This window comes from Procambarus clarkii, chromosome 5 (assembly GCF_040958095.1).
Source record: "Procambarus clarkii isolate CNS0578487 chromosome 5, FALCON_Pclarkii_2.0, whole genome shotgun sequence".
NCBI classification, from domain to species: domain Eukaryota; kingdom Metazoa; phylum Arthropoda; class Malacostraca; order Decapoda; family Cambaridae; genus Procambarus; species Procambarus clarkii.
In genome coordinates, this window is record NC_091154.1 from 27,833,572 (window position 1) to 27,956,071 (window position 122,500).

Here is a 122,500-nt window from a genome sequence, read left to right on the forward strand (position 1 = left end):
ATTGTTGCATAGCCACATTAGGAGAAAAACAACAGTAAAGGAACAGGTTATGAGATTAAGGATAGGGGCGGAAGGATTCACTACAAATGACAAGGAAGTGTGTGAGGAATTGAATAAGAAATTCCAGGAGGTCTTCACCTTAGAACAAGGAGAAATTCCAGAGGTAAGTGAGGGAATAGCTAACCAGGAACCACTGGAAGAGTTTGAGATTACCAGTGGGGAAGTAAGGAAGTGTTTACTAGAGTTGGACGTGACGAAGGCTATAGGCCCAGATGGAATCTCCCCTTGGGTTCTAAAGGAAGGAGCAAGAGAACTGAGCCTACCACTCTCCATAGTGTATAACAAATCACTGGCAACAGGGGAACTGCCAGATATTTGGAAAGCAGCTAACGTAGTCCCGATATACAAGAAAGGGGATAGACAGGAGGCACTGAACTACAGGCCAGTGTCCCTAACCTGCATACCATGCAAGCTGATGGAGAAGATTGTGCGAAAAAAAACTAGTGGAGCATCTGGAGCGAAGGAACTTTGTAACACAGCATCAACATGGGTTCAGGGATGGCAGGTCCTGCCTCACAGGGTTACTTGAATTCTACGACCAGGCAACAAAAATAAGGCAAGAAAGAGAAGGGTGGGCAGACTGCATATTTTTGGATTGTCAGAAAGCCTTTGATACAGTACCACACAAGAGGCTAGTGCGAAAGTTGGAGATGCAGGCTGGAGTGAGAGGGAAGGTACTCCGGTGGATAGAGGAATACCTAAGCAACAGGAGACAACGAGTCTGTGTGAGGGGTGAGGTCTCAGATTGGCGAGACGTCACAAGTGGAGTCCCGCAGGGGTCAGTCCTTGGACCTATACTGTTTCTGGTATATGTAAATGATCTCCCAGAGGGTATAGATTCGTTCCTCTCAATGTTTGCCGACGATGCAAAAATTATGAGGAGGATTGAAACAGAGGATGATAGTAGGAGGCTACAAGATGACCTGGATAGACTGAGTGAATGGTCCAACAAATGGCTGTTGAAGTTCAACCCGAGTAAATGCAAAGTAATGAAACTAGGCAGTGGAAACAGGAGGCCAGGCACAGGATACAGAATAGGAGATGAAGTACTTAATGAAACAGACAGAGAGAAAGATCTAGGAGTTGATATCATACCAAACCTGTCTCCTGAAGCCCACATAAAGAGAATAACGTCTGCGGCATATGCGAGGCTGGCTAACATCAGAACGGCGTTCAGGAACCTGTGTAAGGAATCATTCAGAATCTTGTACACCACATATGTAAGACCAATCCTGGAGTATGCGGCCCCAGCATGGAGCCCGTACCTTGTCAAGCACAAGACGAAGCTGGAAAAAGTCCAAAGGTATGCTACTAGACTAGTCCCAGAACTAAGAGGCATGAGTTATGAGGAAAGGCTGCGGGAAATGCACCTCACGACACTGGAAGACAGAAGAGTAAGGGGGGACATGATCACAACCTACAAAATCCTCAGGGGAATCGACCGGGTAAACAAGGATGAACTATTCAACACTGGTGGGACGCGAACAAGGGGACACAGGTGGAAGCTGAGTACCCAAATGAGCCACAGAGACGTTAGAAAGAACTTTTTCAGTGTCAGAGTAGTTAGTAAATGGAATGCATTAGGAAGTGATGTGGTGGAGGCTGACTCCATACACAGTTTCAAATGTAGATATGATAGAGCCCAATAGGCTCAGGAATCTGTACACCAGTTGATTGACGGTTGAGAGGCGGGACCAAAGAGCCAGAGCTCAACCCCCGCAAGCACAATTAGGTGAGTACAATTAGGTGAGTACACACACACACACACGCACACACACACACACGCACACACACACACACACACACACACACACACACACACACACACACACACACACACACACACACACACACACACACACACACACACACACACACAAGGTCATCAGGACAAACTACTCAACGTCAGGGCCACACAGGGCGTTATCAGGTCCCTCCCACTATCAACCTTGCCTACAACCTCAGCCTTCCTCCAAGCGTCTCTGCGCATCGTCTTCTGCGCATCCTCCAGGGTTATGACTTAACCACCAAGGGGTATAAAAGACCAGACGCGTTCGTGCAACTATCATACTTAACCCGATACCCTGAGCAGCAGACTCTCACGCGCCAAGTAACGTCAAGTACTTGACTTACAAGAATTGAAAATCTCCATCAAGACTTCAAGAACAGCATCTGTCACCAAGACCAGCCAACTTACCAAGCCATCACCACACAAACCGCCGCTAACACCAGTAAACACTTTCTTCTGAAAGTTTCCTGTGAGCAGATCCCGGTCAGGATGGTGAAGCAACGAGACGTGCTGGAGGCGCCTCACCGTTACCCAGGTGAGTCAGGATGTCCTCATCTTTGCTAGACAAAGACTTGCGATCAGCTCTCTTCCTCTTCGAAGGGGACCAGATCGTAAGTCCTGCCTTAGAGATACATATCAGTCAACAATGAAACGCTTACACGTATACAAGACTGAAAATTACATGTGTCAATTTCCATACAACTGTAGATGATTGATACAGGTTAATTTTATCCACGTCGATCACAGATGATCACATAATCCATATCTATGCAACATTTCCGCCGAAGATGTTTGCAACAGCAGTGTTTTGTTTGTGTTTGTTGATGTTGACAGTCTAACTTATATCCACATGGCTCCATTCACACACGACTGATGATAACAAATGCATAACTTATCCTTCCTGGGCACAGATTATAATATGTAATATATATGTTATTCTACCAATTCCTGAAATGACCATTTAAAATTTAGTAAACAATAAGCTCACTCTTAACTGTTAATTTGCTTCCCTTGTTGATCAATTCTTGTACAGAGTATGTATGCTTGTACTTGTATACTGTATGTATACTTGTACTTGTATACTGTATGTATATTTGTACTTTTATACAGTATGTATAACCTGTTTCTGTCTAGATCAATTTTCATCTGCAGCAGTTTGAAAATAAAAGTTCAAGGGCCTTTTTTTTGTTAAATTTTGTAAATTAATACTTTTTCTGTAGATCAGAGTACATGAAGTGTTTTTATTTCTACAGAATCGATGGAGGACAGACTCCGGTCACACACAGCCAACAGTACTGCCAGTAGCAACAGTAACAGCAGCAGCAGCAACAGCAGCAGCAACAGTTGCAGTAACAGTTGCAGTAACAGCAGCAGTTACAGCCACAGCTCAGACGAGGGAGAAGGCTCGTCTCACAAGAGGAAGCATCAACAACACAAGAAGAAGACCAACAACAAACAGATCTTGACCCCACTGAACTACCTACATATATATCGTTAACTACAACTTGTACTAATTAAGCGGAGCTGCTGAGTATCACTGTATAATGGATATGCTCTCTGGAATTTCAACTTGTATTCTTAAAATGTATTCTTATGGTATAGTTCTCAAGTGTCTCATAATTACTGTCTTGCTGGTGATTGTACTGTCTAGTGTAAACTACCCAGACTACTTGTGTAACTCTCGAGAATTTGTTTAAGCTTCTCAAAGATCTCAAAAAACTATTCAACACAGTTGTCAACATATGTGAATATGTTATTTTTTCTAATTTTTTCTCACTCCTGTGTTTTTTCTCATTTTTGTATATATGTGTATATATCGTATTTTTATTATATTGTATTATATATATTGTATTGTATAAGTGTATAAATGTATTGTGTCTATATTACACAATATATATTATTGTGTACTGTTGTATTAATACACGTGAATGTTAACTGAAGTAAATGTTTATAATTTATATACCTCCACTATCAGTAATATGGTTGGTCTCACGTACGTTATCTGGACCTTACTCTTAAATTAATGAACTGAAGTCCTTTTTACGTTCGCAAACTACACTTTTGGGTGCTTTTGGTGGGTTCCGAGGATCAGTATCCCCGCGACCCGGTCTCTAACTACGCCTCCTGGTTGATAGTCTGGCCAACTAGAATATTTTTGGCACCAGTCGTTTTTGGACAGGTGTTTTGTGGACAGGTGTTTAGTGGACAGGTGTTTTGTGGACAGATGTGTTGTGGGCAGGTGTTTTGTGGACAGGTGTTTTGTGGACAGGTGTTTTGTGGACAGATGTGTTGTGGGCAGGTGTTTTGTGGACAGGTGTTTTGTGGACAAATGTGTTGTGGACAGATGTGTTGTGGACAGGTGTTTTGTGGACAGGTGTTTTGTGGACAGATGTTTTGCATATACAAATGGGGTGGGGAGGGGGGGGGGATGGTTCGACCCCGATCCGCCTATGACCATCCCAGGACTAAGACCAGTCAAGATGCAAAGTTTGGTGAGGCTATATAACACTCAGGCATCTGAGGATAGCCTCATCATCTGATAAGTCTGATCTCGAATAGGCAGACAGACATACAGGCAGAGACAAACACTCTCTCTCTCTCTCTCTCTCTCTCTCTCTCTCTCTCTCTCTCTCTCTCTCTCTCTCTCTCTCTCTCTCTCTCTCTCTCTCTCTCTCTCTCTCTCTCTATATATATATATATATATATATATATATATATATATATATATATATATATGACTGAAAACTCACACCCCAGAAGTGACTCGAACCCATACTCCCAGGAGCAACGCAACTGGTAACTACAGGGCGCCTTAATCCACTTAATCCGCTTCAGTCGCATATAGTCCTGGGGACCATTCAGGCTTGTTCGCATATATATATATATATATATATATATATATATATATATATATATATATATATATATATATATATATAAATGGTTAAGTTCCAGGAAGAGCTCGAAGAAAACTGCAGATTCGGCATCGCATTTCTAACAATGTGCTCAAGTTAGATTTGCGTTTATTAGAATTGGAGATAATACAGATGTCTGGCTTTAGTAATTAAGAAGTCACACCTACAGAAGTTAATGACCACAAGTGGACTACGGGTCAGGTCGTGTGACTTGACCTTGCTTCTGCTAAGCTGATAATTGTCCAGCATACTGCATACATAAAAGCTAATGTGAGTGATGCTATTTTACGTAAGTATCAACGTAATATTGAGAGCGTAAGACGGTGTGTGAAGGAGCATGAATAGTTCGCAGCGTGAAGGGAAGAGAACTATCAGGGAGAAAGAGTCAGGCCATTATCACTATATTGCACTGGGAAGGGGTCAGGATATGGATTTGTGATGGGACGGGGGGAAGGAATGGTGCCCAACCTCTGGGACGCTCGGGGATGGAACACCGACCAGCATGGAGCAAGACCGTCGCTCTACCGTCCAGCCCCAAGCGTGAGACACTTATGAAGGCAATGATGCATCTTGAGTGGTGTCTCCACACCACAGTAACTGCAGGAGAAACATGGCATCTCCTTCCTCACTGGCAAGTCAATAACGAGTCTACCATGCACGCACCCTTGACGAGTCCTGTCAGCCCGTTCTCGCCAGTGTCCCCAACGTCAAGAAACTGTCGTAGAAAAGTGCCCCCTATCCTAACCTTCCAGAATACCCACCAACAAAAAACGGAACATTATGTCAATATCGCTAGCCGCTATCATTTTCCAGTACGACAGTTCTTGGCCTTAGGTAAAGTATACATCAAAATGCGACGTGTTACTAAGAGGACGGCTTGGTCCAGCCGCTCTCGGTCTCGGAGAAGATACATATATTCATAGTCGTTTGTTCCACTGTGATAACTAAATGTTTACTCTCACTAAACAATGCCGCGACGAATCCTCGTTTTCTCTTCTTCTTAGACGATGTCATGAACCTCCGTCCCGCACCCTCAGAGGCCCGTGACTGACCTTCCACACAGTCTCTGTGATGGGCCGTGACCGGACGACATTGGTCCTCACACCAGAATTATAAGCAACGCGAACCAAACCTTGTGAATACTAGTAGTCGCTACTCACGTACACTATCAATCAACACACTCATCATGGCCGTCAGTGATAAGGCAGGAATGATGTAATGGGCGGAGCTGCGACGGGGGGCCACCAGCGCGTAGCTGGAGGTGGAGCAAGTTGACCGAGGTCCCTGGTGGAGGCCGGCCACACAAGAATGGCGCGAGTCGTCCAACTATCCTAAGATGAAAAACACTGGTATAAAGAGATATTTGATATATCTGATGCTCGTATATATGTACAGTGTGTGTGTGCAGGACGGAATTCTCACTAGTCTTCTGGCCTCGATGATTTCTTTTGATGATTGCTTACTTTTGATGATATGCTTACTCTTACTTCTTTTTCTTACAGTATCAACTTCGTGAAACATGAAGGATAAATCTATCAAATCTTGAGCAGGTGTAGCTCACGTCTCCGTAAAACCCATGACCATCTGCAGGCGATGAGTCACAATAACGTGGCTGAAGTATGTTGACCAGACCACACACTAGAAGTTGAAGGGACGACGACGTTTCGGTCCGTCCTGGACCATTCTCAAGTCGATTGAGAATGATTCTCACAATCGACTTGAGAATGGTCCAGGACGGACCGAAACGTCGTCGTCCCTTCAACTTCTAGTGTGTGGTCTGGTCACCATGACCATCTTTTTTTTTCAGGGATATTCCTGCGCGGGCCCTAAGCCTCTGGCTGGCCCACTAAGTGTTGCTTGTTTCTGTTTTACTTGGGCGGAGTATGAGTATTTATGACTCGTATGGTCGCTTCAGTAAGATTTTGTCCCACGTGTTTAACAACTTCTTCTGCTCTGCTGAATCTAAATTGAAATCTTAGTCGTTTTGTAACTGTGCACTGTGTTAGATAATGTTCCAGTGGTCTGTTGTAGCTGTAACTGTGCACTGTGTTAAATAATGTTCCAGTGGTCTGTCGGGCATTTCTGCACAGTGCTGACATTTCCTCTCATCTTCCGGAACCTGTAAGCCTATTTCCCATGCACATGGGTATCCAAGCCTGATGCGATGTAAGTGTACTTCTGTTGCTCTACTGCTCCCTTTCATCAAACTAAGTGGTTCATAGTTGGTTGAATTCTTGTACCAACCCGCAGATCCTGATGTTGCAACTGCTGTGTTGTGGTCACTGTACATCTTTTGCATTGCTCTGTTTTTAATTACTTTCTTAATCTGTGATAGACTCTGTGGTATGTAAATGTCTACATTTCTTCTCTTAGTTGCAAGTATTGCAGCTTCGTCTGCAATGCCACTTCCTATTAATCCCACATGACTTAGCACCCAGTTCATAAGTTGATAAGATTGTCAAGGTACCGACAGTACCCGTCGGCCTTGACGTTTGAGTGTTTGCATTAATGATATGACATTTGTGATCAGATGGATGTTATCACATATATCTTCATGTTGCAAGGTCTCAATAGCAGTTCAAGAATCTGTATGTATGATAACATGTTGGTGTTCAGCAAGAGCATGTTCCAAAGCCTTTTGAATGACTAGCATTTCTGTTTGTAAAGTTGAACATCCATTTGAGAGTCTTAAACTATTTACAGAGTTTCCTGCTTTAACTGCAGCTCCGGTTTCTTATCCCTATTGGTCTACTGATCCATCTGTGAAGTATGAGAAGCTGTCAGATGCCAAGTTTGCTTCTATAAGCATCTGTGCAATATTACGTAGCAAGTGAGGATTGTTCCGTAGTAGGGATGTAGGGATGACGTCATATGGATGATTGAGAATTTTTGGGTCCAGTCAATCATATGGCGTTGGGGGTTCCAGGTAAATTTCCCAGTCATCCATACGCTGTCGGGTTTCCTGATAAATTTTTAATTTGGAGTTAAAGAATTCTTATGAGGAGAAATAATTTCATAGAAGTCCTAGAAATTTGTTAAGAAAAATTCATGGGCAAAGTTCGCTCCCTTTTGCAGGCGATGAGTCACAATAACGTGGCTGAAGTATGTTGACCAGACCACACACTAGAAGTTGAAAGGACGACGACGTTTCGGTCCGTCCTGGACCATTCTCAAGTCGACGACGAAACGTCGTCGTCCCTTCAACTTCTAGTGTGTGGTCTGTTCGCTCCCTTCTTTACTGACAATAAACTCTACGGTCATAAACTGATATTTTAGACTGTACACTTTTAAGTAAATTCTTACTTACATACGAGCCCATCCTCAAGCCCATTCATTGTTTTGCTTGAAAGTGTTGATTCGACGTAGTGTGGCTAGGCAAAGTCTTGAATAACACGGCCGCGTTAGTCCAGGTCTGCCGCTGAGCACGCTAGGACAGAACGGGGTTCCTCAGCGCGTGTTGAGGCCCAGCATAGCTGAGCCATAGTTCCTAAGCGACCCGGAACATTTCGCGCCAAGCTTAAGTGTTCAAACGCTCTGGATGCATCAGGCGCCCGAGCAGATGATCCCTTTCATGGGATCAACTGGGACAAGGGAAGGGAGGGGATGGTTCCCCATTGTGCTCTTCTTCCCTTGTAAGTTTATAGTGGAGCCTGAGATCCCCCTTGGGTAAATATCTTACGTTTAATATTACGCTTATGTTCGATCCTGTCAAGAGGATTTGGACATGTTTATTCCAGTTAATACCCTTCCCCCCACCCCACCCCACCCCACCCCACACCTCCCCCTCCCTTACCCCACCCCCCCACTGAAAGGAATATCTTAGTCTCACAAGAGGCAAACATGTGACTGTGAATACTCAATACTAAGCCAGTTATTGCATCTAATTTGCATATGATGGGTTCTCTTTTCTGGATTAACTTGTGATGGAGCAAATCCTCTTAATTAATCATTTATTCATTTAGGGAATTTAGTTTAATCACCTCACGTAGCAGTTTCATGAGCGTAGACAAAGATATAGAAAACGCTGTATACAAAGACAACTTAGATGATGAGTTTGGCTTTCTTGACAACTTTGATGATGAGTTTGGCGTCCTTGACAACTTTGATGATGAGTTTGACGTCCATGACAAATTTGATGATAAATTTGGCTTCCTTGACAAGTTTGATGATGAGTTTGACGTCCTTGACAACTTTGATGATGAGTTTGACGTCCATGACAAAATTTGATAATAAATTTGGCTTCCTTGACAACCTTGATGATGAATTTGACGTCCTTGACAATATTGATGATGAGTTTGACTTCCTTGATAAATTTGATGATGATGACACACACACAAACCAAGAACGAAACATCTCATGAACTTTGAACTCAAAAGAAGAAGAAAATAAAGTACAGGAGAATACAAAACTCATAGCGGTACAGCACCAGTGAACACAAGGACGAATAAGTATTACAGCCTCTGTCGCTCAATATATGCTACCAAAAAATATCAGTTCTTGTAATCTTAATCTCTGACCTACTTACAAAATCCGTCCTTCATCTCACTTAATTTTTCCCCCTTTTTAAGTAATTAATCTCGAGTATCTATCTGTTAAGTGTTGATAATGCTTTTGTGGGCAAACACTCACCTTCAGGGTAATCTACTCTTCACTTGATTCTACTCTGTGAAACCTACTTTATACTTAGTTCTACTACTTAAAGTCTACTTTCTGCTTGATTTTACTACTTAAAGTTCACTCTCTACCTTGTTCTACTACTTAAAGTTGACTCTCTACCTGGTTCTATTACTTAAAGTTGACTCTCTAGCTGGTTCTACTACTTAAAGTTGACTCTCTACCTGGTTCTATTACTTAAAGTTGATTCTCTACCTGGTTCTACTACTTAAAGTTGACTCTCTACCTGGTTCTATTACTTACAGTTGACTCTCTACCTGGTTCTATTACTTAAAGTTGACTCTCTACTTTGGTTCTATTGTAAAGAAATCCTCAAAAACAGAGACACCAAACTTGGAGAGACTATGTCCCGTTTGTATGGCTGTAAAGTTTGCTTCCTGGAAACACTATACCATTCTTATACCCAAGAACACCCTGGATAAAGTCACACTTGCAAGAGAAGACTGTGCACGAGAGTACAGTGCAACAAGAGTGGAGAACATTTCTACGTCCAATAATAGAAACTTAATGTAGAGACATTTACATGGGCTTCTATTACTCTATATTTATATAGGCGGTGATGACTCGTTCACAAATTTGTTAAAAGAGTTGTGTACACACACACACACACACACACACACACACACACACACACACACACACACACACACACACACACACACACACACACACACACACACACACATATATATATATATATATATATATATATATATATATATATATATATATATATATATATATATATATATATATATATATATATATATATATATATATATATATGTGTGTGTGTATGTGTGTGTGTGTACTCACCTAATTGTACTCACCTAATTGTGCTTGCGGGGGTTGAGCTCTGGCTCTTTGGTCCCGCCTCTCAACCGTCAATCAACTGGTGTACAGATTCCTGAGCCTATTGGGCTCTATCATATCTACATTTGAAACTGCGTATGGAGTCAGCCTCCACCACATCACTTCCTAATGCATTCCATTTACTAACTACTCTGACACTGAAAAAGTTCTTTCTAACGTCTCTGTGGCTCATTTGGGTACTCAGCTTCCACCTGTGTCCCCTTGTTCGCGTCCCACCAGTGTTGAATAGTTCATCCTTGTTTACCCGGTCGATTCCCCTGAGGATTTTGTAGATTGTGATCATGTCCCCCCTTACTCTTCTGTCTTCCAGTGTCGTAAGGTGCATTTCCCGCAGCCTTTCCTCATAACTCATGCCTCTTAGTTCTGGGACTAGTCTAGTAGCATACCTTTGGACGACGTGTGTGTGTGTGTACACGACTCTTAACAAATTTTATATATATATATATATATATATATATATATATATATATATATATATATATATATATATGTATTCATATAAACACACGAACTTTAATGGTCACATACGTATATACACGGAAACAAATACACATACAAATAATGTTTTCCGAGTGTCTGTATATATTTAAATACTTAAGTATAGTTGTGTACCTGTGTCCACTGTACTCATCTAGTTGGAGGGTGAGTACAGTGGACACAGATACACATAAATATACTTAGGTATTTAAGTATATACAGACATTCGGACAACATATGCTGACACACACACACATATGCTGACAACTGTGCTGAATAGCACAAGGTCACAGAACTGAGCTGCATTCAACATCAATGTCAGACAAAGGACCCATTGACTCCCTTATCAACATCCCCCCTCCCCCCCCCCTCCCTACCCTCCCTAGTCCGCGCAAACTAAACAGCGTCCTTCTATAAATTGTCGCTGCGCATCGTCCACGACGCATCATTCAGGGCTGTAAGTTATGCTAACCCCCAAAGGGGGTTGTATAAAAGATGAACCGAGTTCGTGTATTGTCACACACACACACACACACCAACCCGATACACGGAGGTAGAACCTGGCATCTGGTATAGCAGTTGCACCCAGAAATTGATCGTTCCACGACGGATAACTTCAGCAACTTGAAAGAGAGCATTGAAAATCTTCATTAAGATTTCAGGACCGCCACAGAGACTTCCCAGGAAGGCAAACCATCCGCATGTTATATATATAAAAAAATAAGAGTCGCGAACAGCTGTAACAGGATGGTGAAGCAGCGAGATATGTTGGAGCCGCTGCTCAGTTGTCCAGGTTGGTCTCCCTCCATCTTTGTTTATCAAAGACTTACGATCTCTTCGCGGATCGTAAGTCTCTGCCCTCCGAGAACGGTTATAATAGCCGTGTTCTGTGCAGTTTTGTGAGTGTTCAAATTGCTGTAATCATATTCACGACAGTTTAGAAATACATCTTATTTATACACCAGGCTCATCTGGGGTGGGGGAGGGAGCTGATAGCTGAATGAACAGCGCTCTGTACTCGTAATCCTAGGGCTCAGGTTCGATCCCGGTGATAGCAGAAACAAAATGGGCAGTGTTTCTTTCACCCCGATGCCCCTGTTACCTAGTAGTAAATATGTACCTGGGAGTTAGACAGCTGTTACGGGCTGCTTCCTGGGGGTGTGTGTGTGTGTGGAAAAAAATAGTTAGTAGTTAGTAACAGTTGATTGATTGACAATTAACAGGCGGGCCGAAAGAGTAGAGCTCAACCTCCGCAAGCACAACTAGGTGAATATAACTAGGTGGATACATTTAAGAAAACACAACGACGCTCACACACACACATACCAGATGTGAAGATACCTGGTTGATACCTGCTTGATGGGGTTCTGGGAGTTCTTCTACTCCCCAAGCCCGGCCCGAGGTCAGGCTTGACTTGTGAGAGTTTGGTCCACTAGGCTGTTGCTTGGAGCGGCAGATGGTTATATATATCCACTTGTAAATGCTTGAAGGAGAATCACGTGCGTCTTACGCGCTCAGGTTACACTTGAACAAATGTGTATAATATTCAAGCAATATTCTTCATTCCTGACTTGGCGATGTGTGCTGACCAGACCACACACTAGAAGGTGAAGGGACGACGACGGTTCAGTCCGTCCTGGACCATTCTCAAGTTGATTGAGAATTCACCTTCAAGTGTGTGGTCTGGTCGACATACTTTAGCCACGTTATTGTGACTCATCGCCTGCATTGGCTAACAATCTTGATGATCTAGTTACAAAAGTCAATATAAGTCGTCACATTGTTGATGTGACGAAATGAATGAATTGTGGGGTTCAGTCCCTGAGCCCATTATGTGCCTCTGTAACCCTTTCCACTACCGCCCACAAGACCGGTATGGGGTGCATAATAAATGAACTAAACTAAATTGGCGTTGTTTCCTTAGTGACTTTACTGAAGAGTTCCCTCGCTGCCTGGTTTTATTCAGTTCTCTTAACTCTTCATTTTTGCACAACACGACAATCTCTTTAACAGGATTGTAGCAAAAGCTCTTTACTTGCTCTTATATACATTTTTGGATTGTAGAATGACAACTGATGAAGATTATACTTATATATATATATGTGTGTGTGTGTACACAGGTGTGTTGGAGGAGTGGCTCTGGCCACACCCGATCACCAACACTGCACCTTACTACGACAACAGTAGCAGCAAGAGCTGTAAGAGCAGTAACAGCGGTAGTCACAGCAGGAGCTCAGACGAAGGCAAGAGCTCATCTCCCAAGACAAAGCAGCAGCATCTTAAGCAGGAGACTGTAAGCAAAGCACCAGCAAAGGAAGACTGGATCAGCAAAATCTCCAGTTCTCTGTACTGCTTGACTGTTTATCGTTAACTACAGCTCTTTGCTTATTAAACGGAGCTTAATTGCCTCTGAGAGGTATACTCTCAAAGGTTTGCCTCTCAGAGGTATACTCTCAAAGGTATACCTCTCACAGCTCTTATGTAGATTTGCTGGTGATTGTCTAGATGTTGTGTTGGGCGTTAAATATAGCATGTAACTAGGAGTTATTGTAGCTCTTCAAACGCCTCAAGTAATGATTTAACATTTTGTATTTATATATTTATATTGTATACTTCTTTATTAATAAATGATAATGCTGAATGTATAACAAGTTTGCATATTTACCATAAAGTTAAGTTTTAATTACATATGTTAAACTGGAAAACATTGAAGCCTCAGCCAAAGTGTATTTATATCTTTTTATTTAGTTTATTGTTTCAACCAGAGAGGCCGAGCAGGCTGGAGGAAGGGGGGGAGGAGGTAGATTACTTAGATTTGGTTAAAAGAAAACGAGGTAACGAAAATGGGAAATTTAGTAACAATGCTCGACTTTGCTGCCACCTGTTGGTGGTGAACGTGGTTATCGGGCTGGTGTGAGCTCGTTTGTATCTACCATTATGTAGTACCCAATTAGTGATACAGTTAATCTAATGTTTATCTTCATAAAGGATTTCCATTTACGTGCGCACAGATAAACAGGCAGATATCGACAGCTATTTCCTTTCACCTGATCTCTGTGTTCCGCAAATTAGTAAATAAGTAACCAGGAGTTAGACAACTGTTGTGGGTTGCAGCCTGGGTAAAATCAATAGCACATATTTTTGGAGGCAATATCATTTGGAGGTCTGGTCGACGACCGGGCCGCGAGGACGCTAAGCCCCGAAAACACATCAAGATAGAAGAACCGCAATAAGCCTATCAGGACGCCTGACCCCGACAATGGGTAGCCATGACCATAGCAGTTCACAAGATCAACAATAAAGTGGGCCAAGTTATCAGACAAAAGAAAAATCGACAATCCCAACAGAAAACGACAGAGAAGTCTGCAAAGAAGACGAGAGCCCGGACGGTCTTCAAGACCACGCCAGAGGAGCTGGTACAAGTTTCTGAGAAACTACAGAAACCATTGTGAAATATATAGTAGCAACTGACGGATAGATAGATATTGATTTCAATTTACTTAGGGTCCCCCCACCCCTCCCCCTATCACTAGTGGCCTTGAAAGAGACCGGAAGCCAGCGGCTTGTTAAAGGTACACCCCGACCACCACCACCAGTTTTCCTGAAGAGTTTTCCCGTTGAATTTGTAGATAAATGACTGTCTTTCTCACTCACTGTTTTGCCGGGTAAGCGATTCTATAGGCTAAATATCCTATATTGTCTCATTGAGGCTTAAACTGCAGACGAGTGTTACTAGCAAAGTTAGAAGACTAACTTTTTAAGTGGGAGACAGCATGGGTTTAGAGGGACAGCATGGGTTTAGAGGGACAGCAAGGGTTTAGAGGGACAGCAAGGGTTTAGAGAGACAGCAAGGGTTTACAGAGAGAAAGGCATACCAGCCTGGTTGCGTTCTACGACAAAGCCGCCAAGATACGACAGGGAGAAAAATTATGGATAGATTACATCATCCTAGATTGAGAAAAGTCTTTTGACACTGTCCCCTACAACATGATGATTCACAAGTTGGAACAACAGGCTAGAGTAATGGGCAGTAGTAGACTGAACTAAAGAGAACCTGGCAGACAGAAAACAGAGGAGGCACACTTAGAGAGAGAGTAACAAGCTGGCGGGAAGCGTGGGTTGGGTCCAGTTAACCCCCCCCCCCCAGCACTTACAAGAAGACAATTTTGAGTATAAGGATATCCACGAGACAAGCACCAGAGGCAAGAGAGCTGAGCTACAAGGACAGGACACTAGGACTATATCAAACAACAGAAGAAAGAAAGACACATGCACAACGTAAAAGATAATGAAGGGAATAGACATGTGGGACAGCTTTGTCCAGGTGTGGGGCAACACAACGAGACGGAACAGGTGCAAGGTAAAAACACAAATAAGCTAACGAAGTGTAAGGGAATATTCGTATTCAATGAGAGAGGTAAACAGATGGAATCAGCTTGAGCCAGTGGTGGCGGAAGCAGCCATAAGGTTTGGCTTCAAAAGCAAAGATGACAAGAGTATTGGAACGTTGTGAGAAATGAAGACAGGGCATGACAGCGAAGGCGGGGCTCTAGAGCTAGATATCACTTCCTGTAGACACAACAAAGTACACACTGATAAAGCTCAATGACATGAGGGGGCCACGGGAAGCGCTCTGAGACGAGTACTCCGGCCTTGTCGTTATCATCACACTGCGTCTTCCATCACCACCCGACCACCCTCAACCCCTGGTTACGTCACTTCCGCTCCCGGTTACCGCGCACTCTCCTGCGCATCATCCGAGACTGCGAGTTGGCTCCACGGAGGATAAAAATGCCCGCGAACACACCGTCAGGCAAGTCGGCATCTGTCAGTTCGTGGAGCGCGCGCCACCAGAGCAACCTTCTACCGCAAGGTCATCACACTACTTCGCTGCTGAGTCTGCCTGCCACGGTACCTGGGTGTCTGAAGATCTCTTTGAGAGTGAAATAGTCAGAATGGTCAGGCCAAGAGACCAGCTAGTCCAGATAGACCATCACACAGGTGAGCACTGAGAGACAGCACCTTCTCACAGAGGTCTGCACAGCCACATGATACCTGGATATGTGGTTCAAGCAACGTGCTTAAACTGTGTAGCAACATATGATTCCATGTTCCAGAATCGTGAACACATTCTTTTTAAAAACGCAATTGCTATTAGATATTTTCCATCTTAAAAGTGGATACCTGAGTTTGACAACTGTTATATCAATCTTTAACGACGACACGGAAAAATAACTTTCAGTTCTTTCACTTATTTCTAACATATTGGGCGTTCAGTTTTTGAATTGTCCTGCACAAAGGCTCATTTACCAGCTTTGAATTAATATACGCATTAACGCAAAACACAGATGGAGAATACAGTAGTTTATGTTGCATCCACAGACTCATTAGAGGCTAAGACACGGACTCAGACAGTCAACAGCAGCAGCAGCTGTAGCAGTTACTGCAGCAGCAGCACCTGTCCCTACAGCAGCAGCAGCTGTCCCTACAACAGCAGCAACAGTATCGCCAGTCCTGCTTATGGGAGCAGCAGCAGTGTTGCCAGTACCGGCCACAGTACAGACGAGGGCGACTGTTCGTCTCTCAAGAAGATGAAGAAGAAAGTTGTTAAGAAGAATTCTGGACACAAGCACCGAGACGTGCTGTTAACCACCAGTCTCCTGTCTTACCTGTCTGTCGGTCGTTGACGGGAACTGTATACATTCCCTTATGATCTACTGTACTAAAAAACAAAAACATATCCCACTATACAGGTGACGTGGAGTGGTTCAAACTCCTAAAAACATAAATATGTGTTCATATGTTAATTATTTGGTGTGTTAATTTATATTTTATATTTAATTTGAATAAATATTCGTAAAGCTCGATCCCATTTGTCGTACTCTTTTGGCCTTCAGTTGGGATAATACCGCCCCGGTCCTACTGTACCCGGCGGTGTCCGGGGCGACCCTGTCCCCCCCTCCTCGGGTCAGATCCCCACAAGGTTGGGTGCCAATTGAGGCAGTCTGAGAGGAAATCACAGGGAGCTTAAGACCACAGATAGTCTGAGAGGGAACCACAGACACCCCTAAAAAGATAACTACATAACGTAGGCTAATTTATGTAAATAGAATGTAAAATATGGTTGTCAGACTCGAGGGACATCGATGAGATTCTTATTCTGCGTGTCATATCTTTGGAAAGAAATTCAAACAGCAACAGGCAGTTAGATCTTTGTTAAACTGTTTGTGTATGGAAAGTTTGCGAGGGGTATAAAGCATCTAAAGCTTGGGTTTTGAAAGAGAAATGTGTATTATTTGTGTATGTATACACAGTACTGCACTGCATCGTACTTTTTCGTACGCTGCTCCGTGTGTTTATTGCTCGGGAAAAGAAAAAACTATTTTGCTTCGTTGGACTAAGAACGTTGCTTTGTTCCCGGTGACGTTGAACACTACACAATTACTGTGTATGTTTTGGGTCAAAATAATCGGTTCATTTAATCATAAATACCTGTATTAAATCGCTTTTTATTCTTCAGACTACAATGGACATAAATTGAAGCAGTTTAGATTTAGGAAGGACCCGGGTAAATACTGGTTCGGAGAGCGTGTGGTTAATATATGGAACAATTACCAGGTCACGTATATATAGACGTGTCATCAATGGATTGTTTCAAGTGTAGGTTATACATATATATGAATGAATTTGGGAGGTTATAAACAGGAGCTGCCGCTTTGTATGGAACAATAGGATTCCCGTAGTTTCCTTAATTGTTATATACTTATGATATATAAGTATATTATAGGATGTTTGTTTGAGGATGTTATATACTTATGCAATATTTTAGTATACCACATAACAGGGAACTGTCTAAATCCAACTTTCTGTTTGTAACTCCTTTTGTATGTATGTAATTTTACCTGAATAAACATTATTATTATAATTATTATTATTATTATAATTATTATTATAATTATTATTATTATTAGTATTATTATAATTATTATTATTATAATTATTATTATAGTATGATTTTCTTTATCTGAAGAGTTATCATGCCGAGTTTGTGTTGTGGTAAGTCGGGTTCAGTAGACCTTAGAGAGTGTACAGGGACATGGTCTTATATAGAGCGTGGATATTTAGTATGTTTAAAGAGAGTGAACCAATACGAGAGCTTCAGGAGTACAGGTTGCTTCGTACCTAACCTAACGTAACCGAACTTAGACTAACCTAATCTAAACGATACATACGCTTTTATCAAATAATAATAATAATGTTTGTATGAACTTATCCCTAAATACACAAAATGAGTTACAAGTAGAATGTTGGATTTCTAGATAGAGCTGGTATATACTATGCCTAAAAACCATTAATTCGCACAGCGTTTCGGGCATACAAAAAATAGAAGGCGAACTTTGTTGAAACGACTGTGTACGATATGACCATACCTCTGGGCCCGAATGTTGTCTCAGGAAGGAATTTATGATTGTTTTTGGCGGATGCCTAATTTTTGTTATGCAATGGTGGGTTTGAGGCAGTAAGGGGTAACAAAATCCCATTCACAGAGTTTTATTGTAGTTAGTCTATTTATCATTGCATGGATTTCCATTTTCTTCCATCAAGACTGAAAGGGTAACTGACATAATTATAGCTGACATTTGATTTTTTTTTATTGTTGCCGCCGGAAGCAGCTAGTTTATTGTGCACCCCATACCCATCCTGTGAGCGGTGGCGCAAAAAGCATTACAGAGGGCACAAAAGGTCTTTATCTGTCGGAAAATCCGACACCATTTAATATAACATACAGACAGATAATAATTGCTGTATTGTATAAACAAGTTAACCATAGAAAACGTAACTTGTAGTGGAATTACCGTCTATAGAAAACGGGATATCATCACCACATACTATTATAAATTCTCCACCTATTATGGTGGGAATTATTCTTAAATACATTAGTCTTTGGACTTTACCATCATAAAAACATCTCATATAAATTAACTTAATTATCAATATTAAAGTAGAGTAAATGTGACCCTTCTATCACTTTCTGTCATCTGGACAATGTAAGCCAGGCATCAGGGGTGAGGGAGTGGCAGCCATTGTTGATACTAAGACCACAGAGGCTCACGGGAGCAAATACGGCTCCTGTTAATTTTACTTGGACGAAGTGTTATGGAAACCAAAGGTGTACCATTATCAACACGCTGTCAACAAATCAAGTTAAGTGTTCTTCCGAAACCCATTTATCTTTCATTTATGGCCATTAATGTCAGTATATAGGGTGGTCCAGTTAGAGCACGAGATAGCCTCATACTAAAGGTAATTAAGCCAGGTCTTTAAGGTTCCATGTACAGTGTTTTCTCTGATATAGCTTGTCATATACTAGGTTTCTAGCTTCACAGCTAGCGCCCTTTTGACAGGTCAAGACGAGGAAGCATGCTTTGTGCATCAGTTACCAGGGTGTTGGAAGCTACCTCAAAGAGGGAAAATGTGGTGTCTACATCCTGGTTATACCTGGTGGACTAAGGCCTGCTGTACAAATAAGATAAGGAACCTCTTCAATGTTTAATAATGTATGTAGTCTATTACTGTAGTTTGATTGGCTGCATATATATAAATTTAATAAACCCCCCTAATGTGTAGAGGATCGATTTGTGAGATTATGAGATTATTGCAGAAATACAGTCCACTTATCATTATACAAATTGCTATCGAAGTATATAAATTAACGTAAATATAAATTCATATAAATTAAATAAATATAAATCTAACAGGTCGGTTCCCACATTATCAGACCTCATCTTAGATTATTACATAAACAATTTCATCTATCCTTCACACCTTATAGTTACAATGTCAGCTAGTTACAGAGAAAGTGCTATTTCAAGAGCTATATATTTACAGTAAGTCATTATACATTAATGGTAGGTCTTATCGCAAATACATAATAGTTTGATCAATGGAGATAGTCATAGGGTAGCTTCTGTTTATTATTAGTCTTCACAATACACTACTTGTTTCTTCATCTCATATGTCGTTTATCTACTGGAAGTGAAATATGGATACAGTGCAAGGATTTCAGGTAATTTATCCATGTTGACAGTACCTCGATTTCCGTTGTTTTTCATTTCGTCCGATTTCCCATAGTCGGGAACAGGAAGCCTCATAGAGGTCACCCTTGCCAACGACATGACCCTCCCAGGATGCTACCCACAACAATCGCTAACTCTCAGATGTCTATTTACTGTTAAGCGAACAGAGGGTGTAAGAAAATATGCTCAATAGGCTAGCCCTTCCCTGGAATCAAACCCAGGACCAATCAGTTCCTACCCGAGGGTGATTTACCTGTTGACCATTATTATCTTCACCATTAATTGCCAAAATTCCAACGCTTCTAAACATCGCACAATTCTTGAAGATGAGTTTTCGGCTCTTGCTTTTTTCTTTTTACCTTAGATCTGACTTCGTTCCTTCGGCTTCGGCGGGAGTCGGATGCCTTTTGGGTTCATTACCTTAGACCTATGGTGAAAAAACACCTTCTATTGGGGCTTCGTGGTCTTGAAGTCGCTGCTTCTTTTGTCTCACATTTAACTTTGTAAAGACGTATTTAATCTGGGTTACCATCTTCTAATTTTGGTAAGTTTCGTGCTCAGTGAGATCAGTGGTTAAAGTGTTTTTCGCAGAGCACTTAGTCCTCTGATCCTCACTCTTTCCTGGAATGAGGAAAGTTGGTCGAGGGCCCTCTAGCCTAGCGTGTTTGCTCGCCCATTCGGTTACAGGACAGAACCATCAGTATTTAATCTCATTATTCAAGTGGCATTCACATCTTCCAGTGCGACTCCTCCATGAGCGGGTTCATGCTACATTAATGAAGTAAAAATGTTGCATAACAGACCGCTGTTCTGCTAGATATGCAGCTTTTAATATAGCATATACACTATTATAGTTATACTCGATGTTGACGACGAGTCACAATAACGTGGCTGAAGATATAATGACCAAACCACACATCAGAGGATGGAGAAACGACGTCGTTTCTCCATCCTCTGATGTGTGGTTTGGTCATTATATACTCGATGTTATCCCTTGTTTATTTAATGTGTGTTTAACGCCACACTCACTCACTCTATGTACAATATTATTTCATAACGGGTTCAGGAACTGGGCTCAATGTTCTTTCAGGATAAGTAAATTAGTCAAGTCTTGACCTTGTTATGGCTGTCCTGCCTTACACCCGTCACCTCTCCCGAGGCTGATGACCTCAGCTACAGACACAAAAAAGGCTCACGAACTGAGCTCTGGGGTTCGTTTAGCTTAGGCAGTTAGTGATGCTGCAAAGCGTTATATACAACCCAACAGTAGTGCAGGTTTTCGGTGTGCACAACTTACGTAATACATAGTTAAAACCTTATTTATTAGCCAGCAAGTGGACGACTACCAATAGGTGAAGTGTGAGTGGCACTGAAGGCCAACAGGTAAGGTGTGAGGTTCCAGTCACAATAGGTGCTGCTTACACTAGCAAAAATTGACGTACTTCTCTAAGATTTTTTGTAATAAGTTATTTTAGAACATATATTTGGACGTGATCTTAACAGCATCGATAGACTGCAGTCAGTAGTAACATGTAAGTCTGAATGATCTTGTAATATGCAACTTTTCCAGTATGATGACTGAGGGGATATTTAGTGTATATATATCACTTTGTTTAGGTTTATTAACTTTGTTAATGATCTTTGAGTATGATTGCCCTTGTGCTGTTGAAAGGCATGCCAAGGTTAAATTCTTCTTAAGAGCATATATATATATATATATATGATAGTGAACTTATCAGTTGTCTCGTTGATTTGCGGAACATGTTCGTATTTACATTTTTAATATTGTAATCTGTGCCTGGCTTCAACCAACTTACAGTTATGTCTTAGAGAGTTACAGGAAAACTGATATGATTTTTTACAGATATGCACACATTTAAGTGCATGTAATATGGAAAAAATCTTCACCTGAATGTCTTACATTCATATATAATGATCACCAGTTCAAGAATATAGGTGAATAATGTTTGAGATACGTAGTGTTCCGAGAGTAGAGTAAGGTCCCATACCCTAGACCATTCACGCTGCAAAGTTGGATGAGGCTTGCCCTAGGCATCTGGCCCTCAACCTTATATAGACAAACAGACAGACAGACAGAGACATTCTCTGTTTGGGTTCTCTCTTTGGTTCTCTTCGTGTTTTGGACAATGACCCTATGGCTGGCTCCCTGGACCAATTCTTGGAAGACGTCAGAAAAATAAAGGAGCAAGAAGTAAGCTTAGGTCTCTCCCTTAACCTTTCCAGGCGTGAAGTACTCTTCTCCAACTCAGACATCATAGCTAGAGTGAACTCCGTCTTGCCCGGAGTCCATGGCATTAGGCCTGCAAACAGCACTCTCCTTGGTGCCCTCCCTCGGGGGGCTCGAAGGAGAGTGGAGCCCTCCTCTTCTCCCCTCTTCACCCCATCCTCTCCCTTGACCCTTTCGTCCACATCCCCTTTCTTCCTTACCATCTTCCTCTCCTACTTTCTCGTCTCTTGTTCTCGCCTTATCTTCCCCTTCTATCAGAAAATTTATTAATACGAAACACTGAAACAACTGTATTGTACTCTCATAAAAAATATTATGATAACTAAAACTCTAGGGGAATCACCCCAAATATTTCACACTTGACTCCATGGAAATTGCATGAGGTTATTCTGTAAATGCTAATATTCCTTAAGGCATTTAACTGAGGCCTACTGCGACCGGCCAATGTCTGTCCTGTACCACAATCCATATTCCCCCTGCAAAGTTGGGTGTGGCTAGCCCAAAGCGTTTGGCCTCCAATTTTGGATAGATAGACAGAGCGTAGACCAGGAGAGGTACCTAGTGGTGCCTGGGATAGTCTGTCTCTCCCCCAATCCACCCCTCTTATCTTCCCTTTTTTACCCTATTCCACCCTGTCCTGCCCCCTTCTCCCTTTTCCCCTTCCCTTCCGTCCCTCCCATTTGACCCTTCTCACCAACGGTTGCCTACTCAATGATATCTCTGGACCTATGATATGTTATCTCTTGACTCATTTCGGGAAAGTTCATGTTTTTTTGTTTAACATTTTCTCGATAATTTTTATTTTCAAGGAAAGGTTACTTACTCTTGGCATCAGTTCAACGTTAAATTTCTCGATGTGTTCCACTGACGACGGCGTCACTGTCCTGTTGTGTGGTCTCAAGATGAAGTTAATAGTTTACACGGCGTCACTGTCCTGTTGTGTGGTCTCAAGATGAAGTTAATAGTTTACACGGCGTCACTGTCCTGTTGTGTGGTCTCAATATGAAGTTAATAGTTTACACGAAGGACAACATTATCTAGAGTATTCTCCTCATGCGTCTTAAGTGATCTCCTCAACAGCCTCAAGTACTCTCCTTATCAAGCTAAAGTGGTCTCCTCAACAGTATGAGGAGAATACTTCATGTTCTTTTTTGTACTATTTGTGGGTCTTTTCTGTACGAGTCTCAGCAGTTCGAACACATTTTGTGGCACTGAGATGTTCAATTGGCTTTCTTAATGATTATTATCTAGGGAGTCATAGAGGTTAACAGGTGTTATGAATGGTGCCTATATAGGACCTACGAGATAGTGTGGTCCTGCGAAAAGTAAAACGGGAATCTTTCTTCCCCTTTTTCTACAGGATTTCCCCTTTTTCTACAGGACTTCCCCTTTTTCTACAGGACTTCCCCTTTTTCTACAGGACTTCCCCTTTTTATACAGGACTTCCCCTTTTTCTACAGGACTTCCCCTTTTTCTACAGGACACTGTTACAATGATCCCGAAGTTCTTTTTAATTTATTTATTATTTAATCCTATTTGTATGTATTGATGTTACTCTATTATGTTATATAATGTTCTATATAGACATATTCTGGCCATAGATGGAAGCTAAGTAGAAGGTGCTAGCTTGAGTTATTAGTGTCAGATCTGACCTAGATGTGACGCTAATAATCTTTGCGCCCTGGAGAGGTCACTAAAGACTGATAACAAGAGCGCAACTCCATAGTCTCCTGAGACTGATGGATGCCTACTACTACTACTACTACTACTACTACTACTACTACCACTACTACTACTACTACTACTACTACTACTACTACTACTACTACTACTACCGCTACTACTACTACTACTACTACTACTACTACTACTACTACTACTACTACTACCACTACTACTACTACTACTACTACTACTACTACTACTACTACTACTACTACTACTACTACCACTACTACTACTACTACTACTACTACTACTACTACTACTACTACTACTACTACTACTACTACTACTACTACTACTACCGCTACTACTACTACTACTACTACTACTACTACTACTACTACTACTACTACTACTACTACTATTACTACTACTACTACTACTACTACTACCACCGCTACTACTACTACTACTACTACTACTACCACTACTACTACTACTACTACTACTACTACTACTACTACTACTACTACTACTACTACTACTACTGATCCGAGATCTTGTGGGGGCTGAGGCCTACGACCGTCTAATCGTGACTAGATAATTTACATACCATTGCATGTCTTGTGATTCTTGTTGCTTATTCTTGCAATAGAATTAGAAATGTAATCTTGTCTTGAGCGTAGTTTTAGTTCGTAGTTCCTTAAGCACAGATGGAGGTATGAAATTATCCTAGAAATGATAATGTTAAGAATTAAATTAGAAGATTGTGATTGATTGTCTCAGGTTATTTTGCATGTTGAAATTTCATTATTTAATTAAAATAACATTTGGAAATGAGATTAAAATGCATATGTACCGATGTATCACGAAGTTTGGCTATGTTTTTAATTTATATAAACTGTTTTACAAGTTGCCGTTGTTCTTTGGATTGACATATAACTGTTTGCGATAGTATTATGCAACCAGTAACCACAATTAACATAGGAATAGTAACTACTTGTATGGAGTATAATCTGGTATTGAAAATGTAGCCTTTTGTCCAAGTCGACTAGACAACAGCTGATGTAAAGCTGCCAAGCTTATAACTGCAATTGCAGGGGCGATGTCACAATAACGTGGCTGAAGTATGTTGACCACTGCAACATACTTCTATATAACTGCAATTGTTGTGACGTCTGTACAACAACCACATATTACACAGTATGTAAAGTGTGTCACGATTAGAAGTATGTGCAATACTTGTATGATGTTAGATGATTGATAAGCCATTATTGATGACAGGTTTTAAATCTGGTAGTTAGCCTACCAGACTACCAACCCCTACAGACTACCAGTTCGTTAAAAGTAAGAATGTCAACGCGAGCAGCGAGAGGTGGAAGAGCTCAGTCGTCCAGGAGTTACGAGCCAGTTAGTGTCCGGGTCTTGGGGCGTGGAGATGGACCAGCTGTCTTGACTGACAGTTGAACCCTTCTGAAGAAGTATTATTAAATACGAAAGTACTGAAGGAAATTCCTGTTTCGATTTTTCCTTCGTGGTCTGACACTGTCACATTTTTCATCACGTGTTAATTTTCGTGAATTACACACACACACACACACACACACACACACACACACACACACACACACACACACACACACACACACACACACACACACACACATATATATATATATATATATATATATATATATATATATATATATATATATATATATATATATATATATATATATAAGAAGGGACCAGCAACTTCAGAGGAATTCGAAGAAGTGTTTGACTTGCAACAATGATCGAACCCGTCTGTGACATTCATCAATGTTTCCTATTGTTGTGTTTTTCAAGAGATCCATAACCTTTAAGCACCTTTTTGCATTATTATTTTTGTATCAACCCATGTATATATCGTATATATATATATATATATATATATATATATATATATATATATATATATATATATATATATGTATATATATATATATATATATATATATATATATATATATATATATATATATATATATATATATATATATATATATATATATTTATATATATGTCGTACCTAGTAGCCAGAACGCACTTCTCAGCCTACTATGCAAGGCCCGATTTGCCTAATAAGCCAAGTTTTCGTGAATTAATTGTTTTTCGACTACCTAACCTACCTAACCTGACCTAACCTAACTTTTTCTGCTACCTAACCTAACCTAACCTATAAAGATAGGTTAGGTTAGGTTAGGGAGGGCTGGTTAGGTTCGGTCATATATCTACGTTAATTTTAACTCCAATAAAAAAATTTTATCTCATCTATTATGAAATGGGTAGCTTTATCATTTCATAAGAAAAAAATTAGAGAAAATATATTAATTCAGGAAAACTTGGCTTATTAGGCAAATCGGGCCTTGCATAGTAGGCTGAGAAGTGCGTTCTGGCTACTAGGTACGACATATATATATATATATATATATATATATATATATATATATATATATATATATATATATATATATATATATATATATATATATATATATATATATATATATATATATATGAAATATGCAACTCCCTGGGGGAGCCTTGTCGGGCTCCCACGTGTGCTCACACACACATGGTTTTCTCCAACCAACCGCCTCCCTACAAATACACCTGTATTTAGCGTGCACTGAGGCAGCACGATGGAGGGCATGTGGTGTGAGACGTGTGCCAGTTGCCCACATGCTAACAAGGGTTGCTAACAGCAAGTCCCCTGCATGTGGAGCTGCTACTGCTGAGGGACCAGCAATGTAGCAGTGTTGTTGAAGCAGCCAGGCACTCTGCAGCCGCACGATCTACAATGGGGCTATCCCAACTGGATTGCTTGTGGGCTTTTGATGGTGGCGGTTGGAGTGATGGGCCCGCACGAGAGGCCCACTCGGTTAGCACAGTATATAAAGTTAGGATCGTGTACCCCCTGCCAGCTGACCTAAGTACTCGGGTAGAATTTCCTACACTAGGTTGTCAGACGCCGGGGCTGAGGAGGACAGGAAGAATGATACAGCGATTGCTGTCACTGATCTCACCCATCACTGCCATGTATGTAAGAAAAACAACAACATAAGATCAATATTATTTATTTATAAATAATGCTTTATGTGCTAATGAATGAATTGTTAAGTTGAATAATATTTAGGGACTTCAAGTTCCTTGTTTAATGTAAGAAGGCAATTGTGTATACTTAAGGCATTCCTTGGAATAACACTGTTAAGTATATTTTGGTGAAGGGTTTATGTGTTGTAGTGATGGGTTTATGTGTTGTAGTGATGGGTTTATGTGTTGTAGTGATGGGCTCATGTGTTTGGTGAAGGGCTTATATGTTATGGATAGCCACGGGTTGCTTGAGGATGGGCTAGGAACATCCACAGCTCCTCATACGAACTAAACCTCAGGATGAGCTTGACGGCCGAATATTAGAAAGGCATAGCCTGAGCATGTGTCGCAGTAGGCCGCAGCTTGGACAAGCATACCCTGAGCATGGGCTGGGGATAATACCCTGGACGAGCATATCCCTGTGTTTGTGAAGGCCTCAGCTGGGACGCTAAGCGTTAACATAGAGGTACGAGAGCAAGGTGTTTGTCAAGAGCAGATCATTGTGGACGGGGGCGTGCTTCTGGCTCAGGTAACCTCCACCCTCGTCCTGGCTGTGGACATGATCTCCCTCATCACTCTGCGTGCTGTGGCTCGCGGCTCTCTTTACAATGTCCAAGTTGTCTGTCGTGTCTGCTTGTGGCAGGAGCCTCACCCTCAGAGGGTCTGTGGACGAAATAAACACGTAAAAAAATCTTTCGTTTACTGAAATAAGAAACAAATGAGATGTAAACATTTTGCACTACTAACAAGCCTTCTGAGTTAGATAACTGAACGGATTAGATTCAGCAATGTAAAAATAAAATTACCAGCACATCCAGTTACCAATTACGGAGGAATTAGAGTTTTTCTCACTTTCCGTTTTCCGCGCGCTTAATATTGAATTTGTGAGATAAAAGTTAAATTCATTTACATCTGTGTAGGGAATTCTGTATACCGGAAAATATATGCTCTCCATAGGTGTCTCTAGTAGTCATAGAGACGTAGAGACGTTTGGGCATGATGCCTCCTGGTGGTATTACAGAACTACTTATATCAATTAGGTCTACTTATATCTATTAGGTCTACTTATATCTATTAGGTCTACTTATATCTATTAGGTCTACTTATATCTATTAGGTCTACTTATATGTATTAGGTCTACTTATATCTATTAGGTCCACTTATATCTATTAGGTCTACTTATATCTATTAGGTCTACTTATATCTATTAGGTTGCAGTTGTGGATAGCTGAACAAATTGGTTACGTGAATTAGTTGAGTTGAATCATCTTTTAACCAAGTTTTTCTTAGTGTTACAAAATAAATTTAGTTGTTAAACATTTGTAGTAAGACACTAACAACATCATCATCACAAAGTTTGCTTGGAGACCTTACATGTTAATTTGGAGACCTTACATGTTAATTTGGAGACCTTACATGTTAATTTGGAGACCTTACATGTTAATTTGGAGACCTTACATGTTAATTTGGAGACCTTACATGTTAATTTGGAGACCTTACATGTTAATTTGGAGACCTTACATGTTAATTTGGAGACCTTACATGTTAATTTGGAGACCTTACATGTTAATTTGGAGACCGATGTTAATTACTGATATATTACGGCGATTTGCTAAAATATAGTTGGTAATCTATACTGTATAATACTTCCAGTTTTTGGATCATTAAATTGGTAATTCATGTGAATATTTGGTAAGAGGTTTAATTCAGGGGTCAATGCTTGACTGCATTCAGTATGCAGGATTGGATCGTGATAAATATCTCACTACTTTAGAGGTCATACTGTCATAATTATACTTAACAGACAAGATGACAAGTTAAATTAAAATGAATATCGGCTAGAAAAGGGAACTATGAGGAGAAAGCGCCATTTGCGACTATATAGCACTTGGAAGGGGTCAAGATAAGGATTTGGGATGGGACGGGGGGGGGGGGGGGGGGGAAGGAATGGTGCCTAACCACTTGTGGACGGTCGGGGATTGAACGTTGACCTGCATGAAGCGAGACCGTCACTCTACCCTCCAGACCAAGTGGTTGGGCCGGCTAGAAAAGACTAAAGTCTCCATAAGAATAGTGGTAACACTGAAACTAGAGCAATAACAGTGGAAAAAAGTTAATAGGACACAATAACTTGGTAATATACCATAGAGGAGAATGAACTTGGATGAGGTTAATGTTTCTGATAACAATTCTGAAAATAATTAAAATATTAGTCTGCTGAAATAATAATTTTGACTAATGAATGGAACCTTAAGAGTATAAAATGGCAGGATTGATGGACAGTGGTGACATAAAACATGGAAAGACTAAGAACAAGGTAAGAACATTATTTATAATAATAGTTAAAAGTACTGAACAATAAAATAGTAATTATTCTGAATTTAGTACCATCAAGTGGCAGCTGCTGCTCAAACAGATCATCACTGAGTCATATTCTCACAATGGGAGTCACAATCTTTACAATCACAATCCTGGGAGTCATAATCTCCCAGGGATTGTGACTGGGGCCACAGCTAAAGTACACTGAAGAGTCTAGGGGAGATTTTGGGATTGTCATGGCATGGTAAGCTTCTCTTCAGATGAGATAGAGGCTGATACGTGATACGTGATTGTGTGATACGACAGGGGACGAGGAAAGTTTTGTGGGTTCTTCCAGCAGTTGTATCATAGACTTATCACGTGTCAATCTTCCTCGCTATTAGTCTGTCGTCCTGTAACAACGTTTGATAATTCCTTGGTTTTAATTACCAGCTTGTAGCTATTTGAAGAAAAAGATCTGCCTGTTTCTGGTCAAACATTCAATCCCAGAAATACTAGTTTTACAAGACGTGGAGGCTTTGCCAGAGAGAGAGAGAGAGAGAGAGAGAGAGAGAGAGAGAGAGAGAGAGAGAGAGAGAGAGAGAGAGAGAGAGAGAGAGAGAGAGAGAGAGAGAGAGAGAGAGAGAGAGAGAGAGAGAGAGACAGAGAGAGAGAGAGAGACAGAGAGACAGAGAGAGAGAGAGAGACAGAGAGACAGAGAGAGAGAGAGAGAGACAGACAGACAGACAGACAGACAGACAGACAGACAGACAGACAGACAGACAGAGACAGAGAGCAAGAGAGAGAGAGAACACTCACCCTGGGCATGGTGTGCAGGGTTCAGCAGGCCTTGTAAAGTCATCCTGGATGGGAACGGATAGACGAAAGGTTCATCCAACACTCTTCTCTGTAACTCTCAGAAGGCTCGTCGCTCGCAGGAGGAACCCTGTACATATGACTAGTTTCCGGTGACAGAGGCTGATCCCAAACTTGCAATACTGCACAAGAAGTTTCCAAAAGTTGGTTACTGAGCTGTCAGCGAGTGACTGTGGCTCCCCTGACGCATCGAAGAGTAATGCCGGGCCTACCTTAACAGCACCGCCTTTTATACTGCCTGCGCAGTGAAGCCTGCGTAGAAGGAGATTGACTGAGCGGCAAGCGAGCATGAGCGCGCGTAGCGGGGTTCAGTAGCGGCAACGTCGCCCTTCTCATCGTATTTTCATCATGATTTTGCTTTTTTTTTCCCCAAAGATTTTAGCCGAGCGTTGAAAGTCTGCCTTGTGGAGGAAGTGCGGTCTCTGACCAGGACTCGGGGGGTCAGGAGGGCACTGTAGCCTCTCCTCTACCGTCTATAGGATGGGTGCAGGATGATGTCTATCCACACGGGAGACATCTCCCGTCACGCAGGGTGCAGTTGCACCTCCACAGATCTCCAGATGCTTTTGATACTGGTAATGGCTTAAAAGGGCCACCACTTACGGGCTATTCATGCCCGTGCCACCTTTTGGATGGCTTAATCATCATCATCATGTCTATCCAACACCCGGCACCCATCCTGTGGGCGGTGATGGAGAGGCTACAGTGACATCCTGACCCCGAGTCTACACAAGGAAATTATTGTGAGGCAATCGAGGGGGAAAAATCCATGATTGGAAAAACCCTTCAAACCGGAACACTACTGAATTACCTGGAAGGTGCTGAAGGCCCCCAACGCGTGCCCCACCAGCATTTTTACGATAGGCTCGCCTACCCTCTGACCTCCGGGGTAATGGTGTTCTCACTCTTACGCCCCGTCGTCTGATGACAAAGAAATCTCTTTCCATCTCTCCGTCTCCTCTCTCTCTCTCTCTCTTCCACTCTTCTTTCTGTCCTATCTTCTTCACCGTTCTTTTCTCTCTCCCCTCTCACACTTCTTGTCCCAATGTCTCCTGTCCTATTCTCTTCTCGTCTCTCCACCTGTCTCCTACCTGTCTCTTTCTCTTTAAATATTCCCCCCCCCCTTTCTACTTTTTTCTCTCCCTATCTCTAGTCATTTTGTGTGTCTCTGCCTCTATCTGTGTGTCTCCGTGTCTTGCTGTCTGTCTGTCTGTCTCTGAGTTTATGTTTCTCTTCATTTCATTCATTTATTTCTGGAAAAAAAGTAAAAACAAAATTCTGCTATTCATACTTTGGCTGTAGTAGCATAAAACACTCGACCTAACAGTTGCAAGCTCTTTCTCAAACTGTTAAGTATTATATATATATATATATATATATATATATATATATATATATATATATATATATATATATATATATATATATATATATATATATATATATATATGTCGTACCTAATAGCCAGAACGCACTTCTCAGCTTACTATGCAAGGCCCGATTTGCCTAATAAGCCAAGTTTTCCTGAATTATTATTTTTTCTCTAATTTTTTTCTTATGAAATGATAAAGCTACCCATTTCATAAAGTATGAGGACAATTTTTTTTTATTGAAGTTAAAATTAACGTAGATATATGACCGAACCTAACCAACCCTACCTAACCTAACCTAACCTATCTTTATAGGTTAGGTTAGGTTAGGTAGCCGAAAAAGTTAGGTTTGGTTAGGTTAGGTAGGTTAGGTAGTCGAAAAACAATTAATTCATGAAAACTTGGCTTATTAGGCAAATCGGGCCTTGCATAGTAGGCTGACAAGTGCGTTCTGGCTACTAGGTACGACATATATATATATATATATATATATATATATATATATATATATATTGTGACGGTAACGCGTTGGTGTTCGGCTGTTTAAGGCTAGGGGTATGGCCTCGTCACATAGTTATAAAAAAAATAGAAAAAACTGGAACTTCGTCTGTGGTAAGGTAAGGAGAAGACACACAAAACACAAGTAAACTTTAACAATGAAATTTTAATTACGTTAAATAAATCAAAACATGAATAAAATGCACAAACAAATTCTTATAATAAAATCAATCATTCAAAATAATAAGAATAATTAAATGACACAATGAAAAGTTACGTTAAGGCAAAATAACAAGAAGTGCAATACAAAGGTAAATGGGAGGTGTTGGAATATTGGCTTTAAGCCACCACTTCTCTCAGTACACGCTAGCGTCTAGCCGGGAGGAGTGGTGACAACGAGAGCACTGAACATTCTGAGTCTGGGGTTGGTGCGACCCCAGACATCAAGTAGTATGGGGGGGCGAGTGCAGGTGCAGCCAGACCGGCGACCAATCAGCGGAGCCGGTAGCGATCAACATGTAGTTTGGTGGTTTGAGTACGAACAGGTGGCTGGCTGCATACGTTTTGCTCACCCTGGCAAGCCTTGCTGGTGTTGTTGTCATTGTTGGACATGTCTTCCATAGTCGTTTTATATAATTTCAACGACGTGTTTGTGGAGGGAAGAGCAGGCTCAATCTCTTGAAGGAGATTATCGTCACAACTCTCCCCCGAAGCCTGCGGTTCTGGAAGAAGTACGTCGTTATGTGGTGGAGTAATGGATGGAGTCGCTTCTACTTCATAAACTCTGGAGAGGTTATGGGCTAAGATGTTGTCAGACTCTTGGTATAGCGTGTCTCCAGGTTGAATTTCTGCAGGTAGCAAGCCCATAGTAGAAGACGTTGAGATGGGAAGTGGGCGTGCTGCAGGTGGTGTAGGGTGGTGTGGTCCGTGTTGATGGTGGACCGAGCACTTTTCAGGTGTGGAGTGAAGTGCTGAAGCTTCAGGATGAGGAAGAGTAGCTCCTTGCCAATTGTTCCGTAGATCCTTGTAGCAGTAGTCGCTGACAGGTGTATTCTTCTCGCCTCGTTGCTGCATCACGACACCACCAACGTCGGTACCCCTAGCGTCGACATGGAGGATGAAGGGTTTATCTGACGAGGTGAGAGTGGAATTAGAAGAGGGCAAAGGAGCACGATTATTATCCTGAAAGCATTTGGGAAGATCATTAAGGATTTCGAAATTAGAAAGCGCTGACTCCTTGTCAGTGCTTTCGGGAGGAGAAGCTGGGAAGGTCTCACTGTGGATGTAGGGTTCTGTGAATGTGGAATAGTTAGTCAAGACAGTGGGAGGAGTACCATTATATTGCTTCAGGAGGTTGACGTGGCACAGCTGGGTCTTCCGCCGCCTATCTGGAGTCTCTATGACGTAAGTGTTGTTGTTTCTGCACTCTTTGACGCAGTAGGGTCCTGAAAATTTGTTTTGTAAAGGTGAACCTGGGATAGGGAAATAGGCAAGGACGAAGTCTCCCGGCTTGAATTTTCTTACTTTGCTGGTCTGGTCGTAATGAGTCTTCATTCTCACCTGGGCTTTCAATAGATTATCATGGGCAAAGCGGCGGACTCTCTCTAGAATGTGTTGAAGGTTTTGAAGAAACTGGGGCACATTCTGATGCTCACTGAAGGTGGCATCTCTGAGAGAGTCTTTGAAAGCCTTAAGGGGAGTACGGCACTTACGGCCGTAGAGCATCTCATAAGGAGATACTCCTAGGGACTCATTGGGGAGACTTCTGAAAATACACATTATTAGGTCAATCTGCTTATCCCAATCCTTTGAGGTTTCACTACAAAACTTTTTCAAGAGTGCTTTGATGGTCTGATGACTACGTTCAAGAGAACCCTGTGAAGCAGGATGATAGGGGCTGGACAATACCTGTTTGATGTTGAACTCCTCCAGTGTCCTTTTGAAGAGATCACTGGTGAAGTTGGTGCCACAGTCACTTTGAATCTCCCTGGGAAATCCGTATTGAGTGAAGATCTTCAATAGATGTTTGATAACCGTAGCAGCCGTGATGTTCTTCACTGGAACTGCTATGGGAAATCTGGTGGTAGGACACAGGATGGTTAGGATGTAGGCGTTACCTGAACTGGTCCGAGGTAAAGGACCAACACAGTCTATTATGAGTCTGTGGAAAGGTTCCGCAGGCACCTGTATGGGAATCAGTGGTGCTCTGGGAATGGAGACGTTCGGTTTGCCTGCCATCTGACATGTATGACACTGTTTTACGTACTGTTTGACGTTATTTACCATACCTGGCCAGTAGTAGTCTTGACGAATCCCATGGTAAGTCTTGTTGAAGCCGTAGTGGGAGAATGCTCCGTGGGCCAGGTGTAGAATAGTGGGCCGCAGGCTGGTGGGAATCACAAGTTGTTCGATGTTGGCCCAATCGTCCTCCTCCTTCAGTTTACTGGGTCTATATCTGCGGTAGAGCAAGTCGTTCTCTAGGAAGAACCCAGGAATACTGTCGGGTTGAGTCTCAGCCTGGAAAAACAATGGTGTTAAAGTAAGATCTTCCCTCTGCAACTTACGGAACTCCAACTTGGTCAGATGCAGGGGTAGTTTCTGAGGGTCTTGAGGGACAGCGGTAGCAGTAGAGTCAGCTGGCTGTGGACGTGCGGCTTGTGCACGGGTGGTCACGAGAACCGGAGGAGAAACTTCATCACTCTCTTGAACCTCTGCTGGAACATACTCAAGAATAGGGTTTATTGGCACAGAGTTACACACCTGGGGTTTGTCCATGACGATCAGGTTGGTCGGTTGCAGGTCTTCTGCCAAGTCGTTGCCTAGGAGAAGTTGCACTCCAGGCATGGGAAAAGGCTTTTCCCTGACGGCGACTTGGACTTCCCCGTTCACGTAGGGACAATCCAGGTGGACTCTGGCGAGAGGGTATGGAGTGGTAGCAGTGAGGTCAGTGATGAAGACTGTTTCCCCGGTGTAGACTATGTTGGGCACAGCCGACTTCAAGATGATCGATTGTAGAGCCGCTGTGTCCCTCAAGATCTTCAATTTGAAACGTCCCTCCGGATTTGAACCGTTGGCAGAGACAGTTCCAGTATACAGGTGGTTACTGAAAAGAGAAAGATCATTAACATCAACACCAACATTCATCACAGGCTTACCGGACTTAGGAGGAGTTGGTTTGGGTCTTTGTTGGTCAGTGGTTCCCTTGTATTGAGACTTACCACACTTGTCTATGGTATGTCCATAGAGTCTACAATACTTGCAGTACAGTTGTGAACCAGCTTGATCGGGGCTCACCTTCTCGTAACTGTACCACGACTTCTTACTGGAGGATGGTTCGGGTGTCAGCCGGTGGATGAGGCTGTAAGTGTCAGCCGACTTAGCACACTTCAGGTAGTCGGTTTCTTCTTTATCTGCTAAGTAGAGGCGGACAGGAGGTGGCACACGTCTCAAGAATTCTTCAACAAGCATCAGGTTGACGAGTTCTGTAAAAGTAGAGACATGTGCTGCTTCCAGCCATTTCATGAAATACCTCCGTTTCGTGTTAGCAAACTCGAGGAAGGTAGTGGTACTTGCCTTCAGGTGGTCACGGAATTTCCTTCTATAACTTTCTGTGGAAAGTAGGTAGGCGTCCAACACTGCTTGTTTCAGAGTGTAGTAGTCATTCTCAGACGCCAAAGTACTGAGTGTGACTGCAGCTCTACCTGTAAGATGGACTCTGAGAAGTGTGGCCCATTGGTCGACAGGCCAACTGAGTTGATTAGCAAGGGTTTCAAAGGTGGTGAAAAACACATCAACTTCTGCTTCTACAAAGGATGGCATTAACTTACTTGCATGTGATATATTAAAACTGACGGGAAGATTGGCAGTAGCTTGTTGGCGTTGAGTGAAGTGGGAAGTTTCCAAGGCGATTTCACGTTGACGACACTCTAGAGCCAGAGTTGCTTGTTGCTTGTCATGTTCACGTTGCATTTCCAACTCGCGTTGTTTGGTTTCAAGCCGTATGCGTTCCCGCTCCTGGAGTAAGGCAATCTCACGTTCTTGTTCTTCCCTTCGTATGGCATCTGCTCGTTCTTGTTGTTCGAGGGCTTCCCTTTGCTGCTCACGTTCAATCTTGGCCAGTTCCAATTGGAGTTTCATCGTTGCCAAATCAGTTTTTCCTGCAATATAGTAAGTTTCATGAGTTTCAGAGTCTATCTTACCTTGCTCTAAATAGTAATCCAGCAACAGGTTGTGTAGGTCATTTTTGTTGGCTTGATAGGGAACTTCTAGTTGATACTCATGTGCAAGAGTTTGTAATTCAGTCCTCTTGGCACGACTTAAAGTCCCTATTTCACCTGCTGGATTTGCACGGAAAGTTTGGAGACGAAACATGGTGAAATTAGCAAATAAAGGTACACGAATATTCAATAGTGAAATGTCAGAAACAGGACAACGTGGCAACTGGTACCTATCCTGTGTGATCTTTAACAATTAACGTTAAGTGAAAGATATTAAATGATTAAATTAAATCAAGGGCGCAGGAAATCTTGTACCCGGTACTCATGTAAGAGAATAAGGGCAAGAAAATCCTACTAACAAATGAAACAAAGTTTCGAAAACAAATGAAACAGTTAAATGCTTCAAAAGTAAAATTGGTAGTCCAAGGATGTAGGCATACCTTGCCAAGTCTCTATAGGACATAAAGCAAGTTTTTCCTACTGAATTTAATATGATACTTACAGAATTAGCGAACTTTTGTGCTCTGAAAAAAATAAGCTAATTCCCTACCGTTGTATGTATCATCATCTCTGACTGACGTGTAGGGGTGCGAGGTGTCAACTTGTGACGAGAACTGCTGCTGAGGTCCCAATTCAGCAACTAAAGTTCGAGCTAGAGGAACTATGGCCCTCTTTGTCCTCCTACAGTCAGATTGCAGAAGATTGGGTACTCTTGACCCGGGGCAGACCACAGTACCAGGGTACCAATATGATGATCTGTCAGAATGAGAAATATTCAAGGGACATAGATGGTAAATACGAGTAATAACATGGAGGGAGAGATGACCAATTAAGAGTATGACTGCGGCCTACAGTCACCACGTAATCCAAAGTTGTCTCACCTTCACTATATGTTACTCTCGTAATGCACAATACACCGCACCTTATAAAAAATGAAATTGAATATGAAAAATAGTAAAGCTACGTTAACAAAGTTAAATACGCTTACCATAAATTACCACTTGGCACCAGTACCTGAGTGAAGCTCCCGGACAGGCCCCCATATAACTTGTGACGGTAACGCGTTGGTGTTCGGCTGTTTAAGGCTAGGGGTATGGCCTCGTCACATAGTTATAAAAAAAATAGAAAAAACTGGAACTTCGTCTGTGGTAAGGTAAGGAGAAGACACACAAAACACAAGTAAACTTTAACAATGAAATTTTAATTACGTTAATTAAATCAAAACATGAATAAAATGCACAAACAAATTCTTATAATAAAATCAATCATTCAAAATAATAAGAATAATTAAATGACACAATGAAAAGTTACGTTAAGGCAAAATAACAAGAAGTGCAATACAAAGGTAAATGGGAGGTGTTGGAATATTGGCTTTAAGCCACCACTTCTCTCAGTACACGCTAGCGTCTAGCCGGGAGGAGTGGTGACAACGAGAGCACTGAACATTCTGAGTCTGGGGTTGGTGCGACCCCAGACATCAAGTAGTATGGGGGGGCGAGTGCAGGTGCAGCCAGACCGGCGACCAATCAGCGGAGCCGGTAGCGATCAACATGTAGTTTGGTGGTTTGAGTACGAACAGGTGGCTGGCTGCATACGTTTTGCTCACCCTGGCAAGCCTTGCTGGTGTTGTTGTCATTGTTGGACATGTCTTCCATAGTCGTTTTATATAATTTCAACGACGTGTTTGTGGAGGGAAGAGCAGGCTCAATCTCTTGAAGGAGATTATCGTCACAATATATATATATATATATATATATATATATATATATATATATATATATATATATATATATATATATATGTATATATATATATATATGTCGTACCAAGTAGCCAGAACGCACTTCTCAGCCTACTATGCAAGGCCCGATTTGCCTAATAAGCCAAGTTTTCATGAATTAATATATTTTCTCAATTTTTTTTCTTATGAAATGATAAAGCTACCCGTTTCATTATGTATGAGGTCAATTTTTTATTATTGGAGTTAAAATTAACGTAGATATATGACCGAACCTAACCAACCCAACCTAACCTAACCTAACCTATCTTTATAGGTTAGGTTAGGTTAGGTAGGTTAGGTAGTCGAAAAAACATTAATTCATGAAAACTAGACTTATTAGGCAAATCGGGCCTTGCATAGTAGGCTGAGAAGTGCGTTCTGGCTACTTGGTACGACATATATATATATATCTATATATATATATATATATATATATATATATATATATATATATATATATATATTTATATATATATTTATATATATATATATATATATATATATATATATATATATATATATATATATATAATACTTAACAGTTTGAGAAAGAGCTTGCAACTGTTAGATCGAGTGTTTTATGCTACTACAGCCAAAGTATGAATAGCAGAATTTTGTTTTTACTTTTTTTCCAGAAATAAATGAATAATGGTGTATATTACTATATGAAAACAAAAATATTGTTGACGATTTTTATTTTAAAATTATTTAGCAAGTGGGCAGCGCCAAAAGCGTTGTGGTCAGAATGTGACCGTGGCATGCTGTTTCCCCTCTTGAATTCTGGCAAACCCGACTAGCCGATGTTCGTCCTGTACCCCAGATAATTCCCCCTGCAAAGCTGGGTGAGGCCAGCCCCAAGCTTCTGGCCTCTAAAAGACAAACACACACATTCTTTCTTACAGTTATAGATTAGTGCAGTATATGGAGACCCGGAAGACAGAGTGTACTGGACTATCACATCTGGGATCTAAGAGAAAATGATCCGAATGAAAATGACCCAAGTGAATATAATTTAAGTGAATATGACCCCAAGTGAATGTTATGATAAACACAATTTTTTAGTCGCAAACGCAACAAAATAAAACTATGGCAGGTGTTCCAATCTGAGGAGATTCTTGAAGTCGTCTGGCACCAAAGATAAGGATCTCTGGTCAGGTGCCACCCACAACAGGCAAAGAGGGCGTCAGTTGCTGAGAACCTGATAACACACACCTCTCACACACCTCTCTCTCACGCACACACACACACACCTCCCTCCCACACACACACACCCCTGGGAGCCGATGGCCGAGCGGACAGCACGCTGTTCACGTGATCCTGTGGTCCCGGGTTCGATCCCGGGCGCCGGCGAGAAACGATGGGCAGAGTTTCTTTCACCCTATGCCCCTGTTACCTAGCAGTAAATAGGTACCTGGGAGTTAGTCAGCTGTCATGAGCTGCTTCCTGGGGTGTGTGTGTGTGTGGTGTGGAGAGAGAAAAAAGTAGTAGTAGAAACAGTTGATTGACAGTTGAGAGGCAGGCCGAAAGAGCAGAGCTCAACCCCCGCAAGCACAACTAGGTGAATACACACCTCTCTCTCTCTCACACGCACACACACACCTCTCTCACACGCACACACACACCTCTCTCGCACACAAACACACACCTCTCTCACACGCACACACACACCTCTCTCGCACACAAACACACACCTCTCTCACACGCACATACACACCTCTTTCACACGCACACACACCTCTCACACACACACACACACACACCTCTCTCACACGCACACATACCCCTCTCTCACACTCACACCTCTCTCACACAAACCGAAACTATTCACGGTTTTTGTTTAAGCCAAATGAATGACAAATGAAACTCCTTGTTCCATGAATGCTGTCGACTTAGTGTCAGGATTAAGTATGATAACACGACACTATGTCACGGTAGAGTCTGTCTACCGTGACATAGTTCCCGGAAGCAACTATAGCCTATGTCAATACTCATAAGCCTAACTCTCCCATAAGGCCTATCATTAGTACTGTGGGATCCATCTCTCACGAGCTTTTTACTCTCATAATATACGCTCGTATATTACGAGCATAGGCCGACTGGCCTATGACACTCCCCTACCCAACATGATTCATCTCATAAAGTTGAGTGAGACTAGCCAAAAGCGTCTGTCCTCCAACCTCAAATCAACAAAAACACTATCTATTTTTACTGACATAAGATATAAATGTATTGATAACCCTCAAGACAGGTGCAGTGCCAGACGATAGCGAGGGTGGCGATATCGTATCAGAAGTGCGGTCCGTCTACCAATAGTTTCCATATGGACCCGGCTCACGATGACCGAACGATCGCGCCAAACGATACATAAACAACGAACCCAAACTCATGATTTCGTTTCCCCCCTTTAAAACTCATTTGTAAACACCTGGTCGATGTCAAGGACTGTTTCCCTTGGCCTCAGTACGGCAGTGGTTGGCGTGTTGAGTGTGGTGCTCTCACGTGCGTCTGAGGCCCAGGCACTGGACACGTGACTCCCTCATGCTGGCACTCAGATCCAAGGCCGTTCAAGGTTCTTTACCGTCGCCCAGGAAAACCCACGTACACAAACTGACGTATGAGGAACGCGCTTAACAAGCTTATCACCTCCGACATTATACTGACGCATGGATAGTTTGTTAGAAGATTATACACATGCAAGATGCAGATGAAGAGTCACACTAACGTGGCTGAAATTTTTTTTAACCAAACCACATATTAGAATTTGAAGAGACGACGATACACAGTCGACTTGATAATGATCCAGGACGGACCGAAACGTCGTCGACGTCGTCTCTTTAAATTCTAGTGTGTGGTTTGATCAACACTTGCAAGATGCTTGAAGGGATCATTCTAAACCGACTGTTGCACAAAATAGGCAGGCTAGAGGGAGGGGGTCAATGGATTCGTTAAAGAACGGAGCACAGCAAATTGTATAGTAATTACTTGGCTTATGACACAGCTAAGTATTCTGTATTTGTTGACATTAAAGGAGCTTTCGACAGAGCACAGGGGATTGCGATCCTGGACGAGTTTGCATGCATGGGCGTCAAGGGGAAACTCATGAAACGGATTGAAGACTACCTAACAGGAAGGAAAGTCAAGGTCTGCCTCAACGGAGGAGTCTCCAGAACAATGGATATGGAATTCGGGACCCCCCAAGGAGGAGTCTTAATAAGCCACACACCATTTAACATACTTATGAACGCAAGTGCAAATATTGAATTTCCCAGAAGGAACACAACAAGTGGGATATGCAGATGATGTCTTGATACAAGCTCCCACCTTGGGAAAAATTAAACAGTCCATTGAACTCCTTGGAAGGAAATGTGTTGAACTCAGTTTCATTCTCTCTACAAACAAGACAAAATCATACTCCCGTCACAAGCGGGGAGAAAATGAAGAACTACAAATTAATGGTGTAACACTTGAATGGGTTGACCACTATCGGAACCTTGGCGTCACTGTCGGCTCTAACAAAGGGAAGAAAGAGGAGCTCAACCAGCTCATAGGAACATGAAAAAGTCGACTCAGGGCACTGAAAGCTATGACCTCGAATGGACATGGAGCCTCTATTACTGTGCTTAAAATGATGTACACAGTCTATGTGCGCTCCGTCATAGACTATGCCGCACCAGTTTTGTGCACTTATTCCCAAAGCGACATGAAAAACTTGAAAGCATACAAAATGAAGCCCTGACAATCATTCTTGGAGTCCCAAGATCTTCCAAAACATTTAATCTACAAGAGGAGTTGTCCCTCGCCAGAGTTAAAAACAGAATTCAGGAACTGAATGCTAAGCTTGCAATTAAGATAGCCAGAGATTACAATACATTGTCAAGAAAAACTGTGAGTTTTGTGCTACTTGCAGGGGGAAACAGTAGAAGCAAAAAATGGCTTCACAGATCAGTCTGCTTCCTGGAAGAACTTCACCTGCTTGAGCAAGCCCGTGAGCTCCTGCCTGTAGAGAGGTTACCTCTCTGGGAGGATGGCCCATGCAGGATTATCATCAATGAAATGGCAACGAAAAAGTCTAACATGATAGCTCATGAAATGAGGCACAATTATCTGGAGGAAATCTATAAAGAAGCCGGAAATGAGTTAGATCAAATCTACACTGACGGGTCATCTAACCCTGTCAATGGCAGGGCTGGTGCAGCATACACTGTAATTAGGAATAATGCCTTAAAACGCGGAAATGAAGGAAAAGCCCGTATTGAGAACTATGCCTCTTCAACTCAAGCGGAACTAACTGCCATTGTTATGGCGTTAAGATTCCTTGAACGAAACACTAACGGTGCAGTGATCTGCACTGATTCTAAAGCAGCGCTACAAAGCCTTAGTAAAAATCGGGCAGAAAATCCTGCGATAGTCGCTGAGATCAAGAGAGCTGTGAGAGTACTAACCAATCATGGAAGAATCGTCAAATTTCTGTGGATCTCCTCCCATGTTGGAATCTGTGGAAATGAACGAGCAGATGTGCTGGCTGCTGAAGGCGCTGAAGGAGACCATATTAAATACTTCATACTCAAGACTCTGCTACAAATTAGAGGTATTGTCAGGCAACATCACCGTGACAAGGTTACTGAGGAAAGGAGGATAGAAGCACAAACCAGTGAATCTGTACGCTGGTACAATATGGTTGCAGCTGGCAATCCCAATCATTATGGACGAAGAGGAGGTGGCCGCGGGAGAGAATCAGTGACAGCAAGAATTCGTCTTGGATACAAATATCCATGGAGATTCAGATTGGAAACCACAGTTGAGCAGCGGAGTTGCAGAATCTGTGGTGAGTGACGGACACCGCCTTGACCACTACCTGAGAGAATGTGAACATCTAAGACTCATTAAAAATATGTAAAGCATAGTAAATCCCACATTGTTTGAGTTAGGAAAATACTATTCGTCAAATATAGATACTGTTCTTAAAAGATTACCCCATTTTGCACACGCAAGATAACGTAAGATTTTAAGGGTTGACGAATGTTAATCTTCTTGTTTGAGAAGATGTTCACTTGAGACAGTTAAGCAAGTCCCAGCTGTGTCTGGGTACAAGTGACAGGATGAACAACCCAGTGGGTTTTTTTTTCCTATTGGGGAGTGTTGTACATGCTGCTATGGTGGTGTGTCCACTCACAGGATGAGTGACGCTGCCCAATACTGTCACTATGGCGGTGTGTCCACTCACAGGATGAGTGACGCTGCCCATTACTGTCACTATGGCGGCGTGTCCACTCACAGGATGAGAGACGCTGCCCAATACTGTCACTATGGCGGTGTGTCCACTCACAGGATGAGAGATGCTGCCCAATACTGTCACTATGGCGGTGTGTCCACTCACAGGATGAGTGACGCTGCCCAATACTGTCACTATGGCGGTGTGTCCACTCACAGGATGAGAGACGCTGCCCAATACTGTCACTATGGCGGTGTGTCCACTCACAGGATGAGTGACGCTGCCCAATACTGTCACTATGGCGGTGTGTTCACTCACAGGATGAGTGGCGCTGCCCAATATTGCCACTATGGTGGTGTGTCCACTCACAGGATGAGTGGCGCTGCCCAATACTGTCACTATGGTGGTGTGTTCACTCACAGGATGAGTGACGCTGCCCAATACTGTCACTATGGCGGTGTGTCCACTCACAGGATGAATGGTGCTGCCCAATAATGTCACTATGGCGGTTTGTCCACTCACAGGATGAGTGGCGCTGTTTAATACTGTCACTATGGCGGTGTGTCCACTCACAGATTGAGTAACGCTCCCCAATAAACTCTCCCCTCGGGGCAAAATTTAAATTATACAAATGATGCTTAAAATGGGAAGTGTTACAGTATTATAGATCTATAGACTACATCTCTATGTAGTATACATAATAGAGACTGTAAAGACTGTTTACTGAAGACTTTAAACTACATCTCACAGCACAACCCGTTCTCGCAAATTTAATAAGTCAATATTGACTTATTAAATATGTGCATAGGTGACATACTTAACATAATAGTTTCCCTTGAAAAGCTTCATAGAAAACACCGACCTTACCTAACCTACTTAGTATGTTAAGATAAGCATCTTATTGCTTCGTAATTACAATTATTACCTAACCTATACCTATAATAGGTTAAGTAACAATTGTAATTACGAAGCTATAAGATGCTTATTTTAACATACTAAGTAGGTTAGGTAAGGTCGGTGTTTTCTATGAAGCTTTTCAAGGGAAACTATTATGTTTAGTACGTCACCTATGCACGCAACTAATAAGTCAATATTGACTTATTAAATTTGCAAGAACGGGTTGCTCACAGACTGAAATTGTATAAATCATAATATTTATAAGTATTTACATAAACTATTGTGTATCGTAATGATGCTCAGGTGTACCAAGTGTCTGGGTGTATATACACTTAAGAGGCCACCTGCTGGGAAGTCCACTACGGGCTCACCATAGACCGTGCTACTTGGAACTTTTGTTCCGAGTAGCTGAATCTAAATTAACAATAAGAACAACCTGGTGGTTAGTAAGTAAGTGTGGTGGCTCTTCATGACCCCGAGGGGTTGATAGGCCTTAACACCAACACTAAAACCAAACAATAACAAATAATTTGACTTTCAGCAAACATTGAAAATACAGCAAAATAGAAGTGGCTGTAACTCTCAAAAACAGAAGTGAGTAGAGGTTAACCTCTCAGAGGTTAACCTCTCAGAGGTTAACCACAGTTAACCACAGTTCCACAGAGGAACTGTGGAAGGAAGGAATTATCAAGGGAAAGCGCCAAGCAATTACGACTATATAGCACTGGGAAGGGGTCAGGATAAGGATTTGGGATGGGACGGGGGAAGGAATGGTACCCCAACCACTTGGACGGTCGGGGATTGAACGCCGACCTGTGAAGCGAGACCGTCGCTCTACCGTCCAGCCCAAGTGGTTGGGTTAACTTACTTGAACTGTGAAGTGTTGACATTGTGGTGTGTTCTTAACCACAGTATGGTCGAGACTGGTCAAGAAGACGAGCCACAGACAAAGAATGACGGAAACACGACGAAGAAGGATGAGGACTGGAAAGTTATTGCTGTTGTTGTTGTTTAAGATTCAGCTACTCGGAACAACAAGTTGCAAGTAGCACGGGCTAAGGTGATCCCGTAGTGGACTTACCTGGCACAGTTAGTGGCGCTGTGGATTGAGGCTGGACAGAGAAGTGAGGAAGGATACAGGAAGGAGAGAATGAGGGAAGCAGGGGGGAGGGAGGGGGAAAAATCAAGAAGGGAGAAGTGTAGAAAAATCAAATGAGAGAAAGACAAACGGAAGAACGAGAGACTGAAAGAAATATTTAATTCAAATCCCACATGTATCACAATGAGCTCAGTTGACCGTGTAGTGAGAGTGATACACAACAGAACAGGGACACATGGCTACATGGACTGAGTGTCGTTAAAGGAGATCGGACGTCTGTGAAAACTTCTTCATGTCAACACTTCCAATATGTTTCTTAAGAGGCCGTCAGAAGGACAATGCCCGCCCCTCCCCCTCCCCCTCCCCCCCCAATACATAAGAAGGATCAGAGGTGTAAATCCCAGTTGGGTCGTTAGCAGGAGTCGTGTACCCGACCGCTGGAGAGACAGATTACTTACCGGGAAGTAAGATTAATCTTCAAGGGACAACTGATGCTACTGAGATTTTTTCCCATTTTTGGGGGTTTATCTACTAAAGCGAATGTGTGTCTGTTTGTCTGTCTAAGGTTAGAGGCTGATGGATTACAATAGGTGATCACAATCCGTGTGATCACAATCATGCGAACATAATCTGTAACAAACAATTTATATATATAAAAAAAAAATTAATCTCTGCTCCACGTAAATTAATGCATTGTTTTCCGTACTTATTTTTGCTATGACTACACACCGTAATAATAATAATAATAATAATAATAATAATAATAATAATAATAATAATAATAATAATTTGTATTATTATTATCGTGTTTGTCATTTATTTACTATATATATATATATATATATATATATATATATATATATATATATATATATATATATATATATATATATATATATATATATATATATATATATATATATATATATATATATATATATATATATATATATATATTAAGAACCATATTACAGTGATTAAACAGTAGGCACAGTGTGGACATATTTTCATAAAGGCTGTAACACAGAGTCACAGGCAACTTGCCTGTATTACGTCTGTTAATGTCCCCAACGTCCAGAAAGCTGCGTATTTTGTACAGAGATAACCAAGCCAGACTCGCACACACGGCTCACGTTATCAGCGTTGCGCATCACTATAAATAATGTGTCGTTATCTTGGCCGATGCTGCCAGCGTTTAGACACATGTGTTAGTCACCGCATGTGTCCTACGTGTGCAGTGTCCGATACTTGTTTGTCTAGGAGAGAGAATGTCTCTTTGTTCGTTGTATTTTTGTTTGTCTGTCTGTACGGGGTTGGGGCCCAGGAGCATGGTCTGGATCAACTATGCCTGGTGACTAATGTAGGGGGTTTGATTAATATGGGAGAGGGGGAGGGGGGGGGGTTCGGGTCGATCCTATTGTGCCATTAACAGAGCTCGGCTCCCATGTCGACCGCACAAAATCGGTGGAAAGTAGCTGGTGAGTCCCTAGAATATTTTGTTTTTAGGGTCGCGCATCACAAAGACTGTCAGTGTCAGGTTAAACAACTGGCTGACATTCGACTTGAGAATGGTCCAGGACGGACCGAAACGTCGTCGTCCCTTCACCTTCAAGTGTGTGGTCTGGTCAAACTGGCTGACTTCCACACAAGCAGAACTAGCAGCATTACAACTAGCTACCAGTACATTAAAAAACATTAGAGGAGGAATAATATTTTGTGATTCAAAGTCTGCTCTTCAAGCAATCGAAAACTTCTCCTGTAAGATCGACAGCAAGAACCTCATACTACCAATTATAAATGCCCTAATCGTTGCACAGAGCAAAGGGTATCGAATCTCCTTTGTATAGATACCTTCACACATAAATATAACCCATCATAATGAGACAGACATTGCAGCCAAATTAGCGTGTAACAAAGATGAAGTTGATTTAGATCTAGGTATCCCCATCTATGCTGTTAAAACTGTATTGGTCCAAACACTCAGGTCTGATAGGAAAGAAATTACTGACTCTCAATGACCTGCCAGCACCAGTATAAAAAGCTATGATTTCTTCAGATCTGAAACCTATATTTATGGGCAGTACAAAACGTCCACTAGACTGTGCGACACAGTGGTTGCCAGGATCAGATTGGGTTACCGTTACCTGTGGCAGGTGGCTGCAGGTGACGGATCTCCCAATCCTGAACACTCCAGGTGCAAACTCTATGAGCAGGAACTACGGCATGATCTCCCGCACTACATCACCGAATGCCCAGTTATTAGACCTTTCAGACCCATTGGTATGAGGTACCTGGAGCTTTGTAATTACTTTATTCACTCTCGTGTTCTTGAAGATATCCTTATATTGCACCCAAAATTTGCCAGTGCCGGCTACTGAACATATGGCCCTGTAGGACTAACCATCCTGTGAGATGGGGACTTGTATTACCACTGCTGCCTTATTCACTCTTGTGTTGATGATATCTTCATAATGCACCCAGAGTCTGCCAATCCAGACTACTTAGCATATGCCTCTGTATGACTAACCATCCTGTGTGATGGGGATTTTTTAGCATCACGTAGCTAGCTTTTTGACACACTGTACTCCCCTTCATATCGTCTAGGGCAGCTGCACTAATGCACATGTACCTACTGTATTAATATAAAAAAAAGCAGCCTTCAGGTGTCTGGTGGGTTGATCCGGGCACCGCAAGCACCGGGTCAAGCTGGGCGACCCGAGCACCGCCGGGCACACAAGCATCGGGTCAAGCTGGGCGACACGAGCACCGCCGGATACCCCGCCTAGTGTCTTATAAACATTTAGTAACTTATAACTTTTAGTAACTTATAGTAACTATTTGGTCGAAAATGCCAATATGTAGTGATGGATCACCAATAATTAACCTTTGTTACTATAAATTTTTGAGTCCGAAAAAGTAAAGCGAAAACCAAAGATAAATATTCCTAGGCCTAGTATAAGGCCTAAAATTTCCTGAATTAGGTACTTGGACCAGTTACCGTAAACACAATAACACCAGGAGGATGTACTGTGTCATCTCAGATGCGCCACAAGGCTCCAAGAACACTTAACAACTAACTGATTTTCTGTATAGAAATGCAAAAGGGCAAATGTGCCATTATCAAGCTGATTACCGCAGAGGCTGAGTGCTTACCAGCGATGGTAATTGATAACTCGGGTGATGCCAACTGGCGATGACCACGTGGCAGCATCAATGATGTTTGATGGTCAGGTGTCAGAGTAGCATCAATGATGCTTGATGGTCAGGTGTCAGAGCAGCATCAATGATGTTGATGGTCAGGTGTCAGAGTAGCATCAATGATGTTGATGGTCAGGTGTCAGAGCAGCATCAATGATGTTGATGGTCAGGTGTCAGAGTAGCATCAATGATGTTGATGGTCAGGTGTCAGAGCAGCATCAATGATGTTGATGGTCAGGTGTCAGAGCAGCATCAATGATGTTGATGGTCAGGTGTCAGAGCAGCGTCAATGATGCTTGATGGTCAGGTGTCAGAGCAGCATCAATGATGTTGATGGTCAGGTGTCAGAGCAGCATCAATGATGCTTGATGGTCAGGTGTCAGAGCAGCATCAATGATGCTTGATGGTCAGGTGTCAGAGCAGCATCAATGATGTTGATGGTCAGGTGTCAGAGTAGCATCAATGATGTTGTATATGTTAGTGAAGAGAGGTTAGTAGTCTGGTGAATAGTGAGGACTCTGGTGATGGGTCTGGTGAGTAGTGAGGACTCTGGTGATGGGTCTGGTGAGTAGTGAGGACTCTGGTGATGGGTCTGGTGAGTAGTGAGGACTCTGGTGATGGGTCTGGTGAGTAGTGAGGACTCTGGTGAGGGCTCTGGTGAGCAGTGAGAACTCTGGAAATGGGTCGTGTGTATGTGACAACTATCGGATATTTCGACACTAGATTACTAAAACCCAATATAACTAACAAACACAGTTATACCAGCAACATACTGACATTACCAACCATTAACTTCATCAGAAGAAAATTGGTTTCAGTGATCTCTCAGAGAGAGAACGGGAGGTTCTCCACATCATCAACATTATTCATCTCAGTTCAACACGTATCCTTAAAACATCAGCCTAGGGACTAAATGTGATAAAGAGCACCCACAAGGACTGGGGTTTAATTAAATAGCAAACAATTGCATAGTCTACTTCCTGACATAGTCTACTTAAAGTCAGAATTTAGAACTGAACTCCTGGGGCCAGATTCACGAAAGCACTTACGCAAGCACTTACAAACCTGTACATCTTTTCTCAATCTTTGGCGGCTTTGTTTACAATTATTAAACAGTTAATGAGCTCCGAAGCACCAGGAGGCTGTTTATAACAATAACAACAACTGAATGAGAAATTTTCATGCTTGTAAACTGTTTAATAAACGTAAGCAAAGCCGTCAAAGATTGAGGAAAGATGTACACGTTCGTAAGTGCTTGCGTAAGTACTTTCGTGAATCTGGCCCCTGGACGCGTCCAGAGTGGGAGGGAAGGAGGCAGACGGCATTACGTGCGTGCGGTCAAACGCACGACCAGAAAGAGAGCAGCAGCAGCTCGCCTCTCAAGTCCACACGTACATATCTCATACACTCCCCGACGAGCCTCGACAAAGGAACCACTGAGTCTCCGATAAACCGAAGATCTCGCTAACTTTGGGAGGTATTGTACCCCGTTAAAAATTAATTGTGTATATGTGTAAATTTGTGGCCATTATTTCTATGTATAAATTTTGACCGGTAATGATGCCGGAACATCACCCTGAACGGGTAGGCTGTTGTTCTAATTTAATATAATCTTTCCCTGTTATATGCTGAGAATTGTAGTAGCAGTTCATTACTTTGAAGTTGTTGTTGTTAGAGATTCGCTACCTGGAACAACAGTTCCAAGTAGCACGGGCTATGGCGAGCCCGTAGCTTTGAAGTTACTTGACAGGTGCAGCCCGAGGGAAGAAGGAAAACCACAACGAGTCGTTCTAGTGCAGCAGGAAACATTCACGGTCACCATGAGGGCTCTAACTCACACACGTGACTGAGGTAATAGTCCAGTGCCTATTACCAGGCTATACACAACCTATACTATACACAGCCTAACAGGTAAGCAGTGTATAGTATTATACACTGTAGTTGTAGAACTAACATTAACATTGTAACCAATTATGTTTATCAATTATTTGATTAATAGGCTACGTACGTAAACTCCTCAAACTTGGACAAAGTTTCTTTCACCCTGAATGCCCCTGTTACCTAGCAGTAACTAGGTACCTGGGAGTTACCAGGTAAAGGTAAACACCTGGCAGGTTAAATTAATACAAATAAATATAAAATACAGTCCAATAAATCGGCTACCTACCTAAATCGGGGAGCCGGTCGGCCGAGCGGACAGCACGCTGGACTTGTGATCCTGTGGTCCCGGGTTCGATCCCGGGCGCCGGCGAGAAACAATGGGCAGAGTTTCTTTCACCTTATGCCCCTGTTACCTAGCAGTAAAATAGGTACCTGGGTGTTAGTCAGCTGTCACGGGCTGCTTCCTGTGGGTGGAGGCCTGGTCGAGGACCGGGCCGCGGGGACACTAAAAAGCCCCGAAATCATCTCAGGATAACCTCAAGATACCTTACTTAGTCTATTTCCTGCTCGGTGAACAGTATCATCAGGTGTAAGGAAAATTTAGCAAAGATCTCGCCCAGCCAGGTAACGGAACACAGGACTGTTGGCAGCAAACTACATTAACTACTGAACTAACTAGTTAAGATTGCTGCAACACGCTGCACAATTTAGTTTTACATGTTTCCATGGAAACTCTCGCCCTATTGATGGTAGTTACGACCTCTTCATGATCAATGCTGATTTCATCTTAATACGGTAATAAGCATAATTTTGAATGCCATCGGAAAGTCAGGAAAATAAGCTACATTTTAAACCCGTTACCATAAAAAATAACTGAAATGAAAGGTTAGATATGTATATTTGTGTAAAGTTATATGTAAGCTGGGCCCCAGACAGCTGGGTGGACAGCGCTTCGGATTCGTTGTCCTGAGGTTCCGGGTTCGATCCCCGGTGGAGGCGGAGACAAATTGGCAAAATGTTTCTTTCATCCTGATGCCCCTGTTACCTAGCAGTAAATATGTACCTGGGAGTTAGACAGCTGCTACGGGCTGCTTCCTGGGGAGTGTGTAACAAAAAGGAGGCCTGGTCGAGGACCGGGCCGCAGGGATGCTAAAGCCCCGAAATCATCTCAAGATAACCCCAAGAAGCTTACCTCGGGAGCCCCCTCACACCAGCCAGTTAATTGTGTATTTAACATGTATATATATATATGGCAATTAACCTTAAAGTTCTATATGTCAGAAGAAAGACATAAAGGTATACGTCATTGTGACCTCATTTCAAGGAACATATCTTAAGTGACAGCTAAGATATGGTTAAATAAATAATACCTAATAATCGCCAGTATTCTACCGCCAATGGTAAATGGCCAAGGCTGCAGAGTACTGATAAACTGTGTAATTCACAAAGACGCGTCTATAAACTTTAATGTTTATATCTGTTTATATATGTTTATGTCTATAAATATTAATGTTTATATTTCATTAGAAACAGATATCAACTTTATGCAGACGAGGAGTCACAATAACGTGGCTGAAATATGTTGACCTATCCACACACTAGAAGGTGAAGGGACAACGACGTTTCGGTCCGTCCTGGACCATTCTCAAGTCGATTGAGAATGGTCCAGGATGGTTTTGTTTTATGTTACAATCGACTTGAGAATGGTCCAGGACGGACCGAAACGTCGTCGTCCCTTCACTTTCTAGTGTGTGGTCTGCTCAACAGATATCAACTATGTTTAAAGCATTTAACATAATAATATTTCACTTAAAAGCAGAGATCAGTTGAACGAGTTCTCCTGTACGCCAGTCCAATTCTCATCTCTTTGCCTCTACGTGTATATATATAGTTTAGAGTAATTATAATAAGCATTAGCAGATTATGGTTAGTGAAACTTGTGTTACGTGGACTGGGCAATGGGTCAAGTGATTCTATGAACTGTTCGACATTACATGTAAATTCATTGTTAAATATTACGGCTGAGGCGAGTTCAGAGGGACTGTACCTCTGTACCATTTTGATACATGAACGGCAAAATGATCACGCTGGGTGGAGGGTACAGTCTGCTGGTTTTATTGGAACATTCCACTGGGAAGAACACAGCTTACAGTGGCTAATATGGAGCGATAAGCTGAAGTCATACCTGATTATTAGTGAAGTCTTGAGTGGTATAATAGTTTATTAATCTGTGTAGTTGAGGGGGAATTGTAAGTTCAAGATAAACAATGTGTAAGGTAAAGTAAATTATAGGTATATATAAATTCAAGGTAAACAATTTTCAAGTTAAACTTTTCCTAGGTAAATTATTTCAAAGGAACATAATCAAGTCAAACATAAAGTCAAGGTATTTTTTTTATATTACTTAAGTTCAAGTACGAAGAGGATTACTTTTGAGGCATTAAACCAATTTCCTCTCTGGCTCTTATTCGTCAAGAGAGTCAGAAATGTCCTATTTATTCCCAGTTATGATGGCTACAATGGGAACAGTTTTAAGAAAACCAAACGCTGTATGGTTCTCAGAAAAGATATGTACAGACGAGGAGTCACAATAACGTGGATGAAATACGTTGACCAAACCAAACACTAGAAAGTTAAGGGAGGACGACGTTTCGGTCCGTCCTGGACCATTCTCAAGTCAATTGTGAGAATGACAATTGACTTGAGAATGGTCCAGGACGGACCGAAACGTCGTCGTCCCTTCACTTTCTAGTGTGTGGTTTGGTCAACAGAATATATGTATTATGTCGAGACGATTTATGCTAGATTTCTCATGCTTACTGAATAGATATGTTACTGTTTTGTTTTAAATTCTGTAGAAGTAGCCCGTGGCTGCTCTTACAGTAGGTTGGGTAATCTATTTCACCTTTAACATTTTATACAAAATGTTTTGCAGTGCCTTTATTAACGTTGGTATGAGAACCAATTTTAGCAATTTTGTTTTTAAGTCTTAAAAGTTCATTTCTGATAGAGAAGACTAGTACGTGGTTAAAGTTGTTGTTGTTAAAGATTCAGCTACTCGGAACAAGTTCCAAGTAGCACGGGCTATGGTGAGCCCGTAACTTACCTGGCACAGGAGCGGGGCAAGTAGCACGGGCTATAGTGAGCCCCCGAAGACTAGTACATAATTCGGCTAATTTATTTATCTTAATTGTTGTATGAGATCAGCTACATTCTATACATCCCACTAGTGCAGTAACTTCACCTGGAGAGCTCATCCAGGTGTACACTATCACATGTGCCACTCATCATAATTTCGTGCATTAAGTCATCATCAGTAACCATGTATTCATCATGAACAAATCCACAAGGGCCGTGACGAGGATCCTCGTCACGGCCCTTGTGGATTTGTTCATTTGATGCATCACGTTAGTGTGAGCTCAGTGTGTAATGTATTCATCATCTCATCTCAGGGCTTGTTTTAGCTCAATGATGCTCTGAGGGCCAGAAGCTCACATATTTTGACAAGTGCTTTTGAGAGTGTGTTGGAGCGAAGGAGAATTTTGTGACGGAGACGAGGAAAGGAATTACCCAGAAGCGAGGCACAAGAAGATCCAATCGGAAAACTGTGTTGATGTGTTATAATGTGTTGACGAGAAAAACACAAAGTGACACAAAAAAAAAACACACAAACAGTTACTGATTCCATATATAAAAATGGCTAACGCGATGGTTGTGCTTCCATATTCGTGCACTGAGATGGTAGTAGATAATGATAAAGATGAGACAATTAAAGTAATCAATAAACGAAGAACATTTTGAAAATTGTGACCTCGAAGGTTAGTTATGAGGACCAAAGGTTATGTTTCTCAGGGATTGGGGAAGGAGGATAATGCTCCAGGGATTGGGGAAGGAGGATAATGTTCCAGGGATTGGGGAAGGAGGATAATGTTCCAGGGATTGGGGAAGGAGGATAATGCTCCAGGGATTGGGGAAGGAGGATAATGCCCCAGGGATTGGGGAAGGAGGATAATGTTCCAGGGATTGGGGAAGGAGGATAATGCCCCAGGGATTGGGGAAGGAGGATAATGCCCCAGGGATTGGGGAAGGAGGATAATGTTCCAGGGATTGGGGAAGGAGGATAATGCCCAGGGATTGGGGAAGGAGGATAATGCCCCAGGGATTGGGGAAGGAGGATAATGTTGCAGGGATTGGGGAAGGAGGATAATGCCCCAGGGATTGGGGAAGGAGGATAATGCCCCAGGGATTGGGGAAGGAGGATAATGTTGCAGGGATTGGGGAAGGAGGATAATGCCCCAGGGATTGGGGAAGGAGGATAATGCCCCAGGGATTGGGGAAGGAGGATAATGCCCAGGGATTGGGGAAGGAGGATAATGCCCCAGGGATTGGGGAAGGAGGATAATGCCCCAGGGATTGGGGAAGGAGGATAATGCCCAGGGATTGGGGAAGGAGGATAATGCCCCAGGGATTGGGGAAGGAGGATAATGCCCCAGGGATTGGGGAAGGAGGATAATGCCCCAGGGATTGGGGAAGGAGGATAATGCCCCAGGGATTGGAGAAGGAGGATAATGCCCCAAGGATTGGGTTATTCTCTCAGTAACACGAACAAAATAATGACTGGGATTGAAAATAAACCCCGATTTGTTTTTTTTTACACAACTTACACAACTTGTTTTGTGTAAGTTGAGGCGGCCTCTATACCAGGACCTGCACAAGTGAGGCATTTTTAGCCACATTTTGGACAACATTTGAGTTAACTAGAACCAATGAAAGGATCATAGGTGATCTTTTGCCTAGAAAAGAAGTTAGAAATAAATGATTCTTTACGAGCAATTCATTAAATACCTGGAGTAACAAATATGGAAAATAAAACGCACGCATCATTCCTATATAACTGGGGAAAAAATTGTATTGCACATATAACATATACGCTAAGAGTATGTATACTTATGTATATTACAGGGTTACAGTACTCACAAGGTTCACTCTCTTCCCAAACTGATTGTTTCAGATTATTCTTACATGCTGAAATTTTGTATCCCTTATTTTCGGTGCATTACAGTTGTTAATTGTTATTAGTTAACAGAATAAATTAGTCAATATACCCGGGTTGTTGTGCTTCTGGAAGGATATAACGACCGTCAGAAACTTCGTATTTATAATTAATATAACAATTAAAGTGTTGGAAACATGAACTTTTGAATAAAAAATAATTGGAAATGCCCAAGATAGTGAGATTAGACTGGTGAAGAGGTTGTCTCATGATGAAACGTGTTATGTGGAGTGGTGGTGCATGTGGCGCAGTTTGTTGCTATGTGGTGTGGCACATATGGCGCACTTTGTTGCTATGTGGGGTTATGTAGAGTTGTGCTACATGTGTGGCATAGTTTGTTACTATGTGGAATTATGCTATATGTGACATAGTTTATTACTATGTGGGGTTGCTATGTAGAGTGGTATACATGTAGCACAGTTTGTTGTACTGTGGAGTACTGCAATATTTAGTGGAGTTCGCTATATACAATGGTTGAAAGTTCTCTTTGTAGATTTTAAATAGAATTTATAATGAATAGTTCTGAACAAAATCCTAAGTAATATAACTGCAGTCTCGTAAATGTTGTTGTTGTTACAATAAACAGTAATAGAGATTTGACTCTCATTCTTAGTTCTAATGAGTTTAGAAATGATTTTTTGGAATTACCACAAATCAAACATCAAGTTTAAATGTTTTAATATTCAAGAACCAAACATATCCACATGAGAGGGATCACTAAAAACTTGAAAATAATTCTCTACGTATCAACGATAAAATAAAATAAAAATTGGCTTAGTTCTGAGAACAAATGTTTATACAAAGTTCCTTATTAAAAAAAAGTGTTAGCATAAGTAGGATGAAGAGGTGAACCCTTTGCTACTCTATCAATATGTCAAATGAGTTCCTTCATTACGTGATAAAACAGAACTGGAATTTGCAATTATTAATAATTTACCAATATATTTCGTATTCAAACCTAAAATACAAGATTTTTCTTGAATTGAGTCGAAGTTGCTTTGTTGACACTTGTCAACAAAGACATACACCATCCCCCCAGACAACTACAATTACAGAACATTTTAAGAAACCAGTTTCTGAAACAAATTGTGTTTATTCTTAGTTGAAGATAATGCAAGAACAAATAGAAGAAATTATTAGTCGAACTGGAAGGTCATGTTTATGAGTCTTGGGAAGACCAAAGAAAAACATATTGACATTTGATATTCCAAATGAGAAAATCCATTAAGATTGTGTTAACCTTCTTACAATAGTTAATTTGATTAAATAAAACTTTACTAAACCATTATTATCAAATTATCTTCATCTTAAACAATTTTAAATGTACAAATATCTGTAGAATTCTCTAGTTTCTCATTTGATATAAAATTACAAGCACTCTTATAAGAGCTTTAAGCAATAGTTGAAATGTTATGACTCTCAGCATCATACTTATTGCATTTAATTATTTTGTATGGCATAATATGTTAAAACTAAAGAAAATATTGCTATAATTTATCCCAGTAAGAGGTAATTTATCATTTATTCATTTATCCCAGTTTTTTTTATTATTTTCTACCACAGACGCAGACAATAATAAAACCAGGAATGAAACATTCTTTTTCCCCCTCTATATACAATTATATATTAAAAAATAATGTATTTCTTATCGTGATCAACAGTCTTTGATGTATTAATAACTTTATTTCTCAATGTACGTTGATGGATACATTTAATAGCCACTATTATTTTTCTCAACATTTTTAGTAGCTGTAAAAGTCTTTTTTACAAAACTTAATTTTTTTTTTTACCTTTCAAAGTAGGAAATAGTAAAAGAAATTGCCAGACACAAAGAGTCGTAGAACCTGTTGTAAATGTCCACCATCTTGTTCCAATATTTTCTTAGACATTTAACTTGAACATTCAAAGAGTGTTATGTAGAACTTAAATATAATCTTTGTGAACTTTAAGCCTTATAAGCTTGGGATTTCATATTTCTTACATATATATATTGAGAAAGTTTAAATCACAATTCAACTTTCTTACTTGTTAGTACTTGGTTTCAGCCTTCCTGGATCGAAGCAGCTTCGGATGTTCATATCTTGTGATCATTATTTAAGAGACAGATTTTCTTCAAGGAGATTTTATTCTCAGATGAAAATCAGTATATGCGGAGGATTCGAACCCACTCACACTTGGTACTCCCAAGCTAGCACCCTAGACCACCACGCCACAACATGGTCAAAAGCAAAAGATTCTACTGAATCTTCTAGGATTCCTGAGGCTTACAACTGAATCCCAATCAGAGGTTTGAATCGTACACAGCCTCGGTACACAGGTTCACAACCCTACTACACAGCCTCCTTGCCTTGATGCCTTCTTGTGACAACAACTTGCCTACCTCACACCCCGGCCGCTGCACACTGGCCAGGTATATGGCCTTAATGTTAATATATTATTACTTCACAATTTTTCTCGTGAGTATTTTTCCACAGTGCTCTCATTAGCTCTATGCTGCTCAGCCAACATCCAGCACAGTTACCCGGGAGAGAGAGAGAGAGAGAGAGAGAGAGAGAGAGAGAGAGAGAGAGAGAGAGAGAGAGAGAGAGAGAGAGAGAGAGAGAGAGAGAGAGAGAGAGAGAGAGAGAGAGAGAGACATAGAGAGAAGGGAAGGGTGTAAAGGGGGTGAGGGAGTCGTAATACAGAATTCAAAGTGACATTCTTGACGCACCACTTTGACGTCATTGGCCTCACAAAGGGGACAAGCTACGCGTTCTACATTCGCCCGGGCTCCCTGTCCCAGCTTAAGCCTTGCCCATCTCCGTCGGGGGCATTTCCCTTGATGACTACCCACTTGCTTCCTCCCTTCACCTCCCTCATTAATGCACCTCACAAGGTGAGCATATCCTGGTCTAGTTATACTGTATCGTATCGGCGCCTGTGATCATGTCCGGCAGGTCCAGTCCTGTGATCATACTGCATCAAGTGATGCCATAGTGCAAGGCCTGCCCCCACACACTATGTTTATGGCCGCCCACTCTACATGTATCAAGTCTTGCCATAAACCTTCATTATGGCAATTTGAAGTATTGAAAACCAGTTTTCTCTTGCATGATCTCTGCATGTTATGTCGGATTTCATCTCTATATAAATGATTCTTTATTTCACTTTTTAATTTCTTGGGCTGGGCGGTAGAGCGACGGTCTCACTTCATGCAGGTCGGCGTTCAGTCCCCGACCGTCCACAAGTGGTTGGGTACCATTCCTTCCCCCCGTTCCGTCCCAAATCCTTATCCTGACCCCTTCCCTGTGCTACATAGTCGCAATGGATTGGCGCTTTCTTCTGATAATTCCATTCCATTCTACATGATCACGCTACCTATTCTCGCTCCATTTCTCCATATTATTCTCAGTGTGTCTCCTTCCTCACTAGCACTAAGTTTAATATATTATTTAACCCTGGTTGGGCTCTGTCCTGCTTAAGAAAACGTCCTTCAAGTACCATAAACTCTACTGCCTCTGCATTTCCTGTCTTAATTTGTCGGTTTATCTTAATTCCCGGGATAAATACACACACCTACAAGGCAGTGTTTCAACTCGCTGCCCTGGATATACTTCCTTTCCTTCTTGCAAGATCTTGTGACATATTTAAGAACATAAGAACAAAGGCAACTGCAGAAGACCTATTGGCCCATACGAGGCAGCTCCTATTTATAACCACCCAATCCCACTCTTATTTTATCCGCTGCTATATATATATATATATATATATATATATATATATATATATATATATATATATATATATATATATATATATATATATATATGATAACCATCTTTGTAACCCATATGTAACTCCTTTTTTGTAACAAAGTTCAAATAAAGTAAATATATATGTGTACATACAAAAGAATGGGGGTGGTAGGAGAAGATAATATTAGTGTTCAGTGAGAAACCACAAGGTCTCCTCTGAATACTTTTTATTTTCTTCTCCGAGGCTATGGGTCCCCACATTGGCACCAGAGGTGGTACCCTCACAAACTTTATATATATATATATATATATATATATATATATATATATATATATATATATATATATATATATATATATATATATATATATATATATATATGTATGTCTGATATATATGACTGTTTTTATTAAGTCAGTCCAAAATGTTTCTGTACATGCTTGACTTACACTTCGTGATTGACAATATGTTTTAAATGTCCTCTGAAATACATTACTATTCATACTTCTCACTTTGATCCTTATACCTAGGCTCGCCAGGTTGTTTCAAGCGTAGGTTAGACATATGAATGATATTGGGTGGATATAAAATAGGAGCTGCCACGTATAGGCCAATAGACCTTCTGTAGTTTCCACAATTCTTGTGTTTTTATTATATTCTTATATAAATAACAAACAGCTTGGAAGGCTTAATAAAGTATCCCACCCACCGTTCCCTGGTTTCAAAATTGATCTTAGTTTCAGGGATTGTAAACTTGTCTGATGAACACCAGACGAGTTTACTGCTGATGAGGTAAAGTGAGGTGTACTTGGGTGTATCGTATAGTATACACCCAAAGGTAAAAAGAGCGAGGTGATCAGGAGAAAGCGCCAAGCCAGTACGACTATATCCCACCTGGATGGGATATGAGGCCAAAGAGCTGTGATAGCACGGAGGGAAGGAACCACGTCCAGCCATGTGGACCATCGGGAATCGAACGCCGACCTGCAAGACGCAAGACCGTCGTTGTACCGTAAATACTGGAAGCAAAAATGTAATTTAGAGTTATTGGATAACGTCCACAATGTTAACTAAACTGACTACAGTTACCTGGGAGTAAGAGTAGCTGCCGATATAAGGCTATTTGGGCAGAATGAATACATGTAAACTTAATTAATTTGATTCACCTGGGGTCTAGGAGACTCGAACCACGGACCTACACGCGTGTAAGGCCGATGCTCTATCGACTGAGCTATTGAGTGGTCTTAATAAGGAAAGATTCCAGAAGGAACTATACTGCTGTCAAGCTCGAATTTTCGACTTTTCCCTGACTACTACTACTACTGAAGTTCAGATGAATTACTGACCCACGTCCACATCATATAAATTGCCATCCACACTCCCGTGCAAATAACTATTTCCACGTAAATGTGGATGACCATTTAAGGGACATAATCTTGACTTGTTAGAATGATACGTTAACGCAGAACGCCAGGCACAATTACGTGGCTATAAATTTACACACCAAAAGTCACACACTTGAAAAGAAATGTATTTACTTATTCCTATTAATTCCTCTGGTATACTTCGACCTCCTCGCCCGTCATCTCACATTCTACACCGTTTCTACCACTCTGGAGTTGGGTCCACACGATGGACCCGATTGATTGATTGACGAAGAGGTGGCACGGGCATGAATAGCCCGTTAGATGGACCATTACGCCGTCGCTGTCATTATGGTCACGTGTGTGGTCACGTGTGTGGTCACGTGTGTGGTCACTTGTGCGGTCACGTGTGTGGTCACGTGTGTGGTCACCTGTGTGGTCACTTGTGTGGGTTGAGTGTCTAAAAAACTTTAATATTGCACAATTATAATATGCGCCTTATTCTTTAATTATATAGGCAAACAATTTCATTCCAATGAAGCAAAATTCTTTTTCTATAACCATATAGTACACCCATGGAACAGTTTACCAAGTAATATAATCATATAGTACACCCATGGAACAGTTTACCAAGTAATATAACCATATAGTACACCCATGGAACAGTTTACCAAGTAATATAACCATATAGCACACCCATGGAACAGTTTACCAAGTAATATAATCATATAGTACACCCAAGGAACAGTTTACCAAGTAATATAACCATATAGTACACCCATGGAACAGTTTACCAAGTAATATAACCATATAGTACACCCATGAAACAGTTTACCAAGTAATATAACCATATAGTACACCCATGGAACAGTTTACCAAGTAATATAATCATATAGTACACCCAAGGAACAGTTTACCAAGTAATATAACCATATAGTACACTCATGGAACAGTTTACCAAGTGATATAATCATATAGTACACCCATGAAACAGTTTACCAAGTAATATAATCATATAGTACACCCATGAAACAGTTTACCAAGTAATATAATCATATAGTACACCCATGAAACAGTTTACCAAGTAATATAATCATATATTACACCCAAGGAACAGCTCACCAAGTGATATAATTCAGATTAACGCGGCGAATATATTTAGGAATGAATTATTAAAGTAATTATCTTCAAATCCGTGCCTTGCAACGTAGCACCATAAGCGTTCCATAAACATGCTGGCTAGTGCGGATCTAATGGTCTGTTGTGGTTTGAATTCCCATGTAATATGTTCAACACTTTCTCTCCTCTCAGCACAAACCCAAACCACTATCCTCTAGTATATTAAAACGAAACAAAAACCGGTTGATTTCAGGGAGTCTGCCATTACAAGGAGCCCTGGCGTAGACGTATGCAGCCCCTCCCTATCTCTGGTATATATATATATATATATATATATATATATATATATATATATATATATATATATATATATATATATATATATATATATATATATATAGCCCGTTCTCCTAAGGTTCCCCCAACGACAAGAAAACGGTCAATTTAAAGTGGACTCTCCTAACCTACCAGAGGACCCAAAACAGAAAACGGCACAGTACGTCACTTTCTCCAGCCGCTTCCAATTTCTAATACGACGATTTTTGGTCTACGAGCGAAATGCGTCGGTCTTCTAAGGAAGGACAGGTTGATATATCAATCCTGATGTATCCCCTGGATTAAGTGCTGAGATTTTTTCTATTCCTCAAGCCCGGCTTGGGGCCAGGCGTAACTTGCGATAACACACACCAACAGGCTATTGCTGGCAGTGGCAAGCATGCTCAAGTACTCATTACAACACTGATAGTTCGGCACGTCGGGAATTTTCTATCTGCAAACGATGATACGAAGCAGCGACTTGTATTTCTGTCTGTATCTGATATGAACACGTGAAAAGTCAGTGGTGCATATGCATCATTGCATATGCCTGATCTCTCAGGCATTGAATATTGCCTGATCTCTCGAAAATTAACGTAAATGTTCAGCTATCCATAATTTGCCCGTACTGGCATAAACAGATGACCCTGCACACCTTGATAGGTTTCTCAAGCCACACCCATTTATCAGAGTAAAGGGGTAACTATTATCTTGTAGTATTTGACACCGCTAAGATAGCCCTTCTCACCAGCGACCACCAACACATAGGAAAATGATATTTTTGGTAAGCGAGAGAAAGAGAGAGAGAGAGAGAGAGAGAGAGAGAGAGAGAGAGAGAGAGAGAGAGAGAGAGAGAGAGAGAGAGAGAGAGAGAGAGAGAGAGAGAGAGAGAGAGAGAGTCAGAGAAACACAGAGACAGACAGTAGATAGATGGATCGAGTGATGAATGGATGGATTAATAGATGGATGGATTGATAAATAGCTGGATGGATGGACAGATGGATTGATAGATTGATGGATAGATAAGTGGATAGATAGATACATGGATAGATAAATGCATGGATAGATAGATGCATGGATAGATGAGTGGATATATAGATGCATGGATAGATGAGTGGATATATAGATGCATGGAGAGACGGACAGATACACGAATAGATAGGTGAGTAGATGGATGGACAGATGGATCGATAAACGGATAGATACATGGATAGATATTGTCATATTACGTACCTTCATAAAGCACTCAGAAGAATGCGAAAGACTTGATGTATTTCATTTCTCTACATAAACTACAAACTAAAACAAGGGTGTTTTTTTATCCCTTTATCATTATACCTGTGATAAAACACTTCCAGAACTGCCACTGAAAAACATTACTATTACTAATACTGTTTTTATATAATTATCTGCATATAAAATTATACTTCTGGAAATTTTCCTTATTAAAACCACTCAATAGCTCAGTCGATAGAGCTTCGACCTCACACACGTGGGGGTCAAGGGTTCGAGTCTCCTGGTAAATGGAATTATCGGTATAGCTCTGTATAAGTCGTTGAGCTCCCCCCTCTCCCATCCCCCCCTCCCCCCCCGCCTGCCACCATAACTTGTGCCCTAAATGTTCCCGTCATACGGGGCTGGTATTGATTATTTGTATCTGTTATTGTCGTAATGTGAACCCGTGTACCTGGGCTCACTATTTGGAATATATTATGGGTGCCACTCTGGACACTGTTGGGCATGTATATGGGTGCCACTCTGGACACTGTTGGGCATGTATGAGTGCCACTCTGGACACTGTTGGGCATGTATGGGTGCCACTCTGGACACTGTTGGGCATGTACATGGGTGCCACTCTGGACACTGTTGGGCATGTATATGGGTGCCACTCTGGACACTGTTGGGCATGTATATGGGTGCCACTCTGGACACTGTTGGGCATGTACATGGGTGCCACTCTGGACACTATTGAACATATATATGGGTGCCACTCAGGACACTATTGAACATATATATGGGTGCCACTCTGGACACTATTGGATATATATGGGTGCCACTCTGGACATATATGGGTGCCACTCTGGACACTGTTGGATATATATATATGGGTGCCACTGTGGACAATGATAAGACATACAATATGGCGGCTATATTGAAAAAAGAGGATTCCAATTCTCAATAATCATTTGACACACACATATGTCGTACTTTGGTAAGAGCTTCGAGGCAAGTGGGTGTTTTGGAGTCGGGGCAAGTGATGTCAATGGGTAGGGGGAGTCTATTGGCTGATCATTCGGAGGTGGAGCTTCTGGGATGGGGGATAGATGGTGAGACGACAGGCTGGTGTCGGTAATTCAGGTCTGAGGCCGGAATCAGGCTTCACACCCCCACCCCCACTACCACCACTACCACCACCGCCACTAGCACCAGTCGCAGACGGAAGGGCTACAGTGGAGGGGGAGGGGGAGGGGGAGGGGGAGGGGGAGGGGGAGGGGGGATGGAGAGGTTACAGCAGTGCTCCCAAAACTCACTCATTGTACCCCCAGCGGTGGTGAGGGAGACGTCACCCTCCGCACCTGTACCTGGCCGGGGGCTGCCAACACCGACACCATTCCCGTGCGGGTCAAAGATACGCCTCTCGCTAAAAATTCGACTGTATATAAAAAAAAAATCTAATTACTCTGATCAGCAAATATATTAAAGTGGTGCTTCTATCATAAAAACTTTGCTGACTTACGACAAGTTATTGATCAAAAAAAGTTTTTATATATATAATTCCGACATTTCAATTATTAAAACAGCTAATATCGCCAAAGGGAACCTCACGTCGAAAAAAAGAAACGATCCCATACAACAAAGCCAAAAATAGTATCGTGGAAGGTCAACAGAAAGTCACAATGTTTATTACCCTGGACTCCTCCTCCTCCTCCTCCTCCAGGAGGCGTACGCCAGGGGCCACGGACCCCCTGCTGGTCCCTCTGGTGGTGCTGGTCCTCGTGCTCGGAGCCCGTGCAGCAGGAGCAGCCTGGCGAGACCCTTCACTACGTACCGAAGGGTCAGCCCCAGCAGCAGTAGGAGACCGTAGGGGAGGTGTGAGATCCTGGCACGATCCCACAGGAGGCGGTGAAGGGTCAGCCCCAGCAGCAGTAGGAGACCGTAGAGGAGGTGTAAGATCCTGGCACGATCCCACAGGAGGCGGTGAAGGGTTAGCCACAGCAGCAGTAGGAGACCGTAGAGGAGGTGTAAGATCCTGGCACGATCCCACAGGAGGCGGTGAAGGGTCAGCCCCAGCAGCAGTAGGAGACCGTAGAGGAGGTGTAAGATCCTGGCACGATCCCACAGGAGGCGGTGAAGGGTTAGCCACAGCAGCAGTAGGAGACCGTAGAGGAGGTGTAAGATCCTGGCACGATCCCACAGGAGGCGGTGAAGGGGCAGCCCCAGCAGCAAGGGACCAGAGGAGAGACACAGACCGTCATCATAGGAACACACCGCCTCCTCGAGCCGCTAGGATACTCTCTGGTAAATGTCTTTGGTCGCTGTTTATTATAACACTATTTTTTTTACTTTTGCCATTTATTATGGTTTTTAGCAAAGATTCAGTCTAATTTGTGTGAATTTATTGAATAATTTAATCATTAGACATTAATCGTCTCATAAATGTCTTCAGGCATAGTCTCGTCAAGAATATACATAGATGAATTTCTTAGTATATATATATATATATATATATATATATATATATATATATATATATATATATATATATATATATATATATATATATATATATATATATATATATATATATATATATATATATATATATACTAAGAAACATGAATATTCCTCCCCATCTATCAACACCCCGGTACCTGTCTTCAGTACACTCTCTTCATCACAGTAAACATCTTCACACCCTCCACGGTCGTTCCAAAAAATCGAACCAAGTTTACTTTGTATAATCGACATGTGTACACCTGAGCCAACTTACCAAATACTACCTACAATAGGCCTATGTACAAAATTGCTTTTCAATATAAACTCAAACCTACAAAAATATATATATATGTTAAGTAGTGACTTGCTAGCTGGATCGAAAGTCATCTGTGCATTTTCCCAAAACAAGTACACACAAAAATAGAAACGGTTTGATATATTGAAGGTCCTGCACGCTCAAGACTAACGGTGTGTTGTGTGCGGGCAGGCGGAGGTGCAGGTGGAGGCACAGGCGGAGGCGCAGGTGGAGGCACAGGCGGAGGCGCAGGTGGAGGGGCAGGTGGAGGAACAAGCCAGAACATGGCCAACTTCCAGAGGGTGGACCTCTCCACTAGTCTGGGCCTCATCTCTGGTACGCAGGAGTTCGCCAGTCAGTCCACCAGGCGACCATTCTTTGCCTTTAGGTGAGTCGCTGGCCTCATTCTCCCTACATACATATACCAATTATATATGGCCCTACCTCTCTGTGCCAATTTTTAAGAAAGGGTTAGTGTGCTTGCATTTAGTTATCGTGCAAATACCTTAACGTCTATTATGAGACATATGCTGGTATTATCATTCCAGCATAAATTCATTTATAGTGTAACATATTTTAATAAGGATTCACATTTTTTTTTACTTAGGACCGCTGGTGCTTAAAAAAAATACTCTCATTTTTGTCCAGCATATTTCATGCAGTTTCGCGACATTGTGTATCTCGACTTTAGTAAAGCCTTTGATACTGTCACGAAAACCGTATTTGAAACGTAAAGACCAATGTATGAACTTTTCTATCATAAGCTGGATGATGGCACGGTTATTCCAAAATAAAATAAAAGGTTAGCATAAATTAAATGAAGTACGAGTGGAGAATTAATATGTGGAACTAATATTATTAGAACTAATAAACTAAGTCCCCACAGTTCGTTTTTTGAACCTGTACTGTTTACTGTATTAATATAAACAATTTGGACATATAATTGAACAGCAACATGAGTAAACTTAAGTTACCGAGAGACTTAGTCTCTCGGATTATACAAATTTGTATAATCTCTCGCAGATTATACAAAAATTGGGTGGTTAAAAAAATTTAAATCGCACCAAGAATGCCAAAATACAGTTTTAATACAGTCTGATCGTTAGGGTCTGAGGCTAATGATCGTTAGGGTCTGAGGCTAATGATCGTTAGGGTCTGAGGCTAAGGTAAGGATAATAAGAGAGGCCAGGTAAATGGACACTACTGAAACTGTCTCATGTGTGTGTGATAAATATATGCGAATAATTATTACGAATCATAAGCCACAAAAATCTGATGTTATTCTTCATATTCATCTTGTTCTTGGTTAGACCATTTAGATTATGCAGTTATACTTGCCGCACCATACTATAGAATAGACATAAATTCCCTTGAACGTGTAGAAAAAGAGGCGACAAAGTTAATACCTTAAATTACGAACCGCCCTTATGAAGAGAGATTAAGAATGTTTAAGTAAAGATGGACATAATAGAAGTATACCAATGGATGAAAACGTAAAACAAGTGGGATAAACATAACTTGTTTATGATAAACATACACATAAATAAACAAAACAAGCTTGATAAACATAACGCAAAATATAACGCTGAATTATAGATGAAAATTGGAGTACTGTAGATTCAGAAATGTTCTAATTAAACTCTAGTTTGAAAAAAGGATTGTTGCTGACTGAAACACATTACCGAGCAGCGTAATAAAAGTGGAACCGCTGGATTGTTTCCAGACTCATTCATAAATGAATTCATAAATGAAAAACGCATTCATAAATGAATGAGTTTGACGACAATAAACAACAGCGGCTTTCACGCTCTTGCTCTTGAGATAAGATTCTTTGGGAATCTACTCTCCAAAGGTCTGATCTATAAGAGCTAGTGCACATCACTTGTGGCCGTCATGATGGTGGGTCATACTAGTAACAGCCTTTCAGACGCTGGTAATATCTTTTAGCAGTTATTATTTTTAATTCCAAGATCTAATGTCACACTATGAAAGGTTCTGTGCACTTTGTTTTAAAATGTTAACCATTAAAGAGAGAACTAATATTTCACTAAATAAATAAGGAGAAACTTAGTTATGTTTACATAACATGTCTAGGTAAAAATACATCCCAAGGCATAACAAGTCTGACGTACAAAACGACAGCATAAACTTCACTCACAAGCAAAACTCAGACACCTGAATTTTGAGACTGAGCACCTCAGTCGATTACGGCAGCGTCTGGGATGCTCTCAGACTTAGGGTCGAATCCTCGTCACGACCCTTGTGCATTTGTTCTCAGGCACCTGTTTTTCCTCTGGAAATGTGAATTAGGACTGTCTCTGAAGGGCCTTTGCCAGCCCTACCAGGTGCTGTCACTTGTGTTAGGGAAGCCCTAACTCCGAGCTATTCTCAGGGGCATCCCGTATGCCGAGGCACCGCTCGGGCGCCTGCGATGGGCTGCCCCTAGCCAGCTGGGTGCCCAGTGGCCCGGGGGACGCCTCGACGCCACCCAGCACCGCGCCTTCTGCCCACAGTACGACCACGACACCCACCAGGTGGTGGGCAACGAGGACTGCCTCTACCTCAACGTATACACGCCCAGTCTTCCAGGTAATGTCGTTATCTTGCAGGCGACGAGTCACAATAACGTGAAGTATGTTGACCAGACCACACACTAGAAAGTAAAGGGACGACGACGTTTCCGTCCGTCCTGGACCATTCTCAAGTCACAACCCTCTTGAGAATGGTCCAGGACGGACCGAAACGTCGTCGTCCCTTCACTTTCTAGTGTGTGGTCTGGTCGTTATCTTCCATTATTATTATTATTCCGTCTCTGTCCCCACAGTTTTCTTGCTAACTCCTTTCAATTCTTCTCCTCCATTTGCATACCTCTAAGTCACTCGTTTTCCTGCGGCTGGTTTCGAGATAATTTTGTTTACATAATTATGTGGATACAACTACTGGGTTCCAGCAGGAATCGGTGAGGGGGTCACAGCCACTGGAATCTTTATAATTATATATATATATATATATATATATATATATATATATATATATATATATATATATATATATATATATATATATATATATATATATATATATATATATATATATGATCGAGATGAACAAGTGAATCAATGGGTACACCACTCTGTGTTTTATCTTCTTGTTTCTGTGTTGGTTCCGGGTCTTGAAGTGGGTAGAATGTAATTATGTGTTAATTGGCTGTTGATTATTGGTTTTTAATTCTTGATGTGTAGGGCCTCGCTGATGTCGAGTCTCCTGTTGTCGTTGTATCTGTCGATAATTTATGTGCTGCTTGTTAAGATTTGTCTGGTTTGGTTGTTGTGAGGAGATTATATGCTCCTTGATGGAGCCCTGTTGCGTGTGCATTATTAATCGCCTAGAAAGAAATTTTGTTGTCTTGCCTATATATTGAGATCTTTGGGGCTGATAGTCCCCAAGTAGGCATCTGAAGGCATAGGCGACAATGGTTTCTTTCAAGGCGTTCTGTATGGTGTCTGGAGAGTTCTTCATGAGTAGGTTGGCCGTCTCATCTCACTCATGTCCTGTATCACCTCACCCTAAGCGAATATAAGCATTGGCAGAGTATGTAAAATTGTCTTTGAAAATGTAAGTGTCTTGCGAAACGCTTCTAGGCGTCAGACCATAAATAAAGTGTGAAAATGAACTTTGGAGAGTTAATTTTTCAACAACTCTCGATAGTGACGTAAACATAATAAATATTGAGAAGATTCGTGTTAGAATCATTAATCTTACCCTTTCGGTCATATTCAACAACATTATATATATATTAAAAACATTTCGACTCCAGTATCTTAAGATTATCAGAATTTGTTAGATTCTCATTTTATGTGTTATTGGAAACTAATATATGTTTAGGATATAGGTAATAATAATTGAGTTACCATATATCAGCCAAAGATTCATGGTTAGCAGAGCTCTTATGTCAATAATAAACACTGTATGGATGTGAACCATTGGACCAGCATGAGCCAGACCTTGATGAGCTGAATTGTGGCCAGAAGTAATGTTCAAGACTCATCACAGGCCTGTGTGATGACTGCACGAGTCCTTTCATTAACTGCACTCTATTGCCATGTCACAAACAAAGGATATTTCTTATGTATGGAATCACCCATTTACCAAACACCATAATCTCTTTTTTTCAGGCATTCAGTTACCACTACAGAATAAAACACAACTGCATAAAAATTGGACAAGTTTAGATTAAAAAAAAAAGACCTGAGTAAATACTTGTTTGCAGACAGGAGTGTTGATTTAAGGCATTACAAAAGTAATAAGGAGTGTTGATTTAAGGCATTACAAAAGAAATAAGGAGTGTTGATTTAAGGCATTACAAAAGAAATAAGGAGTGTTGATTTAAGGCATTACAAAAGTAATAAGGAGTGTTGATTTAAGGCATTACAAAAGAAATAAGGAGTGTTGATTTAAGGCATTACAAAGGTAATAAAGAGTGTTGATTTAAGGCATTACAAAAGTAATAAGGAGTGTTGATTTAAGGCATTACAAAAGTAATAAGGAGTGTTGATTTAAGGAACACATTACGGCATTACAAAATTGACTGAGGATCGCTGGGTTGTTCTAAGCTCAGGGATAATAGGCCTTTTGCACTTTTTAATATTTTGATGTTATTAATTTATTTTCCTGTCATTTGTGGCATATTTACGATGTTCGAATGTTTTTTCACTAAAAAAAGTGATTACACCACTCATCTCAGTAACCATGTATACTGTTACCTGCAAGGTAAGGTAATTATCAGACGAGAGCTTAAAGCCATTACGGCGATATAGCCCTTTGAAGGAATACCAGGAGCAGGATTTGGGATAGGACGGAGGAGAGGAATGGTGCACAAACAGTTGGACGGTCGGGGATTGAACGCCGACCCTCAAGAGGCGAGCCAGCCATTATATCTCACGAGTTGATAATGGTCCTGGATTGACTGAAAAAAAAAACAATTCCCTTATTTTCAGATGAGTGGGTCAGCTGTGTAATTTCCACCCATATGTCCATATGTTCCTTTATACAGTAATATTCTTAAGGCATAACAAAATTGTTTTTAGTGTAATATTGTATTATACATTTGATCTACTTTGCTCTGATGAAGGCGAATTAGCCGAAAACGTGTTAAGCATTCTCTATTTTTCACATGTGATTTTTCTGCATTGTATTATACAAATATGTTGTTTCACTTATGCGAAGTTTATTGTTTCTGGCCATTTTAGTTACGATTTTGTTACCGTTCAGGACAGAGAGCGGAGCGGTTACCAGTGATGTTCTTCCTGCACGGGGGGGAGTACCTCAGGGACACCGCCTCCACCCTGGGGCCTCACCTCCTGCTTAAGGAGGACATCGTACTCGTCACAGCCAACTACAGGCTGGGGGCTCTGGGTGAGTGACCAGTTAAGGGACTCCCGGGTGAGGGACAGGCTGGGGGGGGGACTCTTGAGTGAGTGACAGGCTGGGGGCCCTGAGTGACAGGCTGAGGGGGGCCCAAGGTGAGTGACAGGCTTGGTATCCCTGTGTGAGTCAGAGGCTGAGGGTCCTGGGTGGGAGCCTAGGATAAGTGCCCAGGGGGACTACCAGAAGGACAAAAAAAAAAAAGGAAAACAGAATACAAAAATGTATTAATATACTGTTTACGAACAATGAGTGTGGAACTAAATCTATACGGTTCAGGGTTCCTGAGTACGAGGGATGCCACGCTGCCCGGCAACTACGGCGCCCTGGACCAGGTGGCGGCACTCCGCTGGGTCAACACCCACGTGGCAGATTTCGGCGGCGACCCCAGCAGGGTGACCTTGGGCGGCTTCTCCGCCGGCGCCTCCTTCGTCCACCTCCACATGCTCTCTCCGCTCTCCTCAGGTCAGTTGCCGTGTTGTCCACAGGTCAGTTGCCGTGCTGTCCACAGGTTAGTTGCCGTGCTGTTCACAGGTCAGTTGCCGTGCTGTCCACAGGTCAGTTGCCGTGCTGTCCACAGGTCAGTTGCCGTGCTGTCCACAGGTCAGTTGCCGTGCTGTCCACAGGTCAGTTGCCGTGCTGTCCACAGGTCAGTTGCCGTGCTGTCGACAGGTCAGTTGCCGTGCTGTCCACAGGTCAGTTGCCGTGCTGTCTACAGGTCAGTGGCCGTGCTGTCCACAGGTCAGTTGCCGTGCTGTCGACAGGTCAGTTGCCGTGCTGTCGACAGGTCAGTGGCCGTGCTGTCCACAGGTCAGTTGCCGTGCTGTCCACAGGTCAGTTGCCGTGCTGTCCACAGGTCAGTTGCCGTGCTGTCCACAGGTCAGTTGCCGTGCTGTCCACAGGTCAGTGGCCGTGCTGTCCACAGGTCAGTTGCCGTGCTGTCCACAGGTCAGTTGCCGTGCTGTCCACAGGTCAGGTCCCTATCCATACAATCTTCCCTCGCTTCCCCAGCAGGTATCAACCTAAACATGGCCCCCAGTCTCCTCCTAAATTTGGTCAAGCTTTTCTGTGAATCTTTGAAATTTCTTTTCCACCTGCCTACGTGTGACTATGTCAGAGTCGTTCGTTTGACGAAGATCCTTTACGATCCTCGATAATCCGTTATATATGAGCCTTTCTCATTTAACCTCAGCCTCACTTTGTTTGGTTATCTTTGTGGGTCTTTCTTCCTGAGAGAATATTTTTGGAGCAGTATGACGGGATCGAACCATCGTCCCGTGCCCTCCCAGACCCACGTTATTTGAGGATCTAAGGAGCAATGCAGCCACTTATTACACCACTTTAAAGTGCTTCATCAGAGAGGAAATGTCGATAGTGACGAAGAGGAACAGCAAGCTCAGAGTAAATTATATTGAAGATGAGGTTAACTTCGTTATCGGCGTCTCTCGACACGGTGTTGCTCACCACCTCCTCCGGTGCCTTCTCAGGTAGCTCAAGGGCTCACAACCTGAGCCTGAGACACAGTCGGTAAGTCAGCAAGCTTTGCATAAACATATTGAGACGGCTGCCTTGATTATTGCAAAAATATCGATTCACAACGTAACACAATTTTTGGTCTTTTAAAGTGTTATTTTCTGATTAAATTTGCCTCCAAATTGTAGAATATGGCTATTATTTCCCCCTCAAACTTTGCAATGACTTTTGTCTAAGACAACTTAGGGAAGACGTCTTGAAGGTACCTGCAGGCTACCGACTCCTTATCTAAGAGCTGTGACACAGTGTTTCATAAGGCACCTGTAAGATGTCCTCCCTAAACTGCCTTCGACAAAGTTCACAGCAAAGTTTGAGGTGGAATGATAGCCATTTTCTATACTCGGAGGCATAAGCGAGGAGGCATAAGCAATAAAAAATATCGCTTACTACCTAGGAAACAAAAATGGTTAGTGTTATCTTAAGATGAGATACAAGTTACATCGTACTCGACACGGTTCGCCAACGGATTTTCATGTCTACCTGACTTTGCTCAACCTAACCTAACCCAACCGAGTCTAACCCAGCTTAACTTAATACAACCTAACTTAACTTAACCTAATACAGCCTAACCTAAGCTTATACAACAGAACCTAACGCAGCTCATCCTCCTGAAATTATAGAATTTATAGTAAGTATTTGGTTGAAAGTATTAATATGCAATGATGGACCACCAGTATACCACTTTTTGTGCTATAAATATAATAGTCCGGAAAAATGAAGCTATAAACTAAACTTCAATATTCATAGGCCTAGTATAGAACATTGATGTACTATATTAGACCTAGGATTGCTCGGAGACGTTAGGTTAGGTCCTATATTTACGTTACGGCTAAAAAAAAATGTTTCTGCTTTCCAAATTCAATAACACAACAGTGAACTTTCTGGTGGTCCATCAATGGTAGGTTTCCCCAAATAGTTACTATGTGTACTTTCATTCGAGGAGGCTGGGCTGCCTAATCTCATATATGATTTTGACCATCAGAAACTGCCCTTTGTCAGACGCTCCTGTGTACGGGTGTATTCACGTAATTGTGCTTGCGTGGGTTGAGCTCTAGCTCTTTGGTCCCGCCTCTCAACTGTCAATCAACTGATATACAGATTCCTGAGCCTACTGGGCTCTATCATATCTACATTTGAAACTGTGTATGGAGTCAGCCTCCACAACATCACTGCCTAATGCATTCCATCTGTTAACTACTATGACACTGAAAAAGTTCTTTCTAACGTCCCTGTGGCTCATTTGGGTACTCAGTTTCCACCTGTGTGACCTCTCTTGCTTGCTGTGTCACTGTAGATATGCAGGTCACTTTTTGGTCCAATGTTACAGGCTCGTAGATTCCTATTCTCCATATTTTATAAATTTGCAGATTCACATTGTAAGTTATGTTACAGGTTTGTCGTTTACTTTGATTCGTGGGTTGCAAACTTGCACATTATCTTGTGCTGTATATTGCAGACAACTAGATTATCTTGTGTTGCGTATTGCAGACAATAAAGTTATCTAATGGTGTATATTACAGACAAGTAGATTATCTACCGTGTATTACAGACAAGGAGATTATCTACTGTGTATTACAGACAAGTAGATTATCTACTGTGTATTACAGACAAATGGATTATCTTGGGTGCAATATTGCAAACTAGTTTATGATCTTTTGTCATTCATTATACACACACAAGGAACACATTTTCTGCTGGGGAAGATTTGTGATGTTTGCTGCTGTAAAGGACTGCTGGAGTGTGGTAGTGTCTGCGTTCCCTGACGCTGTGTTATACAGTGAATGATATAATGAATGAACTAGTGATATTTGTATCGCATTAAATACATAATACCTTTAGCCTTGTTTGTCTATAATACTCACCTCAGTTTCCCCAGGTTGATACCTCCTCGCTTCATGAAGGTTAGTAGCAGGGCGATGGTAAATTTATACATATGTATAGGTAGTGTAGATCTGTCCAAACACGTGATGCGCCCATTTGTGGAGACCTGAATACTAATCCACACACACTAGAAAGTGAAGGGACGACGACGTTTTCCGTTCGTACTGGACCATTCTCAAGTCACAATCGACTTATGAATGATCCAGGACTGACCGACACGTCGTCGTCCCTTCACTTTCTAGTGTGTGGTTTGGTCAACATATTTCCGCCACGTTATTGTGACTCCTCGTCTGCACCTGAAGCCTACCAGAGTCACGTGTTACAGGGTTGTTCGCGGGCGCCATTATGATGAGCGGGGCGGGCAACTGTCTGTGGTCCGTGGCGGAGTTCCCCGAGGACGCCGCCTACAGCCTGGCGCGCGACCTGGACTGTCCCACCAGGTCCTCCTACGCCCTCAGGGAGTGCCTCCAGGACAAGACTGCTCAGGAGATCGTCGAGGCCCAGACCACCAGACACGTGAGGTTTATCTCTCCCCTTGTCATCATCTCCCCCCGGCACCCTGCCTTCCCTGCTGCTGTCTGTGTCTCGGCTTTCTCGCCTGCTTTCCCAACACTCTGCTTTCCATTCGGCCTTTTCCCTTGTTTACCCAACACTCTGTCATCCCTGCCGTCCTGTGTCCCTGCCTTCCCAACACCCTGCCTTCTCCCCTGCCTTCCGAACACCCTGCCTTCCCAACACCCTGCCACAACGGTTGGGACAAGTAATAAACCCTCGTATACTTACTGAGAATGAGCAGTGCTGGAACACACTCATGTTCAACGTGTTGGTGGTAAACCGAATGAAAATGATCATTTGGTCTACTGGTTACTGAAAGTCATTTGCAGCCAAGTATATAAATTTTTTTAATATATATATATATATATATATATATATATATATATATATATATATATATATATATATATATATATATATATATATATATATATATATATATATATACAATCCGCTGATTGTATATCAACAATCAGCGGATGTTTTAGTGAAGAAAAAGCAGAGCATCTGAAAACAATTTTCAGCACGTTTTGTTCCAGTGATTTAAAATTTCCCTCTAAATTGGAATTTTTTTATAGCTGTGATGCCCACTAACTTTTAAAATGTTTTCGCACTTAATTTTCTTACTGGGGTTGAGATTTAGCTCATTGGTCCCGCCTCTCGTCTTTTAATAAATTGTCTTCAGCATATTGGGGCTTTGTTATATCCACATTTGAGGGTATTTATAGAGTTCTCCTCTACTGCTTCACTTCTTAGTGCATTCCATTTGCTCACTTGAAAAGGTATTTATAATGTCTCTGTGCATCAATTGCTGAGTTTCAACTTGTGTCTCCTTGGGGAGGGGGGGGGGGGTGTAGAAATAGCCTAAGATACTCTATCCCCTTGAGATGTATTTGTTTCTTGTCTCAATAAACATACTTGTGTCTCCTTGCTCCTGTATCTCCCATTCCTCTCTGTCTTGGTTGAATTCTGTTATCTTGATATTGAACTTTTCATTTTGTCTAGAGAGGAATATTAGTAATAGGAACTGTTCTGCGAACCCGCTGTTAATGTATTAGAGTGGTAATTCACAGGGACTGCTTGTTTGTGATGCTGGTCTGTAGTTGAGCGGTTCTTCTCTTCCCCCTTTTTTCGTACCCTGTCAACACACTAGCCATTTTATAGCAGTGAGGAATTAAATATTATAGCAAGGGGACTACGCAGTGCTTTCGCTGCCTCCTTTAGTATCCAAGGTCAGGTCTTGTCGAGGAATACAGCTTCTGTAACATGCAGGTCCTATAGTTGTTCCTTACGTCTGGTATCATAATTATTTCATTGAGTTTTTCGTTCCGGAGGTGCCTCTTCAGTTAGATCTCAACGCTAAAGTACCAGATCAGATTCCAGTTTAAAAACATTACAAGTTTTATTATGTGCCCTTCTCTCTCTCTTTTTGAGAAGTCAGATCACCTGGTCGTGACAACTTCCTCCTCATGCGGCTATGATACAGTCCAGGCTTGAACTTAGGTACTTCTACCACTCTCCTATTGCTTCTCTGTCACTCTCCTAATGTATGAGTTTTCGTTTTTTCATAAGTTGAGATTTCGTTCTGGCGTGTCCATGCTGCCTTTCTTCACTTTGCCTTCAAGCACTTGCTATCTAACCCTGGGTTAATGCTCTTCTTGGTTCCTTTGTACCTCAGTGCTACTATGAATTTTCCATCTTCATCGAGCGTGCTTCTGGACCTTTAACTGAGTTTTCTTTCCCCTTGCTATTGTCTCCAGGAATTTTCTGAACTTCCGGTATTTCCGTTTCCAGTATGCTAGCTTTGATATCTCTTCCTGTCTTCCTCTACCTTCACAACAAACCACTTATCTAAATGGAGATTATATTTATACACTTTATATATACATACTAATATATATAACAATTGATTATTAATTATACAATTAAATAAGTGGTAAATATACAGGCGATGAGTCACAATAACGTGGCTGAAGTATGTTGACCAGACTACACACTAGAAGGTGAAGGGACGACAACGTTTCGGTCCATCCTGGACCATTCTCAAGTCGATGAGGAGAGATCGACTTGAGAATGGTCCAGGACGGACCGAAACGTCGTCGTCCCTTCACTTTCTAGTGTGTGGTCTGGTCAACAAGTGGTAAATATCCTTGTAATATTTGTATACACCGTGTGTGTGTCTCCCTGTGAGCAGCGCTACGTGTTCTGGCCGATGTTGTACCGGCCGGTGGTGGACGGTGGCCTCAGAGACTCTCCATTCCTGCCGGAGCCTGTAGCAGTCCTCATGACCCGCCCCCCAGTCAACCCTGTGCCCCTCCTGCTGGGGGGCGTTCCGCAGGAGGGCATCCTCTACGCTCTCAGTCAGTACCTGCGGTGTTTGTTGACCTGTGGCGCCATCAGGATTTGTTGATTTGTTGATAGTGTGGGAAATGGTTCAGGGATGGAATAGTTATAGTCACCTAATTGTGCTTGCTGGGGTTGAGTTTGGGCTCTTGGCCCCCGCCTCTCAATTGTCAATGAACTAGGGTATAGGTTCCCGAGCCTATTGCGTTCTATGGGTGGTCGTGTGGAGGATAGATGGAAGGGCTTGTTGGGGAGATATATTATTTAAAAGATAAAGTAAACAGTGTGATGGAAATTGAGATGGACGAATGAATGGGTGAATAGGTAGTTAAATCGATAGGTGAGTGAACTGATGGAGGGGGTACGGTAGATGGAACGATAGATGAATGGTCAGATGGATGGGTAGGGGTTAAATAGATAGAGTGGTGCATATATTAAACATATAAACACAGTTGGTTAATGGGAGGAAACAGAACAGGTTGTCCGGTGTATGAGATTAGTAAATGAATGCACAGACAAGACAGAAAATAGGTAGACACACACAAGGCCATCCCGAGCCTGTATGGTCGTACCTGCAGCTGTGGTGATCTTCTCTGGGAGCGGAGGCAGCCCCAGGGACCTGTTTGAGGAAGCCGGCCGCTACACGGTGGAGTCCCTCTGGTCCAATGCCTCCACCACCGCCTCCGTCAGGAGAGACGCCGTCACCGACTCCCTCATCTCATTCTACTACACCCGACACGCCAGGGACGACATCAATACTCTGGCAGAGGAGATGAGCGAGGTGGGTTCTCTGGGATGGGTTCTGGGGGGGGGGGGTCTTTGGGTCGATCCTGGGTTCTTAGTTGGGTCTTTGGGGTAGGTCCTGGGTTCTTAGTTGGGTCTTTGGGAGCGGTCCTGAGTCCTTAGTTGGGTATTTGGGGTCGGTCCTGGGTCCGTAGTTGGGTCTTTGAGGGCGGTCCTGGGTCCTTAGTTGGGTCTTTGGGGGGTCGGTCCTGGGTCCTTAGTTGGGTCTTTGAGGGCGGTCCTGGGTTCTTAGTTGGGTCTTTGGGGTCGGTCCTGGGTCCTTAGTTGGGTCTTTGGGGTCGGTCCTGGGTCCTTAGTTGGGTCTTTGGGGTCGGTCCTGGGTCCTTAGTTGGGTCTTTGGGGTCGGTCCTGGGTCCTTAGTTGGGTCTTTGAGGGCGGTCCTGGGTTCTTAGTTGGGTCTTTGGGGTCGGTCTTGGGTCCTTAGTTGGGCCTTTGAGGTAGGTCCTGGGTCCTTAGTTGGGTCTTTGGGGTCGCTCCTGGGTTCTTAGTTGGGTCTTTGGGGTCGGTCCTGGGTCCTTAGTTGGGTCTTTGGGGTAGGTCCTGGGTCCTTAGTTGGGTCTTTGGGGTCGGTCCTGGGTCCTTAGTTGGGCCTTTGAGGTAGGTCCTGGGTCCTTAGTTGGGTCTTTGGGGTCGCTCCTGGGTCCTTAGTTGGGTCTTTGGGGTAGGTCCTGGGTCCTTAGTTGGGTCTTTGGGGTCGCTCCTGGGCCCTTAGTTGGGTCTTTGGGGTAGGTCCTGGGTCCTTAGTTGGGTCTTTGGGGTCGGTCCTGGGTCCTTAATTGGGTCTTTGGGGTAGGTCCTGGGTCCTTAGTTGGGTCTTTGGGGTCGGTTCTGGGTCCTTAATTGGGTCTTTGGGGTCGGTCCTGGGTCCTTAGTTGTGTCTTTGGGGTCGGTCCTGGGTTCTTAGTTGGGTCTTTGGGGTCGGTCCTGGGTCCTTAGTTGGGTCTTTGAGGGCGGTCCTGGGTCCTTAGTTGGGTCTTTGGGGTCGATTCTGGGTCCTTAGTTGGGTCTTTGGGGTCGGTCCTGGGTCCTTAATTGGGTCTTTGGGGTCGGTCCTGGGTCCTTAGTTGTGTCTTTGGGGTCGGTCCTGGGTCCTTAGTTGGGTCTTTGGGGTCGGTCCTGGGTCCTTAGTTGGGTCTTTGAGGGCGGTCCTGGGTCCTTAGTTGGGTCTTTGGGGTCGCTCCTGGGTCCTTAGTTGGGTCTTTGGGGTCTATCCTGGGTTATTAGTTGGGTCTTTGGGGTCGGTCTTGGGTCTTTGGGTCGGTCCTGGGTCCTTAGGGGACCCCACGTGTCACTTTGCCACACCCAGTCCTCACAACATTTATGCAAATTCTCTGTTTTCTATTAATATTCTTTAACTTAATTATACACACGTCTCTGTTGACATGCGTTTCAACTGTCCTCTTAAGCGTCTCACGTGAAGGAGAGTCGTCCAGCCTTTCAAAGGTCAAGATGAACAACATCATCATCATCATCATCATCATCATCATCATCATCATCATCATCATCATCATCATCATCATCATCATCATCATCATCACTGCCACTCAATTACAACAATATTTTAGCAATGTGATAGCGAATTAAATTTGTTAATTTCACTTTAAATAACTTTCCATCACATGATGCATTTGGGTGGTAGTCAGAGGCTGCTGGTCTCACCCCAATGATGTTTTTGTGTACATTGCAGGAGCTTCTCTCCAAGAGGCTGTGGGACAACTGCTGAAGCAATTGGTATATTTAAGAGCTACATTAAAGAACCTCTGAACGCTTCCTTATATTTCTTTGATTTTTTTGTTTACAAATCTCCTATCAGGATCTCGATGACTTTAGGTCCTTTATGCAATTATTGACGTATTATATTATATCATAGTTATTTTATATCATTTATTCACTTGACTATATGCCTCAAAGTTTACACTTGAAAATAACGAAAACCAATTTACGAACTTCCCCCAAAACTCTAACACACTCAGAGACCAACCCGTCCTCTTAAAAATAACGTCACTTTTGGCTCGTGTGCGCGCTATGGCCAAATTTGGACGTAATTTGAAATGAAATCGACTCACAAAAGTGACGTTCTGTTCCGTTTTCTATTTGAGTCGTCCGGCGTACGCGCAGAGGTTATAAGAGGACACTTTAAATTCACGTTTTTCATAACGTTTTGAAACTTTATGAGAATTTCCTGCCCACCTAACCTATCAGAGGACCCTTAACTTACTGTTGTTGAAAAAAAAAATCCCAAATTTATTTTCATTTTTTCATTACGTCCAAATTCGGCCATACGGGCAAACGGCCAAAAGCGACGTTCTTTTTAAGAGGACAGGTTCCAGAGACTCCATTCACCTGCATCTTTGCTCTCTCTCTCTCATGAAGACCTTCACGGACCTGATGGTGACGTCGTGTATGTGGGATGCTGCTGAGTACTTCGCTGCCTCCACCAGGCTCCCCGTGTTCACGTGAGTGATCTCCTCCCACGTAACTTGTAGCACACCCTGGTGTTCAGCCACTTGGGCTGGACGGTAGAGCGACGGTCTCGCTTCATGTAGGTCGGCGTTCAATTCCCGACAGGTTCAAGTGGTTGGGCACTATTCCGTTATCCACAATCCCATCCCAAATCCTTATCCTGGCCCCTTCCCAGTGCTTTATAGTCGGGTGTTCGGTGAGACTGTGTGTGTATGTGTGTGTGTGTGTGTGTGTGTGTGTGTGTGTGTGTGTGTGTGTGTGTGTGTGTGTGTGTGTACTCACCTATATGTACTCACCTATATGTGCTTGCAGGATCGAGCATTGACTCTTGGATCCCGCCTTTCTAGCTATCGGTTGTTTACAGCAATGACTCCTGTCCCATTTCCCTATCATACCTAGTTTTAAAAGTATGAATAGTATTTGCTTCCACAACCTGTTCCCCAAGTGCATTCCATTTTTCTACTACTCTCACGCTAAAAGAAAACTTCCTAACATCTCTGTGACTCATCTGAGTTTCCAGTTTCCACCCATGTCCCCTCGTTCTGTTATTATTACGTGTGAACATTTGATCTATTTCCACTTTGTCAATTCCCCTGAGTATTTTATATGTCCCTATCATATCTCCTCTCTCCCTTCTTTTCTCTAGTGTCGTAAGGTTCAGTTCCTTCAGCCGCTCTTCATATCCCATCCCTCGTAGCTCTGGGACAAGCCTCGTCGCAAACCTCTGAACCTTCTCCAGTTTCTTTATGTGTTTCTTCAGGTGGGGGCTCCATGATGGCGCGGCATACTCTAAGACGGGTCTCACGTAGGCAGTGTAAAGCGCCCTAAAAGCTTCCTCATTTAGGTTTCTGAATGAAGTTCTAATTTTCGCCAGTGTAGAGTACGCTGCTGTCGTTATCCTATTTATATGTGCCTCAGGAGTTAGATTAGGTGTCACATCCACTCCCAGGTCTCTTTCTCGAATCGTTACAGGTAGGCTGTTCCCCTTCATTGTGTACTGTCCCTTTGGTCTCCTGTCACCTGATCCCATTTCCATAACTTTACATTTACTGGTGTTAAACTCCAGTAGCCATTTCTCTGACCATCTCTGCAGCCTGTTTAAGTCCTCTTGGAGGATCCTACAATCCTCGTCTGTCACAACTCTTCTCATTAATTTTGCGTCATCTGCAAACATCGACATGTATGATTCCACTCCTGTAAACATATCATTTACGTAAATTAGAAAGAGGATTGGTCCCAGCACCGATCCTTGAGGTACTCCACTTGTTACTGTTCGCCAGTCCGACTTTTCGCCCCTTACCATTACCCTCTGGCTCCTTCCTGTTAGGTAGTTCTTCACCCATACTAGGGCCTTTCCGCTTACTCCTGCCTGCCTCTCAAGTTTGTATAGCAGTCTCATGTGCGGTACCGTATCAAAGGCCTTTTGGCAGTCAAGAAATATGCAGTCTGCCCAGCCTTCTCTGTCCTGCCTTATCCTTGTTACTTTATCATAGAATTCTAAAAGGTTTGTTAGGCATGATTTCCCTGTCCAGAACCCATGTTGGTGCTTGTTTATAAACCCAATGCTCTCCAGGTGCTCAACAAGTCTTAGCCTAATTATTCTTTCAAGTATTTTGCAGGGGATGCTTGTCAGTGATACGGGTCTGTAGTTAAGTGCCTCCTCCCTATCCCCCTTTTTGAAAATCGGTACGACATTTGCCTCCTTCCAGCAACTGGGCAATTCTCCCGACATAAGTGACTCATTGAAGATCATTGCCAGAGGCACGCTGAGAGCCTGCGCTGCCTCTTTAAGTATCCACGGTGATACTTTGTCTGGTCCAACAGCTTTATTTGCATCCAGTGTTGTCAACTGTTTCATTACATCCTCTGCTGTCACCTCTATATCTGATAGTCTTTCATCTTGGGTAATCTCTTCTAACAATGGGAGCTGCTCAGGCTCGGTAGTGAACACTCCATGGAATTTTGCATTCAGTACCTCGCAGATTTCCTTGTCGCTTTCTGTATATGCCCCTTCTGTTTTCCTCAGTCTTGTCACTTGGTCATTTACCGACATCTTCCTTCTTATATGGCTATGTAGTAATTTTGGTTGCTTTTTCGCTTTGACTGCAATATCGTTCTCATAATTTCTTTCCGACACTCGTCTTATGTTAATGTAGTGTGTGTGTGTGTGTGTGTGTATTCATCTAGTTGTGTTTGTGGGGGTTGAGTTTTGCTCTTTTGGCCCGCCTCTCAATTGTCAATTAACTGTTTACTAACTACTTTTTTTCTCTCCACACACACACACACACACACACACACACACACACACACACACACACACACACACACACACACACACACACACACACACACACACACACCAGGAAGCATCCCGTGACAGCTGACTAACTCCAAGGTACCTATTTACTGATAGGTAACAGGGACATTCAGGGTGGAAGATACTTTGCCCATTTATTTCTGCCTGGTGCGGGAATCGAACCCGCGCCACAGAATTACGAGTATTGCGCGCTATCCACCAGGCTACCAGGTCCCTTATAAATATAAATGTGTGTCTGTACTCACCTAATTGTAATCATATAATTGTGCTTGCGGGGGTTGAGCTCTGGCACTTTGGTCCCGCCTCTCAACTGTCAATCAACTGGTGTTCAGATTCCTGAGCCTACTGGGCTCTATCATATCTACATTTCAAACTGTGTATGGAGTCAGCCTCCACCACATCACTGTCTAATGCATTCCATCCGTTAACTACTCTGACACTGAAAAAGTTCCTTCTAACGTCTCTGTGGCTCATGTGGGTACTCAGTTTCCACCTGTGTCCCCTTGTTCGCGTCCCGCCAGTGTTGAATAGTTTATCCTTGTTTACCCGGTCGATTCCCCTGAGGATAGGTAATGTGTGTGAGTGTGTGTGTGTGTGTGTGTGTGTGTGTGTGTGTGTGTGTGTGTGTGTGTGTGTGTGTGTGTGTGTGTGTGTGTGTGTGTGTGTGTGTGAGTGTGTGTGTGTGTGTGAGTGTGTGTGTGTGTGTATGTGTGTGTGATTGTAAGTGTGTGAACCCACCTAGTGTTCACCTAGTAAAGACACACACACACATACACTCACCTGTGTGTGATGTTTTGTTGATGTAAAATAGTTGGTCTACTCAAAGAGTTTAGCACAAAGTACTAATTATTTTTTTTACTAGCTGGTATATAACTGTTGCCCTATTTCCTTGAACTAATTTGCTAATCATGCTTCCCGATATATTTCACGCTGCATTCATTCTGTCCTAAATGCACAGTTATGCAACAGGAACTTCCGAAACGTTAAATGTTATAAACGCAATTACAAAACTTAGTCTTGAATTGTCATCGCTGAGTAAACAACGAAATTGCAGGCAACGCAAACGGTACTAATACACGTTCGTGAGCCAGCTGACATTAGAGCTGGCTCAGTCACCTGTGATGTTAACAGCTGGCTCAGTCACCTGTGATGTTAACAGCTGGCTCAGTCACCTGTGATGTTAACAGCTGGCTCAGTCACCTGTGATGTTAACAGTTGGCTCAGTCACCTGTGATGATACAGCTGGCTCAGTCACCTGTGATGATACAGCTGGCTCAGTCACTTGTGATGATAGAGCTGGCTCAGTCACCTGTGATGTTACAGCTGGTTCAGTCACCTGTGATGTTAACAGCTGGCTCATTCACCTGTGATGTTAACAGCTGGTTCACTCACCTGTGGTGTTACAGCTGGTCCAGTCACCTGTGGTGTTACAGCTGGCTCAGTCACCTGTGATGTTAACAGCTGGCTCAGTCACCTGTGGTGTTAACAGGTGGCTCAGTCACCTGTGATGTTAACAGCTGGTTCACTCACCTGTGGTGTTAACAGCTGGCTCAGTCACCTGTGGTGTTAACAGCTGGCTCAGTCACCTGTGATGTTAACAGCTGGCTCAGTCACCTGTGGTGTTAACAGCTGGCTCAGTCACCTGTGGTGTTACAGCTGGTTCAGTCACCTGTGATGTTAATAGCTGGCTCACTCACCTGTGGTGTTAACAGCTGGCTCAGTCACCTGTGGTGTTAACAGCTGGCTCACTCACCTGTGATGTTAACAGCTGGCTCAGTCACCTGTGGTGTTAACAGCTGGTTCACTCACCTGTGGTGTTAACAGCTGGCACAGTCACCTGTGGTGTTACAGCTGGCTCAGTCACCTGTGATGTTAACAGCTGACTCAGTCACCTGTGGTGTTACAGCTGGTTCACTCACCTGTGGTGTTAACAGCTGGTTCAGTCACCTGTGATGTTAACAGCTCGCTCAGTCGCCTGTGATGTTAACAGCTCGCTCAGTCGCCTGTGATGTTAACAGCTGGCTCAGTCACCTGTGATGTTAACAGCTGACTCAGTCACCTGTGGTGTTAACAGCTGGCTCAGTCACCTGTGATGTTAACAGCTGACTCAGTCACCTGTGATGTTAACAGCTGGCTCAGTCACCTGTGGTGTTAACAGCTGGCTCAGTCACCTGTGATGTTAACAGCTGACTCAGTCACCTGTGGTGTTAACAGCTGGCTCAGTCACCTGTGGTGTTAACAGCTGACTCAGTCACCTGTGGTGTTAACAGCTGGCTCAGTCACCTGTGATGTTAACAGCTGACTCAGTCACCTGTGGTGTTAACAGCTGGCTCAGTCACCTGTGGTGTTAACAGCTGGCTCAGTCACCTGTGATGTTAACAGCTGGCTCAGTCACCTGTGATGTTAACAGCTGACTCAGTCACCTGTGGTGTTAACAGCTGGCTCAGTCACCTGTGATGTTAACAGCTGACTCAGTCACCTGTGGTGTTAACAGCTGGCTCAGTCACCTGTGGTGTTAACAGCTGGCTCAGTCACCTGTGATGTTAACAGCTGGCTCAGTCACCTGTGGTGTTAACAGCTGGCTCAGTCACCTGTGATGTTAACAGCTGGCTCAGTCACCTGTGAAGTTAACATCTGACTCGGCTCATGCCAATGATACAAATGCTGAAGAATTAAATTACTAGAAAAATCAGAACTAAAATTATGACTAATTTGTAGAAAGATTTTTTTTTTTAATATCTTACAATGTGAAGGAAATTCAATTTTATGACCTTTTAACTCTTACTGAAAGCCATTTGCATTTTTATCTAATTTGCAAAATATTTTCTAACCCATTTTTGTCTGATATTCTTGGTGTTTAGAATTTGTTTTTGTTTACAAATGGTGTGAATTTCTCACGACTGCGAAAGTCTTTGAGCTGTCATTTGTTTTGTTAATCTCAGAAATTTCAGACACCTTCTTTTTTCAGTTCAGATTGTTCACTGTGTCAAAATGCATGTCACATTTTGCTGTTTACAATGAGATAATAAATTAATATATATATAAGTACGTCTTCTGGCTATGCAGACGAGCTCGTTATTAAGAGTTAATCCAGACGAATGTAATTTGTATAATTACTGAAGTCTCTTAGACAGCCTGCAACTCTGGAGTTCACCATTGCTCACCTTTGGCCTCCAGGTTTTGCGTTTGTCATGAGTGGTTGTTGGCAGACATGATGCCTATTACTGTGTATTAAAATTGGTATTTTTATCATCTGAGTTAATTTTATTATATATTAAAAGGGATACCCGGCGGTGCCCGGGTTTATCCGCTGCTCAGTTTTCCCCCTCACAGTCTTTCTTCTCACCCTCATCACGGTAACAATCTTCAATAATCAGCATCTTTATCTCCGTAAACATCTTTACACCATCTATATTCCCCTTCCTTCCCTCCCCCCCCCCCCAACACCTTTCCCATCTCCTAGCAACACACCCTCCCCATGTCCCCTAACACACCCTCCCCATGACCCCAAACACACCCTCCCCATGACCCCTAACACACCCTCCCCATGACCCCTAACACACCCTCCCCATGACCCCTAACACACCCTCCCCATGTCCCCTAACACACCCTCCCCATGTTCCCTAACACACCCTCCCCATGTCCCCTAACACACCCTCCCCATGTCCCCTAACACACCCTCCCATGTCCCCTAACACACCCTCCCCATGTCCCCTAACACACCCTCCCATGTCCCCTAACACACCCTCCGCATGTCCCCTAACACACCCTCCCCATGTCCCCTAACACACCCTCCCCATGTCCCCTAACACACCCTCCCATGTCCCCTAACACACCCTCCCCATGTCCCCTAACACACCCTCCCCATGTCCCCTAACACACCCTCCCCATGTCTCCTAACACACCCTCCTCATGTCCCCTAACACACCCCTCCCCATGTCCCCTAACACACCCTCCCCATGACCCCTAACACATCCTCCCCATGACCCCTAACACACCCTCACCATGACCCCTGACACACCCTCCCCATGACCCCTAACACACCCTCCTCATGACCCCTAACACACCCTCCCCATGTCCCCTAACACACCCTCCCCATGACCCCTAACACATCCTCCCCATGACCCCTAACACACCCTCCCCATGACCCCTGACACACCCTCCCCATGACCCCTGACACACCCTCACCATGACCCCTAACACACCCTCCCCATGACCCCTAACACACCCTCCCCATGACCCCTAACACACCCTCCCCATGACCCCTAACACACCCTCCCCATGTCCCCTAACACACCCTCCCCATGTCCCCTAACACACCCTCCCCATGTCTCCTAACACACCCTCCTCATGTCCCCTAACACACCCCTCCCCATGTCCCCTAACACACCCTCCCCATGACCCCTAACACATCCTCCCCATGACCCCTAACACACCCTCACCATGACCCCTGACACACCCTCCCCATGACCCCTAACACACCCTCCTCATGACCCCTAACACACCCTCCCCATGACCCCTGACACACCCTCCCCATGACCCCTGACACACCCTCACCATGACCCCTAACACACCCTCCTCATGACAGTAGGGGGGATGGCTCCACACAGGCTCCTTTTTTTTTCTGGGAAAAAAGGTGCCTGTGCGCCCCAAGGGTTTCAGGTAAATTTAGAATATCCCCTGTGCGCCCCAAGGGTTTCAGGTCAAATATCCCCTGTGCGCCCCAAGGGTTTCAGGTCAAATATCCCCTGTGCGCCCCAAGGGTTTCAGGTAAATTTAGAATATCCCCTGTGCGCCCCAAGGGTTTCAGGTAAATTTAGAATATCCCCTGTGCGCCCCAAGGGTTTCAGGTAAATTTAGAATATCCCCTGTGCGCCCCAAGGGTTTCAGGTCAAATATCCCCTGTGCGCCCCAAGGGTTTCAGGTCAAATATCCCCTGTGCGCCCCAAGGGTTTCAGGTAAATTTAGAATATCCCCTGTGCGCCCCAAGGGTTTCAGGTAAATTTAGAAAATCGTGTATAGCGCTTGGGGGTTTTCAGGTAAATTTTGTCAGTCGCAGATTTTAGAAGTAAGGATTTCTTATGAGAAAAATAATTTCCGAGACTTAGAAGTTTGTTAAAGCCTTATGGGAGAAATTCAAATAACGTGTGTAGCACTTTAGGGCTTCCAGGAGAACTCTACGGACATATTTTACATGTTTTCAACTTACAAAATCGTCTATGTAAGCCTTAGTTATTCATATAAATTTAGAAAATCACCTGTGTAAGTCATTGTTTTCAGGGTTTCGTACATCACACCCCCCTCCCTCCCCCCCTTACCTCGCAATCTGTCGCGTCACCTTTATTTACTTTACGCCCGGACAGCCAGACGGCTCTTATCATATCTTATCTCCATAATATCTCTACCGTCCCTCCTCTCTCTCTCTCTCCTCCTCCTATTTCCTTACAACTATTTTCAGAGTTTCAAATAATCATAGAAGTTTATTTATATGTTTATGACCGAATTTGTAAAAGGACCATTTTCAGAGAATATTGTCTTAGATGTTTTGTTAAGGAAAACAGACAACTTATCCATAACATTTAGTTTTATATCCATTTACGGCTATTTCATCTGTAAAGACCAAAATTGAACAGAGCCCAGTTTTAAGCTCATATTTCATCAGAGACCAGTTTATACCGAAATTCGCCAGAGTCTACTTTGAGAGCAAATTTCATCAGTGTCCTGTAATCTGTGAAAACTTGACAGAGACCATTTTATACCCAATTTTCGGCAGAGTCCAGTTTATGCTCAAATTCGCCAGAGTCCAATTTATACCTAAAAATGAACAGAGTCTACTTTGAGAGCAAAATTAGTCAGAGACAGTATCTAGCTCATATTTCATCAGAGTCCAATTTATACCTAAAAATGAACAGAGTCTACTTTGAGAGCAAAATTAGTCAGAGGCAGTTTTAAGCTCATATTTCATCAGAGTCCAATTATCAACAGAAATTCGCCAGAGTCTACTTTGAGAGCAAATTTCATCAGTGTCCTGTAATCTGTGAAAATGTGACAGAGTCCAGTTCATGATCGAAATTAATCAGAGTCCAGTTTTCTAGCAAAATTCGCCAGAGTCTACTTTGTGCCAAAATATTCAGAGTCCAGTTCATGATCGAAATTAATCAGAGTCCAATTAAAGACCCAAATTTGGCAGAGACCACATTTCGCTACTAGCAGTCCAATCCCCCTGAAATTTTAAACAGTTATATTTCAGACATAGTAAATAAAAACCAGTTCAGTTATCAAGTTTCAACTCTTGTGCCCCAGCTTAGTTCATTTGTGCAAGTTCTTTATTTCCAACTAAATCATCCTAAGATTTAAGATCACCTTATTTTCTAACGTAGTAAAATTAATCAGGGCATTAACCAAGTTCCATTCCCTCAGCCTTAGATCATCAGACATAAATATTTTCGATCAAGTCCGTCTCCAGCTTAACTCTTACCCTTTCCCTCCCTTACCTTCTCATCCCCAACGTATCAAAACCTTCAATAATCATACTGTATTTGCATATTTTCTCTATATTCACTGTGTTCTTCGTATTCTCATCCGTGTTCACTCCATGTTCTTCAAATGTTCACAGTCCCATTCAGTTCATATTTTCACAAGTATCTCCATTTTTTATGTAATCTTTCTCTTAGTCTCATTATGTTCTCTACAAATTCTAGTCATATTTTCTATGTTTTCATATTCATCACATGTTCTCTTTACAACTTTTATACTCAATATTCATGCTAACTTCCATATTTTGTGTTCTTTGTCAATATTCATGTTCCTCTACAAGTTCATGTTCCTCACAAGATCACTTCGTTTTTCACCTTCACTTACATGTTTTCTACATTCTTTTGTCATATTCTCCATGTTCTTCACAAGTCCATTGTTCATTCTTTGTAATCCCTATTCTCCTTATCATGTTTTCATGTTCTCTGTAAGTTCATATTCCCAGCATGTTCACTGTATTCATCAACTTTTCTTACATATGTTCTTTGCCATGTTCCCCATATGTTCTCTAGGTTTTTCCCCTTACATGTTATCTAACGTTCCTTAACTAAAAAATCTTTCACCAATCAACTAAAAACATAGTCACTTTCGTCATTTCTCAACTAAACTTATTATCCAGTCAACTAAAAATAGTCAGAAATAGCCTCGTTCAACACTGTTCTTAACTAAAACAACCTTTCTCTTAGCTAAAAATTGTCAAAGGAAACTTTTTTCAGCACTTTCTTAACAGGCGCTATGTTTCATCAAGAAAAAAATTGTCAAAGGAAACTTTCCAAAACTGTTCATAACTAGCTTTTATCCATCGTCAATCAACTAAAAATAATAACTTTCATCATTTCTTAACTAAACTTATTCCCCAGTCATCAGAAAATAACCGTGTTCTTCATGTTTCATTGTCATTTCTTATCTAAAAATTATCCGCCAATCATCAGAAAAAGTCATGTTCATCATGTTTTGGCTTTTGCTCAACTAAAAGTATTCATCGGTCAACTAAAAATAGTTACTTCATCGTGTTTCCTTGTCATTTCTTAACTGAAATATCACTTCTCTCATCTGAAAATAGTCAGGATTAACCTCATTCAACACCGTTCTTAACTAAAGTAACCTTTCGCTTAGCTAAAAATTGTCAAAGGAATCTTTTCAGCACTGTTCATAACTAACTTTATCCATCGTCAAGTAAGAAAATATAGTCAAAGATATCTATCATCGTCGTTCTTAACTGACATTTATACTTTGTGGAGCACTAAAATAGTCAAATGTAACTTTTTCAACACTTTCGTAACTAAAATTATATGTCGCTAAGTAAGAAAAATAGTCAAAGGTGCTCTTCTTTACACCAAAGTTACTCTTCGAGAAATCAAAGACTCTCTTCAATACATCAAGGACTTACTCAAAGACACCAAAGTTACACTCTAAGACATCCTTCGAGACATCAAAGACTTCAATGGGACTCTTCCATTCATCAAAGACATTCTCTAAGCCCTCAAAGTTATTCTCAGCACAATCAAAAGTTATTCCAAGACAACAAAAGTCATTCTCAGAGCTATCAAAATTATTCTCGGAGTCATCAAAAGGTATTCTCTAACTCACTTTTGGTCATTAAAGTTAAGTTCTATGTTATAAAAGTTTGTCTCAGAGACATCTAAAGTTAATCTTAGAGTTATCAAATGTAATCTCTAACTCTCTTTTGTTCATCAAAGTTGATCTCAGAGTTAACAAAGGTAATCTCTAACTCACTCTCGTTCATCAAAGTTATTCAAAGAGCTAACAAAAGTTATTCTCAGAGTCACCTTCGTTCTTCAGAGATACTTTCCAAAACATCTTTATTCATCAAAGTTATTCTCAGAGGCCTAAAAGTCATTCTCAGAGCTATCAAACTTGTTCTCAAAGTCATCAAACTTATTCACAGAGTCATCAAAGTTAATCTAAGACATCATTTTTCATCAAAGATATTCTCTCTAAACCATCAATGTTCTTCTCTAAGACATAAAAGTTATTCTCAGACTCACCTTCGTTCGTCAGAGAAACTTTCAAAACATCTTTGTTCATCAAACTTGTTTTCAAAGTCATCAAAAGTTAATCTAAGACATCTTCTTTCATCAAAGTTATTTTCAGAGACATCTAAAGTTATTCTCAGAGCTATCAAACTTGTTCTCAGAGTCATCAAATGTTATTCTCGAAGTCATCAAAGTTATTTTCAGAGACATCTAAAGTTAATTTCTATGTTATAAAGTTATTCTCAGAGACATCTAAAGTTAATCTTGGTCATCAAAGTTGTTCTCTAAACATCAATGTTGTTCTCCAAGACATCAAAGATGTTCTCAAAATCATAAAAGTTATTCCCAGAGCTATCAAAGTTAATCTCAGAGTTATCCAAAGATATTCTCATGTCCACAAAAGTTATTTCAAGAGACGTCAAAGTTGTTTCAAAGACTTCAAAGTTATTCTCAGAGTTATCCAAAGACATTCTCAGAGACATCTAAAGTTATTCTCTAAGACATCAAAGTTGTTCTAAGAGTTATCAAAAGTTATTCTCAGTCATGATATGTTATTCTCTAACTCACTTCCATTCATCAAAGACATTCTCTAAGTCCTGAAAGTTATTCTCTAAGACAACAAAGTCTTTCTCAGAGCTACCAAAGATGTTCTCTAAATCATAAAAGTTAATCTTAACTCACCTTCGTTCATTAGAGAAACTTTCCAATCCATATTCGTTGACCAGAGTTATTCTCAGAGTCATCAAAGCGATCTCTAATTCATCTTCGTTCTCCAAAGTTGTTCTCTAAGACACCTTCATTCATCAAAGAAACTCTCCTTCTTCCATCATGTTATTCTTTAAGACATCTTCAGTCATAAAATTTTCTCTCCAAAATGTAACTAGTTCAGCTTTTCATACCAAACCTGCATTTCTGTTAAACATATTTTCTTAGTTGCTTTACCCTAAAACTGTTCTCTGAACTACACTGTTCAAACCTACGTAACCTATCCTCTCCACCCAATGTTACTTAGTTAACGTAACGTTCCTAAACCTAGCTTTACCTATCCTAACATACCTTACCTTACCTTCCCTATCTTACCTAACTTTACCTATCCTAACATAACTTACCTTACCTTCCCTATCTTACCTAACTTTACCTATCCTAACATAACTTACCTTACCTTCTCTAACTTAACCTAACTTTACCTATCCTAACTTAACTTACCTAACTTATTCTGCTTAACATAACTTACCTTCATATCTTACCTAACTTTACCTATCCTATCCTAACCTAACTTGTCTTACATAACTTAATCTTACTTTCCCAAACTGATGTATCCTAACTTATCTAGTCCAACCAGACATGATCTAACTTAAGTATTCCTTCTTGTCTTTGTGTTTCGTCAATCATTGTCTCATATTCATTTACTCATTTCAAGGGTTAATTTCTCAAATGGTCACTTATGCATTTCAAGTGCTATTTGTTAGAGATTGGATATTTAAGCATTTCAAAGAATTATAATTTCTCAAATGGTCACTTATGCATTTCAAGTGCTATTTGTTAGAGATTGGATATTTAAGCATTTCAAAGAATTATAATTTCTCAAATGGACGTTTTTGCATTTCAAGTGCTATTTGCTAGAGATTGAATATTTAAGCATTTCAAAGAATTTTTGTTATATATGGGCATTTACTCATTTCAAGGGATAATTTCTCAAATGGACGTTTTTGCATTTCAAGTGTTATTTGTTTAAGATTGGGTATTTAACCATTTCAAAGGATTTTGTTATATATGGGAACTTACTCGTTTCAAGGGCTAATTTCTCAAATGGTCATTTTTGCAGATCAAGGGTTATTTGTTAAAGTTCATCAAGTTGCCCATAAGTTGTATTAGTAGGTTCTATCTTATGTTCTTATTCCCCAACCCCTTAACCTAACCTCTTGTAATCTTAGTGTATTTAGTAGGTTCTATCTTATGTTCTTATTCCCCAACCCTTTAACCTATCCTTTCAGATGTAGTTTGTTGAATATATTATCCTTTTCCTAACCTTTCAGATGTAGTTTGTTGAATATATTATCTTTTTCCTAACCTTTCAGATGTAGCTTTGTTTCTTGTTTTTGTATATTTTACCCAAACCCACCATCCCACTTAACCATCTTTCCTTCTTTACTTTGTTTTCACATATAAGTTCATTCTTTATCATAGTAATAATAAAATTACAATAGTAAAGAATCAGATCTACTAAGACTTGAAATTGAGAAACAAGAGCTCAAGGGATTGAGAGCATGAAAGAAGAGCAAGGAGTAAGAGAGAGGGGGCGGAAGAAAATGGGACCAAAGAAGAGAGAATGAGAGAGAGTGTGGGCATGGGAGCACTAAGACTTGAAATGAGAAAAAGAAAAACTAAGTGAATGAGAATGAGGGTGTGAGAATGGGAGCAATAAGACTTGAATTGAGAAAAAGAAAAACTAAGTGAATGAGAATGAGGGTGTGAGAATGGGAGCAATAAGACTTGAATTTGAGAAACAAGAGAGCATTTGAGCAAATGAGGGAGAGAGAGGGGAGGAAGAGAGAGAATAAGGGAGAGAGATAGAAAAGGAGGGTTAGAAGGAGTAGGAGAATCAAAGTAAAGAAGGAAAGATGGTTTGGGTAAAAATATACAAAAGGAGAAACAAAACTACATCTGAAAGGTTAGGAAAAAGATAATATATTCAACAAACTACATCTGAAAGGTTAGGAAAAGGATAATATATTCAACAAACTACATCTGAAAGGATAGGTTAAAGGGTTGGGGAATAAGAACATAAGATAGAACCTACTAAATACACTAAGATTACAAGAGGTTAGGTTAAGGGGTTGGGGAATAAGAACATAAGATAGAACCTACTAATACAACTTATGGGCAACTTGATGAACTTTAACAAATAACCCTTGATCTGCAAAAATGACCATTTGAGAAATTAGCCCTTGAAACGAGTAAGTTCCCATATATAACAAAATCCTTTGAAATGGTTAAATACCCAATCTTAAACAAATAACACTTGAAATGCAAAAACGTCCATTTGAGAAATTATCCCTTGAAATGAGTAAATGCCCATATATAACAAAAATTCTTTGAAATGCTTAAATATTCAATCTCTAGCAAATAGCACTTGAAATGCAAAAACGTCCATTTGAGAAATTATAATTCTTTGAAATGCTTAAATATCCAATCTCTAACAAATAGCACTTGAAATGCATAAGTGACCATTTGAGAAATTATAATTCTTTGAAATGCTTAAATATCCAATCTCTAACAAATAGCACTTGAAATGCATAAGTGACCATTTGAGAAATTAACCCTTGAAATGAGTAAATGAATATGAGACAATGATTGACGAAACACAAAGACAAGAAGGAATACTTAAGTTAGATCATGTCTGGTTGGACTAGATAAGTTAGGATACATCAGTTTGGGAAAGTAAGATTAAGTTATGTAAGACAAGTTAGGTTAGGATAGGATAGGTAAAGTTAGGTAAGATATGAAGGTAAGTTATGTTAAGCAGAATAAGTTAGGTAAGTTAAGTTAGGATAGGTAAAGTTAGGTTAAGTTAGAGAAGGTAAGGTAAGTTATGTTAGGATAGGTAAAGTTAGGTAAGATAGGGAAGGTAAGGTAAGTTATGTTAGGATAGGTAAAGTTAGGTAAGATAGGGAAGGTAAGGTAAGGTATGTTAGGATAGGTAAAGCTAGGTTTAGGAACGTTACGTTAACTAAGTAACATTGGGTGGAGAGGATAGGTTACGTAGGTTTGAACAGTGTAGTTCAGAGAACAGTTTTAGGGTAAAGCAACTAAGAAAATATGTTTAACAGAAATGCAGGTTTGGTATGAAAAGCTGAACTAGTTACATTTTGGAGAGAAAATTTTATGACTGAAGATGTCTTAAAGAATAACATGATGGAAGAAGGAGAGTTTCTTTGATGAATGAAGGTGTCTTAGAGAACAACTTTGGAGAACGAAGATGAATTAGAGATCGCTTTGATGACTCTGAGAATAACTCTGGTCAACGAATATGGATTGGAAAGTTTCTCTAATGAACGAAGGTGAGTTAAGATTAACTTTTATGATTTAGAGAACATCTTTGGTAGCTCTGAGAAAGACTTTGTTGTCTTAGAGAATAACTTTCAGGACTTAGAGAATGTCTTTGATGAATGGAAGTGAGTTAGAGAATAACATATCATGACTGAGAATAACTTTTGATAACTCTTAGAACAACTTTGATGTCTTAGAGAATAACTTTAGATGTCTCTGAGAATGTCTTTGGATAACTCTGAGATTAACTTTGAAGTCTTTGAAACAACTTTGACGTCTCTTGGAATAACTTTTGTGGACATGAGAATATCTTTGGATAACTCTGAGATTAACTTTGATAGCTCTGGGAATAACTTTTATGATTTTGAGAACATCTTTGATGTCTTGGAGAACAACATTGATGTTTAGAGAACAACTTTGATGACCAAGATTAACTTTAGATGTCTCTGAGAATAACTTTATAACATAGAAATTAACTTTAGATGTCTCTGAAAATAACTTTGATGACATCGAGAATAACATTTGATGACTCTGAGAACAAGTTTGATAGCTCTGAGAATAACTTTAGATGTCTCTGAAAATAACTTTGATGAAAGAAGATGTCTTAGATTAACTTTTGATGACTTTGAAAACAAGTTTGATGAACAAAGATGTTTTGAAAGTTTCTCTGACGAACGAAGGTGAGTCTGAGAATAACTTTTATGTCTTAGAGAAGAACATTGATGGTTTAGAGAGAATATCTTTGATGAAAAATGATGTCTTAGATTAACTTTGATGACTCTGTGAATAAGTTTGATGACTTTGAGAACAAGTTTGATAGCTCTGAGAATGACTTTTATGCCTCTGAGAATAACTTTGATGAATAAAGATGTTTTGGAAAGTATCTCTGAAGAACGAAGGTGACTCTGAGAATAACTTTTGTTAGCTCTTTGAATAACTTTGATGAACGAGAGTGAGTTAGAGATTACCTTTGTTAACTCTGAGATCAACTTTGATGAACAAAAGAGAGTTAGAGATTACATTTGATAACTCTAAGATTAACTTTAGATGTCTCTGAGACATACTTTTATAACATAGAACTTAACTTTAATGACCAAAAGTGAGTTAGAGAATACCTTTTGATGACTCCGAGAATAATTTTGATAGCTCTGAGAATGACTTTTGTTGTCTTGGAATAACTTTTGATTGTGCTGAGAATAACTTTGAGGGCTTAGAGAATGTCTTTGATGAATGGAAGAGTCCCATTGAAGTCTTTGATGTCTCGAAGGATGTCTTAGAGTGTAACTTTGGTGTCTTTGAGTAAGTCCTTGATGTATTGAAGAGAGTCTTTGATTTCTCGAAGAGTAACTTTGGTGTAAAGAAGAGCACCTTTGACTATTTTTCTTACTTAGCGACATATAATTTTAGTTACGAAAGTGTTGAAAAAGTTACATTTGACTATTTTAGTGCTCCACAAAGTATAAATGTCAGTTAAGAACGACGATGATAGATATCTTTGACTATATTTTCTTACTTGACGATGGATAAAGTTAGTTATGAACAGTGCTGAAAAGATTCCTTTGACAATTTTTAGCTAAGCAAAAGGTTACTTTAGTTAAGAACGGTGTTGAATGAGGTTAATCCTGACTATTTCAGATGAGAGAAGTGATATTTCAGTTAAGAAATGACAAGGAAACATGATGAAGCAATTATTTTTAGTTGACTGATGAATACTTTAGTTAAGGAAAAAGACAAAACATGACGAGGGAGACTATTTTTGTGCTCCCCAAAGTATAATGTCAGTTAAGAACAGCGATGAAAGATATCTTTGGTTATTTTTTCTTACTTGACAAAACATAATTTTAGTTAAGCAAAAAGACAAAACATGATGAACATGGCTTTTTCTGTTGATTGATGGATAATTTTAGTTATGAAATGACAATGAAACATGAAGAACACGGCTATTTTCTGATGACTGGGGAATAAGTTTAGTTAAGAAATGATGAAAGTTATTATTTAGTTGATTGACGATGGATAAAAGCTAGTTATGAACAGTTTTGGAAAGTTTCCTTTGACAATTTTTTCGTGATGAAACATAGCGGCTGTTAAGAAAGTGCTGAAAGAAGTTTCCTTTGACAATTTTCAGCTAAGAGAAAGGGTGTTTTAGTTAAGAACAGTGTTGAACGAGGCTATTTCTGACTATTTTTAGTTGACTGGATAATAGGTTTAGTTGAGAAATGACGAAAGTGACTATGTTTTTAGTTGATTGGCGAAAGATTTTTAGTTAAGAAGTTACAAGAAAGGTTTGTCTTTGTAAATTTGGAACTGAATAAATTGTAGATTTGTTTAAGAATATGGCTGGTAGAACTATTAAGTTGACTACGAGAATTACTTTGACATAGTTTTTGCAAATAAAAACTTGGTGACTAAAATTGTTGAGGAAACTGTATTGCTGATGCTAATATTTGACAAAGAACTAGTTAGTGAATGGAAGAAACAAAGAACATAAAAAAATTGAGGTTAAGTAAGGGAATGAACACAGTGAACATACGGTGAACACAGAAAACATGTAAGAAAAAGTTGATGAATACAGTGAACATGCTGGGAATATGAACTTACAGAGAACATGAAAACATGATAAGGAGAATAGGGAATACAAAGAATGAACAATGGACTTGTGAAGAACATGGAGAATATGACAAAGAATGTAGAAAACATGTAAGTGAAGGTGAAAAACGAAGTGATCTTGTGAGGAACATGAACTTGTAGAGGAACATGAATATTGACAAAGAACACAAAAAATATGGAAGTTAGCATGAATATTGAGTATAAAAGTTGTAAAGAGAACATGTGATGAACGTGAAAACATAGAAAATATGACTAGAATTTGTAGAGAAAGTAATGAGACTAAGAGAAAGATTACAGAAAAAATGGAGATACTTGTGAAAATATGAACTGAATGGGACTGTGAACATTTGAAGAACATGGAGTGAACATAGAAAACATGGACAAAATGTGAAGAACACAGCTGAATATAGAGAAAATATGCAAATACAGTATGATTATTGAAGGTTTTGATACGTTGGGGATGAGAAGGGTAAAGTAAATACTCTGATAAACAGATAGGCTGGAGAGGGACTTGATCGAATATATTTATGTCTGATGATCTAAGGCTGAGGAAATGGAGCTTGGTTAATGCCCCGATTAATTTTACTACGTTAGAAATACGGTGATCTTAAATCTCAGGGTGATTTAGTTGGAAAATAAAGAACTTGTACAAATGAACTAAGCTGGGGCACAAGAGTTGAAACTTGATAACTGAACTGGTTTTTATTTACTATGTCTGAAAATGTAGTTGGGTGATTTGGACTGAGAGTAATGATTTTACAAATGTGAGCTTGGACAGAGGACAAGAGCTAGAGTTTTATAATTGTTTACTTCATATTTACTATGTCTGAAATACAGAGGGTAAAAATTTCAGGGAAATTGATGGTTTATTTACAAAGACTTGAGGGTGGAAGAGGGTGGGGGACAAGAGCTGGAGCTCAGTAACTGACTTGATCTTATTTACTACGTCTGAAATATGACTGTTTAAAATTTCAGGGGGATTGGACTGCTAGTAGCGAAAATGTGGTCTCTGTCAAATTTGGGTCTTTAATTGGACTCTGATTAATTTCGATCATGAACTGGACTCTGAATATTTTGGCACAAAGTAGACACTGATGAAATTTGCTAGAAAACTGGACTCTGATGAATTTCGATCAAGAACTGGACTCTGATGAATTTTGCTATTAAAGTAGACTCTGGCGAATTTGAGCATAAACTGGACTCTGATGAAATATGAGCTTAAAACTGTCTCTGACTAATTTTGCTCTCAAAGTAGGCTCTGGCGAATTTGAGCATAAACTGGACTCTGCCGAAAATTGGGTATAAAATGGTCTCTGTCAAGTTTTCACAGATTACAGGACACTGATGAAATTTGCTCTCAAAGTAGACTCTGGCGAATTTCGGTATAAACTGGTCTCTGATGAAATATGAGCTTAAAACTGGGCTCTGTTCAATTTTGGTCTTTACAGGTGAAATAGCCGTAAATGGATATAAAACTAAATGTTATGGATAAGTTGTCTGTTTTCCTTAACAAAACATCTAAGACAATATTCTCTGAAAATGCTCTTGGAAAATGTGTGATTGAAAACGGGCAAAGGTTGTCCATAGAGTTTACCTGGAAATGCTGTGACACAAACACGATTTTTCTAAAACTTTTCTTTAAGATTTTCCTACTTATTTTCATCATAAGAATGCTTAACAAACTTCTAAGATCTCGGAAATTATTTTTCTCATAAGAAATCCTTAATCCCAAATCTGTGACTCCCCAAATTCGCCTGAAAACCCCCAAGCGCTACACGGGATATTGGACCTGAAAAAAAATATCACCTGTGGCGCTTACACCCCACAGGGGTCCTCGGCCAGAAAAAAAATATCCCCTGTAGCGCTTACACCCTACTACTCATGACCCCTAACACACCCTCCCCATGTCCCCTAACACACCCTCCCCATGACCCCTAACACATCCTCCCCATGACCCCTAACACACCCTCCCCATGACCCCTAACACACCCTCCTCATGACCCCTAACACACCCTCCCCATGACCCCTAACACACCCTCCCCATGACCCCTAACACACCCTCCCCATGACCCCTAACACACCCTCCCCATGACCCCTAACACACCCTCCCCATGACCCCTAACACACCCTCCCCATGACCCCTAACACACCCTCCCCATGACCCCTAACACACCCTCCTCATGACCCCTAACACACCCTCCCCATGACCCCTGACACACCCTCCCCATGACCCCTGACACACCCTCCCCATGACCCCTAACACACCCTCCTCATGACCCCTAACACACCCTCCCCATGTCCCCTAACACACCCTCCCCATGACCCCTAACACATCCTCCCCATGACCCCTAACACACCCTCCCCATGACCCCTGACACACCCTCCCCATGACCCCTGACACACCCTCACCATGACCCCTAACACACCCTCCCCATGACCCCTAACACACACTCCCCATGACCCCAAACACACACTCCCTATAATCCCTCACAAACACTGCCCATTTCCTCTAGTATAAACTCCCCGTGTCCTCCCTACCCACACACGCCCCTTCCCGTCTCTTCCCTCCCTGACATATGCCCTTTTCCCTGTCTCTTTCTTTCTTTCGTGCCCACACGTCGTCTCCACTCTTCCTTTCCCCCCTGTCTGCACACACCCTTTCCCACCTCTCTGTCCCTGCCTTCACACTCCCTTCCCCTTTCAGTGTAACCAAAAGCTTACACTGAAAGGGACCTTTACACTGAAAGGGACATTCTAGGACACAAGGTTATGCCCAGAATGCAAGTCTGTCATCTGAACTTATGTTTTCAAAATCAATATATTAATTCACTATTTTTTAAAGCAAATGTGTAAATCTATGGACTCGGCGCTTAACATTTCGCATCCACAGACTTTGTGAAGGTGGGATATCGTGGGTCGTGCTTTAAGGGGGCAAGACGCTGACTTCCCTGTGACACTCACGATAAAATAACTTCTAATCTTGTGAAGTTTAATGAGACTAGCCCCAGGCGTCTTGTCTCTCACATAAACAGACATTTTCTTTATAAATGTAAGAGTTGATTTGTGTCCATGGCTAGGCTGAGGTTAGGGTAGGCGTTTAGGTTCTCTTAAAATTCTTGTAGTACGTCGGTGAAGCATCTACAGAGGTGCAATCGAAAATAGGACAAGAGCAAATTTCTGTTGGAGAATGTTTCAAAAGTAATCAGTTGTGATCAGTGTGTAAACCAGCCCGTCCTCGTCAACAAAAGTCAAATGTTCATTCCATGCAGCCGCCAAACCCCATATTTACGAATGGAAAACGGTATATACACATCTCACGCAACCCGTCCTCGACTCAAGTCCATTACATCCAGCGGTCGCCCCCACAGACGCATTCATGAATTTTAACATGCTGTTCATTCAGAACAATAATTTTCTCAAATATAAATTAATATTATAATATATTAGCATATTGTGCATATATAGGCATAGGTTAGGTTAGGTTAGGTGTTTAGGTTCGGTTGGCGATTATTTGCATTTGTAGTACGTGGGTGAAGCATTTATAGCGAAGTGGTTTGAACAAAACTCGTCAGTGAAGCACTTGTTGCGGAAGTGTTCGAACGAAATCAGTTGTGAGTTGTGTGTAAACCGTTTTTCATTCATAAACAGGGGGTTTGGCGGGTGCATGGAATCACTTTTGGATCTTTGTTTGGAGGACGGGCTGTCTCACAACTGATGACCTTCGAACATTTCTCGAACAGTGCTTCTCTGACGACCTCTGTTCGAATCGCAACTCTAAATGCTTCACCCACGTACTATAAGTGTAAATAATTGCCAACAGAACCTAAACACTAAACTTAGCCTATGCCTAAATATGCACAATACACTAATGTATAAAATTAATTTATATTTGAAAAAATTCATATTTCGAATGAATAACGTGTTAACATTGATGCATGCGTCTTTGGGGTAGGCCGCTGGATGGAATGAACATAGCCTGAAGACGGGGTTGCCAACCTTTCCTCAAGCCAGGGTCGTTAAAGCAGCGGCTGTCCCCCAAGAAGCATTCATAAATGTTTAAGTATTGTGAATTAAAAATAAGTTTGTTCTCATATATAAATTAATATTATTATATATTAAAGTTCCATATATAATGAGGCATAAGTTGGGTAAGGTGCTTAGGTTCTGTTGGCGATTATTTGTATTTGTAGTACGTGAGTTTTCATTCAACGGTGAGTAAACCGTTTTCATTCATTTACAGCAATCCGTCCTCAGACCAAGTTCATTCCATCCAGCAGTCGACCCCACAGACGCATTCATAAACTTTTACATGCTATTCAGTCAAAACGGGAATTTTCTCAAATATAAATTAAAATTGTAATACATTAGCATATTGTGCATATATAGGCATAGGTTAGGTTAGGTGTTTAGGTTCTGTTGGCGATTATTTGTGTATGTAGTACGTGGGTGAAGCATTTGCAGCGTTGTGGTTCGAACAGATGTCGTCAGCGAAGCACTGTTCGAGAAATGTTCCAATGTAATCAGTTGTGAGTGGTGTGTAAACCGTTTTCATTCACAAACAGAGGGTTTGGCAGCAGGATTAACGAGCATTCGGCCTTTGTTGATGAGGACGGCTGCGTGTTGCACAACTGATGATTTGTTAACATTTCTTGTTGAGTGTGCACGTGATGGTCTCTGTTCAAACGGCAACTTTGTAAATGCTTAGCAATGTAATACAAATATAAGTAATTTCCAATAGAACCTAAACACCTAACCCAACCTAACCTAAGTCAGGCCTAACTATTCACCAAATTCTAGTATATATTAATTTACATCCCAGAAACTGCCGATTTTGAACACACAATACCTTCAAATTACTAAAAGTGTCCCAGAGTTCGAATCCCCGCTCGGACGAGCCTGAGGACGGGCTCTTCTCTCCGTAAACATGGTGTTTGGTGAACAAATCCACAAGAACCGTGACGAAGGTTCGAACCTACGTCCGAGAGGATCCCAGACGCTGCCTTAATCGACTGAGCTACGATTTGTTCATTTGATGCTTCACGCTATTGTGATTTGTGTGTGTAATGGTGTTTGGTGCCTGTATTAATGTGCTTTTGGCCCATTGTTGGTGAGAGCCCGTGACAGCTTGGGGCGTCAGGAAGGTATCCTTGCTCGCTACTTATCCCGACCTTGTTGACACCAGGTACCTGATGACCCACCGAGACGCCACCTCCCCCACCTACACCGCCCCCCTCCACCACCTGGCTGAGGGACGAGGGGTCAAGAGTCAGGCCATATACTCTGGCATCTCCCATGGAGACGACCTCGCTCTTATCTTCTCCCTGCCTTACGACCTGGGCCAACCAGGCCCTAGAGATCTTAAGATGTCAGCACTTCTTACCTTCATGTGGGCAACCTTCGCCCACACAGGGTGAGTGTGTCTTGGATTAAGATAAATATGAGACACTAGAAAGTGAAGAGACGACGACGTTTCGGTCCGTCCTGGACCATTCTCACAATCGACTCGAGAATGGTCCAGGACGGACCGAAACGTCGTCGTCCCTTCACTTCCTAGTGTGTGGTCTGGTCAACATTTTTCAGCCACGTTATTGTGACTCCTCGTCTGTAAATACGAGAGTAGTTAATATGGTGGACTTCAGTCATTCATACTTAGAAGCTTTGTTATATGAGCAAAGAGTGTTTTTGGCCTTGACGAGATGTTTTGTTGAACAGGCAGATTAACTGAGTTCTTTCTGAAGGATTACTTATATATCAATAACTTTTTCTCAATACTCTACGCTAAGTAGTGATATACATGAGATGTTCTCCAGGCGGAGGTGAACCAGTGGGAAAAGCTTGCGAGGCAGGATATGTTGTCATTACAAAAATATTGTTTTAGGCATCTATTGTGTCTCTTACTACTGCAGGGGTCCCCACGAAGCTGAACTGGTGCTTCATTATTTCATACCTTTCGGGGCTCCGTGTGTAGCTATTTATTCTCTTAGGTTCATGTAGCATAATATGTTTCTCAAGTATGTATGCTGCTGTGGATACCGCAGAAGCCAGAGGCATTGTCAGTGACGATGAGGCACAGGTACGTGGCTAACAACGGGCCAGGACGGAGCAGAACCTTGTCAATAGTTTTATTTTAATATTTGTGGGTTCTACTCACCTAGTTGTGCTTGCGGGAGTTGAGCTTTGGCTCTTTGGTCCCGCCTCTCAACTGTCAATCAACTGGTGTACAGATTCCTGAGCCTACTGGGCTCTATCATATCTACATTTGAAACTGTGTATGGAGTCAGCCTCCACCACATCACTGCCTAATGCATTCCATCTGTTAACTACTCTGACACTATTCTGGTGTGCCCACTCCAAGTCTTGCATACCTGCATCAGGGCAGGACGTGTAAATATGCGTACCTTCATGACTTGCTTAAGTGACCCCATGCAATTGCAGGTCCCTTCCATCTGCAAATCTATGAATACTCTGTACTGGCGGTACTCCTCGTGATGAACCATATAGGAGGGAGGGAGTACCACTGGTACTCCTCATGTAAGCCATATGTGCCTCTGACCACAGGGTCTTGAGTACATAGAGGCCTCTCATGCCCTGGATGCTGTTGCAGGTCCCCCCAGGGTTCAGACGTGGCAGCTACAGGGATGCCAAAGTGGATGCCACTGGTGCCAGGGGAGCCAATATCTTACTACAGCATATCCTTCAACCCAGGCATGTCCTCCACGCCCTTCAGGAGCAAGGTAAGCTTCAACGCCTCATCAGTGCCAGTAGCAACATACGTTTTGCAGTTGAGAAACATGCAAAAAGCTTCCTTCATATAAGACAATGGCAAGTGCAAAACCCATAAGCTTCCTTAACAAAAATCCTTCAAATATGTTGAATTACGATAACTTCATTCATTTATAATTATCAATTACAGCATTTTATTTGACTTAATATTTTATTTATCTTCTCGAGCTCGGTAAATAATTGAATTAGAAGCATGTGGCATTTTCTGTTAATGAGATTTTATAAACAATGACGAAATCTAGTAAGAGAACACATAGATAAATAACAGCAGGGACAATTAACATCTAACGATTGTTTCCAAACAAGAAACGGAAACACAGAGCTGATTATATTTGTAGGGGAAAATGCGTTCATATATATATAAAGAAGTAATCATCTCTTGTGGAAAAAAAAGATTATTTGCTTTTCAATACTTTAGATTAATTATAATTAAAGGAACAAGTCCTTGTGACACTAACCCCCTTGAGCGGAGCCAGGTAGTGTGCAACCCGTCCCGGGTAGGAGGTTCCGAGAGCTCAGAACATTCTTATTCACCTTCTTCATCTTCTCTTCTTGAGAATATATCACGCGTGGTCAAGATCCTGCTATTACTTTTTCCTAATATCATTGCCTACAGTACTGAGGCTGATAATGGGACAGTTCCCAATTCCAGCTATTAATGTTAATTCTACCAACAGCCTCCAAGTAAGCACACTGGGATGTGGGTTTAATAGGATGCTGTTGGATCCATCTCTCACTGTCTAGTCTTCAGACGGCTCTGTCCATTATATGATCCACGAGTCCCCCGACAGTTGTAATATCTTGATTTTGCTACTTGAGTGACATCATTAGTTTTAGTATGTTCTATCTGGCCTCATAATTAAAATTCGTGAGCTAAGGGTATATGTTTGTGAATAAAAGAAAGGCATTTTTGCAATCATTGAAACCATGGATTAATATGAATTCCAATTAAATAATTGCCGAGTATAAGATTAGGAGTATACAATAAATTTGTTCCTATAGAAAGGATCTACAGGAAAGGAGGACTGACTTATTGGAAAACAAATTAAAACATTGGTAAACATGCAGGCAATTTGCAGAGGAAAGTGATTCAAAGAATATTTGAATATTGTAATAGTATGTCAAACATTGACATAATTAAAGGTAAACATTTTTGGAGAAAAATATACCAAAGGCTTCAAAATGTAATTTTGCCAAAATAGAATATTTATATTTGGGAATAATTAACTAAACAAGAAATATTGAGGGTGATGTAAATGCAGTATTTTAGGACCTTTTCCTTAGGTAATTTCTAACTGACACTGCACACGATTACAATTTTACGTGAGAAATACCAATTTAATTTTATATAATTATCAGGAAAAGAAATTCAGAAGATTTCTTGAGAAATCGCAAAGATTTTTTGAGAAATTTAGAAGATTTCTTGAACCTGGCAAGAATTATCATACTTGTGGACAAAATAACAACAGAAAAATAACCATACATAAGTACATTACTTCAGATTCATCTAAGAAACATTTCTAACACATTAACAAAAATGTAAAGACAAAAACAGGGAAATAATGAGAAATCGACGCGAACACGTTAGTTAGGTAGAGAAGCGCTCCGTTGAGTGAAACAAAGATGACTTCTTCCCGTGTCTTCTTCTTCCACTCACAGGAGCGGAATCTGTGGCGTCAGACGCTGACGTACCTGGACAACGCCTCGGAGACGTCGCTCGCCTATTTTGCCTCAACGTGGGTGCTGGTGGTGTTGCTGGTGGCGCTGCTGGTGGTGCTGCTGGTGGCGGGGGTGTGTGTGTGGAGGATGAGGCGTAAGGATGAGTACCCTACAGACGGTCTCACCCTCAGGAGTCGCATCTCCCGCAATCCGTCCGCGTCCTCCACCCGCAGTGACTAGCTATACATCCTCCTCCAACGCTTCCTACGTACACTCCCTCCATCAGTTGCTACCTACACTCCCTCCTCCAGTATTGGCTAGGTTATCAACGTCTGTTTCTTCATCTTCGAAATGAAGATGAAGAAACTTGAAGATCACCATCTTCAAGAAATGGTGATCAAGGCATTATTTTTATTATGTGAATATATATATATATATATATATATATATATATATATATATATATATATATATATATATATATATATATATATATATATATATATATATATATATATATATTAGATTAGAAGATTAGACATCAGTGAGGAGCTGCATATCAAGAAATCTAGACCAGCCAATCAATAACCAGCTAATACACAATTACACTCTACCCACTTCAAGACCTCGCGGACCAATGGAAAAGCTAGACCGAATGACCCTGCAACAGGAACGGAAGCAACCAGGAGAACATAAACTGCCAACATGTCACACTGTATATTGATACATTTAATACCTTATTAATATCCCCCATGTAATGCCATTCATCCATATGTTACTTAACCACCTCACTATAAGAGGATATAACCAGGTGCTAAGCGCGAGGGCAGTAACACAGTTACAGCCCGTTCCTGCGCCATGTAAGTCCACTACGGGCTCACTATAGCCCGTGCTACTTTGAAACTTTTGTTCTAAGTAGCTGAATCTAAAACAACAACAACACGGTAGAATTTGTCTTTGAAAATGTGAGGAGTGACCTTACGAAACGCATCACTAGGCGTCAGACCAAATAAAAAGTAAAAATTTACTTTGGAGAGTTCATTTTTCAACATAAATCTCAACGAAATATGCTTAAAAGAAAGACTGCTATCTATCTATCTATCTATCTATCTATCTATCTATCTATATATATATATATATATATATATATATATATATATATATATATATATATATATATATATATATTGTTGTTGCACAACCAGGTGGCGCTGCCACCCACAGGGAAGCAGCCAAATCCCGTAAGTATAGAGAACTGGATCATCACTACAATTTTGTCCCCATTGCTTCTGAGACACTCGGCGCCTGGGGTAAAAGTGCTACCAGTTTTTTGAAGGAACTGGGTTCTAGGCTCATTGAAACAACAAGGGACCCTAGAGCTGCCAGCTTTCTTTTCCAGCGCCTCAGCGTGGCGATACAGAGGGGAAATGCGCACTGCATCCAGGGTTCCTGCCCGCCATCTGAGGAGCTGGAGGAACTCGACAACCTATGATAACCATCTTTGTAACCTATATGTAACTCCTTTTTTGTAACAAAGTTCAAATAAAGCAAATATATATGTGTACATACAAAAGAATGGGGGTGGTAGGAGAAGATAATATTAGTGTTCAGTGAGAAACCACAAGGTCTCCTCTGAATACTTTTTATTTTCTTCTCCGAGGCTATGGGTCCCCACATTGGCACCAGAGGTGGTACCCTCATAAATTTTATATATATATATATATATATATATATATATATATATATATATATATATATATATGTCGTACCTAATAGCCAGAACGCACTTCTCAGCCTACTATTCAAGGCCCGATTTGCCTAATAAGCCAAGTTTTCATGAATTAATGTTTTTTCGTCTACCTAACCTACCTAACCTAACCTAACCTAGCTTTTTTTGGCTACCTAACCTAACCTTACCTATAAATATAGGTTAGGTTAGGTTAGGTAGGGTTGGTTAGGTTCGGTCATATATCTACGTTAATTTTAACTCCAATAAAAAAAATTGACCTCATACATAGAGAAAAGGGGTTGCTTTATCATTTCATAAGAAAAAAATTATAGTAAATATATTAATTCAGGAAAACTTGGCTTATTAGGCAAATCGGGCCTTGAATAGTAGGCTGAGAAGTGAGTTCTGGCTACTAGGTACGACATATATATATATATATATATATATATATATATATATATATATATATATATTTATTTTCCTTTATTGTGTATTTAAAGGTTACAAAACATACAAGACAAATGCCTAAAGGTTATGGATCTCTTGAAGCTCCTCCGCTTCTGGACAGGAACCGAGGACGCAGCAAGCATTTCCCCTCTGGATCGCCACACTGAGACGCTGAAACAAAAAACTGGAAGCCCTTGGGTCTCTGGTGACGTCAATGAGCTTGGAAACCAATTCCTTGAGAAATCCCAAGGCACTCTTGCCCCAGGGGCCATGCGTCTCAGACGCTATGGGAACAAAGAGGTATTGACCTTCCAGTCGCCTGCACTTGAGTGATTTTGCTGTTTCCCTGTGGTTGGCCGCCCCACCTGCTTGATCAGCTCCGAAGTGTACATAGGTGTCAGCCAGGGTGGCTACACATGTGTAGTCCCACACCAACTGTCTACCCTCCTTCCATGAGTATATGGTGATGCCATCAGGGCGAAGTGCGGGGAAATCCGGGTTTTGGACCCCCTAGGATGCGAGGTTCTCTCTCCGCTGGGCACCTAGCTGAGACGAGGCTTCTCTTCATGATGTCATTGACCTCGTTGTGTCTTGCATGCCAGCCCTTTGTGCTTCCGGAATGCAACCCATGCAGTCCGTATTGGTCTGCTTCCACCCTGTTGCAAATACACTTGTATTCAGTGTGAATTGGGGCACCAAGGCGGAGGGCCACTGCTACACGAAGGTATTCTGGATCTAGGCGCGCGCCCATTGCTGACATGGGTACTGCCAGGAGGAAGTCTCCTGCATGGGGGGCACGCACTGCTCTGAGGCGAGCTTTCTCCTTGTCTGATGTTGCGGCGTTGAGCATGGCATCAGCTACTTTTTCCACTAGAGGGTGGTCCCAGCCGGACTGTTTGTGTTGTTTTGTTGGCTCTATAATGATTGCTGGGGCTGCAAGAACATCCCACTGATTTGAACATTCAGTGAAAGCAGATTCATTCAGAAATTCATGTTCAGAAAGAACATTCATATATATATATATATATATATATATATATATATATATATATATATATATATATATATATATATATATACATATATATATATATATATAATATATATATATATATATATATATATAATATATATATATATATATATATATATATATATATATATATATATATATATATATATATATATATATATATATATATATATATATATATAATGTCATCTTACACGATCACTACCATGGAAGGTGAACGTGTTCCACAGTGATCCAAACTGAGTGACATATTCATAAAGTAATATTTTTTGTGTAATAAATATATGTAAGTTCAGGCGATGAGTCACAATAACGTGGCTGAAGTATGATGACCAGACCACACACTAGAAATTGAAGAGACGACGACGTTTCGGTCCGTCCTGGACCATTCTCAAGTCGATTGACAATCGACTTGAGAATGGTCCAGGACGGACCGAAACGTCGTCGTCTCTTCAATTTCTAGTGTGTGGTCTGGTCATTATATGTAAGTTGATATATGAAGTTGCCAGAAGGCGTGGGCCGAGGCGATGGATCACAGGCAACAAGCCAAAAATCCTCATTAAGTCCCAAGTGCGCAAGTTTCCTCACTGTTAAAAAGTCGAACTGTAAAACACGCGTGAAACGTTTAGTATGGACCGAAATCACAGAGAAATGGGAGAGGTGGATGTTGAACATTTCGGTCTGTTGCTGAGAAAGGCTCTGTGACCAGCCCAAACGTTCAATATTCACTTTTCCATCTCTGTGGAGTTTTCCCCGCATAAAATATATATATATATATATATATATATATATATATATATATATATATATATATATATATATATATATATATATATATATATATATATATATATATATATATATCATTTGTGTTCCTCACGTGTGCCCCAAAGAATGAGGTGATTTGGTAAAATGCTATGCCCAAGATTACTATCCGAGTGCCGGCGGTGGGGTGGTTCAAATAGCTTCGGCTATCACCTCATTATGTCCGGTCGTGATGGTCAAGTGGATTAAGGCGTCTTGTACATACCAGTTGCGTTGCTTGTGGGAGTATGGGTTCGAGTCACTTCTGGGGTGTGAGTTTTCAGTTGCATATTGTCCTGGGGACCATTCAGGCTTGTTCGCATATATATATATATATATATATATATATATATATATATATATATATATATATATATATATATATATATATATATGTATATGTATATGTATATATATATATATATATATATATATAAATATATATATATATATATATATATATATATATATATATGTATAAATCTTGCTAATGAAAGATAAGTTAGGGAGACATTTCTTGGAATGGTCTTGGAATGGTCTTGGGAGACCATACTTGGAATTTCTTGCCGAGGTTTGGGAAAGAGGGAGTTTCTCTCTCTTGTGGTTTCGTCACAGTAAAGTTTCAGTTATTTTCTTTCTGGCTCACCTTCGTCTTGGGCTCACCTCAGTGACACACACACATACATCTCACAGTTGCTAATAACACTGAAGGGATATAACATTGAGGAGAAAAACATTGAGGAGAAAAACATTGAGGAGAAAAACATTGAGGAGAAAAACATTGAGGATAAAAACACTGAGGAGAAAAACACTGAGGAGAAAACAACACTGAAAGGCAAAAACACTGAAGGAAAATATCTTTGAGGAAAAAATAACATTGAAGAGGGAAAAAGATTCAAGGGAAGACATAACATTGGAAGGGAATTAACAATGTAGTGTAACTATGGTATTAGTTGGGGAAGCTTCTGCCGGAGCCTGGACCCACCAGGCCACCAGACATGGCGTCACATCTATATGCTTCCAACATCACCTTTACTGCTCTCAGTTCATCTTCTTACTCACCATTCTTTTAATATTCCTCTCTCTCGTTTAACATTTTTTCCCCTCCATTCCATCTTCCCATCACACCCTCCCACCATCATTTTTTCCCTCTCTCTCTCTCTCTCTCGTCTCTCACTCTCTCTCCCTTCCCTCTTCCCACCTCGGCAACATTCCTCGAGAGGAATCACATATAAAGTTTAAGTCGCAGGAAAAGCGAATGTGGCTTTGGGGTATGATTTATGAGAGCCTTATTACACCGTAGTTCATACCATCCCACAGTCCTGGGAAGGTTGGTGGTGGGAGGGACGGACCCACAGTCATGGGAGGGCTGGTTGTGGGAGGGGCGGGACCCACAGTTGATCTGTGGGAAGACGTAGAGAGTAAGGGGGGAAAAGCGACTCCAAATAAGGTTTGCTTTTGCCAGTATAGGGCAGATGGCAGAGTAGGTCAAGGGGGTCTGTGGTGTCGTGTGCGAAGTGGGAAATGAGGCTTTAGAAGAGTCGTTTGTTGCTAGTAAAATATATCTCAGGCTGTAGTCACAGAGGTACAAGGTGATGCTCGCGCCATCTGTGGCCACGGCTTTCATATAGTCAGTTTTCGTATATCTTTTTGCTGGGAAAACATGCTCTAAATGCGGGTCAGAGATTACACGAACAATAACTAACAGAGAGATGTTCTTGAAAGTGCTTTAGGTGGTCACGTACATCACGTACAATCACGTACCCAGAACGTTGTGGCCAGAGAGAGAGAGAGAGAGAGAGAGAGAGAGAGAGAGAGAGAGAGAGAGAGAGAGAGAGAGAGAGAGAGAGAGAGAGAGAGAGAGAGAGAGAGAGCAAGACAGGAAGGAGGCATGGAGAGTGAGAGAAGTTGAAGGATCAGCAACAATAGGGAAGAGAAAGACTAACAGGCGGACTAGACACGGGGAAAAACAGGAAGTGGTAAAAATGGCAAGGAAAAGGTGGGATTGCAGAGTGAGGAGAAAAGAAAGACAGAAGAAGGGTAATAAGGTAGGAACTGGAGCATAGGAAAAAACTCCTCAAGACGTATGAGGAGTGACGAGGGCATGAGGAGGAGGAGGAGGGAGAGTGGGGAGGGTGGGACCTCATATCGCAGCCTTTCACATTTCCCTAGAGGTAATTACTGCACCCCGTCACTCACAGTAAAGCCCCTCACACCACCGGACTCTAGGACTCCTCAGCCGACCTTTACCCATAGGAGCGCTACCCTTACCTTCCTCCGTGGCTTAGCACCTTACTGCCCACTCCACCTGCCAAAGCCTCTTACTACCAGCGTTAACAACTCAACAGTCGACATTAACGAGCACACCGCGAGTCGCCTCGCCACACACCTCCTGATTGACTAACTTTGTACTGGTAATGAGCTCTCACTGTTCCAGAGCAACTCTGCAAAAGAATTCAGGCCACAGGATTTGACTTCTTACTTAAGAAGTAAAAGGTCTTAAACGCTTCTTAAGAGTTTCCAAGTCGAATAATGAGATGTTTTCTCTCTCTGACTGCCGATTACGATACCCATTTGTGGCTGTTTGAAAGACATGTGTATATTTACTATTTGTATTTACTATTTGTGCCTGCAGAATCGAGCTATTATGAATGCAAATGTTGCACCAAATTACAAGAAATGATAGAGAAGAGGCACGTAGCTACAGACATGCATCCCCTGCAAACTGCACAAAAGAATAATAAGGTTAAGGCTAGTTATACACCTAGAGAGAATTTGGTATGACTAAAAACGTCAACATGGCTTCAGGGAAGGGAAATCATGCCTAACAAATATATCGTATTTCTATGACAAAGTAACGAAAATAAGCCAAGGCAGAGAACGTTCGGCAGATTGCATAATTCGGGACTGCCAAATAGCCTCTGACACAGTACCTCTACACATAATTGAGAGGCAAGTGGGAGTAGATGGAGGAGCACTGACATGAGAATTGAATTACCTAACAGACAGGAGTCAGAGTAGCAGTAAGGGGGTGAGAAGTCGAACCAACATGAGGAGTACCTCAAGGGTCGTTGCGGCGTTTCATGCTATTTATCATTAAAGTTAGAGACGTATCTTAAGGAGTTGAGTCTTCTATGGCGATGTTTGTAGACAATGCCAAATTATGAGAAAACCTGAGACAGAGGAGGATTGTAAGATTCTCCAAGGTGACTTAAACAAGTTGCAGAGTTGGTCAGAGAAATGGCTGCTAGATTTCAACACCAGCAAGTGTAATTTGGTGGAAATGGGAACATGTAACAGGAGACCAACAGGACAGACCAACAGGAAATTACCAATAATTTAACATATAATGTTCAGAAGCAAAACTGAAGTGAACATGGACAAAATACAGGGAGCACTGAGCAGATGAATACGAGACAGAGGAATGGATACACAGATGAATACGAGACAGAGGAATGGATACACAGATGAATACGAGACAGAGGAATGGATACACAGATGAATACGAGACAGAGGAATGGATACAAAGATGAATACGAGACAGAGGAATGGATACACAGATGAATACGAGACAGAGGAATGGATACAAAGATGAATACGAGACAGAGGAATGGATACACAGATGAATACGAGACAGAGGAATGGATACAAAGATGAATACGAGACAGAGGAATGGATACACAGGAAATCGAAAAGGAGCCAAAAACACAGTGTGAGAACGGTATAGTTTCCAAAGTAAAGGATCAACCAAAACTATTTAGAACATATGAATTTTCTTTCCAAGCATCAACACGGATTCAGCAAAGGGGAAAGCCTGCTTGACTTAACTTTTTAGAGAACTTGCAAGACAATACCAGTAATACACACAGTCAGTGGTAGACAATAACACTAATACACACGTATGTGTATTCGTAATGTGTACTCGTATTCGTATTCGTATGTGTACTCCCAAAACGATATGAAAAGGCTTGAAAGCATTCAAAATGAAGCCATGACAATCATTCTTGGAGTCCCAAGAACTGCCAAAACGTCTAATCTACGAGAGGATTTGTCCCTTCCCAGTGTTAAAAGCAGAATTCAGGAGCTGAATGCTAAGCTTGCAATTAGGATAGCCAGAGATCCCCATTACAATGATATTGCCAAGAAAAAACTGAGCTCTGTGCTACTTTCAGGGGGAAACAGGAGAAGCAAAAAATGGCATCACAGAGCAGTCTGCTACCTTGAAGAGCTTCACCTGCTTGAGCAAGCCCGTGAGCTCCTGCCTGTAGAGAGGTTACCTCCCTGGGAGGATGACTCATGCAAGATCATCATCAATGAAATGGCAATGAAAAAATCCAACATGATACCAAAAGAAATGAGGCACAAGTATCTCGAGGACATTTATAAAGAAGCCGGAGATGAACTAGATCAAATCTACACTGACGGGTCATCTAATCCTATCAATGGCAGGGCTGGTGCAGCATACACGGTAATCAAGGATAATACCTTCCAACGCAGAAATGAAGAAAAAGCACGTATTGAGAACTATGCCTCTTCAACGCAAGCAGAGCTAACTGCCATTGTTATGGCGTTAAGGTTTCTTGAACGGAACACTAATGGTGCAGTGATTTGCACCGATTCAAAAGCAGCACTGCAAAGCCTAAGTAAAAATCAGGCAGAAAATCTTGCAATAGTCGCTGAAATCAAGAGAGCTGTGAGAGTACTTACCAATCAGGGAAGAGTCATCAAGTTTCTGTGGATCCCCTCCCATGTTGGAATATGTGGAAATGAACGAGCAGATGTGCTGGCTGCTGAAGGCGCTGAAGGAGACCATATTGAATACTTCATACCCAAGACTCAACTACAAATTAGAGGTATTATCAGGCAACATCACCGTGACAAGGTAACTGAGGAAAGGAGGATAGAAGCACAAACCAGTGAATCTGTACGATGGTACAAAATGGTTGCAGCTGGCAATCCCAATCAGTATGACCGAAGAGGAGGACAACGAGGGAGACAATCTGTAATAGCGAGAATCCGTCTTGGATACAAATATCCATGGAGATTTGGAATGGAAACAACAGTTGATCAGCGAAGTTGCAGAATCTGTGGTGAGAGTGATGGACACCGCCTTGACCACTATCTACGTGAATGTGAACACCTGAGAGACATCAGGAATAACTGTAGAATAATAAACCCCACATTGTTTGAGTTAGGAAAACACTATTTGTCAAATATTGATACTGTTCTTAAAAGATTTCCCCATTTTGCACCCGCAAGATAACGTAAGCTTTTAAGGGTTGATAAATGTTAATCTTCTTGTTTGAGGAGCTGTTCACTTGAGACAGTTAAGCAAGTCCCAGCTGTGTCTGGGTACAAGTGACAGGATGAACAACCCCGCGGGTTTTCTTCCTATTGGGGAGTGTTGTACATGCTGCTATGGCGGTGTGTCCACTCACAGGATGAGTGGCGCTGCCCAATACTGTCACTATGGCGGTGTGTCCACTCACAGGATGAGTGGCGCTGCCCAATACTGTCACTATGGCGGTGTGTCCACTCACAGGATGAGTGACGCTGCCCAATAAACTCGCCCCTCGGGGCAAAATTTAAAAAAAATTTACACACGTATGTTTTGCCACTATAATTCTCTGTATTTTTTTCCTAAGCTGTTACAGTTGTTTACTTCAGCCACTACTGTAACAATTTGTATATGTTACTGATAATTAGAGCTAATCTAAATCTAAATTCTGATTATGCAGTATATTCTTTATTAATTACTTGTCATGAATTTTAAATTTGAATTTGAAGCTCAACAATAACAAAATTGAAGAGAATATATGAGCTGGTAGACTATACAATATCAACCAATATACACTCAGGCCCTGGGCTCATATCAACCAATATACACTCAGGCCCTGGGCTCATATCAACCAATATACACTCAGGCCCTGGGCTCATATCAAACAATATACACTCAGGCCCTGGGCTCATATCAAACAATAAATAGTCAGTAAATATTACCAGTAAATATAATTTCACCTTGATTATATTTGTTTACACGACCCGACGTTTATATTTAAACAGAATTGGATTACGATAAATATATTTAAAAAAATAATTACGCACGAAATATCGCCAAGCAAGATGAGATTTTCAAAGATTTACAGTGAAGCCAAAAATGTCGACTTTTCCACCTAAGGTAATGAGGCACAGTTCGAGCCCCGGTCCCAGTCCAATTGCTTCGTGAGATGCGACCCGTAATGATTGATTCTGCACCGAGTTCGCCTCTCTCTGGGCTTTGATGGGAGGCCGCCCCTGACACAGTGCTTAACAAAGCTGATTGTGAAGCTATTGTTAGTGTTGAGCTCAAAGAGTTAATACTAAGTATATATATTTTCTGTTTCACAGGACAGTTAATGTGATGGAAGCAATATATAGAACATGGGGGTTCGGTGCTGTAGAGGACCTATGAAATGGTTTATATAGTGACTGAGAGATCGAATTTCTAGGTAGGTGGTGAGTAAGAGAGTGTCTAAGAAAGTGATTAGTAACAGAGCATCTCAAGTGGTGAGTAAACTCATCTTTACGAATGAGTGAATGAGTTTACCCGGGCGCGGCACCACCATCAGGCCTCATAATTCCCCACCCCCATCTTTCTTGTTAAGTGCACACAGAGAAGCACCATAAATGAGAGAGGCCGCTGGTGACCTCATGTATACCGCCAGCCCGTCCTCATACACCAGCCAGTCCTCATACACCAGCCAGTCCTCATACACCAGCCTGTCCTCATACACCAGCCTGTCCTCATACACCAGCCCGTCCTCATACACCAGCCTGTCCTCATACACCAGCCCGTCCTCATACACAAGCCAGTCCTCATACACCAGCCAGTCCTCATACACCAGCCCAGTCCTCATACACCAGCTCGTCCTCATACACCAGCCAGTCCTCATACACCAGCCCGTCCTCATACACCAGCCCGTCCTCATACACCAGCCTGTCCTCATACACCAGCCTGTCCTCATACACCAGCCCGTCCTCATACACCAGCCCGTCCTCATACACCAGCCCGTCCTCATACACCAGCCCGTCCTCATACACCAGCCTGTCCTCATACACCAGCCCGTCCTCATACACCAGCCTGTCCTCATACACCAGCCCGTCCTCATACACCAGCCTGTGCTCATACACCAGCCCGTCCTCATACACCAGCCCAGTCCTCATACACCAGCCCGTCCTCATACACCAGCCAGTCCTCATACACCAGCCCGTCCTCATACACCAGCCCGTCCTCAGACACCAGCCCGTCCTCATACAAGAGCCTGTGCTCATACACCAGCCCGTCCTCATACACCAGCCCGTCCTCATACACCAGCCCGTCCTCATACACCAGCCCGTCCTCATACACCAGCCCGTCCTCATACACCAGCCCGTCCTCATACACCTGCCCGTCCTCATACACCAGCCCGTCCTCATACACCAGCCCAGTCCTCATACACCAGCCCGTCCTCATACACCAGCCCAGTCCTCATACACCAGCCCATCCTCATACACCGTCCCGTCCTCATACACCAGCCCGTCCTCATACACCAGCCCGTCCTCATACACCAGCCCGTCCTCATACACCAGCCTGTGCTCATACAACAGCCCGTACTCATACACCAGCCCGTCCTCATACACCAGCCCGTCCTCATGCACCAGCCTGTGCTCATACAACAGCCCGTACTCATACACCAGCTCGTCCTCATACACCAGCCCAGTCCTCATACACCAGCCTGTCCTCATACACGAGCCCGTCCTCATACACCAGCCTGTCCTCATACACCAGCCCGTCCTCATACACCAGCCCGTCCTCATACACCAGCCCGTCCTCATACACCAGCCCGTCCTCATACACCAGCCCGTCCTCATACACGAGCCCGTCCTCATACACCAGCCCAGTCCTCATACACCAGCCCAGTCCTCATACACCAGCCCGTCCTCATACACCAGCCCGTCCTCATACACCAGCCCGTCCTCATACACCAGCCCGTCCTCATACACCAGCCCAGTCCTCATACACCAGCCCAGTCCTCATACACCAGCCCGTCCTCATACACCAGCCCGTCCTCATACACCAGCCCAGTCCTCATACACCAGCCCGTCCTCATACACCAGCCCAGTCCTCATACACCAGCCCATCCTCATACACCAGCCCATCCTCATACACCAGCCCGTCCTCATACACCAGCCCAGTCCTCATACACCAGCCTGTGCTCATACAACAGCCCGTCCTCATACACCAGCTCGTCCTCATACACCAGCCCGTCCTCATACACCAGCCCGTCCTCATACACCAGCCCGTCCTCATACACCAGCCCGTCCTCATACACCAGCCCGTCCTCATACACCAGCCCGTCCTCATACACCAGCCCGTCCTCATACACCTGCCCGTCCTCATACACCAGCCCGTCCTCATACACCAGCCCAGTCCTCATACACCAGCCCGTCCTCATACACCAGCCCAGTCCTCATACACCAGCCCATCCTCATACACCGTCCCGTCCTCATACACCAGCCCGTCCTCATACACCAGCCCGTCCTCATACACCAGCCCGTCCTCATACACCAGCCTGTGCTCATACAACAGCCCGTACTCATACACCAGCCCGTCCTCATACACCAGCCCGTCCTCATACACCAGCCTGTGCTCATACAACAGCCCGTACTCATACACCAGCTCGTCCTCATACACCAGCCCAGTCCTCATACACCAGCCTGTCCTCATACACGAGCCCGTCCTCATACACCAGCCTGTCCTCATACACCAGCCCGTCCTCATACACCAGCCCGTCCTCATACACCAGCCCGTCCTCATACACCAGCCCGCCCTCATACACCAGCCCGTCCTCATACACGAGCCCGTCCTCATACACCAGCCCAGTCCTCATACACCAGCCCAGTCCTCATACACCAGCCCGTCCTCATACACCAGCCCGTCCTCATACACCAGCCCGTCCTCATACACCAGCCCGTCCTCATACACCAGCCCAGTCCTCATACACCAGCCCAGTCCTCATACACCAGCCCGTCCTCATACACCAGCCCGTCCTCATACACCAGCCCAGTCCTCATACACCAGCCCGTCCTCATACACCAGCCCAGTCCTCATACACCAGCCCATCCTCATACACCAGCCCGTCCTCATACACCAGCCCGTCCTCATACACCAGCCCAGTCCTCATACACCAGCCTGTGCTCATACAACAGCCCGTCCTCATACACCAGCTCATCCTCATACACCAGCCCGTCCTCATACACCAGCCCGTCCTCATACACCAGCCTGTCCTCATACACGAGCCCGTCCTCATACACCAGCCCGTCCTCATACACCAGCCTGTCCTCATACACCAGCCTGTCCTCATACACCAGCCCGTCCTTTTACACCAGCCTATGCTCATACACCAGCCCGTCCTCATACACCAGCCTGTCCTCATACACCAGCCCGTCCTCATACACCAGCCTGTCCTCATACACGAGCCCGTCCTCATACACCAGCCTGTCCTCATACACCAGCCCGTCCTCATACACCAGCCTGTCCTCATACACCAGCCCGTCCTTTTACACCAGCCTATGCTCATACACCAGCCCGTCCTCATACACCAGCCTGTGCTCATACACCAGCCCGTCCTCATACACCAGCCCGTCCTCATACACCAGCCCAGTCCTCATACACCAGCCCACCCTCATACACCAGCCCGTCCTCATACACCAGCCCGTCCTCATACACCAGCCCAGTCCTCATACACCAGCCCGTCCTCATACACCAGCCCGTCCTCATACACCAGCCCAGTCCGCATATACCAGCCCGTTCTCATACACCAGCCCGTCCTCATACACCAGCCCAACCTCATACACCAGCCTGTCCTCATACACCAGCCCGTCCTCGTACACCAGCCCAGTCCTCATACACCAGCCCGTCCTCATACACCAGCCCGTGCTCATACACCAGCCCAGTCCTCATACACCAGTCCGTCCTAATACAACAGCCCGTCCTCATACACCAGCCCGTCCTCATACACCAGCCCGTCCTCATACACCAGCCTGTCCTCATACACCAGCCCGTCCTCATACACCAGCCCGTCCTCATACACCAGCCCAGTCCGCATATACCAGCCCGTTCTCATACACCAGCCCGTCCTCATACACCAGCCCAACCTCATACACCAGCCTGTCCTCATACACCAGCCCGTCCTCGTACACCAGCCCAGTCCTCATACACCAGCCCGTCCTCATACACCAGCCCGTGCTCATACACCAGCCCAGTCCTCATACACCAGTCCGTCCTAATACAACAGCCCGTCCTCATACACCAGCCCGTCCTCATACACCAGCCTGTTCTCATAAACAAAGACCCAAAGTCCATTCCAAATGCACCCGCCAAACCCCCTGTTTACGAATGACTCACAACTGATGACGTTCGAACACTTCCGGAACAAGTGCTTCGCTGACGAATTATGTTCGAACCACACCGCTGTAAATGCTTCACCTCACGTACTACAAATACAAATAATCGCCAACAGAACGTTAACACCAACCCTAACCTAACCAGTGCCTAAATATGTACAATATTCTAATATAAAATAATATTAATTTTGATAAAATTCCTGTTGTGAATGAACAGCATGATAAAATTGACGAATGCGTCTTTGGGGTCGACCGCTGGATGGAATGGACTTGCTCCGAGGACGGGTTGCCAAAAGAGCACCTTGAGCAGCACCTTGGGTGATGCCAGCCTCCTGGAGCTCGGGACGTTGCTCAGTCTCGGGGGACTGAGCATCGTCCCCCAAAGCTCGGCAAAAGACGTACATGTAGAGACACACACATACATGTTGGTGCACACATAACACACACACATATGTGTTGGTGGACACATAACACACACACATATGTGTTGGTGCACACATAACACACACACATATGTGTTGGTGGACACATAACACACACACATATGTGTTGGTGCACACATAACACACACACATATGTGTTGGTGGACACATAACACACACACATATGTGTTGGTGGACACATAACACACGCACATACATGTTGGTGCACACATAACACACACACATATGTGTTGGTGGACACATAACACACACACATATGTGTTGGTGGACACATAACACACACACACACACACTCATACATGTTGGTACACACATAACACACACACACACATACCTGTTGGTACACACACAGTTGAGAGGCGGGACCAAAGAGCCAGAGCTCAACCCCCGCAAGCACAACTAGGTGAGTACAACTAGGTGAGTACACATAACACACACATACATGTTTATGCACACATTCGCCAACGGACAAACACACAGACGATCCGAAACCCTTCACCACATTTTAACATCCGTTTTTATTCATTTTTATTGCACATGGATCAACCACTGGGTTTGACTTTTCTGTATTTGACCTCGCATGTCCTCACCGAGGTCAGCTTTTGTTTCATTGTCTTGTAAACTCGCTCACCGTGAGACGACTCCCGCTTTCTCTAAATTGTATGCAAAACAAACCAACTCAACTGTGTTCGAAATTCGTTCACCGCAGAAACGGAGTCATTTTCTAAAACGAATATCCAATGTGTTCACCACGAGTATGCTACGCTACTCTAAATTGAACATTGGATACAATTACTACGAGATGAGAGAGGGAGAGAGGGAGAGGGAGAGA

The 122,500-nt window shown here is 42.0% G+C and overlaps 2 protein-coding genes and 2 long non-coding RNA genes across 4 annotated transcripts; 3 read left to right on the plus strand and 1 right to left on the minus strand.

Moving 5' to 3' along the window:
• Window positions 1–11,311: 11,311 nt before the first annotated feature.
• Window positions 11,312–13,439, plus strand: LOC138352411 (uncharacterized). The gene is made up of 2 exons (XR_011222798.1): window positions 11,312–11,581; window positions 12,909–13,439. It is a non-coding gene; the product is annotated as an uncharacterized lncRNA (long non-coding RNA).
• Window positions 13,440–15,429: 1,990 nt separating this feature from the next.
• On the plus strand, window positions 15,430–16,655 carry LOC123762387 (uncharacterized). Its single transcript, XM_045748903.2, has 2 exons — window positions 15,430–15,789; window positions 16,171–16,655. Exons 1-2 carry the CDS (start codon window positions 15,744–15,746, stop codon window positions 16,473–16,475), a joined length of 351 nt encoding a protein of 116 aa, XP_045604859.2. The 5' UTR covers window positions 15,430–15,743; the 3' UTR covers window positions 16,476–16,655.
• A 10,226-nt stretch (window positions 16,656–26,881) lies between these two features.
• LOC138350004 (uncharacterized) lies at window positions 26,882–30,296 on the minus strand. The gene is made up of 2 exons (XR_011221974.1): window positions 30,031–30,296; window positions 26,882–27,576 (listed from the first exon to the last, which is right to left on the minus strand). It is a non-coding gene; the product is annotated as an uncharacterized lncRNA (long non-coding RNA).
• Window positions 30,297–65,907: 35,611 nt separating this feature from the next.
• LOC123761661 (carboxylic ester hydrolase) lies at window positions 65,908–107,107 on the plus strand. Its single transcript, XM_045747747.2, has 11 exons — window positions 65,908–66,225; window positions 68,230–68,426; window positions 71,109–71,252; window positions 71,541–71,726; window positions 75,001–75,191; window positions 77,425–77,590; window positions 78,152–78,354; window positions 80,751–80,833; window positions 103,528–103,755; window positions 104,950–105,079; window positions 106,788–107,107. Exons 1-11 carry the CDS (start codon window positions 66,122–66,124, stop codon window positions 107,025–107,027), a joined length of 1,872 nt encoding a protein of 623 aa, XP_045603703.1. The 5' UTR covers window positions 65,908–66,121; the 3' UTR covers window positions 107,028–107,107.
• Window positions 107,108–122,500: the final 15,393 nt, after the last annotated feature.

What these genes read in the sequence shown, in the direction of transcription:
- LOC123762387 (XM_045748903.2), top strand. Translation starts at nt 15,744, where the DNA reads ATGGTCAGGCCAAGAGACCAGCTAGTCCAGATAGACCATCACACAG. An exon ending in CCAGATAGACCATCACACAG is followed by an intron (nt 15,790 to 16,170) that starts GTGAGCACTGAG and finishes TTGCATCCACAG; the next exon opens with ACTCATTAGAGGCTAAGACA.
- LOC123761661 (XM_045747747.2), top strand. Translation starts at nt 66,122, where the DNA reads ATGGCCAACTTCCAGAGGGTGGACCTCTCCACTAGTCTGGGCCTCATC. An exon ending in CTACAGGCTGGGGGCTCTGG is followed by an intron (nt 71,253 to 71,540) that starts GTGAGTGACCAG and finishes TATACGGTTCAG; the next exon opens with GGTTCCTGAGTACGAGGGAT. An exon ending in GGGCATCCTCTACGCTCTCA is followed by an intron (nt 77,591 to 78,151) that starts GTCAGTACCTGC and finishes TCGTACCTGCAG; the next exon opens with CTGTGGTGATCTTCTCTGGG.